Here is a 139449-nt window from a genome sequence, read left to right on the forward strand (position 1 = left end):
TTTACTCATGGCTGAGTGTGAGTTCACACATGAAAGCGATGCACAGCAGAATGCATGCATGAGCTGCGAGTGTAAAAGCATAGCTGACCTTCACAACCATGCTGTCTCTCTCCATCGCTGACCTTTTTCCCTGATGGAAGATGGAGAGGTCGAGACGTATATTCCTCCTTTCCAAGGGATGTGTGATTGCCATGACAACAGAAGCAGGCCCATTCAATTTTTGTCCCAGGTTTTTACTAATATTGCTCTTGTCCTGTGTGGTCTATCCTCTCAATGCAATTCAAAAAATAGTCCCACTATTAAACATTTTTAGCTCCAACAGAAGTCCAAAAGGAAAGGAAGGATTTCCGCACACTTAATGTGCAATACTTCACTTTAATGTGAGCTTTCATCAGAGCATATGGTTCAACAACATGGTATACTCTGATGAAGGTTTTGTAGACCGAAAGCTCACATTAAAGTGAAATATTGCACAGATTTAAGTGTGCGGAAATCCTTTCTTTCCTTTTGGACTCTTATGTTTCCAGCACCTTAACAGAGACTGATCCAGGTTGAGCGGTGGTCCTGCTGCAGCTCCGACAGAAAGAAACACAGAAATCATGGAAATGAACCACTGTTTTTGCTTGAAGCCCCATTGATGACATTGCATCCACAAACCATGATCCCTTTGTACTTCAGGGCCTTGATGATCAAAGATATTTTCCACCTTTTTTACACCTATAACTGCATAATTCATATTCTAGTCAAAGGTTACATCAACTCCTCTCTCCCATTCTAACCTCTTTAATTTTGACATTATACATCTGAGTAGCAATGCACCATCATAAAGCAGTGCAACAGCAGGATGGACCTAATTTCAATGCTTTTTTATTATCACAAGTCTTTTTACAGTTTTTTTTTCTTCACTTTTATTGTGTCTTATTGTGTGTAGGATTTTACCAGGTTGGTTTTGTCTGCTTCTCTGTGAGTGTGTGCGCAGCTTATTCTGGTTCAGCCACTGAGACCAAGACTGCTGCCATCAGCAAAAGCTCCGGCGCTACATCAGTGCCGTAATCGATCTGCCACCATGCCCTCTCGGAGAATTCTCTCACTCTCTCATGCACGCTCTCTGTCTCTCTCCGTCCGCCTCCCATCAATCTCCTTCTCCTCCTCTTTGAAATGTGTCTGCGAGTCTTCTAATTAGCTAATTATTTGATTGTGTGCGCCAGTTAATGGTAAATATTAGCAGTGCACACAACAACAGCAGGAGGCAGTGTGTGGATTATCCTTCCTGATGTTTGCCTGTTTGTCTACCACAATGGATTTCTCTCCCAAACAAATTTTACCCCTGTAGGAAAAATCTCATTAAACCAGTATCTGAATATGTTTTTTTGATATTTGGCTTTCATAATTGCAATGCTTGAATAAGATTACGGCTTTTTTTCTTCTTCTCAAAAGTGTGTGTGTGTTCTTGTAACAGACACTTTAGGAAACTATGATAATATCTGCAAATTATTTTAGGATGACCTTCAGGATTAGCAGCCACATGAATGTTTCCCCTCTCAGTGCATTTGGACAAAACGTAGCTCTACAGCAGCATCAGATGTGTCTTAGTTCTTCTCTGAGTTCACTCATCACTGCCAGAGGGACACATGGAGCAGGCACCTGCTAATGAGAGCCGACTCCCCCGCTGCACATATAATTAGAGGGTGCGAGTGCTATTTGAACTGTGGAAACTAATCAGATATTCAGTGTGATGCTTCCAAGACACATATTTGACAACGTAATGACCATCTCAGTCTAAATGTTCACTGCCTATACAGATAAACACCATATTTACCTGAGAAGCTGAAAAAATAGTTCTTTCTCTATAAAGAAAACGAGCTGTGTTTTACCAACAAGGAAACAAAACATAACACTCTCCTTATTGGGCAAATGAAAATGACTCCATTAATACTATTTGGTTTGAAATCAGTTTCCTCTTCGAGCTCTTGCATAGTTATGACTGGAATATAAAGAGACACCTGATCAGTCCTCTGAGAGAAAAAAAGAGAAGACATTTTGTTTTATATGTGATTAAACCATCCTGCCCTGACACGGTGACAAAACCTCTCAGATCTTCGTCCTCCCTGCCATCTGGCCGTCTGTCTGTGGTCTGTACATGTTTCAGCAGCGCCACATACAGCTGCTCACTTTGAAGTAGTATCGTTTACCCAGAGTGACGCAGCTATTTTAATCTCAGTTTTCTGTACATCCTGCTGTACAGTCCTACATGTTGCTGGCTAAATGAAGCAGTGCATGCTGTCGTGCACGTTTGGGGGCCATTGGCTTAATCAGCCATATGGCCTGTTGTACTGTAGTGTTATCTCTCCCGTAGTGATCAGACATACAGTATGGATTTATCCCCACTGAGCTGGTTTTCCTTCTCCTCCTCCTCTAAAACAACAGTCACACTTCATTTTGATGCTTTTCATGTAAGAGACCTGTTTGCATTTGAGCCTTTTAAAGACGCAGTGTGTTCATGTTGTATTTTCTGTAAAACCAAAATGACTGGAACATTCTTTCACATTGCAGATGTTTTTTCGCCCTCTCCCCATCCTACATCCTATTTTCAGTGTCTCTTGAGGAAAAAAGCTCATTACAAAACACTTAACACCCTTCACTTTCTTCTTCCTCTCTCCCCTGTCTTCATCAGTCATTCCCACGGCGATTCCTTCGCTTACATACAAACAGCCTGTTCTCTGAGCGATCTCCCTCTTCTGTCTTCACTTATCTTTTTTTTCCTGTCCTACAGTACACATGCATCATCATTTGATAATAGCATTTCTATTATTAATGTTTCACTGCTCTGGCTGTTTACTGTATGGACAGTATCACTCCGGTGTGAGTGTATATTTATCCACCTATCGTCTTATATGTCACGCATGTTTTTATTCAGCAGCTGCTTGTCAAAAAATGAAAAGAGAGAATGCATCTATTATAGAAACAAGCTGGATCCAAGCCTGTCACTCTCTGTCATCCCTCACGTGTCTTTTTGTCTCATGAGCTGCCACTTCTGTTTTGTTTCAAATGACCATCTCTTGACACGAGCCAAACAAAGCTATGTAAATTATGCACAGCTGATTTCAGGGAATTGCTGCTGCCACCAGACTCTGCATAAAACAGCTTAAGGGGTTGAATGGAGGGTGAGCAGAGGTGACGGTATTTCATGCATATTTGTTGCTCTTTCTAACGCGTTTCTTTGTTGTCATTTATTTCAGATCAGACCGCATCCCTGAAAAGCTATTACACACAGCTTTGTTAATGCAAGTGAAAAAGATTTCGTGAGATGACATTTCGTCCCTGGAATACTCAACTGAAGGGCCATCGTCACACAGACCCTCAAGAGGAGAGACAGGGAGGAAAGAGATACTTCTAACTCCGATCGGTCCAACATGAGCATCCCGACCAGTTTCCAGGGGCCGAGGGTTAATGTTGACCGAGGGGAAAGGATTGGAAACAAAACCCAGATCCAGTTCCCGCGGAGTGGGGATGATAATGCCAATCGGTTATCGTCAATTGGTGCTCAGGAAGGAAGAGGACTGATAGAGGGCCCAGGGTACGGCACAAGTCCCGTTCCTCCTTTGGTCTCTCAGACGGACTCACCTGATAGGTTAGTGTTCTGGGGATCGGAGCAGCAGTGCATGGAGCCTGAGCTCAGGGAGTTTCTGGAGTGTCAGGAGATACATGCGTTCTTAGGAGACAGGGATCAGGAGGAGGACGACGATGGAGGGAGCATGAGGGATGGAAAGGACGAGGGTGCCATGTCCATATCCTCCAGCTCGACTGCCAGCTCTGCTTCAATCGGCATGAGGAGAAACGACAACGACAGCAACAAAGTGGACAGCAGACGCAAAGAGGTGCAGAATAGGATCGCCTGTCGTAGCACTGAGGAGCTTGACACATGTGTGACAGGCTCAATAGAGAAGAGGGACACCAGGTCAGGCAGGGAGAGGCGGAAGGGAGGTCTGAAGGAGTCCAAGTCGGAGACAAATGTGTTTGTCTCCAGTTTGTCAGCTGTTTCCCTCAGCGGGAGCTTGTCGAGTGCTCTGGACGGCGGCGGAGAAGCGCAGTCTTCAATCCATCTGTCCGACTCCAAGACCAATCCTTATCCAAATGCTAACAACACTACCTCAGCCCAGACCAGGAGAAGGGCGATCTCTGTAGATGCCAACCAGAACTCTGCATCGTCACATCCTCAGGAGAAACATGAGCATCCCCAGTTCTGCAGCCAGGATCAGAGACAGAGGGATGGAAGCCATCATAGAAACGGATTGTCCGCTGATGTCGGGTTTGGCCAAAGGAGGAAGGCTGGATTTGAGGAGCGGGTTCTGCCACCGAGGCGGCAGCAGCTCGTCAGACCCCTCTGTCAGACGGAGGTGGGAAGGACGAGGTGCTTAACGGAGCCCAGCGCTCATCAAGCAGAGATGGGGCAACCGGCTTCCCCAAACCGCTCTCCAGATCCATACAGTAACGGCTCCAACAAAAAGTTTACAAAAACATCCTTACGCGAACCATCAGATTTCTCCCACCTGTACACATATGGGGTCTCCCAGCCCAGACAGCCCAACCAGGCAGCCCAGAGGGAGGCTCCACCTGTGGAAACGCAGCCAGCTTCAGCCCCACAGCCCAGCTCCAGTCCCTCCGTCCCTCCCCCCTTAGAGAGGAGACCCCAGACGCAGCTCACATACAGAAGGAACTGCTCCAGTCCCAACAGGACCGGGGTTGATTCCAGGTCATCTACCCCTCCACACTCCCCTCTCAGGACACCCCAGAGCTCACCACGCAGGCAACCCTCCATGTACCTCGTCTCCAGGAATGTCTCCGGAGTGGTTAAACACATCCCGTCGGGATGCAACCCTGCCGTCACATCGTCAGCTCAGGGCTATGGCAACAGTTGCTTGAGAGCACCAGTCAAAACTAATATAAGCACAAGTGGAATCCCCAAAGCGCCTCTAAACAGCCAGCAGAGCTCCCCCCTCTCCAACCACAGCTCCAGCCCCAAAGAGAGCTCCCCGTCGCCCAAACTTAAACCTAAAGGTGTTCGCCCGAAAATCATCACCTACGTCCGAAAGAATCCTCAGTTTAAGCCCCAAGCTGCCGACGGACCTTATCAGGTGTCCTCTCTACCATCCAGGCTCTCTGCGTACTCACATGGCCAAGCGCCGACCTCCTTCAAAGGCGCCTGTAAAGACCCCTCCAAGCCTGAGGCAGAGACCAGAGGAGCCCCAGTGCTCGTAGCCTCCAATCCGCTCTACGACAAGTACCGACAGGAGATGCAGACAAACGTCTTCCCCTCAGGTGTGCTGGGCCGGAGCATCAGGCCCCCCGGGCACACAAACACCGTCCCCCCTGCGCACACACACAGCCATACAGCACCACCCAAACTGGGCAGCAAAGCAGACAACTTCTATGGGGCGCAGGCAGAAGTGAGTATCTTGTTATTTATAATAAGTTCTAACTTCAATAGATCTTCCTTAGGGAGAATGAAGCTTGTATTCTGTTGATTTCTGTCATAGTTTGCTAATAAGCTCGTTCTCATTCAGTCATGGATTTTCCATCCACAGACACATTAAAAGTGAAACGAAGACAGAGATAGATTTTAATTATGATGGTATCGCAATTAGCAACAGAGAATAACTGTATGATATACAGTGCATTATGTGCATTAAATACAAAGACAAACGTCCTCTGTTCATTATTTTGACTCTGCATATTAATCCCCTTCGCTGGTATCCATAACATCCAGCTGCTCCATAAACCATGTATAATTGATCACAGATCTTCTGCGTTTGCACTCTCACCAGAGTGCTGCTCGTTATTGCTTTAAAATCAGTCCTTATTGATTCTGATTAAATAGCTTCATTTGGCAGCATCAAGCACCAACATGTGGAAATGAATAGTTAATTCAGGCTGAAGTACAAAGCCCACGGGGATGAGACAACTCTCAAAGCTTCACATGTACACTGTATGTTAACATTTTGTCCCATACATAGAGTAATGCTTTCAAGAGATGACATGGCAATCAGCAGTGCTTCCCTGCAGGCTTTTGCTGCAACAACACACAATAACACGCTGCAGTTATGCAACCAATATAAGGAATTTGTTTGTAAATCTTTAAAAAAAAATTATATTTCATTCAAATAATCAAAAAAGGTTCTGAAAACAGGTAAAACAAAACAAGACAAACAGCCAGGTATAGGTAGGTAGGCGAAGTGTAAATGCAATACACTCCAAGCCATATCAAGAATATCTTTACATGGTCTGGCTGTTTCCTCTTGACATATCTCGACCAAAACTGTAATATAAGGACATTTTTGTATTTTCTACAGATATATATTGTGTATGATTATCAGTCATATCATATTCTAATCATCTGTTTTCTTCATACTGAAAGTTTGATGACAAAGGCATTTAAGTCTAGGCGGCTGCATTTACAAATGTAGAATATAATTTGGTGTCAGCTATTAGATTGCATGGTGCATTAAGTGCCTTGTTTTACAGCGTGTTCACAGTATTACAGGCATAATACACAAAAGTAAACACGTCTTGGCAATGAAACTTTGATCAGCAAACACATGTAAGTGAGCGTGTTAGCGAATGCCAGCAGGAAATTCCAATAGGAAAACAAAGTCTTTATATGACACAATATGACATGTGACACGTTTCTTTTATGGATTACAGCAGTATGTTGATTTCCAGGTGGGAAGGACTGCTGGTTTTAAAGGTGGTACTGCAGAGGACGCGCTGCAGCCTCGGACCGCCGCTCAGGCCAGCGGGAGCGGCAGCCTCCTGCGCTCAGGCAGAGGTCTGCGTCTGGGCCTGGGAGCTGTCGCCAGGACGACTACGGGCTCAACCAAGGGCAGAGGGCCTGGTCCAGGTCAGAGGTCAACGCTGGTCTTCAGCCAGCCAGTCCAACCTGTCAGCCCAGCGACCAGTCAGAAAAGCCAAGACAACACAGGTAAATATAACATGCAGGTGGAGACAGTCTCTTCTCAGCCTCAGTATGTGTCAGATTTTATTTCAGCAACCCAAAAATTTGAGACACTCGAGAGCGAATATCTCTTCTTCTCTTTTTCTCCTCTGCAGCAACGAGCAGTTGTGGGACTGTTTCTCCCCTCAAATTGGCTTGAGATGAAGGCAGCTCATTATGCATTCTCTGAGATTAATTTTGGCTGATGTGATTGGAGGGCTTTAAGAAATACTCTGCGGGGACTCTCTCTGCTCCAAAAGGCTGCCATCTACAAAACAAAATAAATAAATTAATAAATAGAAGCTTCGCTTACTCTTCCTCTTCCTCCTTGCACACAGCAAATGTCTAATTCAGATGATTCAGATACCACCTCTGACTGCTGAAGTCAGATTTACGTTACCGCTCGACTGTCGCAGGAATATTGAAGTATGAAATTTGCTCATCACCCTTCACTCTGCTGGAGGGCCTGTGGCATTTATCACTTCCATGCATATTTGATCTGCTCTCTCCCAGAGTGTGATAACTGGGACACACACCAAAAATACGGAGAGAGACATGCATGTGGATCTGTACTATCACACAAACACACACACACACACACACACACACACACAATCTTAAAACTGCACATACAGAACTGATCAGCATAGTGTTATGATGTGCCAGGCTTCCTTATCATAATCCCTATTAATACATATGTATGGTGTCTCGGTGCTGCTCGGCCCTCTGGGAACCACAGGCTTTGAAGTGCAAAGCAATTAACACTTAAGTAACGTCAGTATCTTCCTGCCCGAATCATCTCCCATCCCTGCTGTACCCTGCCCTGCACACACTGCATGGATAAATACCAGTGCAAATACAGTGTATAAACATATACATTGCTCAGCATTGTGTGTATCAGCGTCTGTCTTTGTGTATAAAGGCTGTGTAACTGAGGGATTTCCTGTTGATTTTTGTTGTTTTCTCATCCATGTGTGGAGAAAGCAGAACCATTACCTTTAAAAAAAAACAAAAAACAAACAACCACTTCATTGTTCTTTTGTTCTCTTCATCACTGTGAACTACAACTTTTTAGCCTTTTGTGAAAGCAAATCTTTCCATCTTGCATAATATAGTACCTACACGGTATAGCTATTGTGTAGCTGTCAAATTACTGCAACTATTCTCATAATTAATGTGTAGGCTTTGAACTGGGTATTGTTATGGAAATGAGGCTCGTCCACTGACATGACAGGACATTTGTGTTGAAGCTACTGTAACCTCTGCATGTTGAGGCTGTCGTCCTCTCTTAACAACAATGGTGGCCTGTGCTTTCGCTCCAGCAGCGCTGCAGAGATTGCGACGCACTCAAGTATCACATTTAATAACATGCAATTTAACGCTTTGTGGAGGAAATCCATGCAGGTTGTTGAAGCTCACCTTGGGCTGTAATTAAAACTGTTCGGTCATTATATTGCTTTTCCCAGCTGCCTGTCCCAATGACTTTTTGGAGCCATATTTACATACTTCATCTTAAGTTATAGGGTGGTCTTTCTTTCAGTGAAAGCCAGCAGATGAATTTGTTTTTCTTCTCCAAGGGGCTTTTGAGAAACTAGTTCGGTTGTGTTTCTGACCTGAGGGCAAAGTGAAGTGGTTTTATTCAAATCTTTCATATGGCTGAAGAGAGAAACACAAAAACACAAAAGCTTTTATGATTTATAGTGCATTCCCCAAATTCACACTTGCATACATTCCACTTTAGAGTCAGGTAGAGTATTTTGTATTTGTGCCGCAAGAGAGACAACAAAAGGGCTCTTGCAAATGGAGAGAATAAAAGAGAGAGAAAATACAGAGAGAGCAAAGGACATTCAAAGTTATCTCGTGAATTTTATCTGTTTCCAGTTTTCTATAAGGTTATTACGAATTATGTGTGGGTTCATTTAGCCGGAGCCTTGGTCCGTAATATCTAGGCCTAAGTGGATATTTGTCAGTCAGGCTCCCTTCCCTCGTCTCTCAGAGGGCATGAATGGAGCAGTGGGGGCGGAGGATGAGGACATTTATCTTTAATGATCCTGACCTTCTCACTCAAGAGGAGCGAGCACCGATCTAATAAACAGAGCGCGTGGTGCACAGGCAGATATTGAGGAAAGAGGAGAGAGAGAGAGAGGTGATAAGTGTGAACAGAGGCACTGATGATGCTGGGAGGGAGTCACATCGGAGACTTTTCTTCATCTTTTTGTCCCCTTTTGTCCCTCTCCACCAACTCTGCACGCGCTGTAACATACAGCTGTGACCAATGGAGAGGAAAGGAGGACTGCCTGCCTTATCTCTGCAGCCAGCAGGGGATAATGCTCTTCTTCTGCCCAGGATCTAGACCCTTTACTGCAGGCTGAGGTAGCCAAAATGGGGCTTCTATCCAAGGCCTGGGGATTTGCCCACTGCCCACTGTGTGTGTGTGTGTGTGTGTGTGTGTGTGTGTGTGTGTGTGTGTGTAGCCTTGGTTGTTCATGCCTGCACATTTCATCTGTTTTGCTGTTGGAAATCATAGATTACCAAGAAGGAGGATTTCTCCCCATTGCTCACCAACAAAAGCTGCCACTGTCGAGCTATGATTACTTTTTTTATCCTCCCTTTCTGTCTTTGATTTGCTTTCTTTTCTTTTTCTTCTTCTTCTTTCTTCTTTTCTTTTAATCCAACTTCCATTGTAGCTTTCTCTTCTGGTTTTAAGTCTGGAAACCTGCAGGGCCACAGCTTTTACATAGTTTGGGTTACTGCAGTCAAAATCACTGTAATACCCATACTAACAACCAATTACTGTGAATGTAATGTAATGTAAATGCAGGCAAACTAGAAACATAGCATATGCATAGAAAAGATATATGACCATTGTCCTGAATTGTGGGTGTCACATCACATGTCATAGCAACGTTGGCATTAGAGAAGCTGCTGGCCTGCGGCCCAGCCTGGGCCGAGCCAGAGGTGGCTGTTAGCAGGTTGTTGGGTGTGTATGGTTATTATATTTGCTGCAGCAGTCACAGACATAACACAGACAACTTCCTGGTGCCCACTGAGAGCTTAGTCAACACATGATGATGAATGACTCACAAGGGAAATAAACATACTTATGATTAATCTCCTGGATTTATTTTTGCTGCTATGTGAGTGGTGGTTAATGAGTTTACAGCACAGTCACTCAAACACACACATATAATATGATTGCCTGTACTTGTGCCACGATCCATTCAGCACACACATGCTGCAGCTGAAACAAAAGGAGCATACTAACTGTACATGCAGCTAATTACCAGATAAGATGAAATTCGCACAATGATGAGTTGTATTGTTTTCCGCTGTCTGTCAGTTCAACTGAGGACAAACCATCTAGAGTTCTGTTTTCAAAATATATTTATGTTTTTTCTAACAGATGACCAGGTTTTCACCCAACATGCTGCAGCCCCTCCTCCTCCTGCTCCAGCGACAGCAGCGGCCCAGCCCCAGCCCCAGGCCGCAGCCTCCAGGTCCATGCTGCCCAAAGCCAGCCAGTCGGGCCTGCGCCCCCCAGGCTTCAGCTCCAGCCGCCACCCCGCCGGCCGCCTGGCAGCGTTCGGCTTCGTCAGGAGCTCCAGCGTGTCCTCGGTCTCCTCGGCCCACTCTGCCGACAGCACCCAGAGTGACCCCTCCTGCAGGACAGCTCACCGTGAGTCCACTTCTTTCAAATCTGACTCTGACCCAACATTTCATTTTGAAGCTTTTTTTTTTTGACAACATACTGATATTTCCCAGCTAACCCACTTACATCATGAGCATACTATTATCATCACATTACAGTTTTTTTAACTGCTTTCTTCTATGTGTTCCCCTCATGAATATAGTTTGCATAAATATCCCCCTCCCACCATCATTATGTTGTAGTTTGCTTTCTCTTTCTGAGCTCCACCCCCATTTAAAATGTATTCTTCTACCTGTATTTCTATACACAAGCTCCACATGATTAAGAGCTGCAGTTTTATGAAGCTTTTTAAATAACACATGCAGAAGAACACAATATAATGTGTTTTTCCAGCCATTTCCATATATTGCCAATAGAACTGTCTGTGATCTGACAACTTGTATTGCATTTATTTACTGTGTGCTCTTTGAGTTGTTTGTGAATTTGTCACACATGACTGGCCCAGTCAGGGGCACTGTTATTAGTAAATTAAAGTATTTTGCATTAAGACTGGAGGCCGTTGTGACATTGGTACCAATTAATTTGCTCCAAGACAATTCAGGGTGGTGACATGGTGAAAAGCTGCTGTGTGTTGACTTCAGAACAAGACACATAAAGTCATGAAATGCTGCCACATGACAGTTTTTTCTTTAAAAAAAAAAAAAAAATCTTAAACCTATGTAAAAATAACAGAGCAAATGATGTAATTCCCCAGACTCATTAGAAACTGAGCGGGCTGGTAACGAGGTCTGTGCTGCAGCTTCACAGAGCAGCAGTAGCAGAGATAACAGTTTACTGACTCAACTGTGGGAATAATTTCCATTTCCACAGTCACAGAGCGAGCTGAGGAGAGTGAACGTACAGTGGTGGTTTCACTGCTGCTTGTCAGGTTGGTTGGTTGGTTAGCTGGCTGAATTTCTGGTTGCTGCATGTGTTTTTAATGTGACCTACATAAAGGATGCTCGCTCTCCCTCTCCCAGTTACAGATGACGTATGCACCTGCACTCTCACGCACGCCAGGCCCCCTGTTATGTCATCACTCCTTTTCCTTTCCTCATTACCCCCCAACACCCCCTCCTCTCTCTCTCTCTTGTGCTCATTCTTTTTTCCACACCCTTCTTCTCTCTCTAGCTGGTTGAAAATCATACAAACTGTGTGGCAATGTGGAGGAGGCTCCTTTTCAGCTACAGTGGAGCAGGGAAAAGAGGAATCCCACAGGCATAGATGAGGGGGTTGACATTTTTTTCAGAAGCTTGTCATATTTCATGAAGGCACTGGTATTGAGTTTATTCTGTTCTTTTCATCAGGGCTTTCTCTGTGTTTGGTGATAAACATTATAAAGGGAATAGAAGAAAGGCCTTAAAGGGATAGTTCAACATTCTGGCAAATCTGCCCATTGCCATAATCTAATAGTCATATGATCATTACCTTTACTGTAATTGTTGGTGCGTGTTGTTATCCGCGGGGCAGAGATGTGAGCTGCTCAGGTAACAGCAAGTAGTCCACTGTCCCTCATCAAACTCATCAAATACACAATCCAACAACTCCAAAACGCTCTCGTGGACAAGTGACCTGCACATTCACCAGGCTATGAAATAACAATTTAACATTAAGAGACGGAGTTGTTTTCGAGGCAAATGCAGCCGGAACTACATTCCAGACACGACTGTCATGTGTAATGTTACATAATTATACATGATTATCTCATAGCAGGTCACAACCTCTCCATGAGAGTGTTTTGAAGTTGTTAGATTGTGTATTTTATGAGTTTGATGAGGGACAGGGGACCTGTACCATTCACCCCCATTGTGTTTGCTGAGCAGCTCACGTCTCTGCCCCGCGGATCTCAAAACAACATGCACTGATAAAGGTAATGAACCTACCCCTATGACTATATGGATTATGGCAATGGGCGAATTTGCCAAAATGTTGAACTATCTCTTTAAAGGGGCTGTTTCTTAGTGGGTGGACATGATTGGGAAACTTCAGCCACTTTTGTCTTTACACTAGAAGAGCTTTATTCGCTCCATCTTTAGGGTAGAGTTAAAGCAGAAGTAAGCGATCCGGTCGTTTCGGCTAATGCTGCGTTCCAGGCAGGCTTTTGAAACCGTAAATTACAGCTTCAAGTCACAACTTACGATTTTGTAGCGTTCCAGGCAACCCACTCGTGTTTTTCCGACCTGTTTTACCTGTGAAAGTCACTATAACTGCCACTCGTAACTTCCGACCCGTGAACTCGTACCAGATCGAACTGGTACGACTTCACAGGTCGGAAAAACAGGAGTTACGAGTTTCCTTGAACGCACCATAACAGTCCTCGTCCCTACGTCACCACATTCACGGCGTCCCTTGGCTGCACACACAGCCCTGCATGCCGTTCTCTCTCCTCATTGGATAAAAACTGTAGGATACGATAAATGTTTTCTCCTCGGCTCAGAGCAGAGCAGAGTGACTGACAGACCCGTGTTTCAGACCAAACACTCTATGTAAGTGATTGCTGTCGGAAGATATAACTATTTAAGACTTATATTAACACAAATATATCACTTACTTCTGCTTTAACCCTTAGATGCATAAGTGGGGTCAAAAATGACCCCATGCGTTGTTATTCTTCAAAATCTTTGAAATTAAAAGTAATTATAATTTCATATTCCAGGTATTCCTCATAAAACATGTTTGTGACATGAGGCCATTTGTATTTTTTAAAAATATTTCATTACTTTTAAGAAATTGCAGTTTTTGTATCACTACCCCACTCTTCCATAAGCGGGGTCAAAAATGACCCCAAGCATTTCCTATGGAATTTCCAAGGAACCTTTGATTCTCATCAACACTGACTGTCGGTATACTGTTACTGTCCCACTTAAACATCTAATGTCAGCAGTCTCACCACCCAGGAGGTCATTTTTACACAGCAACATACATGTAAGTATTATCTTCATTTATGAACTTATTTTCCACATCCATGAGTTTTCTGTGATAGAGTATGAGGTTAGTATTATTGTCATCAAATTAGCCTACTTTGTTGTTACAAAGTAGGCACAATTTAGCTAATTGCAAAGTAATGTTAGTACTTTGATGTTAGCTAGTATAGTAAGGTAGCTAACATTACTGCATTTGTTGTGTAGAGAGTGAGACTCTTAATATACCTATAACTTCCCTATAATAAAAGCTAACCCGTTATATGATTATGGATGTGATGTATGTATGGTGTGTTGATGTGATGTATATGGTGTGTCTGTGTGTGTGTGTGTGTGTGTGTGTGTGTGTGTGTGTGTATGCATGTCTGTGTATTTACTTACATATAAATGCCCAGAAATTGACTTACATAGCTATGTATTCATTTATACAGTAGTTTTATGTGCCATTCAAACATTGTCCTTTTTATGTTTTCTCATCTAATGTAGCATGGCTGCTACAGGAGGCCAGCTAGGATTCCTGAGGACCTTGCCTGACAAGTGATCCTGCCGCACACTGAGAAGAGAGAAGATGTTTGTGTGTTTACATATGTATCGACAGTGTTATGGTCCCCAGATCTACTGAATGTTCTCTTTTTGTCCTCCATAGTCAAACAGACAGACGGACACACAAACAATGGATTTTGACATTTTTGATACTTGATTGAATGTTTTGTGATCAAATGTGAATAAAAAGTGATAAATGGACAAGTCAAAAATGAAATCACTCTTTTGTTGACCAAAATATAATGAAAATCATCATCTTTAACCAAAATTAAAGACATTTATTGCAAAAACGCATTGATTCTAATTGGGGTCATTTTTGACCCCACTCATGTAAGAGTGTAGGTATTGGTAGCTCATGCATCCAAGGGTTAACATCTGGATTGTTTTCCCACCTCTGGAATCTCTTTACTCGTCGCGAGTGAGTTTGAATTTGCAGTTTTTCTTCTAGACTGGTATGTAGGGAGATGCTAATGCTGACTCTAGCTATGTAGCTCTAGCAAAACTTGCAAATAGCATCTCCGCATTAATTAGTGGCTTAAACTAATTGTGCAAGTATGTGCATGGTTGTGCAATAGCTAAATCAGTTTAATTAACTGTTTAATTTAAGAGAATTAATCAGTAGGCTAGTTTGCTAATATATTTATCATTTAAGTTATTTTAAAGCAGCGATGCCAAACATTCACCAGCTCCAGCTTCTAATTTGTTTACTTGGATATTAAACTGAAAATCGTTGGGCTCTGAAATAATGATCAGACAAAGAAAACTACAATCTTGAGCTTTGGGAGACCATGATGGGCATTTTCCTGACAAAACGACTAGGCCTAATCATGTAATTAAGAAACGAATCAGCAGATTAGCCCAAAATGAAGAATAATTCTTTGTTGCAGTATTAGTGTGCAGCTTAACACACTATTTTTTCCTTATATTTTCACAAATGAACTGAATCAGTTGCACATCGTTTTTACACCACACTGAATTTTGCGGCCACATTTTCTGGAAATAAAACATAGACAAAAACAGAATTTGATTTACCATTCCCTCTGCGGCAGCAACAGCTTCATTTTTAAAGCACTTTTCCAAATGAATTACAATGCAAACATGAATCAAGCAAGAGAGAGTCTGTTGCTCCACCCTGACCAAAGATCACTAGTTCATTTTCAGCTCTGTACATCAGACTTAATATAGCTTGTTACTGACAGTAACATGTGCATCCACTAAATAAACATACACAATATAACAGCCAGGTGACCTAATCTTTTGTTTATGCAGTTTCCAGTATAATGTGCAATTTTACACAGTAATCTACGGTGGCCCTGAGAGCTCAATACACTGCAAATGACGAAAACACATTCAAATACATATAAAAACATCTTCATCTATTTGACAATGGAAGTCACATTGCCTTGAGCCCTCAGGGCCTCGGTAGTCATTTATCATCTGTTGCGCAAAACTCCATAGGCATTTTTACCATTTTATACAATAAATCCACCTGTAAACAAACACACACACACACACACACACACTATCTATCTCTCTCTCTCTCTCTCTCTCTCTCTCTCTCTCTCTCTCTCTCTCTCTCTCTCTCTCTCTCTCTCTCTCCCTCTCTCTCTCTCTCTCTCATACTCACAAAGCACAGAGCACCTGCCAGCAGAGCATGAAAGAGTAGACATTTTTAAAAGTGTTGCCTGCAGCAGAGTGTTCCTCTTCCTGCTGCTGCTCAGAGCACGGCGAGGCCGAGATGGTGTCAGGGCTGATTGACATGAGAGGCAAAAGATTAAGGAGCCTTTGATGTTCATTTCTGTGTGTGTGTGTGTGTGTGTGTGTGTGTGTGTGTGTGTGTGTGTGTGTGAGTGTGTGTGTGTGTGACACAGTGAGAACGGCAGGACGGGAGCACAGGAACTTTAACTTCCACTTTTGACTCTGTGTGGTGCTTGTGACCTTTAGCTGTGAGGCGTCTGAACTCCCCACTCTGTTTGAACCCTCCAGACTAAAACAGGCTCGACTGTAGATCCCGCTCTGTGTGAGAACATGTTGAGTTTTAAACCAGAAGGTCACCTCGTGTGTTTTGGTCTAACCTTTCTGTGGGAGATTGGGAACATTTTCGAAGTCTTATCTTATAGGCCTGGTTATGACTGTTAAAGATTTCTTCCTGCAACATGTGAAATATTGTTGTGTGACTGACTGCACAAACCCATTTTTAGATGATGTTGTGATTTGTGGTCAGATGAGGACAGAAAATGTGTGCATGTGCACATGCAAATGCAGAAATTACGTTTGCAACACTTGATTTCCCCGTCCACTCAGGGATCCTTGTCTCCCCTCTCCGCACTCCAACTGAGATCAAAGAACAGAAAGACGGACAGATGGGTTCTCACACATCCCTCCATCAAGGATATCGGGGAGCAGCAGCAGCAGCTCAGTACTGTATCTCCCTCTGTAACAAGGAGAAGAAAAGCCAGGCTCAGTCGCTTGTTTTCCCCCATTGATCAGCAAGTAAAACGGACTCCATTAGGGCTGCGGATGATACCAACAGGAGAAATCATTAAGGAATAGAGCACCGGGGAGGGAAAAGGATTGCAGGGCTCAAGTAAAGTGGGTTAGAGGAAGATCCCTGGAGTTAAGACTCCCTGCTGTTGTAGCTTGTCAATAGCTTCCACATGATATGTGTAAATGTGGCTTGTTTGACTGTAAAGATGAGACGGAAGAAGCAGAGCTAAAGGATGTTGGCCTGAGAAAATGGGACATAATTTGCACAGGCATCGGTTCATCTTAATGATGGCAAAGTGCTGCTTCACCCAAACTACACACACACATGTACACACATTTGGTTTTATTCTCAAAGATTTTTCAAGCAGCTAAGAAGAATTGGACAGAATTTGGTTTCTGCTGCTCAAAGCAGTGAAAAAAAAGCATTTTAAAAATTCAGCATCTCTTTCCAGATACAATGTCCCAGTTCCTTCACGGATATTCCAACAAACACACATTGAACATTTCCACAAGATAAACTCATTCTGTTGATTTTCACTGCTCTCAACACCACAAACCATTCATAGAGGTAGATCTGTACAATCTAAGACACTGACCGCTGAATAAAATCAACATGGCTAGACGCCACAAGAGGTCGAGTTAAAACACCAAACCTTTGAAATGGAAAGACAAGGTGACATTGAGCCTGGCTGGTGTGGGCTTGATTGATTCACATCGCCTGTTTACATCTAAGTATGCACTGAAGTATGTGTGTGTTTGACTAGCATCTGTGGGCTATAGGTTACTCTATATAACATTGATTAGCTATTAGCTCAATCCTCCCTTTAGCCCAGTCATTGACATCCCCTAAGGTCTTGCACTTGTGTTTGTGTATGCGTGTGTACGTTGAAAAGAGAGCATGCATGCATGTAAGATTCATAGGGGACGTCTTGTTAATTCCTCTGTGATTGACAGACTATTGCATCGATGAAAGGAGAATCCAGCAGGAGGAAGCTGATGAAGCCTGTGCCTTTGAGCCGCGCTGACTCCCTGATGGAAACTCAATCGCCAAAACAAACAGAGTATTATCACCTCTCTACCCATCTTCTCTTCAGGTATTAATGAAATAATAGCTAGAGAGAGAGATAGAGAGAAGAGAGCAGACAGCTGAGCGGAGAAGAAGAGCTGAAGGCAGCCGCAGTAATAAAAGTAAATTCAATTCAGTCAAAATGAGCAGAGCGGAAAGAGAGGGAGCGGAGAATGTGAAAGAAAAACGAGCGGAAAGAGAAGCAACGGAGAGGCTGGCACAGGGAGGAGAGTGGATGCCATACCCCAGATGCCATGGCTCAGATCTGGTCTGTGACTCATGCTAGCTCACTGTGAACAGATGGTTTCTATGGTGCATGTGCGCACACAGATACACGCGCACGCACACACATACTAGCAGAGAAGCAAATTAGATGGGCCAATTAAATATGGCCACTCTGCAGCTGAGGAGAGAAAAACTAACATGGCAGCGCCTTATAGTGAAGCTGCAGAGCTGTGACAGTGAGGACGAGCTCAATGGGCCTGTTCATTAACTGATAAACTCCCACCGTATTTCATCCAGCGCCGTGTTAATCACTCTTTATGAGCTTAACCGATGCTCCTGACTGACACAAACACAGAGAATGTGGACGAACAGCAGCTTTAGACTCAGGTAAACAGAGAAATCTTAACGTGCGACTCATAAAGAGAGTCCTGGTCATCTATTTATAATAACTTACCAACAGAGTCCCTGTTCCTCATCCTCTGTCCTACTGAGCAGCCCTCGCTTCTGTCTGCGCTGCCAATCTCTGTTCCACAGCATGTACAGGCTTTACACCCGAGCTTCTACCTAACACTCAGTCTGCTGTTTTCCTTACCAAATGATTACATCCTGTTGACATTTAGCTTTATTATTTCTCAGTTTTTATTTATTTTCTAATTAGATTCAGTTCAGTGCTCTGCTGTTTCCTTCAAAACAAGTCAATAAATGTTCTTTTAATGGGAGAATCGCACAAGAGCCTCCCCAGTAACACTCTGCAGAAACATTTGGAGGAATGCAAAACTCATTGATACAGTACAAGATATTTGGCACCTTGTATGTATCTGTATGTGTTGAACAGTAGCTCACTATTAGTGTGTCTGCGTCATTAAAAACGTTCTTAAGATTCCACTTCCACGCAGGTCACTGACCTGGACCGACAAAATCTAAACTGAAAAAATAACTTTAAAAAAAACTAATTTCCATCAGGTCAGTCTTGGCCTGTATTGAAGAACAGAAACAGCAGCAGCAATATAAATGTGCTGATGTAAACATGACACTTTTCTCACTTACGGGCAAAGAAAGTAAAAGCTGTCATTATTTTATGCAGATTTTTTAACACGTGTGCCACCTGCAGGGAACGAGCATTAGCACTGCAGTTTTTTAAATATTTTTATACCTTCTTTAATAACCCCCCCCCCCCAAAAAAAAAAAAAAAAAAACAACTTAGAATGTCATACTAACCTTGTGAAATGCAAATGCTTCAAATGGAGATACCATCCAGCCCGTGGCTATAAAACACCAAGTGTGAGTTTAAAGTGAACGTTTATATTTTATTCTACTTTGCGGACGCGTCCATAGGCTATGTTTCAAATTAAATGTTCTGCCAAAAGCTTTGGTGATTTTGCAGTCTGCTCTGCTCTACAGTAACCTTCACCCAGTTTTTGCAAGGATCGTGTTTGTGTGAAAATGTTCCCGTTTGTAAAAGGCTGCTGCTGCTGCTGCTGCTCCTTCAGACTCGCACAGGAAGAAAGACAGAGCCTTTGATTCACCCTCGGTTCAATACAGAAATCTGGGCGATGGCAGACAAAGGCCGAAAACCTGTAGTACTCACTCCTTGTTTAGTAAACTGTTGCCTCGGTGAGATTCAGGGCCGTATAAAAGAGTTCAGACACCTCTGATTCAGTCCTTTTTGTCACCTGGCTCCATCCTCTTGTCCCATCCTTCCCTTATAAGTGATACTATGTGACTACTATAGTCTGACAACAACTTGGCTGAGGAGTGTCCCTCTCTTGTTGACCATAAGAGGAGAAATAACTCCACGTCCTTCTGGCTGGACTGAACCTTTCATCTCCTGACATCTGGGCTATGACAGAGGACAGGAGGCCCGGGCTGCCGCTGTCAGCTCCAGGGTTATCATCTAATCTATCTCTCTGTCCGCACACCCAGGCCTCGCCTCTGCAGGGGCCATTTGTTTTGTGTTTTATTATGTATGCAGCTCTAACCTTGACTTTCACACACTTGGTTGCAGATGCACAGTTGAGTTACTTTGCATTTGCACTTTTTTTTTCTCGGCTCAAAGCACACCGTTATTCACAGGTTGACAGCTGTTGTGAAGTTCTGTATGTATTATGTGAGGATGTAAGTTACTTGTTGCACACGTTTTGTCATCTCACTAACACTAAAGGTCATTCTGACTCCAGCAATCCGCATTCAACCTCTAGTGTCAAATCTAAATTTCATTAAATCAGAGCAAGTGACGCAGCTTGTTTCCACTGTTTATTCCAGGTCTCATCTGTTGCACCAGCATGTTGATTTAAGCTGCTACTGAGATTTTCACATTTGTCTTGTGACAGGATGAAACATAAAGCAGACAACATGACGTGACCAATGACCATGAACATAGTGAATGAATGTTGTTAAGAAGGGTAGTGATCATTTGGGAAAACAGTGGCCTGTGCTTTTACAACTGGGAGACGAAGGGTCAGAGACATTTAAAGCAGCTTTAAATAAATGACAGGAAACAACAGTTAATACGCAGAACAAATTACTGACTCTGATGAATACAGTCTTCAGGCTTAATTACACACTTCTGTCGTGAACAGCGCTAAATGAAGCTGACATCTGTCTGTGGGAATGTGCAGCTAATTAAACACAACTAAGTTTAGACTAACAGCTGAAATGATAATCAGTATCAATCAATATATAACCAATATTGTTCATTTGGCAGAAATATTGTAGTTATATACAACTGTATTGAGTTGGTTTCTCAGTCTCTACTTGTATGTGAACATACAGTATTTCATGTAAACTTCTGTTTGATGTAGAATAAAACTTCAATGTATAGGACTCATTAAAGGGACATTGATTCAAGCAACATGTTAAAACACAACACAGAAAACAAATAGGTCATTTCAAATAACCAGTTGAGGCCTCTTTTATATACAGTCTATGATTGAGGCTGATCTTTTTTTTGTGTATTGTTGTATTTCAATAATCTTTATTGTTTTTTGCTGTGTGTCATTTACAGGACAAAACCACACTGAACTTTTTTACACCCTAACTTTTAGAGCTATTTTTGTTCCCTTTTACATTTACACATCTATGTAAAATATAGTTGAAATAAGCTCCACAGCTAAAAGCTTATTATCCTGTTTCACAATGCGCTAGTAAGAACAATCAAACAATATTGTGTGTATGTGTAATATTATAGCTGTGAAAGAGCCCATTCTCCCATTCTGCAGAGGAAGTATTTTTTTATGGAAATGCTCATAAAACATGAATAAAATAACTGTGTTACTGTGTTAGGAACTTTATAACTTCACCATGTCTCCACATCAGAACCTCCATCCAGTTTATCAACTACCCCCCTCTTCCCAGTACACAACACAATTTAAAATATTCACATATTTCTCAGGGGCCATATGTTTTTGAAGCATAACAGCTATTTCGTTGGTGTGTCAGCACTGCACACTGTGTAGTGGGTCCACTTCAGCACTGTGTGTATGTGTGTACATGTGTGCTGCTTGTGCTTTATACACACTGCACCATGTTCAGCTCTGCTTCAGCCAAAGGAAACACCTCGAAGGTACATTTTGCAGTTTTTGCAATCAGATTTTGCTGCCACAGCTGGCGTACATGCAGGCTGCGTGAAACCACATTTTTATTTTGCCAAGGGAAAAGTCTAAGAAGGCACAAAGCTCAATTTCATCTTGACTCTTCAATAAAATCTGTTCCCTCTTCAGTCTGTGTATGAGGGCTGAGGTAGAAGACAAAGTGTTATTCTACAAGCATTATAGTTTTGCTTTGATGAACAAGCTGCTCCAATAACACGGCCTCCCACTGAGCTGGAGAAATCTGCTTCTTTTTGTTCTCAGCTGTTTCCTCTTGGTCCCTTTTTAATATCTTTGGTATTTTCAATCCATCTTCATATTCTGAGACTGCTGACAGCTCCATTGCAGTGCCTTCGATTTGCTCCTCTTCCTCTCTTTTCATGCCGCCTTGTTTGCCTCTTCTTGATCCCATACAGCCAGCCTCTTCCTTCCTTCTTCTTATCCTCTTCACGCTCTGTCATCCATCCTCGGCTGGCATTTTGCCAATCAGCGATGCATATCAGTTTGCCTTTACCGTTAATGAAATACATCTCTCTTTCTCTCTTTCTCTAAGCCCCAGAATCGCGTTCTCTCTTCTTTTATCTCATCTTCTGTCACCATCATTTGCATTCATCAGTTTTGTATCTCTGACAAGTCCATGTCACCATTAACTCGTCCTCACTCTGCTCTTTGAAGCTCTGGGAATTTGCTCTCACATACTTGACCTATAACTAATGAGCAAATCTCTGTCCAGTCAATTGTCTTATGTCAATCAGACGAGTGATGTTAGGACCAGATATTTAAATTTCTTTCACTGAAATAAAATTATTCTATAGGAAGTTGACAGCAGAGCTCAGGAGCAGCAGTGCAGTGGATCCAGGATCAAATCTAGTCTGGACATGCTGCCCGTGTGCTTGACTGGTTAATGAGGAGGAAACAGTGTAAATAGCCTCACCACTCAGCTCCTAGAGGAACTCTAATGAAGCTTTTGGAACATGTCGTGCATCACTTGTATGGTGACTTAGAAACGCGAGCAAGCACAGCACTGAGGGATCACAGGCAGAGGTCTCAATAGGTAGCATGTTTATCTGAGTGTAGATTTCAATTTTCACCATCTGAGTAAATAGTTTCATACTGATTAAGCAACTCAACTGTAGGGTTGCAAAGTGGATCTAAGGTCTAATATTATAAACAGGATTGAAAAGCAACAAATATTGGTGAAGAGATTGAACCATTGAGAAATGTCTGTGATGTTTCCTGTCATGTCATATTTCCTGATATCTCTGACCATTTACTAATATATTCTGTGTTCGTGCATACAGTGCGAGGTATGACTTATACATGGCTGTCGTTGCGGTCTATCAAGGCTGTGGACAGATGTGTCTTTGGGCAAAACACTGAACCTAATTTGCTCATCAGAGTCAGATCACTTACCACTGGTGTGAATGGGAGAGAAACTGTAAAGCTGCTTTGATAAAGAGTGAATTGAATGAAGTCCATCTGCCAATATTAAAAAATGTACATTAGCAAAATATTGAAAGCAAGACAAATAGTTTGAGCTTAACTAAATAAAATGAATTCATTATGTGGTATGGAAGCCTTATGTGCTTCTCTGAAACAATCCACACCGAAGCTGCTCCTCTGAAACAATGTGTGCCTGCAGTGCACCGTCCCTGAGGGACTCTGCGCCGACATAAAACATGGCAAACAAAATCTAAAATTTCAAGGGACGTACAAGTTGTGCTACGAAGCTTAATCACCGTCTCAAGGCTTTAGATTCCTGTTTCACTGCATGATGGAGTTGGAGAAGTGCAGGCAATCTCTTGTGTCATTATTGATCGAGGATGGGGAGATGAGCAGGGAGGGATATACACGGCCTGTGTGTGAGTGTGTAAACTATCCACGACTCATTTGATAGATTTGAGCTTCGCTATAAGCCAGGATGAGCGATGATGTGCTTGTGATGAGGCGCTGCTGTATGAGCATGCGTCGTACTTCCTCATGTGTACGTGCTCATGTGAAAGCATTGAAGTGTTTCTTTGTAAACTTTGTGTTTAGATTTGTGTGTGTGTGTGTGTGTGTGTGTGTGTGTGCTTGTGTGTGTGTGTGTGTGTGTGTGTGTGTGTGTGTGTGTGTGTGTGTGTGTGTGTGTGTGTGTGTGTGTGTGTGTGTGTGTGTGTGTGTGTGTGTGTGTGTGTGTGTGTGTGAGTAGCAGGACCAGTGCACTGCTCCAGGTTAACAAAAGGAAAATTGAGAGCAGCAGCAGAGACCCAGAGGTTACAAACCATTTCTCAGTCCAGTGGAGCTAAATTCAGACACACCACAGTCAGACTGTAGGAAAACCAATATGTAATCATGAGAGGGAGAAATGAATCTGAGATGGATGTCAGAAGATAAATCCTCACATATCTACTGTAAATTAACATTTTTTCATAACATTCATCACATTTAAAAAAAAAAAAAAAAAAAAAAACCCTAAAAACCCTTAAACCTTATTTTGATCTATTTCTGTGTATTTCAGGTCTGAGTGTGAGTGAGGAGCCTCCTCTTCACAGAGTCACCACCAGCCCTCCATCAACAGACCAGAGAGCTGCACCGTGCCGCAGCATCAGCCTCCAGCCGCCCAGCACCCCGGCCCTGCCCCGCCGCTACCTGCCCCCGCAGCCGAGAAGCTCCCCTGGAGGTCAGCAACAGCCACAGAAATGATGTTAGAAATAGTCAGATGTGGAAAATCTTATCTAATTTGGCTCAATGAAATTCAATAAAAACCTTCAAAGTGAAACGTTTAGATCCACAAGACTCTGTGAACAACAGTCATCGCACATTTGAGCTTCAAGAGATGCATTTGTCCGCCAACAGCTGATTGTACCACACTATGTGCTTGACAGCAGTTTCAGTACTTGTCAAGTATTTTACACAAATGTAAAATAACCGAGCAAGACATCCATGGTACTGTAGAGGAAGCACAGTGCTTAGTCCTGGAACAATATGAGGCTACTAGACTAAATCTGACTGATTAAATATATTGAATCGCATTACAGAGGCTCAGTTTGGCCATTTATTACTCCACCCTACTCCTAAAAATAGCAGTTTAGCACTTAAAGCTACAGTAAATGGTGAATTACCATAAATCACATTTATCACGTTGGCCACAGTCTGCTGCTAATAAATGTTGATGAACTTCCAGGGTCACACCTGGTCCTGGTTGACAGTGCCAATACTGTTAGCGCAGAGGAGAGGAAGTTGCAGCAGCAGTGGTGGTTTTCACACATGCTTGTATTTTCACACATGGATATATAAACACCACAGGCTGTGTAGTGTCAGACTTCACTCACATACATCGTGTCTTTACTGAGATTGTGTGAGCTATTGCTGCTTCTTTGCTCTAAAAACAACACAACTTACAAAGGTGAAACATATTTAAACAGCAGAACATTGTAGAGCGGGCCGACAGTCAGGTCTGGGTGTTGAGGATGCAGACAGTGTAGCGACTGTGAGAAAATATCTCTCATTCTGTGTTTCTGTAGGCCTGAGCTGATTTTAAATGCGCTGTAAATTATTGATGAAGAAATACCAGAGGAGTCCCTGTCAGCCTGCAAGTCATGCACCGACACTACTTCTTATCTGTACTGTATATTATGTTTTTGTCTCTCTATCACAGCGCAGACAGTACAGACTCACACATTTTATTTAACACACACACAGACACATCTGTCCTGCTGAGCCCCAGACAAGCTCACAGCACACACACATCGCACAGTGGCATAACACTGAGGCTATAGCATTATTACAATCATAATAATTGTTTTGCTTTTTCATTAACTGAGCACAAAAGCAATCAATTCTGTTGATCAAACAGAGAATAATCAGTGACTGTGTTTTGACTTTCTACATAAAAAAAGTCCTGCATTGATTATCAGGAATAATTCAAGGACCACATGTCCAAAGAAATGTGAACCACTCCGCAGATTAAATGACTCCAGCCAACCTCATAAAAACTCAACTTATTAATACTCCATGAACTGGAATACAGCTGCACTATCATAAGTGAGAGCGGTGCCCATTGACTGTTTCTCCAGCAGCCACAGAGTTCATGTAAGTTCAGGTTTTGACTGTAAGCACGCTGACCTCTAGGAGGAGAGTCTAATGGTGTTTTTAGTCATGCTCCCAGCATAAATCCATGGTCAGTGTTTTATTGGACTTTGACTAGTGACTGACTCATTCTTTTGGTGTTTTTTGCTGACGTGCTTTAACATCTATTCTGTTGCCATCAGTTTTGTACATGACATTCTCGCCAGCTTTGTTTGTACTTCATGTGTAGATTAGCTGCTAGTGCTAATTAGAAAATGTTAGCATGCTAAGATGGTAAACATTTATAGCCTTTTAATATTATGACACTGTGAGCATGCCGACATTTTAGTATATTATTTGCCCAGACACATAGTCTCATTACATTATCCAGAACCAACTAGCTGTTTCACATCTGTACGAAAAAATAGTCTTGTTTTGTTTGCGTGTGTTTTTTGGCAATAGAGCCAAGTTTACATCACCACACCAACACTTGCATAGTGAATGCACACACACAGACACACACATGCAGACACACAGGAAAAAACACACACACAGTGTCTCTGCAGGCCTGAACTATCTCTCCTGGGTTATATGGGGATTTGTTCAGGATCAGAGGCTTCGCTCCCATTACAGGTCTAATTAGTTTCTTTTCAAGGCCTCTCTCCTCCTCTCCACTCTGCTTCATAACAGATTCCCTGCTAACCTCACAAAACCTACTTCTTTATTCACTATCATCTGTTTTTTTTTTCTCCAACACTATCTGTCCTCCCCACTTTTCATCACTCTTGGCTCCTGTGTAACACATCTCACATTTCTTGTTTCAAATCCAGCTATTTTCTTTACACCCACACACCTCACCAGCTCTGCGACAGATTTATTGTGACACTCGAGGGAAGACACGTGAGCTCAGAGACAATATTTTTTTTAAAAAAGTACTTGGAGTTTCTGATTCTTGTCTGCCTTGGCTGCAAAGTGTGTCACAGAGAGCGAGAAGGTGATGGGCACATCTCCTCCAGTGTTGCTCTGCTTCTCTTTGACCCAGAGCCCCCTGGGACATAGTTATACTACACAGCAGGGGTGGAGATAGCTGGAGATGAAAGCAGGAGCGTAACAGAAAACTAGAAAAAAAAAAGTTAGGAGAACAGAAAATCTGCCCTGAAATGGAAAAGATGGAGAAAAAACGTAGAGAGGGGAGGGATGTTTGTTTGATTCTTGTGTGAGGAAACTTGACTGACATAATGTTATATAAAGCTACGATATGATTTTGAACATGCTACTGCTGCATGTCTATTGTTACATATCAGCCAAATGTGACTGTTTCTTACATAACACACACTGATTGGTTGTGTCCTATTGATTGACAGTTGGCAGGAAGGAGTTTCAGCGGAGTTCAGAGGTCACACGTTCCCTCCCGTCCTCCCCGAAGAGGCTGGCGGTGGTTCCTCCCAAACCTCAGTCCCCAGGTGAGTCCACTATACTGTACCGTCAGTAACAAGGGCTGGCCCTAGGATTTTGGTGGCCCTAAACAAGATTTTGTTTGTGGACCCCAAAACACTCCAAGCGCAAACACCCATCACATCACACACACTGCTCACAACTGAATGAACAAACACACACAGACATGTTTATGTGTTAAATTAATTGAATTGAACCCCAGTTTGTACCTTTCTGATCATGTGCCCCCCCCCCCCCCCCCCCTAGCGATTGTGGCCTTAAAAAACCACATAAAGGGTTCCTGCGAGCAGCTGGCCCTTTTAGTAACATACGCAAAGTTACAGATAATGACAGACATTTTTATTCGATATATTTCATTATTTAAACACAGAAAATTGACACTTTAATGTGGATGTCTGCTGTCTACCTAAAACTGAACCCTAACAGAAGCAGCCACTATAAATTTATCCCACCTGCAGAGCCAAGTGATGACCACACTGCTCCTAACACCTGTGCACATGCTTCAAGGCAAGAAAATCAATTGTTTTTCCAATGCCACGTTCACCTCAAAAAATCAAATGCACAGCCCCATTGAACAGGATGAACCGATTGTATTAATGTTGGATTTGATTTTTTTTTACCAGTGATTGTATTGTATTTGCACATTTATGCCAGTCATGACAGTCATGAGTGAAAGGATCATTTTATTAGCTCTGGTCCTCACCATGTGAGTCCTACAGTATATCTCCTGTTCCACTCCACCTGATCAACTGCCTTCTTGAAAAAAAATAGTCCTTTTTATTTATGACCGGTTCTCAGTGTACCCGCCCCCAGAAGCTGCTGGCATCCTTTTCAGAAATATACAGCGCTGGTCAAACACAACTTCAAAGTTAGCACTTCCTCCGAACTATGCAATCTGAACTTTCCTTCCTCTAGGCTCTGCTGTGGTAAAATCATTTTCTCTCGCAGGATTGCAGAAGGCCTCCCCATCTTTCCTCTCAGAGCTGACCCACATCTCCTCAGGCTACACCTCTGTCTTTGCTCACATTACTCACTGCTGTAGCTGCTCATCCTTCCTCTTTATGGCATCTTACTTGCTCTTTTGCGAGACCTCGTCTCCTCCCACGTAGTCGTAAAATAAAAACATTTTCTCTTCTCTCCTTTAGTCTCAATATTGAGGCTTCTCCATTGTTTGCTGTGATTTACAGATATTGACAGAGTCTGGTGTTGCTCTGACCTGAAGCCAGTCTGGACAGTGTGTCAGCAAAATGTCAGTGTGTTGAAATGAAACTGAAATTCATCTCATGAATAACCCAGCCTGAAAACCTTTAACCACACCCCATAAAACACACGCTTATCTGCGTGGCCCACACAGGCTGCCGTCACCTTTTCTCATTGTTTCTCGCATCATTATTCCACTTTCATCAACCCTTGTGTCATCATCAGCATGCTGCCTTCACACTCAGCCACGTTTAGTATTCATGATTCTCTCTCTCTCTCTCTCTAACTTCTCAGGTGTGTGTGTGTATGTGTGCGTGTGCCTATGTGTGTATGCCCACAGAAGAGCTAGATATCATTTGCAGAACATTTGGAAGCCATTTTCAAAGACGGGGAATCCTAATGTGCCTCCAAGGCTTCGACAGTGATGAAGATGAAACAATGAAACATTTGCACTTTGCAGTTTTACGTGCTGTATTTTTAGAAACATCGTTTCTCTGTTGATGTTTGGTTCTTTCATTTATCTCTCAGTACAGAGAGGACTTCCCCGTGTTTGAGGTTTTATTTGCACACTTACACATACCCTGTGTGTACTGAACCTGCTCAGTTACCTCCACACACACCTTCTTACAGACTCTCTCCACTCTCTCCTTTCGTTTATCTGAGCATTCCCCTCATTTTATCCACCCCCCCTCACACCACCATCTCCCTCTAACCGATCTCTCTCTCTCTCATTACCTGGGACCCTGCACCCCAAGCCCAGCCTCCCGTTGTCATGGAAACCATTCCCCGTGCCTCAGTAACCCTGAATGAGATGGTTGTGCGAGGCAGGTGATGTGGAGCCGCAGTGGTTCCTTTATTGTGTGTGAAGAAGACAATCGGACTCACACTCACACTTGCCCATTTGTCTGTGCGCGTGAACACAAAGGCGATAGAATTTAAAAGATGTCCCGTCGGTCCGAGAGGTGCTGAGCACTCCACACGCTGGTGCATGCTCGCGCTGCGCGAGAAGGTGACTCACACAGAGGTTAATAGGCCTGTCTGTATGTCAACTGCAGCTGTACCTCCTCCAAGGAAAAATGGCCTCATGGCCTTCACATGTTCTTCTCGTTTGTCTGGCTTTTTTTTAAATAACGTACCTTAATGCTTTTACAGAAACACAAGTCAAATAGTATTTATACATAGTATATACAAATGCTACATCTTATTGTGTGATGCAGCTCAATCATTACTTGACATGATCACATTCATCAAGTGATTAGACGGTCCGTCATGAGGACCAGCAGCCTGGGAATTACCCCGGGGCTTCCTCTGTAGAAAAGATTCAATTAACTTACAATCATTTATCATGTGAACATGGCCATTAGCCATAGGTCAGGTTAGATCTCCTCTGATTTAATACTCATCAATTTCATTGTTCTAGATAGACGGATAGATTTCAGAGTTAGAACATGACTAATTAAGGACATTTGGAAGATAGCAGAATATCATGTGTATCGATAGTGTTTGGTTTTTTGTAAACATGCTCATGCAGGTTAATTTTGTCAGTGGTAATTTAATCGTCTGTGTTTGTTTTTTCTCTCTCCACAGTCCAGTCTGTGCAGCGTCCCGCGGTGGCGGTGAGGGGGTCGGCTCCCCCGGGGTCCCCTCGCCGCGTGGCCCCCCTGAGGCTGCAGCAGGAGCAGCAGGAAAGTCTGCAGAGAGAAAAAGAGGAGGCTCAACAGAAAGAAAGGGAAAGGGAAGCAGAGGAGAGAGAAAAGGAGGAGGAGCAAAGGGAGGAGGTGGGTCGAGGTGGAGAAATAGAAATTCTGCAGCTCCCATGTGGAGTTTCCTCTTTTCTTTTCTGTTCATTGCTTTCGTTTTTACTGTCTTTCTTGGTCGTCCAGGTTCAGAGGCTGCAGGGGCGCTGTGAGCAGCAGGAGAGGCAGCTGAGGGCTCTGAGAGACGAACTGAGGAAGACCTCCCTAGGTCTAGAAGCCTTCATCATCACCACTCAGCATTACTGCCTCAAGGTATCAACAACTGCAATCACATCCAGAGGTTCATCTGTGGTCTCATGTAGATTTACATTACAAACGTTTCCTCTCTGCGCTTAGATTATGTGGCACATAAGCAGCGCACACACATGAACCAAAAACCACATAAAGTATTAAACACAATGAAAGGAGGTTCACAATAAGAAGCTTGATGAGGACGAGAAACTGTGAGTGTGTGTTGGCTCCTCATGTGTCACTGAGATGGTTTTGCCCATTTAGCCTCTTAGCTGCTCTAAGCTGTTATACTGCTCCCAGACGGCCGAGGGACTGTCTGACTTCTTTACGGTCACCGTCTGAGTGCTGCAATCACTGACCCACAGTGCAGAGAGGGAGGTGAGGGAGAGGGAGGGAGGGAAGTGGTTGTGTCGGTCTGTTTGAATAGGTTTGAGCTCCCCCTGCTGACTGCAGGAGTCACACACAGCAGCAGGTGGACAACAACATCATCCTGTCAGTCCATGTGTCTAAAATTCAGTTTAACAACAGAATTTATAGATCTTGACTATTTAATATGTATTATAATCCTCCTGTTTCTTATTTATGTTTTCATATAGTCTCTATAAAACTAGGAGTGACTAGTTTTTGAATGACTAGGGATGAAATGGGGAAATTTTTTTGTTTTTTTAGCTGATATGTCCCCAGTTGGTGTCTTTTACAGAACAACCAACCGTTTTAGGATTTTCATCCATATTTCAAAATGAATTGTTTAGATCAGGGGTGTCAAACATGCGGCCCATGGGCCAAAACCGGCCAAAACGCACAGTCAATGCAAATACTGTTTTTGTATTTTTGAATATACTTTTTTTTTTTTTAATATATGCATTTGGGTTTTTTTATATGTATTTTTGTACATTGAGTGTTTTTATTTATTTACATATGACACATTTATTTATCTTCTGTTTAACCTTTATATAAGTTGTTTTTTGTAAAAGTTTTTGTAAAACCAATCTGGCCATCAGGATGAATCTGCCAAGTGTGAAAAGAGGCATAAAATTGCACATATTTCTAATCAAGAAATTTCAGGTTGTTCATAATATGTTTTGAAAAAGGATAGTTCATTAACTGTAAACATCTTAATAATGTCCTAATACAAAGGGAAAAAATATTTTTATTTAGGTTATCATGCTATTATTTTACTGGTCCGGCCGACTTTAGAGCAAACTGCACTGTTTGTGACCCCTGAACTAAAATGAGTTTGACACGCCTGGGTCTGGATTGTATTGGAATCTTGTTGTTAAAAAAGCTGTTTACTTTCCTTTTTTTTTCCAGAATAAAAATGCAGGAGAAAATCAAAGGAGATTGTCCGTGGAAATGCAGCAGATCAGAGAGGAGATGGGTGAGTGATGCTGAGCCGCTCCAGCAGCAGACAGAGTTTATTCACTGCTGACACTTTGATTGGCATCACAGGAAAAACACAGGTGTTGCTAATAACATTAACGATGGCACGGCTCTATTCAAGTGTCCTAGTGACAGCGTGACAGCGACAGCACGCACAATAGAAAGCGAAGCAGCTAAATGGGATTCAGCCATCAGTCATTCTGAGATTTTCTTCCTATGATCAAAATATCTGCTTTGCTTACTAGAGACGTTTGTATGTATGATTATATGAATTGTTTTTATTTTATCCATCTAAAATGACAGTGAATTAACTGTGGCAGTATCATCATCATCAGCTACACACTCCTCTTCATCTGCAGTGTCTAATTCGGTGAGATGGGAGAGACTCCAGCGGGAAAAGACGTCGCTGGAGGTGGCGTTTGAGCGAGAGCTACAGGAGCTGCAGCTGCAGCAAGAGGCGGAGCTGGCTGCCGTGGAGGAGGGGCTTAGAAAGTGTCACTCAGCGGAGACAGAGCACCTGAGGGTGGAGCATCAGTCAGAGATGGAGGAGCTGCGGGCTCAGCAGCAGGAGCAGGTGAGAAATAAAGGCACCGTGGGAGATGTGTCTGTTTTATGTTCTCTGTGATGAGATTGGAGCTTTCACATGAAATATGGTCAGGCATTAAAAGGTGTGTGTGTGTTTGTGTGTGTGTGTGTCAGGTGGAGGAGATGACAGTCCACCACCAGGCAGCCATTCAGGAGCTCCGGGACATGCATAACATTACCATGGCAACACTGCATGAGGAGCACGCCCGTACCATGAGAGGTTTGATTTTAGATCCCATTGAAATCACATAATATGACACCAGTGCAACCACTAACAAACCAGCCTCTCTCTTGTTGTTTATTGTGTTTGTGAATCTGTGTAGACTTAAGGAAAGCTCATGAGCAACAGAAGATGCTTCTGGAGGAGGATTTTGAGAAACTCAGACTTTCTCTACAGGTAAGACTTCATAAAAAAAAATCTATGTTATATTTTTTCTGTCAATGCACCCTAATCTGTCATCTCCATGTATGTGTGTGTCTTTGTTTGTGTGTGATGCCCAGGATCAAGTCGACACTCTCACATTTCAAAATCAGAGTCTGAGGGACAAAGCCAAACGTTTCGAAGAAGCTTTGAGGAGGAGTACAGACGAACAGATAGTTGTGAGTCGCATTCATTTTATGTAGAGATCTGTACGTACTTTTATAATCAAGGGCCCAAATGGGAATTCCATCTACAGTGGTGACACTGTAAATGTTTTGTTCTGTACCAGGATGCTTTGGCTCCATACCAACACATTGAGCAGGATCTGAAGAGCTTGAAGGAGGTTGTAGAAATGAAGAACCAGCAGATACATCAGCAAGAGAAGAAGATCTCCGACCTGGAGAAAGTGGTATGCTCAAAATTAGCCATCCAAACCCCTATCATGTTGTTGATGTAAATGGTGAATGAAAGATTACACTGTGTTTGTGTTGCACTTTTGAGCAGGCCCAAAAGAACGTCTTCCTGGAGGAGAGGGTCCAGGTTCTGCAGCAGCAGAATGAAGATCTGAAGAGTCGTATTGACATGAACCTGGCCCTGTCCAGGTAAGACACACCATCATCCTTATCATTATCATCACTGCTGTTCTCCTTGTCATCTGTAGTGTAGACTAACTAATCAGCTTCCTCTGTGCTGGTCTTCTCCCTGCAGGCAACTGTCGGAGGAAAACGCCAATCTCCAGGAGTCCGTGGAGAAGGAGAACACTGAGAAGAAGCGTCTGAGCCGGAACAACGAGGAGCTGCTGTGGCGTCTCCAGACCAGCCCCCTGATGTCCCCCGCCTCCTCCCCCTTGCACCGCTCCTTCTCCACCTCCCCCGTCCCCTCATCCCCATTCCTCTCCTCCTCACCCGTAACAGGATGCGAATCCCCCACCCACTGCCATGGCTGTCCCCAGCAGGGTCAGTACTCCTCCCCCTCCCACAGAGCCCCGACCAATCAAAACCTGTCCCCCGGCCCGGCCACGCCCACCCACAGGGCAGCGAGCAATTACAATTACTCCCCCGGCCCGGCCACGCCCACCCACAGGGCAGCGAGCAATTACAATTACTCCCCCGGCCCGGCCACACCTACCCACAGGGCAGCGAGCAATCAGAATTACTCCCCCGGCCCGGCCACGCCCACTCACAGAGTATCAGCCAATCGCTGTAACTCAAGCTCCAGTCTCAACTCTCTACAGAGATAAACTCGCATCTTTCTCTCTACAGTTTCTTTCCAGTTTCATTCTCTTTCATTTCCTTAGTTCTCCTCCGTGTTTTTGAATGTGAATGCAGTTGTAGTTCATGTTGGAGAAAATTCCCATTCATCACAGGATAAACTGGACAGACAGCGTCAGAGCACTAAAGCTACACAGTCTCTACAGCAGCTGGTGTCCATCATGCATCTTCATGAACACAGTAAATACTGATGCTGATGTCTGCAGCTCAGTTCTCTGTTCCAACCGGTATCAATGCAAGTATTGAGATGTAGACTGTATATATTGTATGATAGTGGCACAGATAGTAGTTTAACCTCCCCTGCATGGGTAGTCACTAGCCCCACATAGTCAGAAAAACAGGCAGAAAGTAGCACACTCTTGTCACCACAACACAATAACCGTCCTTGGTAAAAACAAAAAAAATCTATATTCTCTCTCATTGGGATTAGTTTTCTCATTGTCAGTTCTGTTGTGAAACGATGAACTGCAATTGAACTGAACCAGTTTTTCAGCTGAAATGGTTTTGTTATGTTTTTTTGCATCTGGAAATTTTCCCCAACAAAGCGCCTTATACTTGGTCCTGCCGTCTCACCAGCAGAGAACGACCAGCATTTTATTCCATAAAGGGACTTTGCATAAAGAATTGGTTTGTAAATTCAGAGCGAATCACGTCTCTCAGCCTCTTCGAGGTGTATTTAACGTTTTGTAATTAGTTTGCATTGCTGACATTGTACTTGTGTGTGAGACAGCCCTCCCTGGAACCCCAGCCATTTTACCTGTGAAATACACAGGACTTTATACTCCGAGTCTTTAACAAAAAAAAAAACCTTGCCAGGTCTTCCTACAGCTTCTCGCCACATGAGCTCTTCACTTTCGGGATCCCTCAGGTCAACTTGCAAAAACTACGCCTGCCATTTTATATTTACCTCAGCGGGAATGTGCAGTCACAATAACAACAACAACAACAACAAAAACACACAGTAACCAGGGAGCGCAGAGCTAAGGGGGAACCTAGCACAGGAGTCACTGTTTTAAAGATTGTTGTAGATTTCTTTTTAATGTGATGTTTATATCTAATTTATTTGTTACATGTGTTTTGCTACTTAAGCAAGCATGTACTATGAAAGTCTTCCGGTCTTAACGTGAAACTTATTATTGCTGTGGTTTTGTCTATTTATTAAGCTTGAGGTGTGAAGGAACGAATGGTGGAAACTTTGAAGATATCACCTATAGGACACAAGTGGAAGATGTGATGAGATATAGGAAGTGCAGATTTTAATGAACTTGGGACAGTGGTATGATATAATATGAGTCTATAAGCTATGTAGATTGAAAAAAAAAAGTACAGGTTAACTCTCTGTTTACCTCTTTGTGATGTATTAGATTAGTGTAGCCCTCTATGAACCTGTGCGAACCTCTTCATAACCTGTGGTTAACCCCCTCTGGATTGTTTTTCTGAATGACACTTTTTTATTCTTTGATTATGTTCCAAACTTTTGCAAACTTCACTGAATATTCAGTGTGCAAGACTATATTATTCAGGGAATTATTTTCTAAATTTAGATTAGAAATTCTCTCAGTTTTATTTTGTATAGCTTCTTTACAGAACATGATACACAAGATATTTCCCAAGATGATTTTCCACTTCTATAAATCCTACGATATAGAAACCAACCTTTGGTGTAAAAAATATGAGAGTTATTTTATAGCATACAGTATAGTACGTCAAAGCTGCCTCCTGTACTGTACACAACTGGTTAACTTACCCTCAGGGCCCGAAACTTTCACCTGGCTTTGAATAAGTCAACACTGAAAACAACAGCGTTAAACACAACAGCATTATTCGGTGATTTATTCACACTAAGCTAAAGCTGTTCAGTCTTAAAATGAGCTGCTGTAAATAAACATGCCCTGAGAGAAGGGATGAGGGTTAGGGGGTGGCAACTAATTGTTATTGGGAGGGGGAGGGGTGGTGGATGTGTGGTGGGGGGGCAGCATTGAGGCCTCCTTGCAGCGTCCCTGGTGTAAAGGATGATATTTCTGGGTTGCGAGTTTTTCAATAACAGACTTTTAACTAGAGCTGTAATTGCTATACCAGCACTTTTTCGATGGTCATGAAAAAATTGAAAAAAAAAAAAAAAAAAAAGATTCTTTTCATGGATCCTCAATTTTTTGTACGAAACACACACAGGGTTAAACGCTCTTAAAACAAAAGAATGTCAAGAACAGCAAAGGATTTGAGAAATGTATCTCAGTTCTCGACAATTTTATACCGATGCTGTCGATTTTGAGAATGTCTTCACAAGCAATTGTAAAAAAAAAAAATATATATATATATATATGTGTATATATATATATATATATATATATATATATATATATATATATATATATATATATATATATATATATATATATATATACACACATATACATATATGTATACCAGTCAGAAAGTCACTGTGTTTTCACATGTTTAGGATTGCAGTTCACGTATACGTCATGAATGATTCTTCAGGGTCCTCATAAAGGCAAAAAAAATACAGTCTACAAGGATGCAACAAAATGAATGTTTACAAATGACAGCATAAAGTTATAGATTTCATCTTAAATGAATATCTCACCTTTGATTTCAAAAACGACGATCTGGTATTGTTATGACCCCTCGATGTGTCCTGTGGACATCTGTGTCTCACTATGCGCTGAATGTCAGAATTGTAATGACTGCATTTTATACGAGTCATTGGTGTGGTTTTGGTCAATATAGAAGAAGGGCCTCTTGTGTTGACCACTATGTAGCAGCCATTGAATATGTAGCACTTGGTTGAGCCTCCCCTCAAGAAAAATGGGTAATTCATTAGACATTCAAACGTCCATGTTGATATTGAAATGCTGTTGTAGCAAATGTTTTCATGGCTTGTCAACTTTCAGCACTATAGGATTTGGATTTGTGGAGGTAAGCTATACAGTTACCCCCTTGTGGAGACAAAGTTTACTGAATTTGTTCAGGCACTGATTGTATGTTTGAATGTAAATATATTTACGACATGAGCTGTGTCTTAGTGCAACCAACGAAGTGATAGAAGCATGTTTTTTCCTGTCTTTGCTGTTTCTCGCTCTCTCTTTCTCTTCTTTTACCTCTCTGCATTTGTGATGGTCAAAATGTAACTGTAGCGTATGATAGGAGGCCTAGAGGACAAGGAATGAGATACTTCAACATGTAATGTATACGCAGTATGTTGACGATTTTATTTGTACTTTTCGGGGGAAAACACAGTATTAAAAATGTTAAAGAAAAGTCATGAGTGTTCATGGTTCATTAAGATCGATCCTTCTCATGTTCAGGTGTCGATACCAACATGTGTTCAGGACACAAATTAAGTGCAACATGGTCAATTCAAGACTCAAAGTATATTTTCAGATATCCTTTATTCATCCATCCATCTTTCTCTTTTTTCTTTTGCTTCAACATTCAACCTCAAGTCAATAACTTTTACTTTATATATATGTATATACATATTATACTTTTATACTTGTACTTATACATTTTCATTCTTTTACAAAACCATCAGACATTTTAATGTATTAAAGGTGATAAAAATTACACCATACAATATAATATTTATTATCATTTTCATGACATATGATACCAGTTTCATGACATAACTTGTGAAACATGTGTAAACTATGCTGATTATTGTATATTTCATCCAAATCCCATTGGTTGGCAGCTCAGGCCTGGTCACAGGAAAGCACATTTGAAAAACATATTAAGCATTCAACACCATCTTATTATCTTGTGTCCTGTCATTTTACACATAGCCAACTGCAGAAATGTACTCCAACTCACGCTTATGTTTCATTTAACAGCGATTTCATAGGACCAGAAAATTGAGATGTCACAGAGGCATCACTTCCGCATAAAGTGAGATATGACGTCCATGGGCAGAGGGAAGATGATGGTGGAGTTCTTCTCTGCTGCGATGGTGTTGAGGGTCTGCAGGTAGCGAAGCTGCAGGGCTGATGGAGACTCTGCGATCACGAGCGACGCCTCCTTGAGGGCACGAGATGCGTTCATCTCACCTTCTGCTGCGATCACCTGTGTGCAGAGCAAGACAGAGAGATTAGGCCAGCACATCTACGCACATGCATGTTACTGTGTCATGTTATGTAAGGTCACAAGTCCTGACCTTGGCTCTGGCCTCTCGCGCAGCCTCTGCCTCTGCAGCCATAGCTCTCTGCAGCTGGACTGGCAGCTTCACATCTTTAATCTCCACACGCTCCACCTTGATGCCCCAGTCGTCTGTGGCCTCATCCAGGTTAGACTGGAAAAAAGAGAACAAGCTTACACTATGTTTTACAGTGTAGTGTGTAATACAAGCTTCATGCTGCATTTGGTAGGAAATAGTGAAACAGTAGGAATAGCAATAGGAATTTCACTCCTAAACCAAAGAAAATCTCTGTCCATATTTTAAAAAACATATATTTTCCTCCAGAGTCAGATTCTGCAGTAAATGCTAATTATCTAAAGGGAAATACTTTTGAAACAACAAATAGCCTTTACCAAGTTGCCCAATATTGATCTTAACAGCTGTTCTCTGCTTCTAGTTTCCGAGGCTTTCCAGCTTTAAATGGGCTTTGGGTTCTGTACCTGCATGCTGTGAGCGATGCCCTCACGGTCAGACAAGACCTCAGCCAGGTTCTTGGTGCCCAGAACATTTCTGAGGGTGGTTTGTGCCAGCAGACGGGTGGCGTGGTCAGCGTTTGACACATTAGCCACGGAGGCGATGGGGTCACTGACCCGGAAGTACACCACTCCGTCCACAGAGACTGTAACTGAGTCCTTGGTCAGGATCTAGGAGAGAGGTACAGTTTGAGTTTCTTTTTTTTTTTTTTTTTAATTCCTCTGTGTGGTTTTGTGCTGTTTGTTTGCATAAGATCTACCTCTTGTGGTGGGATGTCAAATGAAATTGTTCGCATATCCACTTTCACAAAGGAATCAGTGCATGGCAAAACGAAGAAGATTCCTGTGGAAAACAAAACAGGGAACAAATCGTCAGTAAGAATAACTATTACTTAACAGTGTGATATTACTTTTTATTATAAACAACTATTATCATCCGAAAAAGTAAAGAATTGTTAGTTGTTTTTTTTACCTGGTCCTTTGGCCCTCTTGTCTGTGATGCGGCCCAGCCTGAAGATGACAGCACGCTCGTACTCTTGAACAATCTACAGTATGGACAGGAAAGAACACAACACAACAGAAGCTCAGTTCACGTTCATGTTTCATGAATAGTGAACAACGATTTCTGCCCTTCGACTAATTAGTGAGTTCACTCACCTTCAGGCAAAACCAGACGGTAAAGGGGCTGAGGAGAACTGTGAGGAGACCGGAGAGGATGACTATGAACCAGCCGACGCAGCCCAAAGACCCTGTCCTGTCAGCTGGAGAGAGAGAGAGAGAGAGAGAGAGAGAGAGAGAGAGAGAGAGAGAGAGAGAGAGAGAGAGAGAGAGAGAGAGATGTATTTGAGTATTCACCGGGTCAATGATCAGAAACTGGTTTGATCCCATTGGACCATACACTGGGATACAAAGCAGAGCATACTGCACACGCCCATTTAAAATGAAGGTTTTGTGATTAGTGACAGTGATTAATTTTGGCCTCATAAGAGATCATTACTTATAACTCGTTTATCAGTTAATTATTGTTGGATTAACGGATGGATTGTACTACAGTTCTCTTTCACTCCCATTGCAAACAGTGAGATGTTTACTCATCCAGTATTCAATCCCTGGAGCAACACACTGGTAATAAGAGAAAAAGAGAGGGAAGGCTCTGTTTGTTGTATGATGTCCGGCTCAGAAAGCTGCAGTTCAGTCTTTATCGCTGCACACAGGCACCGACTTAATGACTGATACCTGAGCACCCAGCAGTAATAATACATTTGTCAGATAATAATGACATTTTCACACACCCCACTTCATTTCCTGTGTACAGCTGTGGTTGGCATTTCCTTCGTCCTGGTTTTTACAAACTGCAGATTTTCTCGTCTATAGGTCAAACCACAGGTTTGTTTCCTGTTGATGATGTTTCCAAACACACAGTTACACTTCACTCTCAGGGAGCTTTTTTTTTGTTTTGCACAATGCAAAACTTTCCATTGGGTCACATGATCAGTGACAGTTATTTGGGAGGTTTATGTGTGTGTTTGACATGAGTTTATGAAACCTGTTGTAAAATAATCATAATTTACACTGTGATAATCTTTGTGATATTTGTGTGTTTATTTTCAATGGGTAAAAAGAAGAAGAAAGAAATCCCAGGGATTGTAAACATTTTATCTTTCATCTTCACAATCTGTACACACACCAACAAAGAGATGATAAACAGTGCATGAATGCAAATGTTGTGTACACAGTGTTACAGGATCCTGCCCAACAGGTCTGTCATAACCAAGACCTGGAAAACTATTATGCTAAATAAAAAGCTCTGATATGATAAAGAGCTCTTATCGGCAACCAAATTAAGGAACATTTAAAACACAATTCAAAACCATCTGTGTAACATAACACGTCTCTTCTTCCTCCTCACATCCCACAAATAAAGAGAGACACACAAACACTGAGTCACATGCTTTTGGGACTCCTTATCTTGGTGACATGTGATTTATGTCTCCATGACGATGGAGTTACACTTTGCCACAGCCTTTATAGCTCCTGGTTCACCAGGTGAGCTCTACATAGATAATACACACTCCAGCTCACAGAGATGGTTTAAGTAAATATACACAGAGCTTAACAGCAAAGGACATGGAGCTGATTGTTCGAGGAGCAGTAAAGAACTCACATGTTGATCTAAAACTTTAAAGGCCTGGTGTCAGAAATATTTCACTTTTTAACACACTGCCAGTTCTCTAACATCAAAGTTCATGAGAAAAAAGAAAAGAAAACAAGATTTAACTCACATATTAACTCATCTTTGCTCACTCCTCTTCTCTTCTGGCTCTCCATTTGGTCCATTTCCATGTACTACTGCGCAAAACTGAGGGGGGAAGTGTGTTGAGTGAGTTGGTAAATGTTCACCTACTCAGGAGGGAGTCGTCCAGCCTTTTAAAGAGGCAACACAACGCTGCAACATCATGTGATTCAGGGGTCACACAGGTGTGGCTCCTAGCCCGGGTTGATCATCAACTAAGTGTCATTATGATGCCAACATGGTTGCAGATAATCTCAGAGTTTGTAAAAATCTGTCATAGAAAAATTGGAAACATTATAATTTAGCTGCTAATAAATTAAGGAAGTGACCTAAGATGTTTACACAGTATAGATACTGTATGACATTATGAAATATCATAATAATATCATAATATTAGATATCACATATTATGAGTTAAAAAAAAACCCTTCCAGTTCCAACCCAATCAAACTTTACAAAATAACGAAAGAAATTCAATATCCAGTGTTTTACTTTTACTTCCCACTAGAATGAGGAACTAAAGGCCCGACTTCTGTTCTGACAATGTTTGACACAGCTGGAAATGGATTATGTTTCATTTATTTGTGTTTTACATTACAATTTATAAGAGCATGGGGAAAATGGAGGGAAAGAAAATGAATAAAGAAAAGGAAGAACTGGGAAAGGAAATTCAGTATCTTTTAAATCATTGGCCTCAAAGAGACAATAATTTATTAACCAAAACTGAACAAAACAACCTCTACACCTAAGTTTTCACATTAAATTGTTACATTTTAATATTCTAGTGTTCTTTAGAATAAAAAGCAATGTGGTGGGTTTAATTAACTGATTCATTTATGAATTAATAATTAACATAATGTTAAGGTAATTATGTAAATAAAATCACATTTGTGCTCTTTGTATTGTCCAATTGCTGCTAAAGAAATGAATAAATTCTTAAAAAGGGTTGTATGAAGTCAGATCAGCTGTACCCTGACATTACATAAATCATATTTTAAGATTTCTTTTCATGGGTATAATACAATGTTCTCATAATTAAACAGAATTTATGAATCTGATAAAAATGATTCTTCATTAAAAATGTAAGTATTTGTAATAGAAAATGTGAAAAGTGATTACGGTAAGATCCCATGGCTCATGACTAATGGTCTCATGACTGATTGCCTCACAAGGGCGTTGAGCAATGTTATGGAAACTCTGAAAGGAGGTTGTTTTACACAGGACATGATAAAGTGAAAATAAATATTAAATAAATTAACATCATGCATACAACAAACAAAACTAAATCCCTGCTCAGTGTCACTAAAATGTGAAGTAGTTTCAAATCAAGCTAACCTGATTTGATTTTATGCAATGTCGAGGATAATAGGCTACGGGTCTATGTTTCCTCTTTTACGTCCTAACCACTGCCGCAGGTGTCTGGTTCAGCAGCCATGTGATGCTCTTGTAGCCTCTTCCACATAGATGAAACCACAGTCAAGACTTTTACTTTTCATTGCAGTCAGTCGAACATATTTGTCATCATTTACACATGAAATTTAATACCTTACACTCAAAGTTCAAAATAGCAATTCTTGACCTGTTTCTTTTGTTCTTGGCACAATTTGCAGCCTGGTCTGTTTTGTTATAATGCGTAAGTTACATTAAAGCTTTTTTCTATTATTTGTTTTCATTACTGTTTCCACTTTGAGTAATATTCCTCAAGGGCCCGCAAGACGATCATGACACTATAAAGAGAGAGACGGCATCGGTTCCAGCAAGCAGCAGTTTACTGACAAAATAAGAAAACAGGTGCAATACAAAAAAAAGCAAAACAAATAAGAACAACACAGTGTAACAAACAAAATGTCATTTACCCTCAAACAATAAACTCTCTCAGTCAGAGTCTTAACTGAGGTGAAAAGTACATGTGGAAAATTTACAGTTTCCAATATGTTGCAGAGCATTGCTGCAGAATACAGTCAGGCATCTGAAGCCCACGTTAGTCGACAAATGCTTGAAAATGTCCTCAGAAATATTTGCATACAGTGTGTGTGTGTGTGTGGGCATGTGCTGTAATAGTCATATCAGCACAGTCCTATCTGTCAGAAAGAGGTTTTGTAAACATACAAAATGTGAATCACAGTAAACTGCTGACAGCCACAAGTGTGTGTGTGTGTCCAGTAAAAATAACACAAACGTGAGCTGAGCTGCCAAATGTAACTTTTGTATACCACGCCCCCAGACACAAAACAAGGATTTCAAATATTCATGGTTTGTTCACTTTAAAATGCGACTGAGGAAACCATAGGTCAACCAAAAAAAAAAAAAAAAAATTCATGTCCTAATACAATATTCAATTCAGGACACTCTGTCAGTATCATAGTTCATCCTACTGAGATCGGACATGAGATACTACATGAGGATAATGTCAGGTCGTTACATGATATCATGTACATTTTTCAATTCTTCTATAATTCATTATTCACTAATAAATGTTGATAATCTTCATTAAAAACAGGAAATTCCAGCTAACATTAAAACAAGTCACAGTCTATTTGTAAAACCTAAAACAACTGATATTTACAACCGTTCACTATCAATTATAATTATATAGGAAATATGCCTTCTCCCCTATACGCTATCTCAACTGCTTTCCACAGTAGTGTTCCTCAAGATAATGAGTCATTCTGGATGTAACATACACAGTATGGAAACATGTATTTGTTGTCCATCTGCAGGGTTCAAGGCCAAAACATAAAACAGGTTAGGCTGCGAGGACAGGGGTCAACATGGAAGTCTAATCAATGTTTCAATAATGTTTCACCAGTGCCGATTTCACTGCCAGCCCAGCTGAGGGTGCAGGCCCGGCTGGAGGGGGAAGGTGTTTCCTGGGCCGGGGGGGTAGTTGGTGAAGCTGTTGGGCTGCGGGAAACCTTCCAGAGCAGATGTGGAATGAGCCTGGAGCAAGACAAAGAAAGGTAGTGAATATACGTATATATACACAGCAGTGTGGCCTTATCAAACCCATATTCAAATACTTGTACTTTCTGTGTGTGTGTGTGTGTGTGTGTGTGTGTGTGTGTGTGTGTGTGTGTGTGTGTGTGTGTGTGTGTGTGTGTGTGTGTGTGTGTGTGTGTGTGTGTACCTGTAGAAGGGCAGACTGCATGGTTGGATTGTGGAGGCCACCGAGGGCAGCAGGGGAGGCAGAGGGAGAGAAGCCCGGTACCCCAGGGAAGGACAGCAGACCTGGGAACCCGCTGCTTCCTGGAGGCTGGAGTCCGCTGCTCAACCTGGAATATTTACACATCATTATTGTCACACCATAAAACACTAAACAAAACTATTGTTGGATCTTTTGCATAAATAAATAAATACTCGTAAGCTTAGCATACCAGCATCTGTAAATCTCACCAATTAACATATGATACATCTCAATTACTGTCCAAATGATTATCTTATATCAGTGTGTATGTGTTTGTGATATACCAATACTTTAACGTTTATGCACAGGGAGTGTCTTATTGTAAAGTATACTAATGGCCGGCTCATTTATTAGTTCCCACCCGTCTCTTAACAAAGAGTAGGTGCAGCTTACTTCCCCCATCACGTGTTCATTACCAAGATAACATGATTAATGTATGACTGACAGTAATCCTGCCAAAGAGCAGGCAGAGGACTCTTCAAGACAACATAAACCAAAGTCTAATCGCCACCAGCGGTGTGAGTGAACTTTGCACATGCACTTTGTATACAGTGAGTGTTTCCACTTAACAAACACAGCCTGAGATGGAAACTTATAACAATTTATGACGTCCGTTTTTCCACAATATCACCCACAAGTGGAAATAAATGAAGGTGCAGTCAGCGATTGTAATCAAACACACTTTTTGTCAAAGGTTGTGCCAGCAACACTTTCTAACAAAATCAATTAATCTACCAATTGATGCAGTTAGACATTTACCCCTCAACATAACAATGTTGTATAGGTGGCTGAGAAACAGCAAACACAACACTGTTGTTTTGGATTTGCACATACGTTACTTTGGTGGACAGAGCTTCTGAAGGGAGGTTTATTGGTTCTGTGTCGAAATATCAACAGTGTTTTCAACTTCTAACTCAGAGTCTATTTTAACTATTAACCACAAAAGAAGGAGCCCTCTGTAACAAGTAATTAGTTGTAGTTAGTTACTTTCCCAAAAAAGTAACCAAGTTAGTAAATTAATTACTACAGTATAAAAGTGACTAATTACCAGGAAAAGTTACTATTGCGCTTATGTCAAATTACTTGGACTTGCCCCCCAACATCCCGTTTATCTGGATCTAACGCAGGAATACTGAGTTGTTGGTTGTTTTTTTTTTCGTTATTATTTTGTATTATTTTGTAACGGCACTTATTGAGTCAAGTAACGCTGCATTTTATTGTCAGTAACGGTAATGGCATTATAACAGGGGAAACGGTAACCTTTTGGATTACTCGTTACTGAAAAAGTAGCGCCGTTATTCCCATCACTGGTAACAGCTACATCACTGAGTGGCCAGTTGCCATGGTCATACCTGAAACTAAATTAAAGGGATAGTTCAACATTTTAACAAATCGGCCCACTGCCATAATCACTATAGTCATAGCAGTAGGTTCGTTACCTTTAATTGTCGGTGCAAGCTATTTTTAGAACGGCGGAGCAGAGCCCTGAGCTGCTCAGAGCTAAGCTACGGAGGCTAATGGGATTTCTTGGTTTCCCTCATCAAACTCATCAAATACACAATCCAACAACTCCAAAACACTCTGGTGGACAAGTTGTGACCTGCACATTCACCACGCTATGAGATAATACGAGACAGAGTTGTTTTAGAGGTATGCAGGTCATGCAAAACCGCTGATGCGCGTTGCGTTCCGGGACAGTTTTTCAGCAAGCAGTCTCTGTATTTACCTCTAAAACAGCTCTGTCTGGTAACGTTCTGTTATTATCTCATAGTGTGGTGAATGTGCAGGTCACAACTTGTCCATGAGAGCGTTTTGGAGTTGTTGGATTGTGTATTTGATGAGTTTGATGAGGGAAACCAAGAAATCCCATTAGCCTCTGTAGCGTAGCTCTGAGCAGCTCTCGGCTCTGCTCCGCCGTTCTAAAAATAGCTTGCACCGACAATTAAAGGTAACGAACCTACTGCTATGACTATAGGGATTATGGCAATGGGCCAATTTGCCAAAATGTTGAACTATCCCTTTAAGCAGGAAATCAATATGAAATCAAACTTGTCTGACGTACCCAGGTTGGAAATTGGAGCTGAAGGCGGATGCAAAGCCCGGTAACACTGGTGACGATGATGGAACCCCGGCTGCTGCTGCTGCCGCTGCTGCCGCCGCCGCCTGCAGTGGCGCCACCGACGCCACTGAGGACGGAGTGGCACCTGGCAGACCCATGAATGAAGACAACACAGGGCTCCCGGCACCGTGCCCCCCCGACACACCTAGCGGGAAGCCAGCGGGGCCGGGGCCGGGCGGAAGGCCTGGGAATATAGAAGCGGCAGAGGTGAGGCCGAGGCCGAAAGGGGAGGCCGCACAGGGGGCGGCGTTGGTTGTTAAGCCTGAGTAGATGGAGGTCGGTGGGTGGCTAGACATGTTGCTGGTGGGCGGCATGCCAGACATTGATGTAGGAATCGTGGATGGAGGGAGAGAGGAGGAAAGGGAGGAGAAAGGGGACAGGCCGGGATAGTGAGCAGGACCGGGGCTGGAGGACAGAGCTTGGAGGCCGGTGATGGCGACGGGACTGGGGAGAGACACCTGAGGGGAACCTGAGGGGTGCGACAGACCCAGGGAACGCGCCAGGGCCGCCTGCGCAGAACCTTGAACCACCAGAGAGCTGACAGACGGCGTGCAAGAACGAGAGGTGCCCTTGAAAGCGGAGTGGACGGGGCTGTTACTGCCGCTGCTGCCGCCCCCGGGGTGTCTGCTCAGGACGCTGGCCGCGGCGATGGCGGCCTGAGCCTGAGCCTGAGCCTGAGCCTGAGCCTGAGCCTGAGCCTGAGCCTGAGCCTGAGCCTGAGCCTGAGCCTGAGCAGAGTGAGCAGAGTGAGCAGAGTGAGCAGAGTGAGCAGAGTGAGCCGGAGAGGGTTTGGGACTGGGCCCTGGGGTGGAACAGTTCGGAATCACTGGAGTGGATGATCTGGGGGTGAGAGACTGCGGTCCGGAGGGGGTGTAGCTCCGTATCACCGACCCACCTGCTTGTGGGTGCATGCCAGGGAAGGCGTCTGTGGACTGAGAAAAAACCTTCTGCTGAGCCGAGCCCATGGAGTTCGTCTGAGAATGGAGGTCCGGGCCGCTGCGGGAGTTAGCGGGGGTACCTGGTCGGGAAATGACGTGAAAGGGGGAAGACGGGAAGCCGCCGCTGCCAGGGACCGGCGTTCCGCAGGGGGTGCCTGAGGGGGTATGGGCTTTGATGACAGATGAGGGCGTAGGTGTGACGTGACCGCCGGGGGTCTGCGGTCCGGCCTTGATGACAGATGGAGACGGAGCAGGGGAGAGGGAGGGGGCGTTGGGGTTGTGAGAGGGCACCATGCCGGGGAAAACGGGGGTGATGGGAGTCGCGGGAGAGGCCTGGGGCGGGACGGGGGTCGAGGGCGTGGACCCGTGAGGGATGAGGAGGGGTCCGCTGTTGACTCCAGGTGTGGTGTGCTGGGGGTTGCCTGGTTTAGCGTAACCTGGAAGAAGAACGAGATCAGAGGTGGTAAAAGGTCGGGAAAAAAAACAACAAAACAACCAAGAAGTCGTGACCATTGTCTGGCGTAACGAAAACATCCATTCTGTACATTCAAATAGTGCAAAATGGCTCAAATAAATGATTAAATCTGTTTCCTTCTGATCAGTAGTGTTATTGTGAAAAACACATCTCATTGCAGGACAAGGCAGACCAGGTTAAAGCCCAACAAACTATTGTAAAAGAAGCAATCCACTCATATAGAAACAAATGAGAGAGGAAACAGAGCAGAGAGGAAGAGACAGAGAGCGTCCCTGCGTGCAGCTTCCTACATGGAAAATCCAACAATTTTCAAGATTGGAATATTTCTTCTTTTTTACCTTTGGGGGAGAGTTTAAATCATTTATTTGGCCAGGCAACCTCAAATTACCTTCCAGTGGACTGTGACCATCTGAGCAAATTTTCAATTTAATAAAACCAGTCATCTTCATCATTGATGACCAGATGTGTCCCCAAAGGCCCTAAAAGATTTATTTCAATTGTGAAAACTGATAAAACCCTGGCTTCAAAAAAAAAAAAAAAAAGTTATCCCAAGCGTTGCATGTTAAATGTCAGCCCACAGCATGATGCCAGAAAGAAAAACATTAATGACATTAGTTTGAGATTAATCCCAGACCTGTGTTCCTCACAAATCACCAAAACATTTGACTGCACTGACTGACCAGAAAGGAGGAATCTCTGCGAGATGTAGAGCAAAACAATACAACAGCCTTGAGGGGGGAAACGATATAGTTTTGCTGTTGCTAAAACTCCAATTGGAAACATTTATGTGTTGACTGACTCTCGTAATTTGTGGTTGTGTTATACTGAATGGTATTTCAACACAATTTTCCTGTTATCCCACCTGAGCTTTATGAATGAGAAATAAAAATAAACTGAATTTGAACATAATCCAGCCTAATCCAATAAAAACGCCCCCCCCCCCCCAAAAAAAAAATAAAAATAAATAAATGACCACAAAATTAAATCAACATCCAATACACAGCTGTTGTAGTGGAATGCATTGAAATGAATGGGGGCCTGCATTTTTCTGGTCACTCAGTGAACAGTGAGCAGAAGTGAGAAGCGCATCCTTCACCTGATAAAAAGGCAGGAAACTGGAGAAGCGCAGGTAAGCAGCATGCCAGGAAGTTAGGCGGCAAGCTTCGGGGAGTGACCTATTTTGCTGTCACACGCACGTGCGCGCACACACTCGCTTCCATCGAATCATACCTGCTACTTTGTGGGTGGAGTTGTAGGGGGGAGGGGGCACGCTGGCTGTTATAACCCCTCCCACAGAAACAAGGCCTGCGTTGTTGTATGCACCTGAGTAGCAGTTGCAAATATTAACAGTGTCCACCACACACTCATGCAGATAATACACACACAGAAAGTGTTGAATCACACACACAACTGAATCCACAACCAACCAAACTTCACCCCAGCCCCAGATGGAAGTAATAAAACATATCTAACTACAAGCTAGATCCAAACAAGCAGCATCGCCATCCTCCGTCACCCTACAGCTCACTATCTTTTATTTTCTACTATTAACAGGGTGCTTTGCTTACAGTCTTGTATTACTGCACAGAGCAGGGGAAAGGAAGTGGTGTGTGTGTAGAGGAGGGTTATTTCTTACTTGGTGCGATGGTGGCATGAGGTCGGCACGGTGGTATGGGGTAGGGCACAGGCCGGTGTGGGTTGTAGCTTGAGGGAAACTAAAAACAAAGTGACAACAACAGACATAAAAGACTCAATTTACTGATCAACCAGCTCTATCCAAATTAAAAAGGTTCAAGTTTCTGGTTTATTTAAAAAAAAAAAATTCGGGGCGGTGCCTTTCCTGTCTATCTCTACTATGGCTATCAAATAAAAAAATTCACATAAATATGCTCTTGACTTTCTGTATGGGATGTGAAAAGAATTCAGATTTCTGACTTTCACCACTTGTATATGCGACTTTTTTTTTTTTTTCCAAAGTATATTTTTTTGGCGTTTTTGCCTTTATTTGATAGCACACAGTATAGATAGACAGGAAAGGGGGAGGCAGAGAGAGGGGGAATGACACGCGGAAAAGGTCCGCCCGACGCGGGAACCGAACCGTTGAAGGCTGTAGCCTCTACACGGGGCGGCCGCCTTAACCACTGCACCACGCACCGCCCCAGTATGTGTGACTTTTTAAATATGACCTAACGCTGTGATAACACAGAGGTCAAACATGAGTTGTGTATAGTTATCTAAAATGTTCCCATTTTCCAAGTGCAGAGAATATTTATGGAAGATTTGAATGAAAATTAAAAATAAAACATCCTCCATAAACATATACAGGGCAGGTGTCTTATATGCAGATATGTAGGGTCATTAATGTCATCCTCTTCCTCATTACTCATATATTTATCTATGCGAGTGTTTCCATTGTTCTGCTTACAACCTCTCATAAAAGCCTTTATCAAGCCTTTCTGCCACACTTACTGTGACCTACTGTATCACTGGCCTATTTTACAAGGTTTGACACACAGATTTAGGTCTTTATAATGCACATAATGAGTCATGTGAGGCATCTGTTATGTCATCACAGTCACTGATTTCCTTTCCAGCACTTACAGGTTTGAACGGTCCAGTAATCCGAGAAGCAATTCCATTTCCCTCCTTATTGTTGGAGCTATCGTCTTTCTTCTCTCCTTCTTTTTTTATTGGAGGGATTCCCTGTGATTGTAAACAAAATATATCATTGTAATGGCCAGGCTGCACAAGTTATGAAAAAATAAAACAATGTTGTCTTTTTTTTTTTTAACATTCAGACTCTTACAACAAAGCAATGCTATACAGCTTCAAAGTCAAATATCAACATTTTATGAAGAGTGCTCTTGCAAGTTCCCTAGCAGTGCAGAAGGTCAGCTTGTTCTGCTCACTAATCCTGAGACGTGAGAGTAGGACAGGTTGAACTGTATACTTACATACATATCAAAGACATAATAAAACTGACAGTCTCTTATCTGCTGTCACGTAGCAGTGGTGAGCTTGTGTAAAGCACACGGTATGTAAAACCCTATCACTCAGGACGAGGATGTCTTCAGCATACAGCCCTGCACATACTTACAGGGAATGTGCCAGTGACCAGACTGGGTCTGCCTTTCGGGTACGGGTTCCCCGGTATCATACCACAGGAGGAGATCATGGCTACAGGAGCCTTGCAGCCGACCTTATACACCTAATGAAACAGAAGTAAAATCATTTTATAAATCATGTTCCATCAATAATTATTATGGATGTCTAAGGTCAGTCATTGATTTCAGTAGGCCATATTTGCTAGATAACTGTTGTTTTTTGGGACTTCATGGCTATCAAAGAAACCCACAAGGTACTTCAATACAAAGACTCATACATGAGATAAATAAACAGAGCTTCCTTACAAAGCTACCTAGAAAGAAAAAGATTATGGAAATTAATTTAACCTACCTGCTCCAATATCCTGCGAGCGCGTTTCTTTTCTGACAAGTGAATGCGGAACAGATCCTCAACAGGCCGGTAATTTTGGGCATCTGAAATGTTCCTGTACAAGAACAAAGATACAACATTTAGTCGGATTTACTACTGAATGAACCGAACAGGCCGACACAAATTTGACTGTGTATACATTTTTTTTTCTTTTTCAAAATACTCACAAAGCTATCAGTTCCAGTACAATGAGTCTGTCCTTTGAGAAAGTGAAGCAATTCAGGATATTTGCAACTTTGGTTGTAGGGATTGCAACCATTTTCTAAAAGCAAAAAAGGAGAAAAAAAATCAGCTCACACAATTTCAACCACCTCATATTTATTCTTAGCAAAACATAATTAGTTTTACTTTTAACATGTATTGTAATAAAATCCTGCATTTTGGTAACCCAGTCACTTACATGTTGCAGGGCCTTCACAGCTTTAATCTGTGGTTCTGCCCATGAAAAATACTTCAGTATCTCCATCACCTGCAATTTGCAAGACAGTGTTACAATTTACAATCACACGTAGTGGTAAAGATGTATTTAAGTATAGGGGTATATTGTCATCAACTAAAGTGATTTCCTTTGTAGGTTATAACTAATGTGAAAACAACTTCAAATGTATCCACAGTAAGCATTTTCCAAGCAACTACATGACATGCATGTTCGTGTTAAAACACGGATGAATAATAAATGACAGTGTTGTCGTTCGGGCCTTTACCTGCTCACTGGAGAAATACCCATGCACCTGCTCTATGGCTTTGATGCGCTGATCGGTCAGGACGCACTGAAACACAGGATGGAGGATTAACAAACCCCGGAGATAAAACGACTTCAAACCACTACACGGGACAGTTTATCTTCAGAGATTTTTTCTACCTTTCTTATCTCGTCCAAGACGATGTCAAAAGACTTTTTATCCATGTTTGTTGACTTTTATAAACGATGGCCTCTTTGACAATGAACACTTTTTATACCAAGTACTTGGTAAATACACCACAACAGATAAAGTAATTCACGACAAAATGCATTCGGATGACTTTAACCCTGAATACTTAGTTATTGATCCAGCGTCACTGATTCATTCATAACGCACTGAAAGCACGATCAAAAACTAAAAATATTCGCCAAAAACGATTAGTTCCACAATACAACTGCATGATCTCCACAGTCCCTTGTGATCCAACTTTTCTCCAGTGAACAATGACAAACCTTCAGCAGATCTGCCCGCAGCTAACAACAAGCTAACAACAAGCTACAGCTACCGCATTGCTGAGCTCAGCTCAACGAAACCAAGCGAGAAAGTGCAACTAAAATATCCGCATATATTTTCATTCCAGCTTAGTTCGAGTCTGATTCTATCGATGAACACAGTGCCACGCGGAAAATAAAGAAATTCATTCAAATAAGTGAAGGAAAGCTAGCACTGTAGCTAGCTTCCACTGACAGCTGGCGCTAGTAACGTCAACACGGAGAAGGACCCTCGAGGAGCCTGACAGGAAAATCACTGTGTTACAATTTATGCGACGATAAAAGCACTCAAATGGCCTTGGGTGATACTTTACAGGGCAAAAATGTGATTTTAAGTTCGTAAAAATAATTCATTCAATTAATTTTAAGTCACATATATTTGTATGCTCTGTTTAATGTTTCTACGCAGGCGGAGTCAGGGCAGCTTTGGAGAGTGCACCGGAAGAAAACATGAAATGAGTCTCGGCGGCGCAGTGAAATCGGCAGTAAATTGTTCTTATTAAAGTAAAAATGGACCGTTTTTCATGGTCGAATGGGCTTTTAGAAATAAATGAAACTTTGGTGATCCAGCAACGGGGTGTGAAACTGTATGACGGCGATGATAAGGTACAGTTTTTATGTTTCATAGCCAAGTTTGTGGCCTGATAATAAAACACTGCAGCTCGTTTAAGTTCCTTAAACAACAATGTTCAAATTGGTTATTGGTACCGCAACAGTGACAGCATTGATACAATTCAACTCCATCGTTGTTGTTTAAAGTGGCTGACTGTGTGGTGCGTTAGTACATAGTAGTAAGTAATAGTATTTCGTTTTCTGCCATTCACTGAAACCAGGCGAAGCTGGATGTTGGAGTTGCTTTGTTGAGCACCCATCGGTTGATCTGGAGGGACATTAAAAATCATGTAAGTTAAGACAGCAGCACAAAGCACGACTTAGTGACTAGTGACTACACTGACTGTTTGAGTGGTTTTGTCCTCACTCTGAGCTGTGTGTTTCTCGCAGGAGTCCTGCATAGCCATGCCCCTGTCACAGATCATCTTCTTTGAGGAGCAGGCTGCAGGAATAGGAAAGAGGTCAGTGTCACAACATACTTTCTGTAGTTTGAAATGCAATCCATCCCCTCACTAACTTTCTGTGGGAGAATTTAAACCTATTAAATCAATGTCTTCATCAGTGTAGTTCACTCAAACTGTATGTAATTACATTTAGGATAATTGAATGCAAATCTTTGGCCATAACTTACTCATTTTTGTTGACATCTGAAATGAAAAGCAGCAAACACAGGCCCTGCAGTGAAAATACATTGCCACTGAGCCTTAACTCAAATGTTAATAGATTGTTTATTTTCCTATAAAGTTATAAAGTGTCTTCTGTCTAAGTCATTGCAGAAATACCCAGTGTTTTCACCATAGGCAACATAGGCTGCCCAGTACAACTGCATACTACATGTAACTGGAGCTTTGATAATTGCTGGTTGTATGTGGGGACTGGGGAGAGGTAAATGTGGTTAAAACCTCTAGAAATGCTAATAGGTGAACTCTAAGTTAAGATGTTTTTAATGAAAGATGAAGCATGATATCTCATGTACGACAGTGTATATGAAGTAAATGATGAATAAACAATCATTACTTATTATTCCGCAGTGCAAAAATAGTTGTTCACCTCCATCCGACACCTGCCAACAAGGAGCCAGGTCCCTACCAACACAGCAAGTACTCCTACATTAAGCTGTCCTTCAAAGAGCATGGGCAGATCGAGGTAGTCTTTCAGTGGCAAAATATGTTTTTTGTTTATATATATTTTGTATGAGTTCCTCCTCACAGGCGACTGACAACATGTTGCCATTTTCCCTGCAGTTTTACAGGAGATTAACAGAAGAGATGACTCAGAAGAGATGGGAGAGTACGCCTGTTTCACAGCCCATCCCCACAGGAACTGGCTCTCAGGTTGGTGGAGGCCGAACAGACTCACCTCTTCATCTGACTTAAATCTTCTCTTTTCCACTGGTTTATATTCCTGAAATTGCATAATTTTCACACCTGGGGGCTGTATCATTCTGTACGTGGGAATAACTGTCCTGTCAGTTTGAATTATAGTCCACAGGATGGCAGTGTTGTCACTTTACTCTTATTATTTTATTTTAAATGTGGGTCTGTCTTGGATTATTTTTATTTTTATTTTTAAGGACTTTTCAAAAATATTTTATATTATTGTACATCAAATTATAATCAAACTAGGTTTATTTAGCTTACCATGAGAGTTGAGTACATTCAGGTCTTTTTAGGGCTGTTACACTCTGTCAGTTCACTTGAATTGGGTCATGTGTCTCCAAATGAAATTGTATTAATCTTTTTTTATTGATGCTATGAACTTACAGTCACTGAATTTGAATTAAGTGCTGTAATAAACGTTTCCTGCGATCGTAGACTGTATATATCTCTTCCCTTGTCTTGTCCTCATCTGGCTTTTTTTCCCCGACATTTCAGTTATACTGTATGTGTGTTCACGACATTTGTTTTTCTTTCCTTCACGGTCATACAGGCAGGAAAGACACGTGCTGTGGGGATCGTTGGCATCGAGAGAAAGATCGAGGAGAAGAGGAAAGAAACGGACAAAAATATTTCAGAGGTGATATGAAGTGCTGAAATAATGACAGATGTGTGTTGAGTTTTGAACAGAAAGAAGTTGAGTAAAGTCCCATGTCCTTCTTCACAGCTCAGTGCTACAGTTTTATATCAACTGTATTTTGACTGAATATACTGAGTATACATGTACAGAGCGGGTTTGCTTTAGAAATCCTATGAATGTTTAGATCTGTTTTTATTCTGTCATTTAAAAACGTGTCACCATCAGAATTAATTGTGAGTGAAGTTAAGTCAAACCGACCACAGCCGCTGTGACTCATACACCAGCTGCTGGACACTGTGTAAATGTAAAACAATTAAACTACACATATTATTGAGCTTCATGAAAGGTGCAACATTGAATCACATGGGTCTTGAGGATCTTTTGAGTGTTTAATTCTATCACTACTCTGGGAATGGGAGGGGGTGCTATTTAAATTTTTGTCTGTGGCCATGAAGTTTAGTGGTTTATTGTGGACATGCTTTAGAGCTATTACTCTTTTTTTTCAGGCCTTTGAGGACCTCAGTAAACTGATGGTGAAGGTAAAGAATGCTTTCCTTTTGCGCAATTCTCACACTTTCTCCTAGTTGGTGATTTGTTAAGAAACTAACTTAGTGTCTTATTTGTCAAACAGGCCAAAGAGATGGTGGAGCTGTCCAGATCTATAGCCAATAAGATCAAAGACAAGCAGGGAGATATAACAGAAGATGAGGTAAGATGAGCTCGACCTGTATAATCATTGAGTTTTCAAACACTTTGCTTCTCCAACGGTTTTGTTCTGCCTTACAGACGATCCGGTTTAAGTCCTACCTACTGAGCATGGGTATTGCTAACCCAGTTACCAGGGAAACACACGGATCAGGCACACACTACCACCTGCAGCTGGCTAAGCAGCTGGGAGATATGCTCCAGGCCCCTCTCGAGGTAGATGTGGACTGTTTTTGTTGTCTTGCCACTTACATCTCCACAGGCTTATTGAGATCTTGCTCCACTCTGCATCATCTCCTCACCCTCTGACTCTTCATTTCACAGGAGCGTGGGGGTATGATGGCTCTGACCGAGGTGTACTGTCTGGTCAACCGCGCCAGAGGGATGGAGGTAAAGCTCACATGAACACACAAGTGAACAAATTAATTATTTTATACATCATACTTGAGTGGATATGCTCTTACGACAGCTACACACAAATGTCTTTTAAGTTACTTTTCCCCTCTCCACACCACAGCTTCTATCTCCAGAAGATTTAGTAAACGCATGCAAGATGTTTGAGTCCTTGAAGCTTCCACTGAGGTGAGTTTGAGTTGTGTTTGTCTTTGTATTGCATTGTTTAAACTATCCGTGCATGCATTTCTTTTTCTCTATAGACAAGGCTGTGTGTTTATCAAAGGAATATAGGGCAGGGTAGCGCCTGCTTCACAGAGGCCAGGCTCTTCCTGCCTGGCTTCCTGTTGTTGGAGGTGGTGTCCAGCCCTTTGCAGCTGTCATTTCCTGTCACTTCCTAGGTTTTTTTTTAAAAAGAAACACTGACTGGTTTCCCTGCTGTCCTGCTCCCAGTGCCCCCCAAAGTGGTTGCATTTTGGTTTAATAAAAGATCACCTGTGCTTTGAGCAGTCGACCTGCTCTTTATTCCTCCCCCTCCCTTTTCCTTTCTTCCTCTTTGTCTCACGCACACACACACACAGCTTTTCCTTCATCTGTCTTTCTTGTCCATAGGCTGCGTGTGTTTGACAGTGGTGTGATGGTGGTCCAGCTGCAGTCTCACAGCGAAGAGGAAATGATAGCCTCAGCACTGGACAACGTGAGCTCACACTGTTACAGATGTTATACTGACACCGACATGGTCACACCTTAGGTTGATCACAGCAGTTTAAACCCTTTTTCTTCCTCCTCTTCCTCTTCTGCAGGTGTCAGAGAAAGGCTCCTTGACAGCAGAGGAGTTTGCCAAGCTCCTTGGTCTCTCTGTTCTTCTGTCTAAAGAGCGGTAAGTTATCGCACTGGCCCATGATGTGAATCTACAAAGTTTTGCTTTTGTTTCTCATTCTGTGAAGTTTTTGTATTTGGCGGGCCAGTTTCTCCATCTTCTTGTCTTAGTGTCTTCTTCTCTGTTCCTTCCTGATCTCCAGGTTGTTGCTGGCGGAGAAGATGGGCCACCTGTGCAGAGATGACTCTGTCGAGGGTTTGAGATTCTACCCAAACCTCTTCTGACCTGTTTACACTCATTATTCTCGAGATGTAGGGAAACAACTTCACCTGGCCTGCACTGTCCTACCAAGAGACTGATGCATTTAAATAATCCTCTGACCTCTACATTCTGTTTTCAGCAGAAAGGTTCCTGCTGTACTTTGTGCTATCCGGTCATTTATTGATTGGTTGGTGTTCTGGTGACGGTCTTCTTTCATCCTCTGTATGTACCACCAGCTATTTTCTGTCCAAATGTATCTGCATACTGCAAATACTGTACCTGCAGCAAAGTGTTGCCAGATTTGCCCAGCTTAGAGTGTCCTCAGTGATTAATGGGTTTGGGAAAATCCACCTAATGGGATATACAGTATAGTTTTTCCTCGCTGCTTTAATTTCAAAATGCTTTTTACAAGACATGTTTCTGCCACTTATTTCCAAAGTAAAATGTACATAATAGATGAATAAAACTCGTTCCTGCTGTCTCTTGAAGAACGGGTCCACGTGTCTAAATGATCTAAATCGTGTTTTGGTCTCTTTCCATCAAAACATGGTTAATATTTGTATTTCAATCTAATATCCCTCCTTCTTCATCTTATAACATTTGACTGTGATAGACATAAAATACCGGATCTGCAAAAAGTTTGCTTCACAGGTCATAAAATTTTGGGCACATTGCCAAATGTCAGTCTTCAGGTAATAAATCCCCTCAGAGCTGAGGTTGTGTTATAGAAATTCCAGTTGTGACTGTTTTGAAACTCAACTGAAAGGTGAGTGCTCTGTTTATTGGCACAGTGAAGCTTTCAAAATAAGTGTTACCAAATCACTTTACCATTTATATCATATTAAAAGTAACTCTATAAGTACAGTAGTAATGAATATGTGAAATATGAGTATAATAGGTCTAAGGAAAAACATGTCTAAATGTTATACCTGCAGGGAGTGGTGCCACTGTGTATATATTTTTAATTTCTATCCGCCTCTGTAGGATTTTTTCACACGGGATAGAAAAGTTACTTGTTCCCACTGTGAACAGGGCAGAGTAGTAAAAGTGTTTGATCTGAGCAGCTTCCTGTTTTGTGCTGCTGACCCTCTCTCTGAAAGAAAAATGAAGGTCTGGAGAGCAATACAGTTGATTAGATTACCATGCCATGTGGTTCACTTATTGATAGTAACTTAATTGGTTCAGGAAATCATGAGAGCTGAACTCGGGCAGCTCTGATTATAATAACAAGGATTCATGCACGGCATTGAACATTTAGTTGGTGTTTTTTTTTCTTTTTTATAAATATGAATTGGAGCCAGTGCTTGCAAGCTTTGATGGACTTAATTTGCTCAGTGGTGTTTTCTTAATTAATCTATATCCTGACTTGTTGAGTGTCATCTGTTTAAATCTCAATAAGTTCAGTTTTTTTCCACCAATAGATTATATCAGAATGACTCAGGATAATTTTATGTGGGAGGAAGTTAATTTGATTGCACGGGGTGAATAGTTCCGCAGTTTACTACCATGACTGAATTGCATTAGATTAGAATATGTTATTTTCTTTGTATGTTTTGTCCTCCTGACAGCCACTTAGGACATATTGTGCTATTATGGACACATTTCCATATAAATGCCTGACGTTTCTTTTTAATATCAATTCCTTTTAACACCAACCATTCATAGAAAAAAAAAAAAAAAAAAGCTTTACATGGGACTGGCAGCTTGAGAAGTGAATTATGGATCCATCTGTTGCATCCCACATATTTTCACATGTAGTCACTTTCCTCAGGCACCAGTGCTGGTGATTGACAGTGAGCGATTGGAAATACAATGGTTAAACTTCCAGGAGAAGAAAAAATCTTTAGTTTCCTATTATGCACTTTACCTGTAGCTAAACTTCATCTTAAACTGGTGAAGGCAGCACATGGTCACGAAAACCACTTGATATGAACGTCTCTCAATTATAACACAGAACCCACAGAGCATCTTCCAAAACCAGCAAATAGTTCTGCCTCATTTTGCATAACTCCAAGGCAGGAAATACAAATCTATTAAAATCGAGTTATTTTATAGTACTCTTATTTTTTTTTTTTTTTTTTACACATTTAATTCCTCTTGTTACTCCAAGTTGAGCACATTGTGTTTGCTGCACCTCTATCTTTTGGCACTCACACAAAATAAAGCCCCGCGAGTTGCACATAACACTCAACACGCCCTCTCGGTGACCGAGAGGTGACTGTGCCGCGGATCTGCCTCTCACGCGCTCTAGTAAGCAACAGCGCGCGCCCCCCTCCGTTCGTCCCGCTGAGCGTCCGTGTGGCTCTTAAAAACTGACATTTATACGTGTGAATGACTGCGTTACCTGCACATGGAGGAGCTGCTTCTTCTGTTTCTGTGTCGGAGGAGTGGAGAGGAGTTATAATGCTGCGCCGAGCCAGCGCGTGACGTGAGTAAAAACTTTATTTTCCAACACAAAACAACGATGGTTAAGAGCTCTGCGTCCTAAAGACACGTTTAGTTAACTACAGTATAGTATATACACAGACCCTACTACACATGCTGAGGGAATTGAAAATAAATTTCTAGTCTCTTTATTTTTCATTTTCATTCTCTTAAACTCATAAACCTAGCCTATGTATTTAATTATCAGTTGGGAAAAAAAATCTTCAGGCAACACTATTGAAGTCTTTACATCAATAAACTAACTTATTGATATGTTTGTATTAAATTCACTACATGCAACCCACATGTGATTGTGCCTTTGTTGAGGTATCAACTGTTTCTGGCCCAAAAATTCCCAGCATCCTTCAATATGTGTTTATTTCTGAAACAAAAAAGTCAGAAGTTTATTGTGTTTGCAAAGAAACAAAAGACAAAACTCAAGAGAATATGAACAATCAGAGAGAAAATGTCTGCAGGCAGCCAAACAAGTATTTGGCTCAGTCCCATAAGTATTTGTTGTGGACAAAGTCCTCCTGTGGCTGCTGCACTTGTGTGATGACGGCAGCTCTCTGTACCCATTGTGAAGATGGAAGGAAGAGGAAGACGCCACTGTAAATCCAGAAAACCCACGGTCATGTTCTAGCCTTCCTGTTTTTCATTCCTCAGATATGTGGACCACTTCTTCCATGTCTTCTCCTGTCTGATGGCACCCACAGGAACGGTACGAGTTGTTGTGAGCTGCCTTCTTATGGGTCGTTTGTTCATTTTGTGATTCACCTTTTTGGTTTGGCAGAAGAAAGCAGGGATGGTGGAGGAGGACGGTCATGCGGTGTAGCAGAAAACAGAGGCACAGACTTCGTAATGCCACAGGCTGTCTCGCTGCTGCCCTTCCTGCTGGCGCTCATGGGTTATGGTGAGGGTCACATAACCATCTTAATAACATACAACAAGTAAATATTGGAAAAGGATGACAGGATCATTGATTTTTAATTCATTTTATTACGTTAATTTAAATGGGCCGCACTGCCCTGTACCCTATGTGTCCTCATTTAAATTGGAAAGGGAAGTTGAGCTGAAGGAAAAGGCAGAAGAGTGAAGGGGGTAATGGAGATCCGGCCTCTTCCTCTTCACGCACCCTCATTGTTTTGTTTGCACAATAGGTTTTACACACAACAAAGCACAACTGTTCTAAGAATAATTTACTACAACTTTTACATTTTTTGGTACTGATTGTGCACTAATATACTCACAGGAGCTGTTAACTGTTTTATTTTGTGTTCAAAATCTGTAGCTTACTACTGTTAATGTATAACAGTTGTATGAAGGTATTTTTGGTGCAAAACTCTTGAGCACCTGTAACAGTGGAAGTTTTAGTTTTATACAATAGTTGCATATGTGTATCAGTGCATTTGAGGTCACAGAGCTCCATGAGTTGTGTACTTGTAGATTTTTTTTTCTCCCACAAACACAACACAACAGTTACACCTTCATAGATTCTTAATTACGGGTGCACAAATCCTATTTTACAAGTCACAGATTAAAAAACTGACACACTCATGTTTTTGCTACTACTGTTTATCTATCCAGAATGTGTTAATATTGAACTTCTTATTCAGCGGTACTGATTTTTTACAATAGACGAGGTATTCAGATGTTTTTGTGCAACATGTATGAACAGTGGGTAAAATGTTCTTTATCTCTGTCCTGTCTCCCTCCTGTGCATCCTCTCCTGTAGCTTTTGCAGGGCTCAGTATTTGGCCCTCCTTACACGTTGCCCTTAGCAACGCCAGTGTATTTGTAGACTTCAGCACAAAATCCAACATCAGCACCATCCGCAACATAAGCCTCTCTCTGGTCAACATGGAAACCAACACCACCCTTCTGACCAGGACGCTGCCCAACAACCAATCGAGCGGTAAGGTGGAGTTTGACTGCTCCAGCTTCCTGTATGCAGGAACGTTCAGGTTCCTGCTGAGGCAGACCACCACTGCTGTGTCTTATGCCAACGGCACTGATGTGAGAAGCTCTGAGAGCACCACCTCGTGGTGGAGTTCAGAGCTGCAGGTGCAGTGGCCCACCTTTCACATCGCCGTGGAGAGGGCTGGAAACCACTCAGGATCTTTTCAGGCAAGACCAAAAAGATCTCAGACTTTACAAAGTGATACTTGATAAATTGATGCAGAATCATTTATTTCACCCTCTGTCTCTCACCAGGTTGGGATATCCACTAACGAATACTTTCAGGCTTGTTCCAGCATCCTTGACTCTGCCCTCTTCCTAGAAGTCAGCTACATAGAGTACAACCAGATTGGGAGAAACAGCATCGACAAGGTCCGAGCCCGCACACGACACCCGGTCAAACTCCTCCGTTCTCAGACCATCGAGCTGTCCTGCGCATTCCCATTCACGGAGAGAGACTTCATACAAGTGGCCCTGCGGTCTCCACATGTATCACAGGAAGTAAAGAGCTCTGGACCTCTCTACCTGTCCCGTATCTTCTCCTATAAACTACTGGTGGAAAACGCCAACTCTTACAAGAGTGGTTGTGAAGGGACTATGACTGTTAGACTGATAACCCCGCCATGTGCTCACATCAATGGGAAGGTGTTGCTGTATAAGGATGCAGGCGATGGAGGAGCAGGCGCCATAGCGGCTGGGATTGGAGCAGGTGGAACAGCCCTGATGGGGTTTAGTCCGGAGGAGCCCTCCTCTTCCCCGCTGGCCTTTAACTGGCTGACTCAGGGCGAGAATGAGACAGAATTCAACTGTTCTGTGTTTTACACAGGAAGAAATAAGTACTGCTTTCGCTTTGTTTTCAACTTCAGTCGCTCTCCCAGTCCAGCTCAAATCTGTTTGTTGGTTCACAGGAGTGCAGGTGAGATCTGGTGGATTGACACTTTCATGTATGGTAACTGCCACAATCACACTGTACCCTATGTCATTTAGAGCAGGGTTGTATGGGGTAGCTAATGAAAAATTTGATTTTACAGGAGGGAGGGAAAGAGGCTCTTTACTTTATTTATCAATTTACTATGCAAGGACAGGTGATTAGCAGTAGAGACAAACACAATCATATTCACCCATATGTGCATGTTGAGTTTGGGTTGTGGGAGGAAGCCAGAGAACCTGGAGAAAAAACATTCAAACTCCACACATAAAGGCCCCAGACTAGGTGACAGTGCTAACCACTGCAACACCCTGCAATCCTGCTTTAGAAGCCCAGCAACATTAATTGTTCATATTATGGTATAGGAGCCTCAATATGTGTGATTATCTAGGAAACTTGGCAAAGTAGCAAGGCACATAATCCATGCTTTAAATCATTTAAATCAAGGTATTTATGCGCTTTTTTTTATTTTTTTATTGTCATCTCTGCAGAGTCATGGGGTCCCTGGCAGCCATGGAGTGTGTGCAGTGTGAGCTGTGGAGAAGGGGTGAGGGAGCGGGTGCGTGAGTGTTTGCTGCCCTCAAGTGTGGGAGGGAAGCAGTGCACCGGCATGGTGAAGGAACAGTCCCTCTGCTCGCTGGAGGACTGCGCTGGTCAGTCATTTCACCCCTTATCTCCATTGTATAGCCTCCTGTCCATTGATTTTTTTTGTAGAATTTCTAATCAAGAAACTTTGTGGAGCATACGTACTTCACATATTAATTCAATTTTCTCCCTTCCCTCCTCAGTGGTGCCAGCGCCTTCTCCATCTAACCCCCCTGCCCCTGTCGGATTTGCCGCCTTTGGCGGTAACATGGTCGTGGTGGCTGGTATCTCTCTTTGCCTGGCTGTGATTCTGGCTACTATTGTGGTGGCCTTGTGGAGAAAGTTTTGCCAGTCCCCTCAGTGCAGCTCTGTCCGCAGAGGCTCCATGCATTCCCCTGGGGGGCGTAAGCTCTCCGACGAGGCCTCAATCTGTGGACACAGCCTTCAGAGACCCAGCCTGTCTGACGGCCATGGTGCACCGGGGGGCGTGGGTGCAACTGTAGCCCAGAAAGACATTCCCTCCCCAGGCAGCCAGCCTCTGTCTCAGACCCTGGTGATCCCTCTTCCACAGGACCCGGAAAGGCTGTCTCCCTCCGGACAGAAGATGTTTCCACCAATATTTGGGTATGTTCATGACATTGTTTACTTTTATCACACATTATATAATATGCTTAAACGTATTCCCAGTCTCAGAAAATAAAATATTGTTCCGTAGTTACCGATTGGCTCAGCAGCAGTTGAAGGAAATGAAAAAGAAGGGGTTAAGGGAGGCGACGCAGCTGTACCACGTCTCTTCGAGCCCAGTCCATGACACCTTGGTGGAGACGTCTGCTTCAGCCAACACCTCCCCGATTCCTACACCAACTGCATTTGCTCAGTCCGCCGTCTCCTTGAGCCGCCAGGACAGCGCAAACCACGACCATTTTCACGTTGCGACCACCTTCTCTGAGCCGCCGTCGCAGACTGCGAGGGCCACGCCGCCGGACAGACTGAGTCCCAGAGTGGAGCTGATCCTAGGCCCCGCCGTCTCCGGAGGTGGAGGCAGCTCGAAATGGCGCGACCGCACAGCCGACTGGGTGGAGATGGTCGAGAGGAGCGGGTTAGCGGGTCACAGAGGAGGAGGAGACGCACTGATGGGAAACTCCAACCACAAGAATCCAAATTTCCGCCGGACCTCCAGCTTCAATGACACCAAACCACAGCTCCCAACCTCTGCACAGTCCAGACAGTTCAGAGAACGGAGCATGACTCAGGTCACCTATCCAGTTTTGATTATATTTATGTACAGTGTATCTTGTAGGTCTGCTTAAGCCTCTTTATACCTTGTTCTTTTCAGGTGGGATCTCGGACCCTTCCTGAAGGAAGTTGTTGGACCAAAGGAGGATGGGAGAGGCGGCCATACCACGCTTACCCTATTCCAGAGCATGGGGTCTCGGAGTGGGCTAAATTCAGACCGCAGAGAAATGATCAGAGGAAGCCCTGGACAGAGACAGCGGTTCCCTCTCACAATAGTGAACTCAGGCACACAGGAACCAACACAAACAACATTTCAGCATCAGACAAACAAGCTAAAGCAGACATCATCGGCACAGTGGAAAGGCAGAGGAGCGGTGAGCCTGGAGGCGCATGTAGACAGGGGATCTCAGGGATCGGAGGTCCCACCGGTCCTCCTGGAGTCAACCAGCTGAGTATAGATCGGGCAGAGCGGGCAGAGCAGAACTGGAACCGCCGTGGCCCATCACCGATCCAAAGGAACATCCTGGCCAGGAAGCTAAAGGAGGCTCAGTCCTCCTCCGGGGCCAGGGGGCGCCAGCGAAGCTCCACCTTCAGCGTCTCGTCCTCAGACCAGAGGAAAGGTCGCTGCCGCTCTCTGCCGATGTCCGGAGACTACAGCAGCGGCTGCGGCTCCCCCTACAGACTGAGTGAGGCAGAACAGAGGATGTTGGACCTCGATCTGTCCTCATCATATGTAGGGGAGGAGGAGTAGACCATGCAGGTTTGTAGCACTACACCTGTGCATAAATTGCTCCTGCAACAACTGTGACTTGACCCTAATATTATCTGCATAGGCACACTTATCGGCGAAGATTGTATTATAGCTTAAATTAAGAGATTTTGGGAACAAAAACTACAACTTTTATTTTACTTAAAACAATGTGTCCTATTGCATTTTTTTTTATATAATTACTTAATTATTTTAAATTCTGATTGGCTTTATAGTTAAACATATTTCAACATATGTTCAGAAGTTCTCATTGTGGATCAGCTACTGGTGCAGTTTAATACTGTAAGTCAAATTTGAAATGACCTTCTACCTACATCTGTGTTAAACACAAGCTCCAATGTCATTATTATTCAAAACAGCAGAGAAGAAGTCTCATTGTTCTACACTGGTGAATGTGCTGTCTGTATTATGCTGTGAAGTCATGCTGTGCTCCTCACTATGACGTGTTTTACTTTTAAGGGACATTTTGAATGTGTGGTATAGGCAATGTTATGTTTTTTTTCATAAGTTTCCTAATAAGTTCACAAGTTACAGTAACAGTGTCCGGTTGTGTATGTTTGAGGACAGTCAATACGAACATCAGCGAGGCAGTTCAGCTGAGATGCTGCTTGTTTTTATTGTTTGAGTAATTTCATACACTCCACAGAAAAGAAGAACAGATAATACTGTGTTATAGATTTTTGATAGTTTCAAATAATGAAGCAAAGGGAGAAATTAAAACAATACAGAGTTCAAACTTGACATCAGTCTTTGCCCTTATTTTTCAACTTCGTTCTGTATCACAGAAGGGTCTGTGAAGCCTGGTGTTTTTAAATATCCCCTGCGCCGCTGCCCACGTCGTCCAAGAAAACCAGAGGCCGCACCTTCATGGCGGTGTGTCGCAGGGAATACCAAAGGCCTTTCCAGGTCCCCCACACCACACCATTGTCATACTGACCCTCGTACTTCCCATTGCGGTAGAACTTCCCATTCAGGTTGGCTGCATGACATCTGTGAATAGAGGTTAAGAACGAAATGATTATGATAATTCAACCTGTATTTATTCTAAAGCTTGTGTGTGTGTGTGTGTGTGTGTGTGTGTGTGTGTGTGTGTGTGTGTGTGTGTGTGTGTGTGTGTGTGTGTGTGTGTGTGTGTGTGTGTGTGTGCTCAGAGAAGATGTCACAGTTCAGGTGGTAATGTTTGTGCAACAGTCAAACAGACGGAAGTTGGATGGAAAGAGTAAGAGTAATTCTCACTTGGCTTGATTTAAAGGTCTCACCTGTTGAACCACCATCCTGCCTTATTCTCCTGGGCACAGCTGCCGTGAAGGTAGCGGTCATTGTCCTGTCAAATACCATCAGAAGCATTATCGCAATCGTCAATCTCTCTATGATCGAGAATCTTGCAGAGCTGCAAGATTCTTGAGAAGGGACCAAGATACTGAGATGGTATTTTTATGGTGCAAATAGCTCTGTTTGTGCCATAGAAATACCATCTTGAACTGGGAATGGATGACTCACCTGATCCCTGGTGCTGAACTGCATGCCACTGAGGCAACCAGACCACTGCTCCACCATCCCAGCGCCACCAGTCAAAGCATCCCCAGCTTTGCCACTGTACTGTTCATACTGGAGACGATACTTATCCTGGAATGGACATTTAAAACAAGTAATGTATGAGGGGAAATACACTTGAACTCAGAGCAACCGCCAGATAATTGTTCTTACAGCCTCGTCAGTGATCCTGAAGTTCTCATAAAAAGCATGAGTCCTCTGTCCATCCCAGTCCATTAGATCTATCTTCACCAGATTCTGACCTTTAGGGTTAAGAATTACAGATGAGTGGTTAATCAGGCAGAACATATAAGAATATTTAAAATTAAAATACAATACAATAATGTTTATGTGAAGCAGGAACTTATATCTGGGTTTTATTGTCATGACTGACCTTCTGAAAGCAGAGAATGAATGTGCTCGTTTCCCAACCAAAACTCATCGTTCCACAGTTTAAAGTCACCAAAGCCGTCTCTGTAGTCGACCCAGTCTCTGAAATAAGAGTTTGGCAGATGTTTTATATTTAATGAAACAGCTGTATAAACTCTTTCAACGCCTACATTGTAATCTGATGCCGACTTAAAATGTTCCCACAGTGGGATACCTTCTCTGCTCTAATACCTGTTGAAGTCAACTTTTCCATGCCGACGTCTCTGAAACACCGTCCATCCCCCTCCATCATCCATGTCACAGTAAACCAAAAATGGCTCCTGGTGTAATTTAGGTCTGATGCGGTAGAAACCACTTGCTGGTCTCAGTCTCTCAAACAACTCAGAACAATCTAGGAAAACAGCATTGTTAAAAAAATAATAATAATAACAACCAGGAGACTGCTGATTATCACCATTAACACTGTAACTTTTAATATAGGCTACTGTGGCCTACTTCACCTTTGTCGTGCACAATTAAACTGCCTGCAGGTGGAAGTGGTTTCATCAGCGTCGTATCAGTGCTGCTGTTGTGGTTTTCATCAGAAGCTGCCTCAGTGTCAGACACAGCATGTTGAAATGGACGAAAGTATTTGTGCATCTGCAAATGCTGAACATGCCAAGTTTTGATCAAGACTTTGTTCTCCAGTTTCTTTATGCTGCGCCTCAGCATTGCAATCTCTGGCCCACACGTCTCTACGTCCTTCAAATAAGGAAAATCAGTTTCAAGTTATTTGTGACATTTCTACCTTCATATGTTTTTATTAATACTATAGCAGTATATAGAGAGGGGACAACAATTCGGCCCCTACAGGGATCTGTAAAACACTTTTTTATGTCTGCTCTTTCTAGGAATGGCAGTTCTTAAACAATACCACTATTTTGACATATAAATGATCAGTTTTCAGTGTTAACATAAAAACAAAGAGAGAAACAAATCCAGCAGCCCTTCAAAAGTAGGAAAATCTACTTACTGACGATTGTGTAGACGCCATGGAGCACACCAGAGCCAACAACAGCAACACTGGCATGACTTTAAGGAAAGAGTAACCTGCTGTTGTATCAGTCTGAAATTTTAAATACAATCTATATGTTAGAAATTGAAAAACAGACACGAAATTCCTCAGACTCTCTGCATCACAAGCCTACCTTCATTTCACAGCGCTTCCCCTCGTTTTCTCCAGGTTCAATGTTCTTTTCCTCTTAAATTTGTCAGTATTATTTATAGGCTGGGCCAGTTCTGCATGGTCCACATTAGGGGATCCAGATTTGACCAACCTTGCCAAACGCTGAACTCAAGCCAGTCTGCTGTTATCAAGCATTCACGTGTTCAGAAAGTGTAGCTGATCCCAGACCTGCAAATGGCCTCATGGACAGAACGTGCTAAGAGGACTCCCTCATTCCTGACATACCAGATGTGCTGTCAATAGTATTTTTTTTCCTTTATTTTTTAAATTGTAAAATAAAATCTAAATAAAGCACCTATTTTAATTCCAACTGTTGGTTTCTGTTATGCTACAATGTGTTAGTTGTAACCTTATAAACTGAAATTAAGTCCGTCCTCATGAACAGTCTCTTAAAATGACAACATGTAAACATTAGAAGATTGCACAGTTTTATATTGAATTAAAATGATTAAATATTAAAGTAATAATGTGCTGATTGGTTCACAAGTGCCAGAAACCTGTTCAAAAAAGTTACAGTCAAATCAGAAAACAAACAATTGTCAGAACAAGGTAAATAGATCTCTGATAGACAGAGATGGTCTGGATGGGCTGAAACAGATTATTTGGTTACAAAACACCAGAGTTCTTGATAAACTGCCAGTCACAAGTTTCAGAGTCTGGAGATGTTTTGAAATTGTTTCTCTTGTCTAACTTACAGCCAAAAGACCAAATAAAACACCTAATTCATTTTGGTACAAAACAGAAAAAAGAAGCAGACTGTTCTTTTCATGGGAGGCCTGTGTGGTGTTGACGGGCTCCATCTAGTGGCTTCTGTTGGATACTGCACTATCGTCGATGAACAAACATATTTTTTATATTGACATATTGCAAACTTTTTATGAGTCTAGGCCACGTTTTTATTAAGTAATAGGTTTTAGATATAATTCCAAACTGCTATACGGATGTGAGCTTTTTACGCACTTGTTTGAGATCATATATCATACAGTAACATATCTGCCCACTACTGGTGTAATGCAGGATTTGCAGGTTTGCGCCCCTCAACTTTGATTCACACCCCCTTTGCATTTTTGACTGTATATGGATTTTTTTTTTTTTTTAAACAATGTTACCGGTTTCTGCAAGTATTGTTATTATTATGTAGCTGTACATTTTGCAGGGGAATAAAAAAAAAGAAGAAGAAAGAAACCAGGCAGTTGTTGCCCTTCGGAGTCTTTGGCGCTTGGGAATGCACAGTGAATTAAAAGCAGATGTGAGAGACAGGAGGGAAGGAGGGAGGGAGGTGGGAGGTGGGAGCTCAGCGGACAGACTGTTGGCCTAGTTGTTCACTTAAAAACCAGCTAAAATAGCCGCACAGGAAGGTTATGGTCAGACTCTGTCAGCGCTGGTGTGAGAGTGGGTGAGGAGGAAAGATGAGTGAAGAGTAACTGAAGGGGTTGGAGAGAGAGAGCGCGAGAGAAGAAAAAAGGGCCGAGCGTCTTTTACCAGAGAGTCCAGGAAGTTTCAAACCGCTACGTTTGCAAAAAACGATGAGGAAAGTGGATGGATAGAAAAAACTGTGCCCGGTTAACCTTTGAACCGTCTTCCTTTTCTCTTCACATGAAGTCACAAGACAACCCGTCGTATAATTCACGAATGACAGTCCAAACGGTAAGAAGGCAGCAGTTAAGTTTCTGTAGGGGGATTAATTTAGTAAGAAACGCTCCAGGGAGGAAGAGCAGAGGACTGAGGGAAGCTGTTTGATTTGTGTTTGCATTTTCCCTAAAGGTAAAAACATCCTGGCACAAGTTGCTTAAATATCTTGTTTGTAGTTTGTTTGATTTTTCCTTGACAGTAAATCAAAGCGTCGCTCTGCGTCATTTGTTAAAGGATGAGCTCCTGCAGGCTCTGTAGAAATTGAATGATAAAACTGTTTCTTCTTTTAATCTGGTGTCAGCTGATACTGTGTTTTAGGAGAGGACACAGAGTCTTTGTCCTCGTCCTCCCCTGTCTGTTTCACATTGTAACTCTGCAGCCAGAGTTTTGATCTGTAATCACAGTTTCTTTTGTTTCTCAAACTGCAGAGACAACACGTTCAGAGTAGGACGCACACATCATGTCCACTGTCCATTTCAACCCAGGCTCGGATTCTGGTGTAAATGGGTAAATTTTCATGGGAATTGTTAACCTTTAATCTGTGTGTAGGCTATGTGTGTGTGGGTGTGTGCAGCAGCATGTAAATGCCTGAACTGCAGCTGTTGGTTTACTTGTGAAGGTGTCAGTCTTGACTTTTATCTGTCCATCCTTTTAGAAACGTTGCAAAGATGGAGGATGCTAAAGTGGAGATTGATGACGGAAAGGATGAGACTGTGGTGCCAGACACTATGTACCAGTAAGTTTTGCCCACAAACTTTTTATTCAGAAGCACGTTCAGCTTTCACTGACAACCTTTTTTCTCCTTTGCAGCAACATCCGTCAGAAGATTACACCTTTTGTTATGTCCTTTGGATTTCGGTGAGTGTCTATTGGATGGAGAGATGCAGAGTGAAAGCTGCTTGCACTGTTTTCTTTCCTTGATGAAGATGATGATTTTGACGGTACTGTGTCTTCTTCTGCAGCGTATTTGGTATGGTGTTGATCGTTGTGGACATTGTGCTGGTGATTGTGGACCTTTCCCTGCCAACCAAGAGCAGAGAGGTTGGAGACGCCTTAGAGGCCGTGTCCCTCACCATCTCCTTCTTCTTTCTCGCTGACGTTCTCCTGCGGGTTTATGTGGAAGGGTGAGTAGGGACAGGACGTTTTATGATAGTCAGCACCTTGTTATGATTACGAAGTCAAGCACGATGAAAACTATTTTTTTTTATGATCTCAACACCTCCTTCCTCATTCTTTGTTAACTTTGTGGATAGATACAGTACCAACACCTGCACTCTTGCAGTAAATCTGATGTGGGAATGTTAATTATTTGCTGACACTGTGTTAGAAGTGGGTTCCCTCATGCACCGGTTCATGCAGCGTATTGTAAGCGGCCCTGCTTCTATGCTACAACTGCTTTACTTGGGAAAGTGAGAGCAAGAGCTATTGAGTGATGCAAACATTCCCAGAGTCCAGCGTCAGCAGAAACCATGTGTGATTATCTGTTAAACAGGACGTTATGAAGGGGAAGTTGAGCAGGAAATGTTTGGCATGTACTGGGCTAGACTTCATGAAACATAATGACTAAGAGCCCTAACACAGTGTCACTGAAAAGATCCAGGTCATCCTGAAACCAAGTCAGTTTATATTTCTTGCAGTGTGATGTTGGTGTTTTTAATTGTCTTGTTCCCCCCCTTTTTTAGGTTTAAAGTGTATTTCAGCTCCAAGCTGAACATCGTAGATGCCTGTGTTGTGGTCGTCACCCTGGTGGTCACCATGATCTATGCCTTCACTGACCTGACAGGTGTTAGTCTCATCCCCAGGTACATTCGCATGAAATCTTACTGTGACGTGGCTCATACAGTTCTTTAGACACTTGATTTCTTCATAGTGAATAAAGAATAATATAAGTACATGGCAGCTCGGAGAGATCTGTTGGAAGATTTGAATTGACATGTTAAATAATAAGATTTATCTTCTCACATTAATCTTCTGCTGTTTTAAAGAGCTAAACAGCTACATTACTTATTCACTTCTGCTCAGGACTGCGTGAAACTACGATGAACTGATATCTCCTTCACTCTCATGTTGGGCTTATTCACCTGCAGTTTGGTGATGTCCGGTGATTCTCAGCACAGACCACCTCGGTTTCATTTTGATTGAGTGGTTGAAAACATGTACAGTTGAGAAAGTAGGTACTTGATCCCCTGCTGATTTTGTGAGTTTGCTTACGAAAGAGAGAGAGACAGAATATCAACAAAACAATCCAAAAATAAAATCATCATAGAAAGGTATTATTTTATATATCAAGTGAAATAAGGGCTAAAATCAGCAGGGGGTCAAATACTTATTTCCCCCACTGTATGTGCAGGGCCTTTAAAAACTACTGGAGATGGAGGGTCTTGTAGCTGTAGGAGTTCTAGTAAGATAAAGCTTTAGTGGGTTTTGTGATGTCTCCATGGGTTGGCTTCTGTAGTTCATTATTAAAGTGACTTTATTATTAACAAGATAGATTTCCTTATGTGGCCACTGGCAAAACACTGTGGTGGTCCTCTGTGAAGATGACCTCAGGGGGCTGTCGCTGGATTTTAAACATGTCACCTGCAAGCTTAATGTGAGCTTTTATTGCTATGCAGATATTGTGAAATGAATACGCTCGATGACTCTGTTATTAACCTCAAATTCAGCACGGTCCACCTTTACCTCCCACTTAATATTGATAAGAGTGAAGTAATAACTGTTGGCCCTAACACATTGCTTATACCTCTATAGATCTACAGACCATCATGTGCTTTTATTTCCTTTCATTTGGACTACAGCAACTTTTATATTGGCTGTTTTATTCATTTCAGAATATTCTGTTTTATTTAACCTTACATTATTTGTAGCACATCATCTCCACTGTTGTATAAACTTTAAACTGTGTATTTGTATTATGGTGATGACATGATGCTTATGTTTGTTAATGTCCACGAGTGTTTTTTGTTTTTTTTTCAGGGTGGTGACGTTCCTTCGTTTCCTGAGGATATTAATCCTGGTGAGGGTTTTCAGACTGGCAGCTCAGAAGAAAGAGCTGGAGAAGGTCACCAGGAGGATGGTGAGGTCACACAGAAATCTCTGAATGTCTGACGAGTTTAAAGTCTTGTGGAGATTTGCAGCTGTGTAGCATCTGGTGTGGCAATGAGACTGTAGACATTTGCTACCTCCTGATTCTTGACTCGTTACTATTGTTGTCAGGTTTCTGAGAACAAGCGACGTTACCAGAAGGACGGATTTGACCTTGACCTCACCTATGTCACGGGTAGGTGTTACATATACTGCGTAAATAAAACAAAGGGATCACACAAAAAAAAAAGGCATACTTGAAGAAGTTGAACATTTGTTTGCTTCCCTAGACCGTGTCATCGCCATGTCTTTCCCCTCCTCTGGGAAACAGTCCTTCTACAGGAATCCAATTAGGGTAAAATCTCTCAACATGGCTCGAGTTCACCTACTTCACTTTTCATATATGAAATCCACATGCAACATTAACTGAGCCCTCGAAGAATGACTCCTCCTCTCTTTCTTTCTGCACAGGAGGTCGCTCGGTTCCTGGACACTAAACATGAAGGCCACTATAAAGTTTACAACCTGTGCAGTAAGTTGGCACCTCCTCTTATCACATGAAATGCCTTCTCTCTCTCTCTCTCTCTCTCTCTTTCTTTCTTTCTTTCTTTCTATGAAGCTACAAAACCCATGTATCATCTTTTTTTCTTTCCAGGTGAGAAAGGTTACGACCCTCAGTTCTTCCATTACAAAGTTGAGCGGATTTTCGTCGATGACCACAACGTCCCCTCCTTAGAGTGAGTAACATTTTCTTGATGTTATGATGTGTCATTTCTTTATTTACAGCGTTTTTTCTCACTGTATGTCATTGATATGAGCATGAAGAAAATCCTCCCCTCACCACATTTGGATGTATCACAAACCGGTATCACTTTATCAGCTTGTCTTTATCAGTGTGTGTTGTACTGTTTGTCTCAGGGACATGCTGAAATACACAGCCAATGTGAGGGAGTGGATGTCTGCTGATCCCCAAAACATAATCGCAATTCACTGTAAAGGAGGGAAAGGTGATGACATTGATCACAAATTATTTCATTGTCATTTAGAGAATATTTGACTTTGACCGTGACTCTGCTCTGTTTGACAGGACGCACAGGTACGATGGTGTGCACCTGGCTTATTGACAGTGACCAGTTTGAGAATGCACAGGTACGTGTCTTGAAGTTTGAGACTTGTCTATTGAATCGGTGACTGCAGACTACATCACTACTACATACATTTCTGATTGTCCACCAGGACAGTCTGGAGTATTTTGGTGAGAGGAGGACGGACAAGAGTCGGAGCTCCAAGTTTCAGGGGGTGGAGACTCCCTCTCAGGTAAGAACGAGGTGATCAGGGGCCGTACTTATTGTATCTACTATAGTGTAAGTCATTTTTGGACACACTCAAAGCCACTGTGTACATTTTAGATACCGTAATTCTGACTAGTGCCCCCATGTGGTATAAAAGATGAACAGCGGATGGAGCATAGGACAAATTTTCATTCAAATTATATTTTTCTACTCACAACATCTATGCTACCATAATAATACATATTGGCAGACTAAATAGTAATTTATTTATTTCTAAATAATGTGTGAGTTGGGGCTTCTCAACTGTCCTATCAATTAAAGGCAAAAAGCCCCAAAAATATATTTAAAAAATAATAATAATAATAAAGTGTGAGTCTAGCAGTAATGAGAAATTTCCTCATAAAACCTTAACCACAGGCAATCAGTGATGATTATGTATCTGTGTTGTGTCTGTGTGGACTACAGAGCAGGTACGTGGGCTACTACGAGGTCATGAAGAACAGGTTCGGCAGACAGCTGCCTCCACCCAAAAGCCTCAAGGTCAAGAGCATCCGCATCCACTCCATAGCAGGTGAAACCGTGGCAACCAGCAGGGCTCTCCAACATGTAACTTCATCCTTTTAAACGTGTCTGTGTTAATACCTGCTTTTGTGTGTGTGTGTGTGTTCTGTCCCAGGTGTGGGTAAAGGTGATGGCAGTGACCTCAAGGTGAAGATAATTGTGAGGAAAGAGCTGGTGTTTCAATGTGTGTGTGCCAAACAGGAGAACTGCACAGTAAGACACACACAAACACACACACTCATTGGGTTCACATTGATTCATCTGTAGACTTGGGGAGACTGGGGGGGTTTATGCATCACTGCTGTTTGCAGGTATTTCCCGACGTGGGCAGTAACGCCGTAGTCATCAGCCTACAGGACGGGCCTGTGGTCGATGGAGACGTGAAGGTCATGTTTGAATCGAGCGCTGTGAGTTCTTCACTTCACACCCTTTTATAAAAACATCTGTAAGGAAGCCTCACATTTAGTCTAACGGGCCTCTCATTCACCTTCAGGGTATTCCTAAAGGATATGAAGATGTTCCTTTCTACTTCTGGTTCAACACCTCCTTCGTAGAGGAGAACAAGTAAGTTTCTGCCGCTTGATATGAATCTTTCTGTTGAAGTTTCCGTCTCTGAACTCTCTCCTAACTCTCCACAGGCTGTTTCTCCCCCGAGAGGAGCTGGACAACCCACACAAACCCAAGACCTGGGACTTGTACAAGAACGACTTTGGTGTCACCATGTCTTTCTCAGAACCTTAATAAAAGCCTTACAGAAAGATATAGAGGAGAAACGGCTTGTTACATTTAATGATGGATGACGAGCAGCTCCAATTCAAGAAATTTAACGAGCTCGGTGCTTAAATCAAAAAATAGGCAGAAAAGTACTCGTTGACAGACGTTACCTCCAAGTCAAATCAGTGTACAGTTAGACAATATGTGATGAAGTAGCATGAAACATTTTGTAACGTGTTGAAGTGAATCGATTGATATCTGTGTGTATATTTTGTGACTCTCTTGTGTCTTCTTAAAAGAATCGGAAAAAGATTTGCACCTATTGAATTAACAACGCTGGTGCAGGTTATCCCCTCCAGTCAATGTGAAACTAGCTATTTTGTAACATCCCACATCTGACTACACCTATATGTACCGAGTGGTTGATCTTAGTGAGGGGCATCTGTGCTGTGATGCAGCAGTGGAAACCACAGAGCAGTTTACCAGAGGACAGGATGACACATGAGATACAAGAGTACATGTGAGTGTTCTCATATTGTAGAGTAGATGTGACACAGCTCCACCTTGAGCTCTAACGTGTGGAGGCAGCAGGAACTGAAGACATCTATCTTTATCTGTGAGAAACGGGGCACATTTGTATTGACACTAAGAGTTACTGGCAAGCTGTTGTGCATTCGTGCTTGTCATATAGTGGAAAAGTACATGCTGCATTTACTTTTGAAAGATCTCACCCATGTATAGCTGAAAAATAAATAATTGTTTAAAAATTGTAATCAGTATTCTTCCTCTCACAACCAGAAAAAAGGGCAGGAGTATCAGATCATCTTTTATTCACAATTCACATAGTCTCTTTAAATTATTGCTCATTTTACAAGTTGCATTCCTTGACATGCTCATGTTTCACCACAGGTCACACAGATCAAGATGAGATTTTTCCTAAGCTCGTCACACTCAGGGTCAATCAAAATTTGTCCTCTATTCAACCTACAAGTCAACCAGGCAACAAAAGAATTAAAGTGCAGACAGAAGTAAACCTCGCTGAGAAATACTGATGCTCAAGTCTTTGCTGAGGCAGGTGTTGTCACGCTTATCTAAGGTAGATATGAAGGAGGGAAATCTCACATAATCAGGCTCTTAAATTCACCAGATTCAATTAAATAGGCGGTCTGAGTTATTTTACACATCCTCAAATCAAATATTAATTGTCAGAAAGAGGGATTGCTTTAAGCATGATAACTATGTCCCAGTTTAAACAAAACCACCTGATGAAATTTCCTGTGGAGACAGTCTAATCCTAATTCCTAAAGTGTATGAAATCCAACCTCATTTTAAATGTAGTATTATGCATTTAAGCATCTTTAAAAATTGAGGTCATTGTTAAGGATGGGTTTTTTTTCCCCTCACGCAAGGCACCAAACACAAAATCATCATGACAACTTTGAAGAAAAGCACTTCACCTGCCACTCTGTGCATTTCAGGCAGAAACATTGCTCTACACACTCTCGAGGAGCCTCGACACAAACTGGCCTTACGAAACAGCAACGGACACCAACACTGAGCCCTGTTTCCAAACACAATCGGTGAAATGTTATTGTGAAAACATCGCTGACAACACAAGGCAGAACTGAGAACTCTTCACACTCAGTGTCAGGTTTTATCTACATAAACTGGTGCAGGAGTAAAAGACAAACACAATTGTTCCTCGTTGACGCACCAGCAACAGGAACAAAATTAACTTTTTTTGGCTCAATTTCATTTTTGGTCCTTTTGCTTTTCCCCCTGCCCAACCATTCAGTCCAAACTTCCTCAGATCAACACAGAGTTGTTCTGGCAGCTTTAACTAAGTTTCCTCCAAATCCATTCAAGAGGTCGCACTGCTCCAGCTCATCGTAGCGGCCGCTCCGCAGGTAGCACAGCACTGTGGTTTTGCAGGTCTCCTTGCAGGGCTCCGACACGTGTCCTTTATGGTTGAAGTACCAGAACTTTTGAAAAACCCGGTCATCTTTGATAAAGTCCTGCATCAGCCCGTTGAAATCTGAGGGAAACAGCGTGGAGAGACCGTAGGCCTCGGTGGCGCGGTACAGCAGAGTCCATTTCGGGTTCGGATCGGGTTTGGTAGACGGCGCCTTCGGACTGTGGTTCGCCTCGGTGAGGTTGAGGATGTAGGTTTCGTGGTCGAGCACAAGATGAGAGCTCCCTTTGTAATTCCCATCGACATAGTAGACACGGTATCCTGGGAAGAGAAAAACAGTTTTTTTTGTTCGGTTGTGTTGTTTGTTTCCTTTGAAATGTTCAGACAAGACTCGACCAGCTCACAACTCACCTGGGTTGAGATTCATATAAGTAGTGACACTCGGAGCGATGAATGCCACTCCCACTGGACGAGTAAGGGTCATCTCATCGTAAAACATCTGGAACTCATCCACATGTGTATGTCCAAAAAATTGTCCAGTAATGGTGTTTTCATATCTGGATTGAAAAAAAAATACAGTATGTTGAACAAGAAAAAGTGAAAATTTGGGATATTGTTTAGCTCAGTGGGTGGAGCAGGTGGCAGTGGCCCTTTGCTGCATCCTGTTTCTCTACAGCTGTCCAATCAATTAAAGGGGAAAAGCCCCCAAAAATATATTTAAAAAAAGAAAGAAACAGTGATAACTTTACAGTACAACCCAGCTCACCTGACAGGTCAAAAACAGGTTGTCACAAGCAGCAAATTTAACTATGGTGGGACTCTGACCGTTAATAAAAAAAATTAAATTCAATGAAACTTCCCGTCCTGCTTACTAAAACAGACCCAAACGACAGGACACGACTTCCATGCAAATACAACAACGGGAAGTGAAACAAGCGTTGCTGGTAATAAGTCAACCACATTTAAATCACATTGTAAAATTATCCCAGTTTACATATAATCTGGATGGATTACCCTAAACCTAATGCAGCTAGTATTTATTGCAGAAATGAAACAACCTGGTCTGAAGCTTCTTCTAAAAATCACATGCAACATGAACAAGAACAAACTGCTGAGTGCACAGGACAAACGCTCCTTCCCTCAGTGATAACGAGTAAACACAGAGCACAATGATGTGCCGTCACTGTGGATGTCTTTACAGCACTAAACCTTCAGTTCTGGGACTCTGCATCTCTATATGATCAACGTAGCTACCTGTTAACGATGTGATAGTAGTTCCAGCTCCAGCTGCCAAGACACAGACCAGGTGGGATGTGACCAATAATGTGCACCTGAATGAAGGAGAAAACGAAAGGACGATTACTGTACTAATAAAAGAATATATTTTTTATATATTTTATTGCTAGAGGGCAGTAAAGTGAAACCCAGAAGTCATTACCTAGATCTGGAGTAAGATATATGCTTTCATAAAGTTAAGTGGATAATCTACTCTTAACTCCTCTTTTCAGTTTGTATATTAAAGCAGAAGTAAGCGATTCGGTCGTTTTGGCTAATGCTGCGTTCCAGGCAGGCTTTTGAAACCGTAAATTACAGCTTCAAGTCACAACTTACGATTTTGTAGCGTTCCAGGCAACCCACTCGTGTTTTTCCGACCTGTTTTACCTGTGAAAGTCACTATAACGGCCACTCGTAACTTCCGACCCGTGAACTCGTACCAGATCGAACTGGTATGACTCACAGGTCGGAAAAACACGAGTTACGAGTTTCCTTGAACGCACCATAACAGTCCTCGTCCCTACGTCACCACATTCACGGCGTCCCTTGGCTGCACACACAGCCCTGCATGCCGTTCTCTCTCCTCATTGGATAAAAACTGTAGGATACGATAAATGTTTTCTCCTCGGCTCAGAGCAGAGTGACTGACAGACCCGTGTTTCGGTCCAAACACTCTATGTAAGTGATTGCTGTTGGAAGATATAACTATTTAAGACTTATATTAACACAAATATATCACTTACTTCTGCTTTAAACCCATCCATAGGCTGCTTTGTTTTTGTCAGCGTTCGTCTTTGCAGCTCTACTCACCTTCTCTCCCTTGTCCTCACTGGCCTGGAGTATATGAACCAGCCACTGCAGCTGGTTGGCAGGGTCGGTAGAGTTCACCATCAGCCAGAAATTCTCTCGGGCACAAAAGTTCATGTTGAGGGACACCACCCTGAGACCGGGCTGAATCACCACTGTGTAAAATCCTCCATATCTGAAATTGAACATACCAATATATTTGAAGGACAAATCTCCAAACTCTTTGTAAAGGAACAATAATCTGAGACTTCTTTATTTTCTGCTTGCCTTTACTCTTTTTCTATCTAGAAACAACATTTATCTCTTATCTGCAAGGTGCACGACAATGTCAACAAGCGCCCAGATAAAAGAAGTTTTACATTTAAAATAAAAACATGAATATTGTGAACCTTAAAGTCTTCAAAGCTTGCTCTGGGAGCCACACTGACCACTCCTCCGCCATCGTGTCGTAGAGCCAGGCCGAGGATCTGTTACCATGAACAAAGGGTGGCGGGAAGCTGTTGACGGGTGTGCTCTCATGGTTCCCTACAGCAGGGTAAACCGTCACATTCGGTCCCAGGTGCCTGCACATAAGATATGAGGAAGAGTAAATAACCAGTTTGGGTGAACTCCAGGTAGCACATGACAAACAGCTAGGTAAAAGGTTAAATTAGAGCGACTGTGTTATCAAGACAACCCAATAGCAGTCGTCGATCACCAGTAACAAGACTGACAGGTCTGATATTTCAACACTGTATTTAATCAGTTAGACGTCAGTCGCTGGTGAAGATATCCGCAGTAGATTTCACATGTGCCCATACAGCTCTGGGAGAAAATGAAGAGACCAAAATGACCAGTTTCTCTGGTTTTACTATTTATAGTTATGTGTTTGAGTAAAATGAACACTTTTGTTTTATTCTATAAACTACTGACAACATTTCTCCCAAATTCCAAATAAAAATGATCATTTAGAGCATTTATTTGCAGAAAATGACATCTGGTCAAAATAATAAAAAAGATGCATTGTTTTCAGACTTAAATACTTCATATTCATTTTTAAACATCATGACACTAAGTTTTTAACTTAGGAAGAGTTCATAAATCAACATTGGTGGAATAACCCTGAATATTTAATCACAGCAGGTGTTTATACTTGTCCTCATTAAATATGATTTGGTTCAGGTGGTCACCTCCTCAGTGCCTCGTTAAGTAGAATGAGGTGTGCTTGAATCCAATAAACACTGGAGTGGTACGGCTGCCATACATGTAGAGATGCTGATTTATTAAGAAAAAAATTGGAGCGGTCTCTTAATTTTTTCCCAGAGCTGTATGTTATGTGTGAAGAAAGCAGTGATGTTCATTGTGTCAAAAAGCTCTGAAAGAAGAGTTACTTGTGGATGAGCCTGGAGATGACCGTGAGCTCTGACAGCTGCTGCTTCCTGGTCTGGGACCAAACATTGTGAGCTGGTATGTCCCCGGTCCAGTAGACCCAGTCCCAGGGTCCGGTCCTGGCAGTGTTTTCCAGCAGGTTCTCCACTGTACGCAGAGGCAGGTCGCACTTACTGTAGGTTCCCCAGTACCCGGCCTCTCTCCGCCTCCAGCTGGGAGAGCCCGAGTCCTTACGACAACACAGAGGGTCCTTGCAGTCTGCAGCGCTGCCGGCCACATACTCCTGTCAGGGGGACATGGTTGTTTTTCAGCAGGACTTAAAAATCAGGTGATCAAAATCATGCCCTCATTTTCAGTTTAGATCAGATTTCCTGGGAGAATGCCAATATCCTTTCAAGTAAATCAATAACTTTAACCTTCTGGATGTAATGCAACCTTGTGGTCTTTGACTTAGCAGTGATCATCACTGTCAATATGACACTGCATTTGTGAACTTAAGATTTGTCTACCAGCACTTGCTATTAATATTTCAATCCAGTTGTTTGACTGGTCTCTCACCTGGTCCCAGTGGATGTCAGTTAAAAACAGGACCCTGTTCTGCGGAGAGCCAGGCTTCGGAGGAGACGGCGGCGTAACAGGCGGCTTGGGGACCTTGGGCAAGGTGATGTTCCAGGGTGCGTAGATGTCAAATTTGCCACAGGAAGGCCCCACCAGCAGGGCGCACGCTTCACTGGGCCACAGCAGGGACTCCTGCAGGGCCCGGATGAAGTCGTCCCTGAACAGCTCTGTTATTTGCCGACATACCGTCTCATCGGCCAGATGGAGACGGATACACGCCTCGCCTACTGCGCGTGCCACTCGCTCTTCGTTAACGTCACTCTAGGAGAGGTAACAAAGAGGCAGAGCAAAAAAGAAATATTGCTTCACAGTGTCAAATCAAAAACCTCGAACTTCCTGAAGGAACAGGCAACTGAAATTAGCTTCAATCACATGCAAACTTCCAACTTCCCACTTCCCTAACCACAATATGATGCTTGATATCATGCAGAAGTGGCTCTCTTGAGCCGGTGCAGCATCTCAGTCACAAAGACAGACTTTGAATATGAACACAAAAGCTAATTCTGTCCAGTTCTGTTTCAACAGAGATCAACAGGTCGAGGTCAACAAAGAGACCCTATGATGAAATGTCTCAAACAGACTTTAGAGCTAGATTAGCTGGAATCACTGGAGGATCTGAAAAAGTGATGACATCAACAGAACAAGAAGTGGTCCTTCTGCATTCAGAGCCCTTTAGTGTCACTTGCAGCATTTGCTTGTAAACTTGAGTAAACCTAAAGTGTAGAACAAACAAAAACTTGTGTTGACCTATATCTAGTGTGCTAACAAAGCACATTTAGCAACAGGACCTGAATTACTTGCCTCATTGCCCCAAAAATCACAATTAAATGAAGAAATTATCTTGAATTTCATAATTTTCAAACTATCACATCAACGTAAGTTGAAGCAATAATTTAGAAACCTTTAACTAACAGAACAATAAAGAAGTGGAATAACAAGAAAATAACAAACGATGATGTTCACATCAGTCTTTATCAGGGTAAAGAACAGTATGTCATGTTTTGGACTGCAAACACCATGAAGTCTTTAACTTTCAACTCAACTTTATTTTGAGGGTTGCAGTTTGTGGTAGAATTGACAAAAAAATTATCTGACACTATCGAAACTTAACCGCTCAATAAACACTTCTCTTCTTTACAACATGTCATTTCTCTTCACAGTTGCACCACTGACTGAAAGACAAACTTCATGAGGAAAGCAGGCTGTTGTATTTAAGAGTATTATTTTATCTTAGTCTAACATGTAAAGCAGATACGTTATCAATTTTTTTCTAATGACAGATGGCTGATGTATTTTTTCTTTTTAGTGGTTCATATTATCTTTCCTCTGTTTGCCCACTGCCTATAGACTAGGCTACTTTTATTCTGCTGTTGGACATTTTAACATTTCTGTCTTCCTGGACCCAACATGGTTGGTTTAACTTTTGGGTTAACAGTTCAGCGATGTTCCTGTCTGTGGCTTCTCTCAGTTTAGTTTAATTTAAGTTCATTTTAAGTGATATTGTGTATTTTGTATTGTGTAAAGGCCATTACCAGGAGGGCGATGTCCAGGATGGTGAAGACAGCTTTGCACAGAGGGCAGCTGATATTTCTCCAGTTGAAGCCGACGTGTGGGCCGCTGAGCTGCTCCATGAAGACCAGGCTGTGCTGTCCGGAGGTCAGTACCGGGTGACACGACACCAACAGCGGCAACATGAAAACCAAGGTGCAGGCAATGAGCCCTGCAGAGGGCGGCGGTGCAGGAAGCCGCATTGTTTCGGGCTGCAGGTGTCTGAAGGAGGAGGACAAAGGCAGAGACAGACACAAAGACGAACGGGGCGTCAAGGAAGTAACACAGTGGTTGAATTTAACACTTCAGACTGAAGCACATGACTCACGCTCACCCGCAGACGCAAACTTTTTTCCGCTGTAAAACAGCCTGGTAACAGCGGAGCTAGTTAGCCACCACCACTCACTGCAGTGCTCCTTCAAAATAAAGTTCCGACCGGTGGGGTCGTCGTCGTTATCTCCCCGGGCTCGGAGCGACAGACACGGGTAGGCCAGGAGAGTCAGGTCGGTCCTGTTTCCACCTCCACAGGGACCGGGGGGGAGAGGTGTGTGAGCCGTCACGCAGCTGCAGGACACGGCTTGTTATGATCCCAGCGTCTGTGCGCGCGGTCTTGTGAAAGGCACACGGAGTCAGCTGACTGGTCACGTGGTCACATTTTGTTTACTCCCCTCTTATCGTCCGAGCAAATTTGTGACGTGAACCGCAGCTGATCGATCACTTGATTAATTTTCAGAGGGGGTTGGGGGCCGGGGGCCGCATTTTGACCAGCGTGCTTATTTTTATACTCGGTTTCCCTTTTTTACCGTTGGATCATGTCAAACTGCAGCCGGTGCAAAAACAATCATAACTCCAAGTTACCTCTTATCCAGTATAAGTATTAAACTGGTGGAGAAACCATCAGAGATCTCATCTACCGTCATTCACAGCTCCCTGCATGTAAAAGCTAAACCTTAAGGTCTATTATTGACCATGGAAACAGTGTTGAACAGTAGGCTGAAATAATCATCACATGGTCAACCAGCTGGAGCTTTCAGCCCCATCTTGTGGCCTTCATCAGAGGAAAGAGTTTACTCAGCTGCAAACTGCATCCACTGAAGAAAGCCAGAACTTTCCAATGAGCTGGCTGTGGTTTTCTTAAAATTACAAACAACATGTCTTAAAATAAAATTAAAATAAAAGAGGACAAAGTTTTGTCATAAATATAAAACATTTATTGCATTTGCATTTTTCATGTGTATAAAAGCAGTGTTTCTATACACATTTCTTTGGATCAGTTTCTGAGCAACTCATCACTGAATATAATCCACACTGGACTGAAAACATTGCCAGTATTTCGGTTAAGCTATAATAAAAGAGCAGCAAAGGCTAAGGAACATTTATACCTCAAATTTAAATTATACAAGAAACGCAATATAATACTTATTGTTTGGATCGTGTGGCTAAAAGTGGTCTCTGACATTATTTACAGCAGCTTAGCAGATACATGATTGAAGTGAAAATAATAAGTGGTTTGATGATTTAAAAAAAAAAACAACAGAACAACAGGAGTGTACAAGTTGTTGCCGATGCATTCACTTGTCTTGCATTTTCTCCAGGATTGGGACGATCATGTCAAACTTGGGTCTCTTGGCCGGGTCTTCGTTCATGCAGAGCCTCATTAGCTTACAGATATGAGGTGAAATCCCTGGAGGGATGGTGGGCCGGAGACCCTCGAGAGCCACCTGGGAAACAGGAGGAGGTGGGAGGAGAGAAGCAAAGTCACAGTTAATATCCAGGATCGTCTTTAAAATTTCTTTTTTAAGCTTTTTTTTTTTCCCCCAAGGAAATACATGGAGCAAAATCCTGTGGTTGCATGAACGCTTCACTTACCTTCATGCCAATCTCCATGTGCGAGAGGTCAGCGAATGGGACCTCCCTGGTAACCAGCTCCCATAGCAACACAGCAAAGCTCCACATGTCAGCAGACCTCCTGTTGATGTCTTCAGGCCTCTTCTGAAGAGCTTCAAAAACAAGGAGACAACCATAAAATATAACGGAATAACTCACAGGGTTTGTTTTTATTCGGTAACTTGGGGCAACGCACCAGATGAACAGCACGACTACCACTGAAGAGCAACTAAATTATACAGTGCAGTATGACTCATGAGGTTTAATAAGGAATTATGGGAGCAGGACGGAGGTGGGAACGAGGAGAGAAAAATGGGGAAAAAAAAGAAAGAAAAAGGAATAACTACCTTCCGGGGCCATCCATGCTGGAGAGTACATACGACCAGGACACTGGAAGGAGAACTTTGCATCTGCCATACTTATTCTGGCTGTCATGTCCTCATCAATCTGCAAATCCAGCACATTGGCTTAATAGTGTGCCATCACAGAGGGGGTAACAGAGTAAGATCTTTAGGTGGTCAGAGACGGTACTCACCATGACGTGTTTACTGTTGAGGGAAAGCCGTGAAACCATTGGCTCTAAGGTGTGGAGGAACGCCATGCCGCTGGCGATGTCCAATGCAAACTTCACTGCTTGGTTCTGGTCGACCACCAGGGCTGAGGAAGACAGAGGAAGACAAAAGATAAGATAGTTGCATGATGTCTTCCATCTAGTGTTGTGGTACTCCAGACCGGTCTTGGGGACCACATTTTCAAGGTCTTGGTCTTGGTCTTGTCTCAGAATCGACTACATTTTCACTCTGTCTTGTCGGTTGAGCTGGACTCGGGATTTTTTTTTCTCAAGACCAGTCAAGACCACAGCTGCAGTGACTTCTTTATTCTTTTAACCGCAAATGTCTCTCTCTCCGTCACTTGCTCATTTTGGTTTATGTAATGTAATGTAATTCAATCAGCTTAAGATAATTAAAATTGTTCTACAAAAGTATAAACTTGTGTAACCATCTGGAAAAACTTGGTTGCACCAGGGTCAAAAGTGGGAGTGTTATTCTGTTCAAACTAAACTTTGTTTCAATTAAATATAGTATAGATAGTATATGTTAAATTGTCTTTTCTTTTTAGCTGAGGAATAATGTACTGGTACTGAATACAGTAATGGTCCTGCATTGGTTTGGTCTAGGTGTTGGACTTGGTCTCCTCCCCTCCCCCAGGTCTTGGTCTTGACTCGGTCTGGACCCCCACAAAGTCTTGGTCTTGTCCTGGTCTTCGTATGCTCTGGTTTTGGTCTTGACTCAGTCTTGGCCTGGGTTGGGTGGTCTTGACCACAACACTACCTCCATCTACAGTAGCAATCTTTACAGCCATGCTGCTTTTAATAACTTACTGGTGCCCTGGTGGAGGATGTTGTAGAGGGATCCATAGGGCATGTAGTGGGTGATGATGATGGGGTGAGGGGATGGAGGCGACTGACAGGCTCCGAGGACAGGCAGAATATTTGGATGAGAAAAGATCCTGCAGAGACACACAGAGACATGACAGAGACATGACACACAGAGCAAGAACACAAGTGTTTCTCAGCTGATAAGGGATAGACCAGTCCAGAGCTCTGAGGAAGCAAAAAAAACCTTAAGATAAGAAATGTCCTTCTCTGCAATTGCATATATAAATTATATAAATAAACTCTTAGCGGATCTGCATTGTTTTTACACCACGTTTGGATCATCTGCATCCATTGAAACTGAAGATGAGCAGTACTTTGTTTTTCATTTTTGCCAACCATGTCAGATTTTATGTTGCCTCTGAATTTTTTAGTACTTCAGTGTTGGCATCAATTCCCATAAGAGGGCAAGAACTGAAGCCAACACAGAATCACACTGCCAAGTCCTCACTATTGCACACTCAGCCTTCCTGGTGGGGGATCTTTTTTTTTTCTTGACTTGGCCATCTCAGAAGTTTCTCTCATTCCTGATCTATTTAAGGTTATGTTTTGAGTTTTCTTCTCACTCTATAAGGGTTTGAGGCACGTGACCTGTTAAAGCTTGGTCAGACTCGGTAATAAGCTAATACAGTTGGCTACTTCTCCGTTGACGCCTGTGATCCATGTACATCACACAGCTGTAATTATATCAATAAGGATCCGGAAGCGCTCCTTCTTCGGGTTCTGCTAAACCTGTTCAAACATGTTGGTGTGAGCTCACCAACAATCCTCTCTTGCAATTGTCTGTGCATGTGTCAACAATGGAAAAGGTGCAACTCTTTGCCTTTTGGGAAAATATTTTACCAGTGAAAACTCAACACACAAACTGACGCAAGAACATCACCACGGGCCGATGCAGTAACGACACACAGGATTTAAACTAAGGCTCTTTTTTTAACTTAATTTCATGCCATAGCGGACTTTGTGTTTACAAACAGAAGGAGGCTTGTGGGAGTCGTTTTTTTTTCACACTGTAGAGCCGAACACATGACACAGGAAGGAAGGCCAACAAATACTTCACTGCAGCACCAACCACCCCCCCTCCGTTCCTCCGACCTCTAACGATAAAAAGAAATCCTCTGCTCATTGCACAAGATCCGAAGTCCTGTGTAAACCACTGACCTCATTCACCACCAATCAATCACACCCAGCCTCACATTAGCATTGTTTACCCAGATGTGAAGAGTGAGGAGCAGCAGAGCCAGATGTCATCAGCTTCAGTTTATGCAAATGAGCAGATTGACAGCATGTGACGGAGTGATGCTCCCGAATTGATTCCTCATATCACGGCTTTAACCAACCTTAGTTTTGGATGCTCTTCGTTGAAGTCTCTGCTCTTCCTGGTGGTCCAGTCTCTCACCTGCAACACCTTCACAACGATCTCATCCCCCTGCCACCGACCCTGCCATAACTGTGGACAGAGCACACGGTCACTGTCTGGTAAACAACAGGGCAGCTGAGTGTTCACCAAGCAGGAAACAAAGACAGCAACAACTGACCTCTCCAGACTGGTTTTCATTGATCTTTGCCAGGAGTGAAAGCTGCTTGTAATCAATACCAGCCTGCTTGTTGAGGGTCCCATTACCTGTAAGAGCAAAAACATGAAAAAAAATGTAAAAAATTTTGTGATGCTGATTTATTTTGTTATATTTGTTATTGAATAGCTGCTACTCACGAGGTCGTGTTCGCATGGTGCCCTTCCAGAAAGTTTCCTTATAGGGAACTTTGGTCATACTCTGACCCATTTTCTCTGCCTTTTCTAAAACATATCGAAAAAGAAGCATCAGTGCAGTGAAAACGATTTTCTTCTTTCATAGTAATAACCTCCTAATGTGTTAAAGTGCCTACGAATGACCTCTGACCTTGAAGGATTTGTCTTAGGTGAGGCTTGGCCTTATCCAGAGGTGTCTGTCCATACCTGTTACACATACACACCTGGGCACCACTGGCCACCAGGTCCTAAAAAAAAACAGGCGTTAATCAAAAGCACTGTAGTCGCTGCTTTAGCTCCACAAGAGGGGCTGGGCAAAAAGAAGGTAGAGTTTCTGTTTCTGTTTGAGTATTTGAACGCACCTCTGCCACTTCGTCTTGACCCCAGAAGCAGGCGTAGTGGAGCGGTGTGTTTCCATGCTCGTTGACTGTATTGGGGTCTGCTTTGCACTGAATCAGCTGCAATTCGCAAGTTAATGCAGTCAGAAAACTGAACAACAAAGCAGCTATCCATGAACAATACACGCACAGTCCAGTTTTAAATAAAAGCTTAGATAAAAGGTTTAGATAAAGATATCTCAGACTTGGCTGGAGTGTTTTTGGTTCATCAGAACTAAAGTTTGACTAGTTTTAAGCCAAGAACATAAGACATGTTGTGCCCTGGGTAACTCAGATCTAAGACCAATGTCATGGTGACATCATAATCAGTGACACCACCTGCACCAGTAACATCCAACAACAAAAAACAGGATAATTTGTGGTTTTCTAACATTGTTATAAAGAGACTGCAGCGATTTTTCTTTTTCCTGTCACACTCTTGTTGAGTTTTCAAAATACAACGTCCATATAAGTGAGTGAAGACAAATGTTTTTGTTTGGGTAAACACAGCTCAGTTCAGGTTTTATGTGATTCTTCATTTGGCCATTTTTTTATTTGAAAAAAACTTCCCCAGAATTGATCTTAATCACAGCCCAGCGTAAGATGGAAGAAGTCTGTCTATTTGTTATATCTAAGCCACAGTCAAAGGCCCTTATATGTATGTACGTATGCCTGTGTTTACCTTAGCAACGATGTCTCTGTGTCCATGACTGGAGGCGAGATGTAATGGGGTGTCGTCTCCACGGTTCATCACGTTGATGCGAGCGCCTCTCATGATGAGCATGTCAACGACGCCGCTCCTCCCTTCCCTGCATGCCCAGTGGAGGGGGCTGAAGCCGTGGTCGTCACTACAACAGAAGATACAGAGGGAGAAGAGGAAAGACGGAGAACGCTTTAAATAATTAGCTCAGGGAATGTTAAAGGGATAGTTCAACATTTTGTCAAATTGGCCCATTGCCATAATCCCTATAGTCATAGCAGTAGGTTTGTTACCTTTAATTGTCGGTGCAAGCTATTTTTAGAACGGCGGAGCAGAGCGACGAGCTGCTCAGAGCTACGCTACGGAAGCTAATGGGATTTCTTGGTTTCCCTCATCAAACTCATCAAATACACAACCCAACAACTCCAAAACGCTCTGGTGGACAAGCTGTGACCTGCACATTCACCACGCTATGAGATAATAACAGAACGTTACCAGACAGAGCTGTTTTAGAGGTAAATTCATGCAAAACTGCTGATGCGCGTTGCCTTCAGGGACAGTTTTTCAGCAAGCAGTCTCTGTATTTACCTCTAAAACAACTGTCTGGTAACGTTCTATTATTATCTCATAGCGTGGTGAATGTGCAGGTCACAACTTGTCCACCAGAGTGTTTTGGAGTGTTTGGATTGTGTATTTGATGAGTTTGATGAGGGAAACCAAGAAATCCCATGAGCCTCCGTAGCTTAGCTCTGAGCAGCTCACGGCTCTGCTCGGCCGTTCTAAAAATAGCTTGCACCGACAATTAAAGGTAACAAACCTACTGCTATGACTATAGGGATTATGGCAATGGGCCAATCTGCCAAAATGTTGAACTATCCCTTTAAGGCTTGACTTTAAAGTCCAGTTTGTCTTAGTAAAACAGCAATATTTAGAAGGAAGGGCATACTTTGCTGCTTTTACGTGTGTGTGTGTGTGTGTGTGTGTGTGTGTGTGTGTGTGTGTGGGCTCTGGTGGGCTCCCGTAACAACCCTGAGCATATATCAGCTGACAAAATACTATCTGTGTCCCGTTCTTTCTCTGACACACAGTCACACCGGTTCTCACATCCACAACCTACAAATCTTTATTTAGACTTAAGCACATGCTTCCTCTGCCCTGCCTGCAGCCTTTTACCCCTCTGATGCCCGGCCCAGCGGTAAATACGTCTGTGCACGCTGGAATGCCTGCTAACATATTCAGAGATGGACACACACTGACAGACAGTGAACACAGCACCGCGGCGAGGAGCCAAACTATCACCTACATGTGACTGACCAGCTTCACCCAATTGAGTCCTTCTCACAACTCCCTGCAAAGCCACAAACTGTTACACTACATTTAACAATCAAACCCAAGCAGGCTGTAGGAAATAGCTGCAGCATTGACTCACACCGAAGTGAAACAGCAGTAAGTCACATTCTCTGTCAATTCTGATCCAGAGCTGACGACAGATAGTTCATAGTCTGAGCAACCCTGTGTGCTATAAAAAGTAACAGGGGAAAAAAAAAAACTCAGGAATGACAGAGTAGAAAATACACAGAGGAATCCTCAGCCACACATTCCCTCTCCTCCTCTTTTTTTCTTCAACCGTCTTCCTGTGTCACTTTCTCCCAGGAGAGATCTGAAATGTTAATTCCTAGTTAGCAACATACTTTCCAAATGTGCAACACTCAACACATAACACACTGAAGGCTGCTTCTTCATACACACACACACACACACACTCCAGCCTCCTCAGAGTAACAGCCAGAGCGGGGCCTCCAGCATAATGAGCGCTCTCTCAGATGTTTATGTGGGACTGCAGCGAGCTGCCTGAGAAGCTCTGTCAGCGAGGGCCTGGCCCTGTATGGAGTTGAAGAGAGGAAATGGCCTTGGCTGTTGCGTGGTTGGCTCACAGCACTGCAGCCCTCAAAGTCAACGTCAACAAACTGCACATATATGGCCTGGCCCAAGAATGAGATAACAAAGGTCTTTAGCAGTGAGGTCTTCTAGCTTCTCTCTAGCAAGGAAATTGTGTAAACAGGCAGAAGTGCTCTGTATATCTAATAGGAATGCAACTCGTGGCCATTAAGAATTCACATAATTGCTTCTTGCTTTGTTTTTTATTGTATAATATGTCACAAATTGTGTAAAAATCTCTTCTGGTGTTCCCAGAAAACAGTGATATCTTGAAAGTGGTTGTTTTTTTTTCTATATGAAACCCCAGTTATTCAATTAAAAACAATCATCCGACTCTCAGATGTGCTATTGATTAGTTTTTTGTCAATCTAACAAATGGTTTCAGCGCTTTAATTTAAAGGTTGACTGTGCTTTTCAATCCAGTGTGGGATGCGTTTTAGATCGTATTCTGTTGTCTGAGTCTTTTACGTCATGGCACAACCTCCCACAATACACACGCACACACACTTTTTTAGAGATGACATCATGAGGGAAGAAATCCAAGAGAAAATGGGAAAAAGTACAAACTGGACTGGAATTACTAAAGCTGGGTGATGTTCAGCAGTATGTGGAGTAGCAGGGAGAGCACAATATGGAAACTATTTGACCACCTCTAATGTGCCAAGGATTGCTTTGTATGCACACACACACACACACACACACACACAGAATCACTCACCTACCATACCAAATGTGGTACGTCTGCTTTTTAAAGTCTGCTCCAATCATAAGACACTGTTCTTGTTGTGTTATTATTGCACATTATGGTCATTTGTGATGCCGTCATCTTCCAAGTTTTGTGTGTTTGTGTGCAGATATATCCTCTTACCCCAGGTTGAGGTCATTCTCTGTGTTGTCCAACCACAGGCGAACAGCCACAGAGTTGCCTTCCCGACACTGTGTGAAGATGTCATCCATAACTTTGTCTCTTGACGCTTTGCTCTTTCAGTCTCTCTCAAGCATGAAGCCTGCAAAAGGTGTTCAACAGAAAACTCCTATTAAAGTGTATGTGATACCCACATCTGATACAAGCAGGTAAACAGACTTTACTGTCTGGTTGACTTGTATTAAGTTAAAGTGAAATGAATGTGTAGTGAAAAGAGCACTATCCACTATCCAACCCTGTCTGTACATTTAAAGACTATATTCCTAAACACTCATTCTCCCTTTAGTCCAGTCTTTTGGGTTTTAGACTGATTAGTTTCCACAGTGAATTTAGCTGAATCCAAGTATTTAAACAGCTGTATGTTGTTGTTGTTTTTCATTTCCCGAGGCTCTATCTTCCTCCGTGGGATCGGATGGGCTGGCCTGTTGGATCACTTTGAGATCTATTGTTAAAAAGTCAAAGTGAAGTTGGACATCCACCTCAAACCCTCCACCGGCACAAGAGAAACCAAACTATTCAACAAACACAATCTTGATCAAAGCTCTTACCTGGTGCGAATCGATCGGGTTCTTGTCAAGTTTCTTTTTTCTTCCCTTTTCCCCCCTGAAAATCGACCGTCTACTCAAATTTTAAGGGCAGGGAATGGTCGAGTCCGAGTCCACGCCCCGCTCCTCGGCGCTGATGTCGGCAGCTACTGGTGAGAAACGTCGGAGGAGCCGCTACTGGCTCTGGGGCTGCGGCGGGGCGGCGCCGCCTGCTGGAGGAAATGCAGCGCTGCTACACCCGAGGGTGGAAATATGGAGCCGAGGAAAACAAAGGTGGGACAGGTGAGGTGGCTCTGGGTTATTGCTTTTACTAATTACTCGTATTGAACTGACTAGTAAGGCATGTAAATGTTTGAATACTTGAATATGAAGATATTATTTATTATCGACGGTGTGTTTCTTTTTTCTTTTCTTTTTTTGATATTTTGAATATGGGGATTATATCATTAGTATAATTTTATTTTTAATTGTAAAGTATTCTGATTCTGATATTAAAATGCCAATATAAAAATCCAGTGAATCACATAGCATTTTCCTTCTTTATTTTCTCCTTTTACATTTACATAAATTTAGTTTGACTAATAAAACTAAGAATTATTGAACGTGCTGGGTTTCAATAGTTAGAAAAGCACAGGTGCTGCTTATAACATTAACGACACCTGTGTTCTTTAGGTGTCTTTCCTTCATTGTTGTGATTATTTACACCTGTGTATTTCCTGCTGCCTGGTTACCAAATGCCTTCTGTAAATATCACCTGTGTGTGCTGATTGGCAGCTTTTAGGAGCTGAAAAATAAAACAAGGATTTTTTTTTATTGGTCACTCTGCATGTTTACCAGTGTTGATTACAGAGCCTTTTCCCTCCAGAGGATGTTACTGAATGTTGATTAAACTGAGCCAGTAGTGACGTTGTTAATAACACTGTGGTAAAGGTCTTGATCATTTTAATCAGAGTCTGGCTGATACTACATTTTTCAGCCTGATACTGATGGTTTGAGAGTAAAATAAGATATTTATACAACACAAATACATAACAAAAACATCTTTGTTGAAAGATCCCTTGCAGTTAAGCAATGTGACCATGGTATCAGGAGAATTTACGACCTCTAAAGTTATTTGCCGTTTCTGTACATTAAAGTATAACTGGTTTTATATAAGATTGTTATGAATGGTTTTCTTTACATTTCACTAAATACCAGTGATTCTTAAACTTGTATCTCATTGGCCGTGACTCTACAACAACAGGCTGGCTAAATATCTCAACTATAGCGTGACCATATCATCCAAATGAATTTAACTATCCATGGTCGTGTTTTATCCAAATGAGACTAAATTTCTTCTACAGCACAGAGCTGTCACATCTCAAAGCCTGTGGTCGAGGAATAAAGCGACTGGGAACACTGATCTCTTTGCATGGCTCTGCTGCTGGACTGGAGAACATAACATGTAGACAGGAAATGATGGGAGGAGAGAGGTGATGATATGTGACAAAGGTCATGAACTGGATTTACACCCACAGCAGTGAGAGCTTGTGGCACACGCCCCAGTCCACTGCTGCGTTAGGGCATCCGGCAGCAGGATGGCATGAGATCTCTGCAAATAATAAGTAAAGCATTTCGTCACTGGAGCATTTACAATTAAGAAAACATAACAAAAGTATTGGACACTTCCTTGTTTATTGATGATTATCACCAACAATCATCAGACTGAGCCGTCCAGGCTTTGAAAGTCCAAATGTGTTAAGTCTCCTCAATCCAAGGGTGCAAACTGTAGACTGGTCACTGTAGAGCTGTCAGCATTAACACCACTGGACAGACACACGTAGACAAAATTACAAATTCATTCTTGTTACAGCCACTCATCACAAAACAACAGAGATGTCGGTTTTTGCTCATCACAGGTTAAAGTGAGGTCTTCATGATGTTATTTTGTGTCAAACAAATTAAAAAAAAACTAAAAGATTTTTAATTACACAATGAAAACAGCCTGTAGGTCATGCGACAACTTCATCATGTATGTCAATCTATTAGTCAACTATTCATTTCATCATTATGTTTGGGACTCACAACAGTCCGTCCAGCTGAGACAGACCCAGACCGGGCCTCACTACTGGCCTGATACAGGGGGAACCTCTGGGGCTCTACCTTGGCCTGACAGGCTCCCCGACACCGTAGCTGCAGCTGCTGTTGACACCAGCGCATCTTCTGATAAAGAGGTTGGATTGGACGGCGCAAACACAGGCGCTGAGCTCCCTGACTCAGGTGGCTGTACAAAGCCTGATGAAAAAGACGGTCCATCGCCAGCTTTATTAAGAACTGGAGCATTTAGCGTTTCAGTTGCAGGTGTGAGTGGCGTAGCTGCCGATAAGTGGACGCCTGTGGCAGCCGCGTCTATTCCAACTGGAATATCTAATCCTGCCGGTTGTAAGACTGAGCTGTGAGCCTCTGGTCCCACATCAGTCGCTACAGGGGTCAGCAGCTGTGGGGATGCAGAGGTGGTGGTGATGGGGCCTGGAGCCGCCTCTGTAGATGCAGAAGCAGCTGCCTCTGCTGCCTTGGCCTTGCTCTCCATCTCCTCCATCCGGCGCTGCACCATGCGGGGCATCAGCTGCACATAGGTGCCCATCAGGCGGTGATTGGACCGGATCAGTTTCCCTGCACAGCTGTCCACACAGCGATCCTGAACAGGCACCAGAGATCAGAGGTGATGAGGCAGGAACTACTACATCATGTGTTCGTCATATGCTGTTTATAAAAGGACGTAGACGTATGATGGTAATATATGGTCGGCGTTTTTATTCTGAGGTTTGGAGCCTTTATTGCAATCAGGGAAATATTCCTCTCCATGCACAATGCTGCAGCATACCTCAAACACATCCAACACCTTTGAGCGGTGTCATCACCTAATACCAGTGCCTGACCTCGCTAATGTTCTCATGGCTGAACAGGATAAAACCCCTGCAAACAGGTCCCAAACTCTTTAGGGAAATCTTTCCAGAAAAGCAGGGACTGAGCAGCATAAACATGCAAAATGTTTTGGAGAGACATCTTCATGATTCTCTTAGAGGAGTTTAAGGAGATCTTGATACAATATAAACATCATACAATATCGATTATTTGAAGCCCTGCATCAATATTTGATCAATACATGATATTGACATGGTATTTGCAATGATGTAAGATGCTATAGGAACTGTGAAATACAAATACAGGTGCAAATGTTGAGTCTGAATGCATAAAAATAAACTGTATTTGTCTGTGCATATAAGCATATAACACTGTATGTTCTTTAAACTTTGAGAGTTTTGTAAGAATGGGTAACAGTATCCCAGTATATCAATATATCATAACAGGATTGTACTGCCAAAACACAGCCCTAGTTTCCTATATAGGTAAACAGTCAAGAGTGTCCATATACTTTTGGCCATGTAACATACCGGTATCAGGAGAAATGGAGCAGGTTAATTAAAGGTGGTCACTCAGACACAACAGGATAAGACCATTACAATCAAAGCTGCAGCTGTCTACACATATAAACCGAGTCCACATGTACAGCTGACTTTACCTCGTCCATGGTGAGGTTTCTGTAGTTGAAGTTGCTGGTGCATCGCTGGAAGCAGATCTCAGTCATGCGGTTGTAAACCATGAGGAAATCCCGCAGCTGCAAGAGACACGTTCACACAAAGTTATATTCACTTATATTTCCCATTAACGTGTCTCTGTGTGTTATTGATAATCTCACTCACGTTTCTCAGCTGTCCGTCTGGATCCATCGTGATTCAGGCTGAAGCTAAAATGCTAACATGAGACGGGAGCAGCTGATGAATTAAACCTCTGAGTCCGAGCCTCAGCTCTGATCTGTCCGGCCTGAGTGAAGCCACAGCCCCGCTACATGCAGTGTGGATGGCTCCTTCCAATAATCAATGATCAATATCAGGAATGGACAGATTCAGGTGGTGGATTAAAACAGTGTGACATTCACATGTTCACTGACATCCACGAAGTTCGCTTCCGATTCGTAGCTTCCGTTAAGGCAAGGTTAAAGGGGAAGTTAAGGGAAACTTAAAAGTGCACCTCAGCTGTGGAGGAGTGTTGTGTACATTTGAGAAACTTTGACACAATTTGTAAGATTGGAAAAATTAATAATGAAAAAATATATTGTTTTTTGCAACAGTTTAATACCTTTCCACATCCATAGGCTAGTAAAATACTGCAGTGATCATCACAACTTTAAGTGTATGTCCTTTTTATAGTTCCCTCCACATTCACACATCACACATGGCGTGTAAAACATCATTATTGATAAGCTTGAATAATGCTTTTTTTTTTTTTTTTTGCTGTCTCTGTTTACATTGAAATTTGCCGCATATTGCAAATACAGTTGCCACTGGCTAATTAGCTATCATAGGTGCTGGCCAAATATTAAAGCTTACTTTTGTAAAAAATGTGGAGCATCAGAAATGATCAGTCGCTCAGCTGCAAGTTACGTTTCCCTTAAGTTTCCCCTTAAATGTCGAATGGGAAGCTGACTTCAGCGTCGCTGTCATGATTAGAGCCAATGGTCGCTGCGCGCAGCCATGTTTGTAACAAAGATCGTCTATACTGGTGAGGAGGCGTCACTCAGAGGAGAAAACAAATTCCATTTCCGCTTTGTAGAAGTTTAGCATAATGTTAAGATATAAAGATGCATGCTGCAGTGATGTAGGCCTATGTGATGTTTAAAAACATAAATTACCGTTCTTAACATATTTCAATATATGAACATATGATGGAACCAACTTTGGAGTCTTGATTTCAGTCAGACAAACATTGTAGCAGAACTAAGCTGTTTATCTCTTTTTTTTTTAATACTGTGATTCATTGTGCAGCAGAATTCATGGATGAATGCTTGCAAGTCATAGTTATAGTTGTTGACAAATACATTCATTTTGTTTCCTATTCTTTAAATTATTTGGTCTATGTTTATGTGTATGTTTATAGACTTGAAATTAGGATTAACATGACAGGTTTTTACAAACATTGATGCTCCCCAGAGGATGAAACCTACTGCTAGCAGCAGATTGACATTTTTGGCTTTTAGGAAATGACAGAAATTCATAATGCCTAGAAAAAATGTATTTTAGATACCATACTTTGACCTTGACAAATAAAAATGCCAACATGGTCAAATGTTGTGCCAAGAGTGTGATCACACTATTCTATTTCAATGTACCTTTTCTTCAGCATGGGACTTACATCTTCACCACATTCTGGACAACAAAAAGAGTGGGCAAAGATAGCAATTTGTGCATACAAAATATCAAAGCTTGTTTATCTCCACTAGATACGACAAACAAGTTGTATTTAAATTACCATCACTGCAGCTCATAGTTGTATTGTTTATTAAAATATTAAAAACCATTGCAGTAAACACATAAAGCATGCGTAAACATACAATCGGACATCCAGAGACACATGCACTTTTGTCCGGTTTCTGCAGCAGCTTTCGAGAACAGCATGTACTCAGTCCCTACAGAGACTGAATGACGAACTGTGTGCCCCGTCCTGCCCAGAGACACAGACTATGCTGGTTGTCTGGGAGGAAAACAAAGCTTGAGACCCAAGATGAAGGCAGAGAAAGAAGGTGCTTCTAAAGCCAAAATAGTTTCCCAGATTTTTTTGTTTACCTCTCTTGGTTTCTTCAATTCAGGTAGGTCAAGTTTTCAAATTTAGAATTACATTAAGGTTTACAGCTTTTATAGGGAAGGCCTATGGATTTGTATGGATGTTTATCCATCTGATGTTAGAGCACAGAGTTTGACTCAGAACGGTTTGATGGTTCACTTGAATGTTAATGAAATGTCTCTGGAGGTTTGTGTAAGAATACAAATAGCAATGTGACATATATTTAACCACAGATTAAGGATAAATCTTTACTGTTAAATTTGTATTTTTGTTTCTGGGAATAATAATAAAAAAATAACTTGCAGCTATAATTTCGGAATTAACTACATGTTGGCTATAAATACAGTATTGTGGGACAGTTCATCCTCTATGATCATAGCCGTGCAAGACATTGCCAACATCAGAGTCAGTTGGCAGGTAATCTAAAAGTTATTTACATCATAAAGCACAGGCTTCGAAATAATGTGATATGACCAGATGTTTGCTGTAACTGCATTGTTTCGCATGACACTGTTACATATTCAATGTTACCCTCAATTACAGCATCAGAGCAAACATTGACAGTGCTGTGCAGAGCATTAGAGGCATCACAAAGGTAGTATTTGTTGTTGGGGTATTTGATTGCATCAGACTATGTGGGTGCTTACAGTCTTGAGTCCACCCTTTGTAAGTAATACAGTAATTGTGCCTACAAGAACGGGTGTTTTCAGATGTTGAGTTATTTTCAACTGTGGCTGTGTCTCATCCCTGTCCTGCCATTGTTGTGGCTAGCACCAGAGGCACTGAGCTGCTCTGTTTCTGCAAGGCTAGCATGGCATCTGAATTGCTCCCAGTGCTCTTTTCATGAACTGCCAAGAAGGAAATTTGAACAAACAATCCTCACTTTTGTTGGCTCATGCTCGCCCATCCCAAGGACTGACAGCTGTTACCATAGCAATGTGGATCTGCCATGCAAACTGGCTCCAGTACACAGCTGTGATGGGGTGTGATGCCCACACTAGCCTTCAGTAAACCACTGTATCATTCACTGTCATTGTAAACAAAGAAAAACACTCACTGTAAATGTGAAAGAGAATGTGGACTATTTACATCTGGCCTGCATGTGGAAGGAATTTCAATAATTATTGTTTATATGGTTATTGCATTAGACAGAGTACTGTCCCTATCGGGCCTGCTGACTTGTATTACATTACATTACATTACACTGCACAATGCAATACAGTGCCAATAGCAACACAAATGAATCCACCAACATAATAAAATAGTTTTCACATGGACTGAACATTCATAGAGGAATGACATGTTGCACAATTGCTGTATTTTTTTAATCCTGATTCCTAAGTTATTGTTCTGCCTTTGAAGGAGTGATGCAGGAGGTTGATGAGGAAATACTTGATGAGGATGAGGAAATACTTGATGAGGAAATACTACGTGGTGTTATTTAATTTGTAGGAGTTATGTTGCAATTGTGTTGATATGAGGAAAGAAAATCTGCCATGTTTCTCTCCAGGTGAGGTGTTAGCAGTGAATATGACCATCCCCAACACTTTGATCAAAGGTATAGTAGGAGGAGAGGCCCTTCTTTCGGTCAGCTACACTAGTTTCAGCCTCGACCTGCCGGTCATCAAGTGGCAGCTCCAGAGGGAAAAGGCCGTCACCGTCGTCCAGTCGATAGGAACTGACATCATTGGCACCCTGAGGCCCGAGTATCGTGACCGAATCCTGGTGTTCGAGAATGGGACTCTGCTTCTCCACAACCTCAGATTCTCTGATGAAGGAACTTATGACGTGGAGATCTCCATCACAGACGATACCTTCACAGGAGAGGGCAGCATCACACTCACTGTGGATGGTAGGAGGACAAGTTGTATTGTATCTCAGGGTATGATCACATTAGGATTAAGTCCAACTCAAACCCCAAGTGTGATGATTGTTGACTTGACTCCAGAGGTGAAACATGTTCTCTTCACTAATGGGCTGTTGAAATTGCAAAGTCTGGCTCCTGTGGCTCCCTGAGAACCCATTACTCTTTTGGCAGCAAGGTTATTATAGTAAGACTAAGACAGTGACAGAAATGTAAAACGTAACTCAAACTTGTGTGTGGTTGTCTTTCACAGAGACTTCATATAAATGTATGGGAGATAGGGTTCAGGAGTTGATTAACTGCAGATCAGAGGAGTCCATAATTAACGAATTGACCACAGCAGTGGCTCTGGCCTGAGGCTCAGAGATTGCCACAGCCATTTGGGGGGGTTTGCCACGATAATAAACGGCCGAGGCAGACAGAAATGTCAAGAAAGAGGGCGATTTGCTGCTTTGGGCTTGTTGTGACAAAAGCTCCTATCAGAGAAAGAAGCAGACCGCGAGCATCCAGAGGACTTCCCAAAAGCCTTGATATGATTTGGTATCTCGAGAGTAAATATTTTGGAAACACTTGCGAGTTGAAAACAGGGGTGCCTCCTGCTTCTCTCAGAGAATCTCTGCATTGGAGTCAGTGGGGAGCAGGAAGGAGCTGGCTGCACTCAGAGGCTCAGTTTTTGTTTTTCAGTTATTAGGAGGAAAGAGAGACTAAGACTAAAACTAAATAAAAATTAAAACTAGTTAATTCCTCCAAATCTTATTTGCTTGTTATGTAGATGTTAGAACAAGGCAATCCAGTTAATGAAGACCACACTGCTCATGAGGGACCTGGGATGGTGGCAAATGTCTTGTGGAGCTTTGTTTTGCATTTGTAATGCCCACACAGTTGACCATGTTAACCAGCCTCTAGACACCAAAACCACATAACCTCTTGTGGCTCATGCTAATCTCCAACCTCTCCATGAGAGAGAAATCTTTTACTGCCAGTTGCAATCAAAGTGGGTTAGTAGAAAACACCCCCTTCAGCTGTGTATGTCATAGTGTAAGAATGGTATCACCCACATAGCAGCCTAAGAGAAGGTCACCTGTATCCTGGCGAGGAGTAGGAGGGGGAAATAACATGCCACAGGAGCCAGTCTGTGTTAAAGAGAGCTTTCTTCCCGCTAAACTGCAGAGAAACAAACCCCTGTTAAAAAAGGCCCTCTGCCTACTGTAGGAATTAATGTATCCATGTCTCCCTCATACAAATATCACACATTTCCCAAAGAGTATTACCTCTGTATAGGCCTAGTTATTAATAACTTAACAATTTTATTGAATTCTTGAGGAGCGATAGGTAGGCTAAGACACCTCAGGTGCACAGGAACATAACTCAGTTCACAAATGCTGCTGTGTATCTGTAATAATATTAGTAAGAAGTACCAGCTTGTTTCTGCTGCACCGAATCATTTGTGAAATGTTTTCTTCTGAAATGATTTTTGTTGGTTTGTTGTAAACTAGACTTAGAGATCACCGTAGCAAACACACAGATAACAGAATGGAAATTGTACCTTTTTTTTCTTGTCTATTTGTGTCTGAAAACTGTTGTATTTACTGTTACCTACACCCAGAGCCTATATCCAGGCCCTACATCGACATGGAGTCAACATCTGTACTGGAGCTTAGTGAAAACGTCGTCCTCAACTGTTCCCACGACAACGGAACCAGGACTTCATACAGGTGGTTTAAAGGCGGGAAGCCTCAGACCAATGAAACGAGATTCGTGCTGTCACCGGACCAGAAGTTGTTGACCATCACACGGGTGCTGATGGTAGACGATGACATCTACAGCTGCGCAGTGGAGAATCCTGTGGGCAACATGTCGAGCCTACCGATCAGACTGACAGTCTACAGTATGTGATTCAACTAAACCCATCATGCTAGACACTTTAACTACAGTTCACCACAGAAGTAGCCTAATCCATACAGAAGTGTTTCTACACCTAAACCACATGTCTAAATATTTAATATCAAATTTCAGTTTTCATGTTACTTACATGGACAAAGGACTACCATCTGACGATCACTTGAATAATGCCAAACCACATGCATGAATATGCACAAAATGTCACCCATTCAGTAGTAGGCATAGAGACATTATGTGAACCAATGTTGTGAATGTTTAACTTTACTACTTTATGGTTCCATGTTGTTCTGTCCATTGTTGATATTGACTTGCTATGTGTAACCTTGAATCCTACCAGGAAGAAGTTCCCTTTATATCATTCTTTCCACTGGCGGTATCTTCCTCCTCATCACGTTGGTAACAATATGTGCCTGCTGGACACCCACCAAAAAGTAAGAATAACTATTGTTGTAAAAGACGGGTTTAACAAAGGTCATTTTAGAAATGCGTTGATAACGTTTAGTCTTTGTTAGGTCAAGACATCCACCAAGAAAGCCACTATCCAGGTTTAAAGACCACTCTCATCACTCACCAATCAGTACCAGAGGTATGGTATTGTTAAACTTCATCTAATACGTGATCTAACGTCAAGAAATCAGACGATTTGTTTGATAGATTGTCCAATGTTTTGTTCTTTGCCACAGATGATGTTCATCCAAAAACGAAAGAACATAATGGAGTACATGCGGTAACTTCGCTTTACATCCTGCAGCAAAAGGTAACTCTCTCTCATCACCGCTCTAATTTTATTAGATTCTTAAGAACAACAAGTTTCTTAATATTCGACATGAGTGTCAACCTAGCATGTTGTTGCAGGTAAATGACTACTGAGATTATGAGAGGCTGATGAAAGTTTATGTCAGGGAATATAGGAATCTTTAGATACTGTTAATGAACTTTGTATAGCGGAGGATGTATATTGGCTAAGGGTATTTTTTGTTTTGCAGGATCCCTCCATGGATGACTCGTCCAGCAACAGTATTGGATCTCCATCATCTGAACTGGACAACCCACCGTGCTACACTGGTTACCCTAAATACACCGCTTCTCTTACCCCGTCCCCTAAGTCCCCTACCTGCTCCAACCACAGGTTCACCTGAAAGCCCATCAATTTAAACTCCTCGATGAAGCAAGTGGGAGGTCATACTGTCCTACTGTATACCTCTTCTGGTGGCAACTTCCTGCCTGGAGTTTGGGAGTCATCTCAAAACCATTTTCTTGGGCTTTACAATGTCATTACTGCCTGTTGATCATATCCAAGTAAACCGAGACTCAAATAGCAGTTGCTTTTAAGGTTAGAAACATAGCCTGTAGAGAAAGTGACATGTTTTTAAATGGCATTGAAGTCTTTATCCAGGTCCACCACAGGACCTACAAAACCTGAAATTTGAGAGAATGGCATGTGGTCTTCATGAAGCCTGAGCGGTGCTGGTAAGATGTAATCGTCAAACTGCTGTGTAATGGAGAGAATGTCAACTAAATGGCAAACACTCCTGAGTGTCACTTATTTCAAATTCATCACCACACAAGATGGATTTTTTTTGTTTGTTTGTTCATAAAGGTGACATGTGGAAAATAAATGACACATTTTGTAAAAGGAAAAAGAAAAGAAAAAAAAAACATCCACAATGCTACTCTGTTATAGTATATTGTGATATTTTCTGTTAAGTTCAATGAAATCCAATGAATACTTTTTAATAAATTTGGTGATTACTATTTCAGCTCTACTAGATGATTTAAAGGTACAGTATGTAACTTCTACTGCTTGGACTTTCTCCATCAAGGCAGTAACAAAATGGTGTTGGTGTTTCTCTTGGTTTGTTTTCCTTTAGTGTCATTCATTAAGGAAATGTTAAAACCATCGAATAAAGCAGTTTCACATTTAAAGTATATGTGTGAAGTGTTTTGATGATGCTTAGGAACTGTGGCTGCCTCTGACCATTGTTTTGATGTTTTCAAAACTAACTTTTGAACCAGATGCTGAGCGAGTTGTTACCATCAGCTGAATTTACTATTATCAGTCCTCTCAAATAGATCAATGATTCAAACTGAAAGATGTGGCTTAAAACAAGAGAAAAGTGTATGAATGTAGAGCTTCTGATGACGGGCAACCACAATGCTGACTCACAGGGCCGTAAGGGAGAAAGGTGATGACAATTCTAGGGGCCCACAGCCCACTAGGGCCCACAAAACCCCCCAGTAGTCTAATCTTTCTGACTTAATTATTCAACATGCGTATAATATATTACATAGTATCACTGTCTTGTGTTACCATATATCATATACCTTACCTGCCACTAAACACCTAGGCAGATTCCTCGTGGCTGTAAATCTGTTTCAGAACTAAACAGTCACATTATCATCTCACTCTGACCACTGACATGAAAGAGTTGTCAACCTGTCTGTGCAAAGTATGAGTGAGAGTCAGAGAAATCTCTGATCAACACTTTCAGCTGAATAGCTCAGTGGGTTGTCTTGGGCCAGCTCAGTCTGTGGGTAAAGCTGTTGACTTGAATGAGAGGCTCTGGATGGGGCCGGTGTGAAGGCCTGCACACGTGGGCCGAGCCCCAGGCTGCTCTTGGGGGTGGGGAGGGGTATGAAGACTCTCAACTCAAAAAAGAAAGCAACTGTGAATATATGGCACTTTGATGTTACTTGGGTAACACTTTATAATAAGTACACACTATTAAGCATTAGTTAAGCATGAATAAATACTGAATTCTTCATTTATAACACATGGATACACATAAGTATGTAGTTTATGAACACAGTTATTAATGTTTTACTCATCATTGATAAGCACTAACTGTATTTATAAACCACATACTAATGAGTATTCATGCATTATAAATGAAGAATTCAGTATTTATTAATGCTTAACTAATGCTTATTGATTCATTTATAACACATAGGCCTACTCATTAGTATGTGGTTTATAAATACAGTTAGCGTTTATCAATGATGAGTAAAACATTTATAACTGTGTTCATAAACTACATACTTATGTGTATCCATGTGTTATAAATGATGAATTCAGTGCTTAACTAATGCTTAATAGTGTGTCCTTATTATAAAGTGTTGCTGTTACTTGTCACTTCATTGTAAAGGGTTAATGACCACATTAACTGACTGACTGTAGCCCCCACTATGGACCACCTCCCATCCTCTACCCTTTGTGAAGCAACAAAAAGTAAATACTCAAGTGCACATTTAGTGTTCTAGTATTTGGCAGCAGGACGAAGAACATGCCACTGACTCAAAAATAAACTAGTGTGTGTGTCTTCATGGTGATGAATAAATACAGTATGTCACAACGTACAACAGAGTGGCTTATTGATGTTTATCGTAGTTCTTGGACAACAGTGACACAGACAAATTATACATATTAATGTTGGCTTTGACTACATGCAGGGCTTAATTTGTGCCGGATCCTGCCGGAACAAGATCCGGCACCTCGCCGAGTGGATCCGGGACCTCCTCTGTCAATCAAATAGGCCTACGTGCAGTGGCGGCCTTAGACATCTGGGGGCCCGTTTCAATATTTCATATGAGGCCCTACCCTGTTAAACAAAATTATTTGCCAGCTATGTGCCCATGTGTCGCTGATGCTTTAAACCCTGAAAGGACGCAGTAACGCACTATCCATGCATCCCAGGTACGCGCAACACATTAAGTGTTAAAATCACTATCAGGGCAAGAAACCAGGACTTCGCAGAAAAAACGAGGACTGAAGTTGGTTTTCATCAAAAAGCAAAATCATTATGTAGCCTACATTTTCAGACAAACTACAGGCTTTAACAATATTCTGAATTTAAATTGGCAACAAAAGTAATGAGAGCAAAGTGCTCCGCGTTATTTCAGCACCACGGACAAGGAAAGGACGAGACTTGCGGACAGACAGACGTCTACAGGTGCTGATCCTGTCGGTGCTGCGCTGCTGGAGCAGCAGACAGACAGCTGTCTCCTCCATTATTACAATCTGTAAATAAGCTGCCAATAATATCACATTTTAGTTGTGCTCTCGCTGTGTTTTATTTCTCTGTGAAGTTGGGACGTACTCATAGATCGCCTGTTTGGAGGCATTTTAACCCGAGGAAAAAAAGGAAAGAGGAGGAAAGTGATTGACAGACGTCAATCATCAGGTTACGCAACTGGGCGCACGTCAGGAGAAAAGCAGGAAAAACAAACACTAAGAGAAAAGGAATAATACTGGGAGAAGGAAAACGAGGGTCTATTGATAGTTTGCGGGCCGTTTTCAAAGGTAAGCCTACGTTGTTATTGATATTTCCTGCCGTATTATTAATTAGGAGCGATTAGTGTGCAAAGAGAGAGGCCACTTTGGCATTTCTTATTACAAGTGTAACAAGGACCTGTAAGTACACCAAAATACACTATGTATTTACAATGTAAGTACATGTTATTACATAGCCTACGGTTACATAGGTAATAATTAATTAGGTAGATACACAGGAACAAGGACCCCTTAAAATAAAGTGTTACCTTGCATTTTTATAATCTTTGTTCAAGTCTTTATTTTATATACCAAAGGTGTATTGCATTTTTATAATCTTTGTTCACGTCTTTATTCTATATAAGCAACAGTTTATTGCATTTTTATAGGGTTGCCTTTTTAGTCTATTGTCTTTTTGTTTTATTCAATAGTTCACACTGAAGATTAAATGCATTTTAACAAAAACATGGTTGCTCATTTCAACTTCTTCAAAAAATAAGTTATTTTTCCTTAAATAGCCTAATAGCCGGTATTCAGTTATCTATACGAACAATTAAAAGCCGGCCGGGTCAAAACAAACAAACAAACAAACAAAACTCTTCCAACTTTGTGGACTGTCTGTGAAGACTGACGGGAGTGAAGCCGACCTCATCCTCTGCCTGCCGGTGGGACAAATTGCACTGTCGGATCTGGGTCTCCGTGTCCGGAACCCGTTCGGGATGACTTGAATGGTGCTGAAGCGCTATGGCGCAACGGACACAGAGACCCAGGTCGGACAGCGCAGCCAGGGGAACAGCACATGAGGAAGATGATGAACTCAGATAAAAGCCATAGCGACGTGAGCTCTTATACCTCTGAATTTCACCGCATCGGGGTCATTTTTCAGGTGTGTTAAAAGTCATTTAAGCGCCGTTACGCACGCCGCACGTGTCGCCTCCTGTGCGCTCCTCCCCTCTGTCCCCCCCCCCCCTCCGGAACAGCACCCTCTCAGTGTTCCGGGACCTACACATGGACAAATTAAGCACACATGTATCTGTTGAAAGAATTTGAGTTAAGATAAATCATGATAGCTGCCCTTCCCACAAATTCCACAATGTGCTTGTGTGGTAAATCTTTCTGAAATCACAATGGCATTCTGAGTTTCACAATTTATTGGCATAAGATGTGGTACTGTGACAAGAACAAATCATTTACAACAGGGTTACAGCAATGACGCTCAAAATACTCCATGTCATAAGATGCTATTATAGCTCTCTCCATACATTCTGGATTGCTGGCAACAGTTGTAGATATACTTCTATATGTGGGAGTGCTCAATGCTCATTGCTGCTAAAAAACAAAAACAAAAAAACAAATCAAGAGATCTACAATAGAGGCATGGAGTTGGGAGATTAGTTTTTAAATGCAAATCCACAGTCTGAACGAGGAAGGGTCAAATGGATGGTGAGCTCATGCAGGCACATAAATGTATTTTTATGTTATTGTGTATGAAAATAGTGTCATCAACACAACTGAAAAAAAGCCTTTTCTGATGAACAGATAGAAGCAAGGCTTCATATCATTATTTTCAGGGCTATACCAAAACATTTTAATTCATTTGCTACACTAACTACAACATTACTGGACTACACTTTACTAGGGAAACTCTGGGTCTCAGTGTGTACGCACTCCAATGCTCTATAGCACACACAACGCCAACATTAGGTTATATTGACACAAGGGTGTTAAAACATAAAACTTGGCATTTAATTTGCATGAATGCTTGGTCCTGTGAGACTGGTTCGGCTGACTTGCCACAAATTTCGACTGGCTTGACAACAATGGCATGAGGATTACAAAAAAAAAAACAATACTGGCATCAAAAGAAAAGGTGAAACATTTAAAGCACATTACAGAATCGAAGCTACTGCAACGCAGAGGTAGATTCACAATAAATATGAATGACAGAGAAGGGGTATAAAGCCGTTTACATCTATGTGGTTGCAGTAAACGGGGCTATTACAATAGTAATACATTTTAAATTAATCAGCAAGTATCATTCTTAAAATGGAGTAGCACTGGTGTATGAGAACATAGAAATAGATGCTGTGGTCGGGGTGTGTAGTGGTTCTGCGCTAATAGGCAAAGATAAGATATAACAGCAACCTCACATTTTCTCTGGGAATTTAAACCCACATGTACTACACACTGTCATGTCAATCAACTTTAAATGATGTGAAAACTAGATCTATTTTATTTTTGGGAAGCAGCAATACAATGCTGGGGTTTAGTAGTTACATTAGAGATGCTGGGTCTCTGGTCTGGATTTTCTTTTTCCAAATTCTTGAATTTTTTTCACTTAAAGTTTCTCAGTTCTAGTTCAATGTTTCAGGTTGGTAAGTAACGTTTGACTACTGCAAAAAAAGAGAAGAAAAACAGGAAAACCTGTCGCTAAAAGTGATTTATAATGTTTGATGTTCAAGCATACGACCTCTAGGACTCTAACCTGCTGAAGAACAATCACATTACTGGTTTTGACTCTTAGCACATTAATGGCAAAAGGAGAAAATATTAACATAACACTAGTCTTATTGTGAGTGCAACAGAAGCAAAGCCAGTATCAAAAATAAATCATTACCAAAAGAAGCCGCACCATACAAAAAAAAACAACAACAATGGCTTAATGGAAAGTGGGGAGATTTTTTTTTTCCACTCGGGACAGTTTCACCATCAGTCACAGCTTTACAACATTAAGACACTAAGTTAAGGATGGAATGGTAGACACATTTTTCATTGGGAGGTAAGAATCAAAATGGGAAGCTGGAGAAGAGAATTCAATGATGCTTACAACTGCCAAAAAAAAGGAAACATCGACAGTTCACCTCGGTATATTTGCCTTGTTGGTACCCTCAGAGGAAAAATTATCCAATGTCCCAAATTTAATCCCTTGTTTTGGCAGTAAGCTGCAGGTGACAGGAAATGATAAAACACTGCTGTTTGTTGTCAGGGAGCGGAGTGCCTCAGAGTGAGAGCAGCTCAGTTCTTCAGCACAGAGTCGTACATCTGGTAGACGTACTGAGAGACCTCGGGAGCCCGACACTTGAGAGAAAGCTGTACAAAAAAAAACACAACAGGATGGTTACAACAAGGGATAAACCCTGCTGTCTATTTTAAGAACCAATCTGTTTTTATACTGCTGCTTATACCGAGCGGTTTCGGAAAGCCAACCTACGGGCTGTTGGACAATTTAAGATTTCATGAGATGACACATTTTATATTCATTCATTCGGAAGAAAAAATGATGGTAAAATGCAACCCTTTTAGATACTTAGGAAAACTAATATGATAAGCCTGTCTGTCTTTACACTACAGGTCTTGATGCCCAATTTCCAATTTGTTGCCTACAGTATATCCAATTTATCATGACTGTCTGTTTACATGTTCTATTGGAAGTGACCCATATCTGATGTCTGAATTGACACCTGCTTTGCTTGTGTTAAACAACCTGCAGATGCAGTTTCGCTAACAACACAGAAGAGGAAATAATCCGAACTGAACTACGCAGGTAAACAACATGGATGCTGATGAAATGGACATAATATATCAGGCAATATTTTTTTTTCCAAAGCATTTTAGGAGGTACACAGAATATTGGACGCATTTTAAGGCGGAGGAGAAAGAAGAGAGCCCCTATTAAGGCCTGGGTGCACGCAGCAGTGATCGCTGCTACATCGATTATCTATGCTATCATCAAAATGCGCTATCGTCGAAATATTGATGATGCCAGGAAATATCCGATCTGTCTTTTTTGATTACAGACGTATTGGCAGATATCGGATTCCCATCTGATTTGCTTCCACAAATGAAGGAGGCCTGAATCCAATCTGACAGAATCAGATTTTTTCCCAGTTACACTTTCATGTTACAGACCCAATCCGTGCCACTTGAGAGGAAAACGCCAGAATTGGGTCGCTTGAACTGTGCAGTGTAAAGACTGACTTGGTCATGTGGATGGTTTGCTACCGACTTTTTCAGAAGACTATGTACAAATCTTTGGATATGCAACAGCCATAGAGCACAAAGCAAAAACTGATTACAAACGACTGAATGCTCTACCGTGTAGTTGGGGTTTCCGGGCTGAATGCGGAGCTCAGCCAGGATCCAGATGCCGTTGGTCAGTTTAAGGGACTGGTACAACATGTCCTGGCCTTCTACGTTCCTCTTGGCAATAGTGTAGATGTTGTTGTTCTGCAGCTTCCCTGACACCGTGTCTGAAGGAACAGAACCAAGGTTAGTGAAGGCGGTGAACACACCTCACCCGGTGCTACCAACTACGTACTGCGCCACGTGAAAAATAAACACACAAGAGGCTGTAATCACTATGGGAACTAAAACTAATATGTATCATCTAATGCTAACTCTACAACTGGAAGTAGTTTTATCAGGGAATCAAACGTATTTTAGCTCTAGGAAGAGTTTAATGAATCGTGACAAGGAATCTTCAGAGTTCAGAAAACCTGAGCAGATGCACTACAACACTGGGCTCGAAGAAAGATGAGTTGTTTGCCGCGTTGCTGTCAGGTAGTAACGGAACAAACACTGGCAGCTTATAAATGCAAAGAGGTGAAGGACTCCTTAAGGTACAAAGAAGAGAAAATGATGAAGCATCCCAAGACAGGCATGTGAGTGGAGAGAGAAAACACAAGAGAGAGGTGTGAGGTCTTAGGATGAGTTTGAATGAGTGAGAGACATTAATGAAGTTTTAAAGTGACACGTGGTGGATGAATGTGCACATCCCACTGAGGGATCAAGAGAGAGCAACTGCTTGCATGAAAATTATTTTTTGTGGTCCACTCATCTGTAGGTTTGATAGAGACTCTAATGTTATTCTTTCTGTTTGTGTGCTTTATCCATCATATATACAGCATAAACTTCAACAAATTATTTCCATTGTGAGCAAATTTTATCAAATCTTGTCATTAGCTTCCCATCTTTGTGCTGACCTGCAGCTGTAGTGCACTAAACTGGAAACCTGGTGTCATGTTTTATAGTTCTGTCTCTTGAACTGAGCTAATCGAGACGGATCAGATGGAGAAAATGAACGCAGGCGATGATAGTTGTAAATATGATGGTTCTTGGAGGTGAGTTGGAAATCATCTAAACACGTGTCCTCCCAGTACTAATAGTTTATCATTAAGAAACCTCATTAATATGCAAATATACACAGCAATTTGAGCCAATATGAAACTACATGAATGAGGGCAGTCGTGTCAGACTTTACCTGCATTTAGGTGACACTCTTTAATCTGATACTGCAGCTCGTTCTCATTTGGTATGTCTTTCCAGGTAGCCAGGAAAACCTGTCGCTCTGAGGAGGAAAACAAAGAAACAGACTTAACATCAATTATGTGGAAGCAAGGAATCAATAATTGGTCAGTCTTTCAGCATGTTGGGGATGATGACATCAATTACACATTTCAGGATTTTTTTTTACAGATTTCTTCTTTTACAATACATGACAGGCCCACTCTGTTCAGGTGTGACAATTAAATGTTGTCATCGTAATACCATTTCCGTGAATGGAATATTCAGTTTTTAAATCATTAGGACAATGATTTGCATCCGCAGATGTGGCTCAACTCTCTGGACTCCCAATTTTTCCACATTAGATTTGACTTTTCTTCACTGTCTATGTCATGTCATAGCAACAGCATGATGTGAAGTTGTTTTATGAAGTGGTGCGTAACACATTCATACCCATTTTCCCATCCTCCACGAAGAATATATTGAGGGGGATGAGGACGCTGAAGTAGAAGACGTCGATGCTATTCTTCACAGCCACCTGTGTACAAATTAATAAAAAAGAAGACGAGTTTCATAAGCCTTGGGTTTAACAAGCAACTTTCAATAATTAAACACATCATATGAATTCATCCTTGTGCTCATGGTTTGCTGTGGTTCAAACCATCATTACTTCATGTAACAACAAAAATGATTTTGTTTGATATCAGCACCTTCTCTCCTATTTGTACCTACTGCTTTGCAAAATTACTACCCAGACCTATTCATTCAGTCACTCAGTGTGATAAACAGATTGGTATTTGGATTTTGTGGCCAAGTGCTTGTGGACAGTATTTTATCCTGTGTGTCTCTTGTAAAATAAATAATGTTGAGCCTGTTTCAGGTTGAGTTCTTCTGTACCTGAAGATTATTGAGCGGGTCCATCTTCATGACTGGCCCGATGGTGTTGAGAGGCAAAGAGAGCTCGATACTCTGGCTGGGCATCAGAGGAGTGTGAACGGGCAGAGGGCTGGTGGGGATCATCCCAAAACTACATGTGGGAAACAAACAAATCAACCAACAAAACTGAGGATTTTCAGCACCTGTATACAGCTTTAAAAAAAACAATTTATGGGGAAGCACAAGCTGAGAGTGAAGCAGCCGATTTAACAGCTGCAGGGAAGTGTCGCTGAACATCATCTCACCAACCTGTTCTTGTTGAACTGGACGGCGAAGTCGGTCATGTGCTGCAGGGCCTTGTTGGTGAAGGTCATGTCCATGTACATGTGGCCCTGGCGACGAGAAAAGGTTCCCGAGATCTCCAGTCCCTTGGCTTTCACTGCAGGCAGCCACACCTGGTTACAGAGGACCCGTGTGGTCGGTCAGACAGACGGTAGAGGGATAGAGAGGCTGTCTATCCCTTAAAACCTATTATATCTCACATTTCTACAAAAGCAGATTCATGATTGACTTGGTCATTCAAAGGCACAAGCACAGGGTGAAAAGATGCAGTCGCCTCATTCATTTTAATGAGACCCAGTGTGGTTCCTCCACAGAGGGGGAGAAACCTGAAAACTGAATTGGTTGCTACATAAACACAGTCATTATTGAATCACTTGGACTCAGATACAAAGTGCAGTGTTTTGGCTTTCGATCAATCTTAAAACTCACTGGATTCATTGCTCGGTCATTATCACATCTGGACTGTGTTTTATTCTCACACTGGTACCGGAGCAACACGGCCACATCAAAACAGATGTGTTTTCAATGGTGCTATTTTCAGTCTGAACATCACGTTAGTCACTTACATCACCAGACTTGTGACCAGGGCCTGAAAGTAGCAGTCGCCACTCGCCATTTGCGACCCAGATTCAGACAGATTTTGAGCTGTCTCGCCTCTTGGCTGCAGCCGCTCTGTATGTCTTAAGTATTTTGTACATGTTTGTATTATTTGATCATATTTTCTCATTTCTAATCAAAATCAGTGCACTGCCAACCAAACTTGTATATATATATAACCCTAACATGCCCTCCTGACATGTATTTAATACATAGTTTATATATTTTAATCTAATCTGCTCCATGTGTCTGCTTATTGCTGCATAGGAATTTATACTGTTATTCAGGTCATCGTCTACACAGCACAATTGATTGAGAAGAAGAATATGGTACTACGATGACTGCTATTGTAACTAGTGATGTCGAAATACAATAGTGAAGCAACTTGATGGTTTTGGCTAGTAAAAAAAAAGGATCTGGCACTTTTTTCATCTACTAGCCACTTGGCTAGAAGATCAAAAAGTTAATTTCAAACCCTGCTTGTGACTGACAGAATGAAGTCTGGTCCACAGAATTTGGATGATGAAAAGAACATTCTCAACAAGCTTGGATTTAAAAAAGACAGCTAAAAAATGATTAATAATTACTTGATTATTTGGAATTTCTGAAAAGCAAATAAGAACACTAATAGTATTAGAGCCCTAGCAACTTTAATATACAGCCAATGACTGGTCTTGGTAGTATGTGATGTGACTTGAGATTAGAGAAAATAATATCTAAGCTTTCTTGTCATGTCTGCAAAGGAAACTAATTACAAAAGACCAAGCTTCAGTTTCTCCATTCCACTACTGCCTTACTGTGAGTAATCCATCTGTTGTTCCCAATTATTCAAGTAGTAAACTCACTGCTTTCGTGGGTATGTAGCCTCCAGTGGTGTTGGCCATGCCTGTGGAAAGCTCAAACAAGTCGTTGAGGCCACTGCTGACAGCAGGAGGCGCCGGTGTGGGCGACGGAGCAAAAGTACTGGGGACAGATGAGGGAATGAAGTTCTGTCCCACCTAAAGCAATCACAGCAAACACACACACACAAAACGAGCAGTATAAGTAGTCTGACTTTTAGTAAGTATTACTAGTAACTTGCCAATCTACAACAAGAAAAAACAATGGAAATGTTAAATCATGCCAGAGATAGAAATAATTAGTAAAACCTTTCAGTGATTACAAGAAAAAAAAACAAATGTTTAATCAGATCAGGTTTGTGGGGATTAGCCAGAAATCCTTATGAAAAAGAAGAACTGATGAAGTTATGTGAGTGCGCGACAGCGAAGCCGGGTTTGAAAAGCTCCATGAAAACTCTTTGAATTTGAAAAAGTGTGGTGGGTTAAATTCAGGAAGCATGCAGCATGCAGACAGGCAGGCTGTCAAACAGAAGGGCTTGACTTACTGCTGGACTTCCCCCAACACCTCCGCCCAGGTCTCCCCCCAGCTACAGGAGAGAAGACGGGAACCCCAAAGACAGCATCCAAACATCACAGACAGACCAAACGCACAAACACAGACAGAGATAGAGAGTTTCTTAGCAACCGCAGCCCATCAGGAGGAGCTCTCATTTCTGGGAAAAGTTGTGACTCCACATGGCATAAAAGACATTAAGATAAGTCCAGCTATTCCAGGAACTTGAGGAAGTGGGAAAAAAAATGACAATTAACAGGGTGAAAATACAACATGGTTGGAAAAATACTCGAGTTCATTTTACATATTACTGTAGTTAAATCATTCATTCAGAACATCTGCGCCGAACATCTGTAGTTTCACAGCCAGAATGTCTGTGTTATGTTCCACAGAACAATAGATACAGCTAAAGTAGAAAACCAATCACATTACAAAAAGAAATTCACTTTATAACTCTAAGAGAAAATGCCATTTTAAAGAAGAAATTTAGTGCTGATGCAAAGTCTTGAGCAATTCTTCCCTTCATGCTCAATGAGTCACAATTTTTATATTCAGCAGTAAGAAAAAGAGGAAAGACCAGAGTAGAAACCAGTCAATGTTTCAGTATAAACCACTTTCCTCTGTGAAGAAATGTTGCCAAAATGCTGATGTACTGATTTTTTTTTTTTTTTTTGAAAATTGTTAAACTGCAAAACTGTCTCCTCAGGGCCACACTTCCATGGTGTGTTGTGTTGCCACACCCTCAAATAATACTGTCGGCTTGTTATGACCACAACCTCATGTTCATCGGCTCAGAAAATTGTGCTGAGAAAAATTCAAGTAAAAATAAAAAATGCGCGACAAGTAGTCAGGCTTCCCCTCTACAGCAAAATGAATCTGTGTATGTGTGTGTGAGTGTGTGAGAGAGAGAAGACTATCATGCTCACCAAGCTGTCCAGGCCTCCTCCCAGCAGGTCCACTGCTCCCATCTGCATGGAGGAGACCTGGGGCACGTTGACCGGAGGGCCCAGGTCCAGGTTGAGCAGGTCGCCCAGCAGGTCGCCCTGGCTGGGGATCACGTGTGGCTGGTCGATGGCGGCGGCCGGTCCGCTGCTCACTGGGCTCTCACCTGTGTCAATGCTGCTAGGGGACAGACACAACAGACTGGTAAAGGACAGGCATTTAGCTGGTCAGTCACACCAGTTTGTCTTTAGCACAGGGGCTAGAAGTCGAGGGTTATTTCAAAGCTGCTAAAATTAAACTTCTTCTTTTTTTTATTTTTTTATAAAGGATGAGAACAGTGAGACAAGATGGAGTCAGCTTTTTTCTTTTCTTTTTTCTTTATTATAAAAGTTTATAAATAAACTTTGTCTTCTTAACATCCTCAAACAGATTGGTTTATTGCATGCAGACTCCATTTGAGTGAAGATGCTGGAAACATATCTGTCCTCATTTGATCTTAGTGCTGCCCTCTGCACTACTGATCGTGACCTTTTTACCAAGGTGAGTTGGTCTGCATGGAAATTTCATGTCAGCATTACGCACACATCTGAAACGATGAACATTGAATTATATTTTGTGAAGATATTGTCAATCAAAAGTTGATTTTAAAGTCCTATTCACTTAGGGGGGGGAAACAAGTATTTGATTCCCTGCTGATTTTTACCCTTATTTCATTTGATCAAATGTAAATTAATGTATAACCTTTATACGATGATATTATATTTCTGGATGTTTTGTTGATATTTTTGCCTTTTTCTGTTAAAATAAACTTACCATAAAAACTATAGACCACCTATTTCTTTGTGGGGGAGCAAAGTTACAAAACCAGCAGGGGATCAAACACTTATTTTCTCCACTGTACATTATATCACCTCATGCTATATTGCTGTGCAGTTATTTAAGTTTGCTTTGACTGGACATTTTATGACCAAGTGAAACCTCTAATACACAATTTTCAATTCATAAGCAACACTGAATCCTCTTTCATAAAACATTTCTGCCCTTTAAGAAATCATTGAGACATGGTCAAATTCCTTCAGGGGGTTGGGCAATGCTGATCTGACATGAAATGTGCTATGAAATCTGTGTTGATACATGTTACCCATTCCTAAATTGATGCCACATTTTACACCATAATAACCGCTTAAAAAAATTCATAATAAATGACACAATGGTAGATGTTAACAAAATGTCATATATTATTATTATTATTATACTGCCAGAGTGGATTTGCATTATGATGGGAGGTTTGCTTGTAATTTCTGCTTTTATGTGTATTTAATTTGACACAAACTTTGAAATCATTTAAATGAATAGATGCTGAATATTTCACAGAAAAGACAAAGCTGCCACATAGCCAGACTGTGGCTACGGTCAAAGGCAGTCGAAGCCTGTGAGTGATTAAAAAGGTGCACAACTGCCCAGGTCGAAATGTGTTTGTGATAGCGTGCACAGTGTTTGTGAGTCTGACCTGCTGTGCTGGACAGGAAGGTGTTTCCTGTGGATGCCGTGGCTGCCCTCCACGAAGGCGCTGGGGGGTTTGTGATAGACGGAGGCCAGAGAGCCGATGTGGCAGATGAGCTCATCCAGCAGGGTGGGCTCGATCAGGTCCGTCTCCTCGGAGATCAGGGGCTTCTCTGACAGCACCACCTCCTTGGCCGTCACGGGGTCGGTGGACAAAAGACGCCAGTAAATGTAGCCCCTGTCACGCAGGTCAGGGTTGTCAGAGTCCTGCAGAGGAAGAGGAAAAGGAGGAGGAGAAGTTCATGCACCGTTACCCAGTCGTGAATAAATAAATCTTCAAACGTACGTTGACCTGGATGGAAATCATAACCAACCTGAGTGGCCAGACTGAGGACCTGCTGCACCAGCTCCTGAGTCTCCGACGGCTTCTTGAGGAACAGCTTGACGATGGCGGTCAGCAGAGTGAGCTGCACCTGTGGTTCAAAGTGCACACACAGTGTTGTTTCATGGTCAGTTTGAAGTGTGCGATGACTGCCTGCCACCCTGCGGCTCTCACTGTGGTTTCCAAACAAGTGGAAAAAGCCGAACAGGGCGGTTCTACGTGGAGACGTGTTCAGCAGTGGAGCTGAGCAGATAATAATATTTACAATGCAAACAGGAAAACCACTGGACATGCTCGACTGTGTTCTCAACAGGAAGATAAAACGGAATAAATCTGTTATCTCTGATCATTTATCAGGGTCTGGTTTAAAAAGTAAAAGTCACATTTAACTTTGACCTACTTTCTTTACCGTCAGTACACCTCTATTCGCTTTTCCTTTTCCACTGTTTTGCTAACCCTCCTCCTGGCCATGTGCATTTGTTTTTAATGAAGCCGATGAGAAATCAATCGATAAAGCGATACATAACGTTATTTATCATATACGACGTGTATATTTGTGTAGTCTTATCTGTCATAAACAAAAGATTACAGGTTACGGGGCACCTCATAGCATGTTACATGTCATTTATTTAAAAAATTGAAGAGTTAAGCTAAAAATCCTGCATAGTTCCTCTTTAAAACCCTCTCATGCTTTTACAGTAAACCCACCTGGGTGCTCTCATCGTGGAAGCCCTCGAGGAAGCTCTCCAGCAACTCGTCGGCGTTGTCAATCCTCTCTGCGTACTCGCCAACAATCCAGATCATGGCAGCGCGAGCGTCAGGCTCGTCCAGAGAGTCCAGATTCTCACACAAGGTGGCGATGATGCTTTCATACCTGAAGAGCAGCAATATCGCAGAGGTCAAAAAGAAAACAAAACAAGCTCCTCGTCTGAAAAGAAAACCTGCATTGAAATGAGACGTACTTGTTGGGGTACTTGCGGAAGATGTCCCTGATGACCACAATAGCCTCCTGGACCACGTAGTTGACCTTAGTCTGGATCAGGTCCAGCAGGGTGCTCACACAGCGCTCAGCAGATTGCTGCAGATGAACAGGACAGATCATTCAGGGTTCAGGCAATTATACATGATAATATAACAATATGTTTCACTTTGTCTGCACTGGCGAGCAGAGAGGAATTTATTTAATATAGAAATTCGATATTATGATATTTCTACAACCACAACACCCCACTTTACAAGACGAAAGAGAATTAAGATTATTGTTCCTCAATGGTGCATACGTGTGAGATTCTGGGATGGTTGCATTTCTTACCTCCACTTTGATGGCACAGCGTCCAATGGCTCGCACAGCTTTGCGCACAAAGTCAACGTCCACCTCTGTAGCGTATTCCTTCAGCTCAGCCAGCACCTGAAAAAGACAGCAACAAAGAAATATACTGTTCATATTACATATTAACATCAACACACACTTGCAGTATATTGAACCATTTTACTATTGTGTTTTGTTGTGCTTCAATTTCACTGAATTTGACTACACTGCATATAGTAGTACTGTATACACACATAAGGTACCATGCTGAAATCACAAAGTGGTTCTTTTTAGACCCAATACCATTCTGAAATTCAATAAAGGTTTCTCTTTGCAGAGATGTTCACATGCAAAATACACCCTCTACCCAGACACCTAGATAGACAGATAAACCATCATTTGTAAAGAAAGCAAATCCTTTGTATCATCTATACAAAGTCTCCACACAGTTGTGTTTCATGTCGGGTACCTGGGCAATGTTGGCCTGAGAGGCCAGGCGGATCATGATGTCCAGTTTCTCCAGTTTCACGTAGATGGGGTCGTTGTACTTGACAAAGAAGACTTTGATCTCCTGCTTCAGGATCTCAGGCCTGTGCACATGAACATGTTACACATTATTAGACTGTGTGGGAAAACTGAGGATTCTGGCTGTGACCTAAATACATTTTGGCAAATTGGCCCATTGCCATAATCCCTATAGTCATAGCAGTAGGTTCGTTACCTTTAATTGTCAGAGCAAGCTATTTTTAGAACGGCGGAGCAGAACCGTGAGCTGCTCAGAGCTACGCTACGGATGCTAATGGGATTTCTTGGTTTCCCTCATCAAATACACAATCCAACAACTCCAAAACGCTCTGGTGGACAAGTTGTGACCTGCACATTCACCGCGCTATGACATAATAATGGAACGTTACTAGACTGAGTTGTTTTCGAGGCAAATGCAGAGACTGCTTGCCGAAAAACTGCCCCCGACGGGAACGTGCATCAGCGGTTTTGCATGAATTTACCTCGAAAACGACTTTATTATGGGATTATGGCAATAGGCCAATTTGCCAAAAAATGTTGAACTATCCCTTTAAATTCAGGCCAATACAATATAAACGGGGTAGTAGCAATATGAAACCCATCGTGGCTGCCGTGTCAGGTGTGATCACACACCTTTTCTGGACGATCAGGTTGATGTTCCTCAGAGCCACATACTGGACCTCCGGCTCTCCGGAGAGCAAGGTGACCAGCGGTGGGGAGAGCTTCTTCAGCAAGGTGTTGTAGTAGTCGGAGTCCTTGGGCAGCAGCTCCAAGAACTTCATCAGCACCTTGACAGCTGACAGCACCACGGCTGAGTTGGCATGAGACAGTCGAGGGGTGACACGCTCACAGATGCTTCAAAAAAACAAAAAAAACAACAGGAGATGATGGTCAGTAAGGGAAAATTAATTTGTTATAATTAAAATGATCTTATTCTGCTGACATGGCGGCTACCTTTGGGCCTCGCGCTCATCCTTGGGGTTATAGTTGGACAGGCAGTCCAGGATGAAGATCTGCCCCCACTCGGTGCACTCGTTGAGGGCCGTCAGCAGCTTATTGATGTTCTGAGGATTGAGGTCCAGCAGGTTGCTGTTGGGATGAGACTCGCTGATCTCCGACAGGGCGGCGACTGCGTTGGCTACGACCTAAAAGACGGAGACGGTTTGCGATGAGCAATACATCACCGACACACTACGTCCTGTGCCAACAATTTATGAAAACCTATGCAAATAAAACCTCGATTGAAAAAAACAAAACAAAAAACATGACCCATCATTGTCAGTGTGACACGACACCTACCATGGGATTTGAATCAGCGATGAGATCTCGCAGAGAATCCAGGAAGCCCTGGTCCTCCACCATCTGGGCGTTGATGTCATGAAGTTTGGCCACGCAGACGGCCGCCGTCTTCCTAACGTACGGGTCCTCGTCCTTCAAGCACTTCCTCAGCGGCTCACACAGGTACTCGGTGATCTTGTCCACTCGGATGCAGCCCATGGTGCGGACGGCCAGAGCACGGATGAGGGGGTTGGGATCCTCACAGTCCTAGAGAGCGAGACACGCAGGCCAGTTTTGGTTTTTCTAAGGCGTTGTGAAATTCAATGCTTCACGAAAAAACTATGTAAACCTTTGCTTCCGCACTATACCAAAGGTTACATTTAAGAATGCATCTTTTCTCATTTGCAAAAGGATGGGAAAACATAATTTATTAGCTATTTGTTTGCATTTGAATCAATGTTAAAAAAAAAAAAATTCTTGCCTTGACAAAGCTGTTGACGGCCATGATGGCCATATCCGGCTGGCTCTTGGCGTAGTTCATTAAGTAGAGGTAAACCAGCTTCTTCAGCTCCAGGTTGTCTGTCTGCATGCAGTTCACCACATCTGGGAACAAAGAACTGACAGCAAAGCAAAATGACTTAGTCAGAGGTCAGCGTGAGGCTTCAAAGCTTCTGTTTACATCAAGAGCAATGTGATGAATACATCCTCATCCTCAAGGCCAAAATACACCCTTAAAAGTACTGCTTGAGAGACAAAAGCTCGTCCCTCTGATAAGTGCCCTAATTTTTGTAATTTTCCAAAGTTAAACTACTTCGAAGAGTTTATTTTTGTGTCTGGTAACCGTCAGAGTTGAAATTGTATACCGTACCTGACATCCTTGCCAACCGTCATGGCTGCGATGACCTTCTTCACTGCCTCTTTTCTCTTCTCCTTCTTCTCATTGTTCAGCTCTGCCTTTAGTTCAAAGATCTCCCCTGAAAGAGGAAAAGTGTTGAGAGAGTGATGGCTGCAACACAGTTTGAGCTCGCTGTCAGATAGTGCCAAATAGATTTTATTTTTTAACCTTACAGCTATCTGCAGTGGAAGTAAAAGAAAACTGAATGTTGTATAAATTAAAGCTACTCTAAATCAGACAGAGTGAAAAACAAAACACCATACATTTATTTTTCGGCCAGTGGCTTTACTGACCTTTTTTGTTAGTTGTGAAATATTTGGAGTCCGTCATGATTGTGGTCCTTTAAGTCTGTACAGAAGAAATACACAAGTCTTATCAACAACAATTGAATTAGATTGCCTTGAGCTCTTCCCAATATCCCCTTTATCTGTGTTGACTCCATCTGGTTGTACTCAGCGTTTTTTTCAGTGTGGCACTATCAAAGGGAAACAATCTTTCCCATATGACACTTAATCTGATTTCAGGTCTGCAGGAGACGTGTCGTAAGTGCCATTATTGTGAAGTGGAAACATGAAGGAGCAACAACATTTCTTCCCATGAACCGGTAGACATACAAGCTCACAAGATGGGGCCGCCAAGCGCTGACGTGCACGGTGACTCATTTCTAATGCTTGAATACAACACTCGCTACAAATCCCAAACAGCCTCAGGGAGCATTGCCGACGCTGTTCAATAACAGCCTCGTAGTTTCTACAGTGGAGGAAATGCACAAGAACCTAAGATCTACATGCACAATACTCAAATACTGCATGAAGTAGAGTAAAGCAAGCCCGGCCACCATGTGACATTTGGTTGGTGGTGATGTGTTGTCTGAACGTACGAATAAGGCTTGGAGGTTTTCTAGGTTTACCCTACCCAGCTGAATGCAGTTTGGTTAAGGAGGAATTGTGGTCTGGGACTGAGCTCATATTTTAGACATGAGTGTAGCAGCAGCCCCATCTGTCGCCATAGCCACAGGCTGGGACCACCAGGTGTAGGTGACTGGCTTCATGGATGAGCACAGAGAAGGTGCAGGAAAACACTTAATTCACAGTAGCAAGGCATGGTATGGATCACAGAGGAGCTTTACGACACTTAAGCAGTCACGTTAACTGAAGTGAGACTGAAGGCTGTATAACAAACTACCCCTTGGGGGTAATAAAGTCGTCTTTGACTTTGACTTATTGTTTAATGCCCTGCACTTAGCTAGTAAGCAATGTGGCAGTGTTATTATCATGGATCTAATATAATACATCCATGGTTATTATAGTAACAGTAAAGGTACATTGGGTTGTTTTTCACTCTTTATCAATGCAGTGTTGCTTCCTTAGCCAATGTTACTACCACATCTGACAGTAATTAAAATATTGATAAAGAAATAGTTTTCTAATTTTGTTGTGGAAGAACTTAAAACAGAGACAAGAGCTTTGACCTCGGTGCCACCCAACATCCATACAGGGCTCCAAACTAACTTTTTTTTTTTTTTTTTTTTACAAGGAGCACAGTGGCCCCAAACCTAAAGCTTTAGGAGTGCAATCAGAAAATCTAGGGCCGCACATTGTAAATCTACTTGCAAAGTAAATATTCACATTTCCTTTACATTCATGATCATCACACACATTTGACAGATACCAGATTCTTTGAGTCGTCTCTTTCAAGTTTCACCAGTGTTGAAAAAAAAATACTGCAAATTTACTGGTTGCGCATGTGCAAGTAGATGAAAATTTTACTTGCACTGTCTCAAATTTTAGGGGCAGCCTGGAGCCCTGATACATTATATACCAATGTACCACACAATTTACTAAAACACTAAGCGATATAATCAACACAAACTGGCATGGTGACGTTTTTCTCATAGCTCTGTGGTTGTGTGGCTGTGTGCAGGATGCTACATTACCATATGAAGCGCTAACTTAAACACACAAACGACCTTTAACAGTTGACGTTGTCTGCAGAGTATTTGGCTCCGTATTTCAGCGTTAACGCCTTCATTAGAAACGTAAGCAAGCTTTTCATTACGTTGCTAACATAACGTTACCGGTTAATGGCGTTAACGTTAACTATTAACGTAACCGCAGCAGTTACTTGTTAGTAATGTATCATCAATTCCCACCATAAACAATCAATAACCCTGATTGGACGTAGTGTTTACAACAAAATATTTCTGGTTGTGACAACGTTTGACTTGTGTGTAACGCCAAGTTTACATTTCACTAGTGCCACAGCAGTTTAACTTTGCTAACGGTAGCTAGCTTGCTGCATGCTAAATGCATCAGTTTACTGATCACTGCCAAAGACTAGCAATGCGAACTGATAACTACTGACGACATGCTGCAGACAGACCCTACAGAGTACAGGATAAATAAACATCAGCAGGCTTTTTCTGATCGGGTGTGGCGAGTATCGTTACAGCATTAAATCGGGGACATCATAACAGAGGTGACCAGCGGCCCAGTTCAGTTTCCATTGCTGCCGCTGACAGGAACTATGTTCACATTAACGTTAGGTGGAAAACCTGTCCAGCGAAGTGATCGACACGAAAAAACACACACAAATGCCAATAACCTCGCAGTAAATATGAAGTGTAGAATATTTCATATACCTGGTTGAGTGTATGGCAGCGGGAAAATGTTAAGTTACAGTGGATGAAAGACGCAGGTTGGTCCCTTTCGCTTGGTGGGAGAAAGATGGAGAATCTGGATTGTGATGGTGCGTTCACGGTCACCGGAAACTGGACAGCTTCTCGCCTGAGTTGATCTTTCTAGGAAGTAGTGTATATTGGGTGGTATGTAGTGCCACGTACAGCTTCGATTGAATCCGCGCTTTTACGGGCGACTGTTAGATATTATACCGTTTTAATCGGCGGATAGTGGACAGGAACTTTTTGTGTAGGCTATGTGCGCAAAAAATTGGACATGCCACACAGCGAGTTACAACAGGGGCAGTGACACCACCCAAAACCAGCGGCAGAGAGTTGCGGTGGGCACATCATTATGCTCCACTGTGATTTAGATTCACACGTTATATCATCCAGTACAACCACTGTATCTTAATTAAGATTTAAATATATGAACTGTACAGTGGATCTCGGGCGTGACTGGCTATGGTACTGCAATTTCCCATAGCAGTGAATGTAGCACGAGAGTAAAGGTTAGGTTGGGAAGTGATGCCCTGGGTTGAGTCAGCTGGGATCCATGTCACTTTTATATCACAATAATTGAGGACTGTGTAAAGTCCAGGTATCATACACAACTTATATAACTGTAACGACAAAGGGGAAAAAACACAATAACAGAGCTTATAGTTGATATAAAATGTTTATATTACAAGAAATGTGAAAAACTATGAAAAATATACAGTTCATATTTAAAGAAAAAAAAACTATTTCACTGTCTACTACATTAGTTTTTAGGAAAATTCTATCTATTCTATAAAAATGAGACTATTTCATAGGCTGAGACGACCAGAGACTGTACATTGAATGCAGTGTGTGAAAAAAAACAATACTTTTCTAATTTATCATATCATTACCACATGAATTTATATTTAATCCTCCTGACATGTCTGTTGTCTTTACAAAAAAACAACAATCAGAGACTATTTTCTTGTCTCTGACTTACCAGAGATAAACCTAAAACTACTATATCTACACTATTCAGGCACTTAAAACATTTGACAGATTGACAGGTCCTACATTGTTTTTACACCTATGCAGAGGATTCGATTTGGTGTTGGGACGTGGTGTTGATTAGATCTCTGGGAAGACTTTCTCTGGCCTCTTGCATCTTTCTCCTCGCCCTCTGGAAGGCCTCTGCCAGAGAGAAAAAAAAGAGTGATGTAACTGATTGTTGAACAATGCATACTCAATAAAAGCTGATCTCCCACTCTCGCTGGACAATTCTCAGTGAATGTCTTTACCCAGGATGGTGCAGACAGCTCCTTGCTGACTGAATCCTCCTAACTGCTCAAACACTTTCTGCCTCCTTTTCTTCAACATGTTGGCATCCACAAAGGACCTGAAACATACACAACATTGACAAAATAAAACCACACATACCATACCGTACATTAAGCTTCAGCTAAAAGCTGAGTAATTCGAGAGTTTTGATTCAAAAGAGGACTTCGACCTGATTGTGTGAAAGTCTTAATGACCTGAATTTAGCTTCTGAAGTTCACATCTTGCACCATTGTGTTTGGTGTGTTGTTCTGGTTGTGTAAGTTTGGTTATTGCTGACGGTGAACAAAGTTGCTCCTGTAATAATTCACTGAGACTTGTATCGTAGATCAACTCTTCCAGTGAAAGTGATATACATGTGCAATAGGCTGTAGGACTCAACAATACATCTACATGCAAACCCATTTCAGTGTTTCAGTGTCTTGGGTTAACTTGAACACTGCTTACCTGGCTTGCTGGATGCAGTGCAGATTGAAGGTGACACTTCCTGTGGTTTCAGTGCAAAAGCCAAAGCGACTCAGTCTGTCTCCCTAGATATATGTGGAGTAATAAAACATTTTTTTAAATAAACTGTCTGACATAACATGTACATTAATAGTACAGGAGGGAAATGTACTTTACTTTCTATATTTTTTTTATTTTTTTTTTTTACATAAAACCCAGGTTAAAAGTTCTGTGCCAATTGAAAAAAAAAGAGCCTACCATGAATGTCCCTGGTATTCGGACGTAGCTGTGGTCTTCCAGCTCTGGAGAACCTCCAATAAAGAAGCGTCTCAGTGCAGAGACTGTTCCTGTCTGAAGTGGTCTCCATGTGTTACATGTTATTATATGTTTACCTGATACAAACAAAATATACAGAGAGAATAAGTGGTACGTTAAGCATCTACATTTCTAATGCCAACAGATACCTTGAAATTAAGCTGCTTAGATAACTGATCAACCTTTTTAAGCAAAAACACCAAATTCTATGTGGCACAGTACATTACAGTTAACTGACTTCTGAACACTCGGTTAGACAAAACAAGCAATTTGAATATGTAATCATGTGATTTTAGAAGTTATCTTTTTTTCATTCTTTTCTAGAATTTTTATTTTTTAATCCCACACCTTTTCAATATACACAACATACCAGGTGTGGCAGGAAAAAGCAGATAGCCATAGCCTTCAGTGCGATAGCGCTGCCAGGTGTCCAGTGAGAGAACCTTGAAGTAAAGCACCGGCCACTGGAGAACTGACTCTGAAACAAGTGGAAAAGTCATGGATCAGTCTAATCTTTCAAACAAACACTACACTTGCATCGATGAAACACATAATCTAAACACCAGCGTTCAATAGTTGATACTCACCCTCACTTTCCTTTTCACACATGTAGAAAGCCTCAAAGCTGAAGGGAAAACTGAAGAAAGCTATGTTTTCCTGTTGGCAGAGAGCATGTTGAGTATTTGACCAAACTCTGTGGAAGTCCTCTGAAATTGTTCATCATTATTGTTTACGTTATACCCACCTTCCCTAATGTTTTGGTCCGGCAGGTCTGGGTAACTCCTGAGTGAGACTGGAATGGCAAGCTGGACCAGTCTGACATGAGAATAATGGAAACTGAATTTAGCTGAGCTGATTTAAAAGGCATCACAATGTGAATAGTGCAATATGCTGGATGTGACTCACTGTTTGGCAGCTCCATGAAGAAGTGGATGTATAAGTTATCATACTCGAACCCTTTAGCTGAGACTGGGCAGGAAGAAAAAGAGGATTTAATTGCCCCAAACTGCAAACTTAGAAAGGTTGACTGTGAGAACAGCCTTTCTACTCACCTATCTCTCCATTCATCAGGTAACGCAGAATACCTGCAGGAGGCTAGAGGAGAGACACCTGGTCAGTACAAAAGCCTTTCAAAGCCAGTTATTAATATAGCACTCATACTTGATTAGCCATACAAAAGCACCAAACATTTTCCCTTTTAAATGACTTACCATTTCAAAGTCTTGTCCAACAAGGCTGTTGAGGTACTCCTTATGCCTCACGTACAGCTAAATACAGAGAAAAGTTCATTTCATCATTTAAAACTATACTGTATAGGATTCTTGCCTGGTCCTTAAGAAAAGCTGATGAAGATGGACTTACATCTTTGTACATGTTCCCCTCCCTCTCCTTTTCCTCTGTTTTCATGGATGTCGATACGTTCTCTACGGTGAGACGCCACACCTCTCTCTTTTCCCCCTCTGTTACAATCCTGCGCCACAGCAAACACCACATTGGTTTGTTTTTGATTAACAAAATGCAATATATGTAATAGTTCTGTTTTCTTTGTTTGCACATCATTCAGACAGCATTGGTTGATATGTTTCAGTCTAGTGATACACATTTGACAAGTTCATACAGGTCTTACTGTTTTAAAACATGTTAAGTTGACACATTAAAAGCCAATAATGTTGCATGTTTTGAACTTGCCTGTAAGCCTCCTTGCCTTTGTTGAAGTCAGGTTTTATGACAACTGTTCCACCTCCATCTGATTTTATGGTTACCAGCAAACATTCATTTTCCCTCTGGCCCAGCCTGAGAGAGCAAACTCATTTAGAGAAAATGGCAACTGACACACACAACACCAAGATAACAATGTTCATCAATACCAGGTGTAAAGTCCTGTGGTAAGATCAAAATACAGATCACATTTGAATAAAGAGAAACCAATGAGTCTGTTTTTGCCGTTCTGCAAACCAAATTTCCCATGTAGGGAAGTAATCTATAAAATAAACTGAACTGAATATGAACTGGGCTTTTGTGGTTATTATCTTACCTTCCAGGAGAGCCCATGTCTGCCATGATGTGCATGGTCTGCATAGCATTATTTACAACATGACTGCTTCTCACAAAGTCCTCTGTGGGCTCCCAGTTGATGATTTTGGCCTTTGGGATACTAGAGTCTCTGAAAATATACCAGATCATCCAATACAATTGTTTAAGATTACAAACCAGAAATTTGGGAGAGTAATTACATGGATTTTGAGTAAACAGAATACAGCGGAAGTTGGAAGACAGAGGAAGTTATCAGTTTGTGAGCTGGTGTTTTACTTACACAGTGCGTCTGTCCTGCCGCCTGTGTCTTATACTAGCCATCCTCTCTGCTAGGAAGGTGGGGCCAGATTTGGTTATGGTCAATAAGTCAGAGGAGTGCTGCTTTCAGGATCAAAAACAAAAAGCTAGTCACAAACACAGCTGTAGACAATATTTACAGAATTTGTGGGCTCACATTCGTTTTCACATTGTGATTATGTTGGCATTAGTGCAATGCAATAAGAGAAAAACTTGTAGTCTTGCAGTTACAGCACTTACACTGGAAATGTGGAGAGTAGTCTGGTAAATGCATAACAATAAGGTGTCAGAGGAGGTAAACTTACCATATAAATACTAGAGCTGTCAAATATTGCAACATTGGCAACACTCAACAGAACAGGTCTAATCTGTTTGTCAGTTCCGTCAGTAAATGTCTCTAATTTTTACAAAGAGGAGGCAGGTAATTGTGGATCACTCTTAATTGTTATGTCTCCAGTGGAAAAACAACAACTTTAATGCTGTGTGAATTATTGAGTGTTGGTGTAATGTAGGCCGTATCACAACCTACCAGTTGGTGTAATGGAAGACAGTTGGTGTAGCGGTCATGATCAGTGTATGTGAAAATCCTGCGATTTCGTTGGCCCTTTGCCCTGGTCAGGGCCTTGACCTCTGTGTGATACTGCCGGTCCAGTGGGGTCTGACATGCTGCCTCATTCTGGAAAAGCTCCATCTCATACTAGACACACAGAAAAAAAAAGACATGATGGCATTGAGGTGAAGGAATTGTGGTTCATAAATATACAAACATAATTTCAGATTTTATAATGGAAAAGGAAACTACAAGAGGAAAAAAATTGCATTTTCTTTTTTAATCTAAATCACTTGAGGAGATTTTAATTCACTGTGGGCAAAGGAAACTTAAAGCTCAGATTTCTACCTGGCTGAAGAGTTTCTCCTGCCAGCCCACCTCCAGTTCCTCCTCATAATCACCTGTTGACACAGAGACACAAATGTCAAGTTGATAAAAATATTCTGTCAACATCCACCCCAACACGTGTGCATCCATAGACACAAGTCAAGCACACCTGTTACATTATTGTAGCCATTCTGGTGCAGAAACACATGAGGGCAGTACATTTACAATAGACTTTACTGATTATAGCCAAGTGAAACCCAAAGCGTGAGACTTCCCCATAGTAGAAGCAGTAAAGGTAATATCACCTGTGTGGCCTCGAGAGGTGAGGGTTTCCATTTCTATTTCTCCTCTGTCTTGCTGGGACAGGACTTCCTGCTGGAGGTGCTGAGAGAGGGCTGCGGTGGAGGTCACCCTCTCTATCCGCACCCTGCAGTGAGGAAAACATAGACACCGCGTTGAAATAATAATGTGTTCACAGCCCGTCCTCTAGTCTGGACCTGGTCTGGACCACTGCTAGCACGCTGGAGGACTGTAGCTGGGCTAAATCTAAATACTTACTTTATTCTCAAGTTTTTGACAGCATCCCGGGAACGATACACAGCCTCGCCGGTGTCTGTGTTAAAACTGTCTGCCATTATTGAGACTTAACGCGTAAAAACACACGACGCTTTGGGTTTGAGGTCAGCTAGAGCTGGTTCTCAGCTGGCCTCGTTGAGTTTGTCTTCGCAACGACTTGCAGTTTGTTAGTCCATGGCGTTTGCAACCCTGTAGTTGGCAAAAATGTCAGCGAAAAGTTAATGTTAATGTTGTTGGTTATGGGTGAAAGCAACAACAAGAAGCTAACAGGCTTAGAAAGAGGACGGCAAATGGATAGTTGTCGTTACCATAGAGATAATGGTGGTTCTTCTTTGGTTTTTCAGGCTTTGGTTTTTAGGCGCTTTACCGCCACCTACTGCCACACACTACTACTACTCAAATACTGCTGCTGCTGCTGCTGCTGCTGCTAAACTACTACATATTACTACTGCTACCCCTACTATTACTTGTACTACTAATAATAACAATTGCAATTATGCTTTTCAGTCAATTTCCAAGAAAACATTGCAAACATCAAATGGCTCCAGCTTCTCACCAGTTTGATACCTCTATCTATAGCCTATGATAGAAAATAAAAAATATTCCAAATTTAATAATAAATCATGTGAAAAATAATACATGATAAAATAATTTGATGTCTTTCAGCATCTCCCAGCTTCATTGTTTTGTTTGTTTATTCTTTAAAGCTTTATTTGTTGCACATGATATACACAAATATGTGCTGATATGACTAATGTGATGAGATCATATTAGAAAGAGTAACACAAACAAACAAATGAAAAATGTAAATAAAATTGTGCAAATATACAATGCCAGGGGTTATTGGAGACAAAACACAAATGGTGCATAAAAATTATTCTAAAAACACTTCAAATTTGGAGCACATTTTCACAGCTTTTCTGTTGCAAGAAGTCCTTTTAAAGGTGCAAAATCAGGGTCTCATTTTTTAACACCTTACATTTATGAATATAAAACCTGACCAGCAATATGATGAGATTAGAAAGAAAAAAAAATCCCATCTAATTTTTTGTCATAGTTTGTAAAAACCAAATAATACATTATCCAAACAAAATAAAAAAGCATATACTCCAATACAAACCGAGAGATGCCTGGCTGCCATAGATTGTGTGTTCACAAGTCCAGAATAAGTGGAAGACAGCCTCTGGGTGCACAAATGTTACAGAAAGTGCAAGACCCAGTTTTCTGCAGACAGGTTATAAACTCTTTTTTTTTTTTTTGACAGGTTATAAACTCTCCCGACAGTTGGCGGCGGCAGTGATCTCATCCCATCCATCCCATAAAAACCGACGAAGCAGAAAAAGGGGCAGAGGAGCCAATCACACTCCCTGGCGGGTCCTGGAGTTGTTGTGCTGATCTGTCACAGTTTTGAAGAAAACAAAATTAAAACAGCAGCTAAAGTATGGCATCGTTTGTGACTGAAGTTCTCGCCAGCTCTGGCAAACTGGAGAAAGAGGACCTGTCCGGGAAAATCAGCAAAATGTCGCGCAAGGTGGAGGACACGAAGGTAAATCCGCCCGCTAGCGCTAACGTTAGCATAGCAGCGGCTGTAAAGTTTGAACTAGCTGTTAGCTGTTAGCTGTTAGCTGTTGTTAGCGCTGCCACTGACAGAGAAACTTGACTCGTCTTTGACCAACGGTGGGTTGGTTTTTACAGGGAAATAACACTCAGCTACAGGTAACATGAGCGATACGATTAGATATAATGAGGCGAACGGTCAAGCCAGTTTCAAGCTGATTTTGGCGTATTTTCGCCAGCAGGACTGTTTCTCTCTGTGGTGCTACCTTAGCAGCTACGTGGCTACGCTGCATCCAGCACAAACATAATACATGTGACAACACCAGGACACACTAATAACCCTCTATCAATTGTCCGCCATAAGCAAAAAATGAGAAACATCATGATAAATGTAAGGATATCTGCAAAGTTTGATTGTAACTATGCATGCATCTCTCAAAGCAATGATTCAACAGTTGTGTTCACCATGTAAACAGAGTTCTTCCATAAAGTTAATCAGCATAAAACTTTATATATATTAACTCTTTCATGCTTTTTCTAGGAGGAAGTATGTGACATGATAAACAAGAAGTATTGTGAGTTCCTACCAAGTCTTCAAGGGTCTGAGGAGCTGATGGTGCAGGTTGATGATGTCTCTAAAGAAATGGATGTCCTTAATAACTGCATTAGGAATGAGGTATGTATGAAAACATTAAAAAAAAGCTTAACCCAAGAAGAACAGACTGGGTTCAAGTCTGTTTTTGTGTATGTGCACACAGGTTCAGCAGAATATCCACGTGGCTGTGGCTGAGTATGCAAAGCTGAAGCAGCAGCTGGAGAAAAATAACATCATCATAACAATGCTGGGACACCTAAAGGAGGTACACAATATTTATTAAGTCAGATTTGATGTCATAAATGGTCATTTGTAAATATTGTCAAGTGTGATTTTGTAATGTTTTTATTTTTTTGTAAGTCATATTAAAATGTACCATCTGTAAAGCAGTTTGCAGGGATTTGTGTTAGCCATACATTAAATAAAAGTCTAGTTGGTGCATCCATCATTAATGTTTGAATGTTTCTGTGTGGCCCAGTTTCACAATGCTATGGAGGAGTTCAAGAAAGCTCTGTCAGAGAAGAAATATGTTGATGCAGCCAACCAGCTGGAAAAGGTAAGAGCTGCTGACGTCTTGTCCACACAACCTAACCTCTACTCTGAACTAAGATGGGGCATTTAATCTCTCATGACCTGGGCTAAAAGATAGAAAAGAGTGTCAGCCGGACAACGCTGAGTCGCCCCTGTGTGATCAAACACATATACAGTATTAGCATCCTGACTTCTGAGGTGTGTTTGAGAACTGAGGAGAAATGTAATGATGGACATTCTTACATGTATGCCTCTTTACAGTCACATAGTGTTTTAAGTGCACGTCAACATACTGATTGATGGGTAATATATCTTCAGGCAAAAGTCAGCGTGAATTCACTGAAGGGCTGGAAGACTTCCCAGCTGCTTCTGCTCAGCTCTCTCAACACTGAGCTGACGGTGCAGAGAGAAAATTTAATTTATCAACTGGGAGAAGAATGGAAGCGCCTTGTCATCTGGAGACTACCATCTTCAAAGGGTAAGACTCCTTCAGGAAAAAAATGTTGAGAGTTTTCATTATGTATGCCAGGAATACCTATATGGGCAACGCATGTGATACTCACCTTATGAATGACTGCAACCCAATACTCACTGCTCTCCCATTTCACATTGAACACCTGATCATTGAATGTTATCACCTAACGTGTATAAAATAGATTTCGTGGTGGTCTTTTGACTTCCAAAATCATCTTGAAATAAAGAAAATCACAGCTAATGTATCTGAATGAGTTTCATTAGCAGTCGTTTTTTTGGATTTGTCCCACCAGAGCCTGCAGGTGTGAAGTCCTTCCTGACGGTGGAGCTGAACCTGAGCCATCCGTGCAGTAAGGACGGTGAACCCAACCCACCTGCTCTGATGTGCTGCCTCCTGCAAGCGCTGGCCATCCAGGGAGGCCTCCAACACAAGATCAAACTCTTCAGTAAGAACAAGCAACACTGATGGCTGTTAAATATTCAGTATTTCATTTATTCATCATGTATGACAGCTTACACATTTTACAGTTGGAAAAATAAACTAGATGAGGTCATGGAGACACAGTTTCGTAGCATAATCGTGGCTTTTTTACACTGAAACTTCCTCAATTCTATCAAGTGATTTTTACATTGATACTAGGGATGTCACGATTATAAATTTTCTTGGTACGATTATTGTCAGAAATAATCACAGTGTTACGATTATCACGATTATTATGTATTAATTAATTTCCCAACACTATGAATGTGTAAAATCAAATAGTAAAATAATAATTACATTACTCATTGTTGACACAAATTATTTGAAGTATCTATTATGACCAATTATTAATCCCCCAGGGGAAGTGTTTGACATATTCAGGTCATAAATGATCATCTATACCAAATGTCGTTATCGTTTTTTGTTTTTTAAATACAAATAACACGCTAACATTTAAATTCCTACCAATTCAATGTTACATTAGTTAAATGGACCAGTATCTGAGCATTTACCTTTATTTTGGCACTAATCTGCAGATATGGTTCCGACATAATCTTTTTTGGGAAGTGACGGTATTTAGGAATGTTTACGATGAATTAATTGTGTTGTTTAATACCACAATTAATGTGAAAACAAGTAATCGTGACATCCCTAATTGATATTGACATGTCTGGAATAACCTAATGTCATCTGATTTAGGAAGCTAATTAATCTGTATGTTTATCTTAAAGCTCTGTGTATCCGAGGTCAAAACCTGCTCAATGTATTGTGTTATTTGTGTCGCTCAGGTCAACTGCTGTTGAAGAACATGCTGAAGCCGTTGGTGATGTACCCGTCGCTGTCGGTGAGGGTGACGGAGCAGCAGGGGGAGGGCACCGTCCTGGCACTGGAGTGTTTGGAGGAGAGCCACGAGGAGCGATCCACTCCCTCACAGGTCTACAGCAAACTGCTGCTGGTGCTCAAGACGCTGCACTCACACCTGCTAGGTACAGTCCCACTAAAACGATGTATGATGCTTCAAGGTTTCTTGTGGTTACGTTTCTGGTATCACATTCAAACTGGTAACATGAGTGGGATTTGATGTAGACAGCCTTCATCACATGTATTGCCCATGTTCACCTCAGATCCTCGTTTGTCTCTTTTATTTTTCAGACGTGTCCATTGGTGATAAGAAGCTCGCTGCTATCTTGGGAGAGCTGATCTGGGAGGAGATTTCCCAGTGCATCATCCACGAGTGTCTGCTCTACTCCATCCCCACCAACAGCAGTCAGCTGGAGAAGTTTGACACTGTAAGGACCGAACCGGTTGTTGTTGTTGTTGTGTATCAGGATATTATATACAGTAGAGATACTTTGTGTTCCTTTTTTTTACTCAGGTGAGCAGGTGATAAAGTTAAAGCAGATATCAGCTTCACGGCCGTTTCGGCTAATGCTGCGTTCAAGGCAGGCTTTTGAAACCGTAAGTTACAGCTTCAAGTCACAACTACGACTTGGTAGCGTTCCAGGTAACCCGTAGCTCGTGTTTTTACCATCCTGTTGTCTGTGAAAGTTCCCTATAACGGCCACTCGTAACTTCCGACCCGTGAACTCGTACCAGATCGAACTGGTATGACTTCACAGGAAGGAAAAACACAAAGTACGAGTTTCTTTGAACGCACCATGAGTTAGCAGCCCCCGCCCTTGTCAGGCATCAATTGGTCCTCGTGCTACGTCACCACATTCACGCGCATCCCTTGGCTGCACACACAGCCCTTCATGCCGTTCTCTCTCCTCATTGGATAACACTTGTATCCCACAAGGAAAATTTTCTCCTCGGGTTACAGCAGAGCAGAGTGACGGAGAGACTCGTGTTTAGGCTGAAATACTTCATGTAAGTGATTGCTGACGGAAAATAGGACTATTTAGGACTTATATTAACAAAAACATTCCACTGATATCTGCTTTAACGTATCTAGGCAAGGCAAGGCAATTTTATTTGTATAGCCCGTTTATACAAACAGTTTGTCTCAAAGGGCTTTACATGGCATCGTAACAACATCCTCTGTCCTTAGACCTCTATCTACAAAGATTGTGTCTTGTACTTAAATCTAAGGTGATCAAGGAAACTGCAGAGTTTGAGAAGTCTCTGAAGGAGATGGAGTATCTACAGGGCGATTCCACAGACCTGCTCAAATATGCCAGGGATGTCAACTGTCACTTTGCCAGCAAGAAGTGCAAGGACGTCATCGTAGCAGCCCGCAAACTCATGACCTCCAAGATGCACAACACTGTAAAGGTACGTGTGAACTTGTGCCATGACCTGAGAGAGACCAGGTTCATCGTACAGAAGTTCTTTAAATCTTATATCCTATAGAATAGATTTATGTAAGAAATATGTCCATTATAGCACAGTATAGTTTTTACATGATGTGTCTTTTCAGATGTTAATTTTTGTTTGATCTCCTCCTCTTAGATCACATCGGAGTCTAAGCTGCCTCTCCCCAGGCTGCCCGCTCCAAGTTCAGAGTTGAAGGTGAAGCAAGAAGCCTCAACCGAGACGATAATGGAGAACACGAAGCAGCTGTCTGCGTGGAGTCTGTGCCTGCCAGCCTGTCGCATCAGTGAGTCAGTGCAGCAGCTGATGGAGCTCACACTCAACACCCTGTGTGAGGCCGTCGGAAGCTCCTCACAGTGGTACGTTACAGAGCTCAATGGGCTTATTGTCCTCTGTCCCTGACTCACATGCGAGTTCGATGTGCCAGTGCAGTGGAATAGCTCAGTGGAACAACAAAGACTCTATGGCCTTGACTCTAATGAAATAACAGGATTTATGATCATTTAATCTAATAAGAGCATTTTATTCCCAGCACTGTTAACATCATTACAAAACATTGCCAGGAGGGTGATGGATTAAAAAAAACTGCTCCTCCTCAAAGATGTTTTTTATTATACAATTTAAAAAATTAAAAATCTATCAGATTGATTGATTGATTGACGGAGCCAAGCTTCATCACATCCTGAAATTTGCACCCAACATGTACATCTTGATGCTCCTTGCTGCCCAAGTGTTATAAAAAAAACCTTTTCCTCTGTTTTCAGTGCATCACAACTCTTCTTCACTGTGAGAAACATTTTCCAGTTGTTCTACGATGTCGTACCAACGTATCACAAGTAAGTTTCCATCACGTGACAAACTTAACCACAACATTTTTACACCTGAAAATCTGAAACATTGGCTCTTGTTCCTCCGCTCCTCCTCCCTCCAGGGAGAACCTGCTCAAGTTCCCGCACCTCGCTGCCATTCAGCACAACAACTGCATGTACCTGGCCCACCACCTGCTCACCCTGGGCCACCACTTCAGGGCCCACCTGCCGCCGCCCCTCAGTGATGGTGTTGCAACGTTTGTTGACATGGTGCCTGGATTCAGGAAACTGGGTAAGCAAGAATTGCTACAACTACTGGCCATGTGAACTTTGGTTTTGAATGGTTCTTTTTTTTTTTTTTTGTTTGTTTGTTTGGTTTTTTCTGTGGACATTAATGGTTTTGCGCGTTCTCCTTTAGGTGTCCAGTGCTTCTTGGCACAGCTCAATGTTCAGACGGATGAACTGCTGGAGAGACTCTCCACTGCTCACAACTTCTGCAACCTGGATGATGAAGATAATTACATTGCAGCGAGCAAAGCAGTGAGACAGGTAGAGAGAGGAAATGACTTGTGTTACCTTTATTTGTCGGTGCAAGCTATTTTTAGAACAGCGGAGCAGAGCCGCGAGCTGCTCAGAGCTATTCTACGGAGGCTAATGGGATTTTTTGGTTTCCCTCATCAAACTCATCAAATACACAATCCAACAACTCCAAAACGCTCTGGTGGACAAGTTGTGACCTGCACATTCACCACGCTATGAGATAATAACGGAATGTTACGAGACAGAGCTGTTTTAGAGGTAAATACAGAGACTGCTTGCCAAAAACTGCCCCCAACGGGAACGCGCATCAGCGGTTTTGCATGAATTTACCTCGAAAACAACTCCCTCTTGTAATGTCCTGTTATTATCTCATAGCGTGGTGAATGTGCAGGTCACAACTTGTCCACCAGAGCGTTTTGGAGTTGTTGAATTGTGTATTTGATGAGTTTGATAAGGGAAACCATGAAATCCCATGAGCCTCTGTAGCGTAGCTCTGAGCAGCTCGCGCCTCGGCCGTTCTAAAAATAGCTTGCACCGACAAATGACCAATTTGCCAAAATGTTTAACTATCCCTTTAAAGCTATCATAAGCTTCACCAATGCTTTATTACCCATTGTTTCATTCATGTGCTGCTTTTAAAGCATACACTTTTCATCCGTTTGTCTGCAGGTCATTCATCAGTTGAAACAGTTGGGTACAGTCTGGCAGGACGTCCTACCAGTGAGCATCTATTGTAAAGCCATGGGCAGCCTCCTCAACACTGCCATCTCGGAGATCATTTCCAAAATCATGATGCTAGAGGTTTGTTTCTTACATCACAGTGTTTTTTTGTACCCGTCACAGACGAATGAAGAAGTGTCAGTGAGATACAATAACCAATATTGTATAGTTGTCTGGATAAGCTATGGAGACGATCTGCTGACGTATGCATTATTACATTACTGTTGGTCAACAAGGATTTTATTTTTCGCTGTCTCCAGGATATTTCCTCTGAGGATGGAGAGCATCTACACACTCTGTGCCAGACCATCATCGAGGAAGGGCCACTGGTCTTCATCCCTCTGGCCGAGGAGAAGAAGAACAAGAAGTATCAGGAGGAAGTGCCTCTCTATGTGAAGAAGTGGAGCACCTTCAAGGAGCTGGTCATCGTGCTGCGGGCCAATCTGCAGGAGATCGTCGATAGGTAAGAGAAACAGTAAATAAAACAGTTTCACAAATAACTTGGAACATCTTCAGTGTAGTTTTTACATCCAGGAAGTGTAGTTAGTTGTTTTCTTTAATTAGTTCCCCCCTGGTGTTTATTTTACTACATATTTTACTGTGTGAATGGGAGAATTGTGTGTATGTGAGAACTGTGCGAGGAATGTCAAATGTACTGGCTTTTTATCTGTTATGTGTACTTATGTAATGCAGTTACTTGTGGCACATGATTGTCCATGACAAATTTCCCTGCAGGGACAATAAAGTTTGCATTGTATTGTAACACTGGATCCTAAAGTTCCCATAATACCAGTCAATAGCCTCTTTTATGAGAAACTCACTTTCAAACTCGACACCTTAAATTTTTAGCTCAGGTTTCTATAAATGTATAGTCTAAGCCAGTGTTTCTCAAATGGGGGTACGCGTACCCCTAGGGGTACGTGAAGGCACTCCAGGGGGTACGTGAGATTTGAAATATTAAAAAATATATAAATTCCAAAATCCATTTAAATAATTATATAACGGATATTTCAATAAAATACATGTCTAAATTCATAAACTAAATCTTATATTCAGTGGGCTACTTAATTAATTATCCTAAAAAAAAAACAGAGCCCCCCCCCCACCAGATGGTTTAACCCAACCTGACATTTGCCGCACGGCATCGCCTGTCAATCAAACAACGGAGTCGGGGTTGACGTAGCAGCAGCGCTGCTGAAACACGGAGGGATAAGTGATAAAAAAGTCGAAACCAGCGCCGGTAAAATCCCGACAGTGTTCAGAAGAATTTGTGGTGAAGGGAATTACGTCCACGAGTTGCAGCCCACTCTAGGCATCATGTTTTGTTTTTGGGGAGAAGTTAGCTAACAGTGGCATGAAGCTGGCTCATCTCCAGACGCATCTCAA

The 139449-nt window shown here is 42.1% G+C and overlaps 14 protein-coding genes across 18 annotated transcripts in view; 6 read left to right on the forward strand and 8 right to left on the reverse strand.

Annotated features, from left to right (window-relative positions):
* Nucleotides 1-3413: 3413 nt before the first annotated feature.
* mtus2a (microtubule associated tumor suppressor candidate 2a) lies at nt 3414-33827 on the forward strand (the record flags this gene model as incomplete). Its single annotated transcript, XM_083987058.1, has 15 exons — nt 3414-5447; nt 6721-6979; nt 10395-10667; nt 24009-24170; nt 26923-27021; nt 29801-29991; nt 30097-30222; nt 31513-31579; nt 31941-32155; nt 32281-32386; nt 32490-32563; nt 32668-32766; nt 32877-32996; nt 33089-33189; nt 33296-33827. 15 exons carry the CDS (start codon nt 3414-3416, stop codon nt 33825-33827), a joined length of 4458 nt encoding a protein of 1485 aa, XP_083843184.1.
* Nucleotides 33828-37067: 3240 nt separating this feature from the next.
* Nucleotides 37068-40954, reverse strand: stoml3b (stomatin (EPB72)-like 3b). The gene is made up of 7 exons (XM_083985911.1): nt 40806-40954; nt 39181-39284; nt 38996-39068; nt 38784-38866; nt 38491-38694; nt 38030-38164; nt 37068-37938 (listed from the first exon to the last, which is right to left on the reverse strand). Exons 1-7 carry the CDS (start codon nt 40864-40866, stop codon nt 37750-37752), a joined length of 849 nt encoding a protein of 282 aa, XP_083842037.1. The 5' UTR covers nt 40867-40954; the 3' UTR covers nt 37068-37749.
* Nucleotides 40955-42648: 1694 nt separating this feature from the next.
* On the reverse strand, nt 42649-52467 carry proser1 (proline and serine rich 1). Of its 2 annotated transcripts, XM_083985896.1 has the most exons (12): nt 51890-52467; nt 51732-51797; nt 51428-51496; nt 51195-51289; nt 50989-51082; nt 50630-50740; nt 50134-50235; nt 49169-49247; nt 48763-48855; nt 46063-47494; nt 43944-44088; nt 42650-43756 (listed from the first exon to the last, which is right to left on the reverse strand). In XM_083985896.1, the coding sequence occupies exons 1-12, from the start codon at nt 51932-51934 to the stop codon at nt 43634-43636; spliced, it is 2454 nt and encodes an 817-aa protein (XP_083842022.1). In that variant the 5' UTR covers nt 51935-52467; the 3' UTR covers nt 42650-43633. The 2 variants fall into 2 exon arrangements, with proteins under 2 accessions (XP_083842023.1, XP_083842022.1); XM_083985897.1 differs by lacking the exon at nt 48763-48855 and having other exon boundaries at nt 42649-43756.
* A 227-nt stretch (nt 52468-52694) lies between these two features.
* vps36 (vacuolar protein sorting 36 homolog) lies at nt 52695-57553 on the forward strand. Its single transcript, XM_083985909.1, has 14 exons — nt 52695-52867; nt 53095-53163; nt 53264-53334; nt 53905-54019; nt 54118-54207; nt 54803-54889; nt 55396-55428; nt 55521-55598; nt 55676-55810; nt 55919-55984; nt 56112-56176; nt 56600-56684; nt 56791-56867; nt 57010-57553. Exons 1-14 carry the CDS (start codon nt 52772-52774, stop codon nt 57089-57091), a joined length of 1149 nt encoding a protein of 382 aa, XP_083842035.1. The 5' UTR covers nt 52695-52771; the 3' UTR covers nt 57092-57553.
* A 1799-nt stretch (nt 57554-59352) lies between these two features.
* On the forward strand, nt 59353-65589 carry thsd1 (thrombospondin, type I, domain containing 1). The gene is made up of 8 exons (XM_083985914.1): nt 59353-59496; nt 60286-60405; nt 61228-61619; nt 61707-62367; nt 62871-63032; nt 63168-63588; nt 63680-64217; nt 64301-65589. The coding sequence occupies exons 2-8, from the start codon at nt 60354-60356 to the stop codon at nt 64949-64951; spliced, it is 2877 nt and encodes a 958-aa protein (XP_083842040.1). The 5' UTR covers nt 59353-59496; nt 60286-60353; the 3' UTR covers nt 64952-65589.
* A 189-nt stretch (nt 65590-65778) lies between these two features.
* fgl1b (fibrinogen like 1B) lies at nt 65779-67961 on the reverse strand (the record flags this gene model as incomplete). Its single annotated transcript, XM_083987059.1, has 8 exons — nt 65779-65959; nt 66229-66293; nt 66470-66595; nt 66677-66765; nt 66897-66994; nt 67124-67283; nt 67393-67633; nt 67905-67961. 8 exons carry the CDS (start codon nt 67959-67961, stop codon nt 65779-65781), a joined length of 1017 nt encoding a protein of 338 aa, XP_083843185.1.
* A 1464-nt stretch (nt 67962-69425) lies between these two features.
* On the forward strand, nt 69426-76032 carry tpte (transmembrane phosphatase with tensin homology). 2 transcript variants are annotated; one of them, XM_083985903.1, is made up of 19 exons: nt 69426-69764; nt 70178-70256; nt 70405-70485; nt 70560-70607; nt 70712-70873; nt 71432-71551; nt 72726-72825; nt 72966-73029; nt 73124-73188; nt 73305-73365; nt 73489-73570; nt 73752-73840; nt 73921-73982; nt 74070-74150; nt 74591-74696; nt 74802-74899; nt 74998-75093; nt 75180-75250; nt 75325-76032. In XM_083985903.1, exons 2-19 carry the CDS (start codon nt 70210-70212, stop codon nt 75425-75427), a joined length of 1536 nt encoding a protein of 511 aa, XP_083842029.1. In that variant the 5' UTR covers nt 69426-69764; nt 70178-70209; the 3' UTR covers nt 75428-76032. The 2 variants fall into 2 exon arrangements, with proteins under 2 accessions (XP_083842029.1, XP_083842030.1); XM_083985904.1 differs by having other exon boundaries at nt 69751-69881.
* Nucleotides 76033-76213: 181 nt separating this feature from the next.
* smpd1 (sphingomyelin phosphodiesterase 1) lies at nt 76214-83511 on the reverse strand. 2 transcript variants are annotated; one of them, XM_083985901.1, is made up of 9 exons: nt 83263-83511; nt 82913-83150; nt 81321-81641; nt 80765-81045; nt 79784-79957; nt 79398-79569; nt 78567-78643; nt 77724-77869; nt 76214-77633 (listed from the first exon to the last, which is right to left on the reverse strand). In XM_083985901.1, the coding sequence occupies exons 2-9, from the start codon at nt 83129-83131 to the stop codon at nt 77212-77214; spliced, it is 1812 nt and encodes a 603-aa protein (XP_083842027.1). In that variant the 5' UTR covers nt 83132-83150; nt 83263-83511; the 3' UTR covers nt 76214-77211. The 2 variants fall into 2 exon arrangements, with proteins under 2 accessions (XP_083842027.1, XP_083842028.1); XM_083985902.1 differs by having other exon boundaries at nt 83257-83511.
* Nucleotides 83512-84182: 671 nt separating this feature from the next.
* On the reverse strand, nt 84183-92628 carry ilk (integrin-linked kinase). Its single transcript, XM_083985907.1, has 13 exons — nt 92489-92628; nt 91884-92022; nt 89060-89225; nt 88363-88458; nt 88152-88248; nt 87965-88048; nt 87789-87874; nt 87591-87700; nt 86197-86324; nt 85351-85472; nt 85163-85262; nt 84798-84928; nt 84183-84649 (listed from the first exon to the last, which is right to left on the reverse strand). Exons 2-13 carry the CDS (start codon nt 91970-91972, stop codon nt 84500-84502), a joined length of 1359 nt encoding a protein of 452 aa, XP_083842033.1. The 5' UTR covers nt 91973-92022; nt 92489-92628; the 3' UTR covers nt 84183-84499.
* A 1572-nt stretch (nt 92629-94200) lies between these two features.
* timm10b (translocase of inner mitochondrial membrane 10 homolog B (yeast)) lies at nt 94201-96481 on the reverse strand. The gene is made up of 3 exons (XM_083985913.1): nt 96229-96481; nt 96048-96143; nt 94201-95162 (listed from the first exon to the last, which is right to left on the reverse strand). Exons 1-3 carry the CDS (start codon nt 96253-96255, stop codon nt 94590-94592), a joined length of 696 nt encoding a protein of 231 aa, XP_083842039.1. The 5' UTR covers nt 96256-96481; the 3' UTR covers nt 94201-94589.
* A 1587-nt stretch (nt 96482-98068) lies between these two features.
* Nucleotides 98069-103051, forward strand: hepacamb (hepatic and glial cell adhesion molecule b; the record flags this gene model as incomplete). Its single annotated transcript, XM_083987060.1, has 7 exons — nt 98069-98171; nt 99657-99998; nt 101617-101898; nt 102250-102343; nt 102425-102498; nt 102596-102669; nt 102899-103051. The coding sequence occupies exons 1-7, from the start codon at nt 98087-98089 to the stop codon at nt 103049-103051; spliced, it is 1104 nt and encodes a 367-aa protein (XP_083843186.1). The 5' UTR covers nt 98069-98086.
* A 4272-nt stretch (nt 103052-107323) lies between these two features.
* ap2b1 (adaptor related protein complex 2 subunit beta 1) lies at nt 107324-124265 on the reverse strand. 2 transcript variants are annotated; one of them, XM_083985895.1, is made up of 22 exons: nt 124148-124265; nt 121800-121854; nt 121480-121585; nt 121093-121228; nt 120633-120878; nt 120288-120478; nt 119967-120188; nt 119278-119398; nt 118812-118907; nt 118462-118577; nt 118208-118373; nt 117492-117590; nt 117125-117384; nt 115599-115791; nt 114665-114706; nt 114126-114278; nt 112651-112796; nt 112363-112492; nt 111919-112003; nt 111443-111529; nt 110278-110432; nt 107324-109272 (listed from the first exon to the last, which is right to left on the reverse strand). In XM_083985895.1, the coding sequence occupies exons 2-22, from the start codon at nt 121834-121836 to the stop codon at nt 109198-109200; spliced, it is 2862 nt and encodes a 953-aa protein (XP_083842021.1). In that variant the 5' UTR covers nt 121837-121854; nt 124148-124265; the 3' UTR covers nt 107324-109197. The 2 variants fall into 2 exon arrangements, with proteins under 2 accessions (XP_083842021.1, XP_083842020.1); XM_083985894.1 differs by having other exon boundaries at nt 115599-115794.
* Nucleotides 124266-125252: 987 nt separating this feature from the next.
* On the reverse strand, nt 125253-130102 carry mks1 (MKS transition zone complex subunit 1; the record flags this gene model as incomplete). Its single annotated transcript, XM_083985905.1, has 18 exons — nt 125253-125356; nt 125464-125561; nt 125948-126030; nt 126203-126336; nt 126630-126737; nt 126847-126916; nt 127005-127075; nt 127166-127228; nt 127312-127354; nt 127471-127527; nt 127622-127730; nt 127949-128053; nt 128295-128423; nt 128574-128674; nt 129120-129287; nt 129489-129541; nt 129773-129894; nt 130026-130102. 18 exons carry the CDS (start codon nt 130100-130102, stop codon nt 125253-125255), a joined length of 1695 nt encoding a protein of 564 aa, XP_083842031.1.
* A 1293-nt stretch (nt 130103-131395) lies between these two features.
* Nucleotides 131396-139449, forward strand: part of zw10 (zw10 kinetochore protein) — a 9553-nt gene continuing 1499 nt past the window's right edge. The window contains exons 1-15 of the mRNA XM_083985900.1: nt 131396-131589; nt 132142-132276; nt 132359-132460; nt 132674-132751; nt 133045-133204; nt 133494-133646; nt 134470-134667; nt 134834-134970; nt 135773-135955; nt 136133-136353; nt 136759-136830; nt 136926-137095; nt 137222-137352; nt 138013-138144; nt 138324-138526. Of these exons, the coding sequence (XP_083842026.1) occupies nt 131485-131589; nt 132142-132276; nt 132359-132460; nt 132674-132751; nt 133045-133204; nt 133494-133646; nt 134470-134667; nt 134834-134970; nt 135773-135955; nt 136133-136353; nt 136759-136830; nt 136926-137095; nt 137222-137352; nt 138013-138144; nt 138324-138526 (2180 nt within the window). The 5' untranslated portion in view covers nt 131396-131484. The remainder of the gene's footprint in view (nt 131590-132141; nt 132277-132358; nt 132461-132673; nt 132752-133044; nt 133205-133493; nt 133647-134469; nt 134668-134833; nt 134971-135772; nt 135956-136132; nt 136354-136758; nt 136831-136925; nt 137096-137221; nt 137353-138012; nt 138145-138323; nt 138527-139449) is intronic.

This window comes from Trachurus trachurus (assembly GCF_905171665.1).
Source record: "Trachurus trachurus genome assembly, chromosome: 14".
NCBI classification, from domain to species: Eukaryota; Metazoa; Chordata; class Actinopteri; order Carangiformes; family Carangidae; genus Trachurus; species Trachurus trachurus.

What these genes read in the sequence shown, in the direction of transcription:
- stoml3b (XM_083985911.1), bottom strand. Translation starts at nt 40,866, where the DNA reads ATGGAAATGGACCAAATGGAGAGCCAGAAGAGAAGAGGAGTGAGCAAA. An exon ending in CAAGAGGGCCAAAGGACCAG is followed by an intron (nt 38,867 to 38,995) that starts GTAAAAAAAACA and finishes TGTTTTCCACAG; the next exon opens with GAATCTTCTTCGTTTTGCCA. An exon ending in GCATCGCTCACAGCATGCAG is followed by an intron (nt 38,165 to 38,490) that starts GTACAGAACCCA and finishes TCTTTTTTCCAG; the next exon opens with TCTAACCTGGATGAGGCCAC.
- proser1 (XM_083985896.1), bottom strand. Translation starts at nt 51,934, where the DNA reads ATGGATAAAAAGTCTTTTGACATCGTCTTGGACGAGATAAGAAAG. An exon ending in GGTATTTCTCCAGTGAGCAG is followed by an intron (nt 51,497 to 51,731) that starts GTAAAGGCCCGA and finishes TGCAAATTGCAG; the next exon opens with GTGATGGAGATACTGAAGTA. An exon ending in CTGTGAAGGCCCTGCAACAT is followed by an intron (nt 51,290 to 51,427) that starts GTAAGTGACTGG and finishes TTTTGCTTTTAG; the next exon opens with AAAATGGTTGCAATCCCTAC.
- vps36 (XM_083985909.1), top strand. Translation starts at nt 52,772, where the DNA reads ATGGACCGTTTTTCATGGTCGAATGGGCTTTTAGAAATAAATGAAACT. An exon ending in CGGACAAAAATATTTCAGAG is followed by an intron (nt 54,890 to 55,395) that starts GTGATATGAAGT and finishes CTTTTTTTTCAG; the next exon opens with GCCTTTGAGGACCTCAGTAA. An exon ending in TCCTTGAAGCTTCCACTGAG is followed by an intron (nt 56,177 to 56,599) that starts GTGAGTTTGAGT and finishes TCTTGTCCATAG; the next exon opens with GCTGCGTGTGTTTGACAGTG.
- thsd1 (XM_083985914.1), top strand. Translation starts at nt 60,354, where the DNA reads ATGCCACAGGCTGTCTCGCTGCTGCCCTTCCTGCTGGCGCTCATGGGT. An exon ending in ACCACTCAGGATCTTTTCAG is followed by an intron (nt 61,620 to 61,706) that starts GCAAGACCAAAA and finishes GTCTCTCACCAG; the next exon opens with GTTGGGATATCCACTAACGA. An exon ending in CTCGCTGGAGGACTGCGCTG is followed by an intron (nt 63,033 to 63,167) that starts GTCAGTCATTTC and finishes TTCCCTCCTCAG; the next exon opens with TGGTGCCAGCGCCTTCTCCA.
- tpte (XM_083985903.1), top strand. Translation starts at nt 70,210, where the DNA reads ATGTCCACTGTCCATTTCAACCCAGGCTCGGATTCTGGTGTAAATGG. An exon ending in TCGGATTCTGGTGTAAATGG is followed by an intron (nt 70,257 to 70,404) that starts GTAAATTTTCAT and finishes CCATCCTTTTAG; the next exon opens with AAACGTTGCAAAGATGGAGG. An exon ending in TCATGTTTGAATCGAGCGCT is followed by an intron (nt 75,094 to 75,179) that starts GTGAGTTCTTCA and finishes ATTCACCTTCAG; the next exon opens with GGTATTCCTAAAGGATATGA.
- smpd1 (XM_083985901.1), bottom strand. Translation starts at nt 83,131, where the DNA reads ATGCGGCTTCCTGCACCGCCGCCCTCTGCAGGGCTCATTGCCTGCACC. An exon ending in CAAGCTTTGAAGACTTTAAG is followed by an intron (nt 79,570 to 79,783) that starts GTTCACAATATT and finishes GTTCAATTTCAG; the next exon opens with ATATGGAGGATTTTACACAG. An exon ending in TTATATGAATCTCAACCCAG is followed by an intron (nt 77,634 to 77,723) that starts GTGAGTTGTGAG and finishes TTCTCTTCCCAG; the next exon opens with GATACCGTGTCTACTATGTC.
- ilk (XM_083985907.1), bottom strand. Translation starts at nt 91,972, where the DNA reads ATGGATGACATCTTCACACAGTGTCGGGAAGGCAACTCTGTGGCTGTT. An exon ending in GAAGAGCATCCAAAACTAAG is followed by an intron (nt 86,325 to 87,590) that starts GTTGGTTAAAGC and finishes GTGTCTCTGCAG; the next exon opens with GATCTTTTCTCATCCAAATA. An exon ending in CATCCTCCACCAGGGCACCA is followed by an intron (nt 85,473 to 86,196) that starts GTAAGTTATTAA and finishes TGTCTTCCTCAG; the next exon opens with CCCTGGTGGTCGACCAGAAC.
- timm10b (XM_083985913.1), bottom strand. Translation starts at nt 96,255, where the DNA reads ATGGATCCAGACGGACAGCTGAGAAAC. An exon ending in CAGACGGACAGCTGAGAAAC is followed by an intron (nt 96,144 to 96,228) that starts GTGAGTGAGATT and finishes TGTCTCTTGCAG; the next exon opens with CTGCGGGATTTCCTCATGGT. An exon ending in GAAACCTCACCATGGACGAG is followed by an intron (nt 95,163 to 96,047) that starts GTAAAGTCAGCT and finishes GTGCCTGTTCAG; the next exon opens with GATCGCTGTGTGGACAGCTG.
- ap2b1 (XM_083985894.1), bottom strand. Translation starts at nt 121,836, where the DNA reads ATGACGGACTCCAAATATTTCACAACTAACAAAAAAG. An exon ending in TCGCTGATTCAAATCCCATG is followed by an intron (nt 120,479 to 120,632) that starts GTAGGTGTCGTG and finishes TCCGTCTTTTAG; the next exon opens with GTCGTAGCCAACGCAGTCGC. An exon ending in GATGAGCGCGAGGCCCAAAG is followed by an intron (nt 120,189 to 120,287) that starts GTAGCCGCCATG and finishes GTTTTTTTGAAG; the next exon opens with CATCTGTGAGCGTGTCACCC.